The 144,179-nt window shown below is 49.9% G+C and overlaps 1 protein-coding gene across 1 annotated transcript; it reads right to left on the reverse strand.

Annotated features, from left to right (window-relative positions):
• Nucleotides 1-5,577: 5,577 nt before the first annotated feature.
• ERGIC1 (endoplasmic reticulum-golgi intermediate compartment 1) lies at nt 5,578-108,824 on the reverse strand. Its single transcript, XM_021698386.1, has 10 exons — nt 108,711-108,824; nt 58,899-58,960; nt 52,200-52,272; nt 41,653-41,747; nt 37,674-37,798; nt 30,072-30,176; nt 25,414-25,474; nt 20,683-20,783; nt 18,030-18,152; nt 5,578-7,479 (listed from the first exon to the last, which is right to left on the reverse strand). The coding sequence occupies exons 1-10, from the start codon at nt 108,728-108,730 to the stop codon at nt 7,372-7,374; spliced, it is 873 nt and encodes a 290-aa protein (XP_021554061.1). The 5' UTR covers nt 108,731-108,824; the 3' UTR covers nt 5,578-7,371.
• Between the last annotated feature and the right edge of the window lie 35,355 nt (nt 108,825-144,179).

A 144,179-nucleotide genomic window follows, 5' to 3' on the forward strand; every position in this document is an offset into this window, starting at 1 on the left:
CAGGGAGCCTGATGCGGGGCTGGACCCCAGGACCCTGGGATCATGACCTCAGCCGAAGGCAGACGCTCAATGAGCCACCCAGGCGCCCCTCTAAGGAATTTTGGAAGCAAGGTTTCTAGGACCTTGAGGGGGCTAGTTATTGTTGGGAACAGGTCATTTATTACTGTCTAATAAAACCTTAGTCATGAGACCCTTCCTATGTATACAGTGGGCCATATGCTTGGGGGTTGATTACCAACACATATCTTGGGGGGTTTAGAGATAAAGGAAGTTTCCAAAGGAATTTTTATATGTTAAAGTAGACTTACAGGATCCTGGAGGTTGGGTTAAGGTTGCCTTTTGCAGGTATTAACACCCGGGCAGTTGAATCCCTACAGAAATATCTCTCTGCCTGTTTCAAGGACTTGTCAATGGGCTTTGGGTAGTAAGGAAATTAGAAAATTTTTCTTCTCCCTTTGTTTCCAACATCACTGGGGAGAGCTGGGGTTGTAGAATCAGACCTGGACCCAGGTGCCTCTTCATGTGGCTGGACCTTGGGGAGATGCCTCCATGTTTCTGAGCCTCAGTTTTCTCATCTGTGAAACGGGGATGATCTTAGCAGGTGACTCATAGAGTTGTTATGAGGATTAAATGAGTTAATCCGTTGGGAGTGTTTAGAACTCAATTACAGTAAGCCGTTATTCCTTATGAAAGCAGAGGGGCTTGCTCCAGGACAGCCCTAAACCCAGGCCTCACATCCACGAGTCCTCACTTTCAGACTTTCGCTATTAACCCCCGATGACGCAAACTGTAAGCTTTCTGTGTTTGATGTAAACACGTTCTACGCACCTTGCGGTGAAAACCCTCTGGGCCCCTGCCGGATCTGACCGGCAGGTTAGTGGCCATTGCCCCGCCCCGCTCGCCCCAGCCCCGCCCACCCAAGGTCCCTCCGCGTCCCCGCCCCGCCCCGCCCCACCCAGTCGTGTCCGAGCTCCGCCTCCCCTCCCGGAAAGACCGCCAGGAGGCGCGGGCGCCACCCCCCGGCTAGTCAGGCTACTGGGAATGAAAGGTCTCGCTGTGCGGGAGACTCGCAGTGATGGACTGACTCATTCATTGAAAGAATTGATTCATTCATTCAGTTCATATGTATTAAGCACCTACTTTGTGCCACATGTCAGATAGAACACTTTGTGTTGCTCAGTTAACAAATGGACACCCTGAAATTGAGAGAGGAGTTTGTCTTGCCAGACTTAGGCAGGTCCCCTGCTCTCCGTTTATTAGTGTCTTCAGGAATATGATGATACAATTGTTAAACACCAGCATTTACTCATACTCATGACCAACCAGGGCATCTACCGTGATCCCTGAACCTGCCGGGTCCTATTTTAGGTCTCACTCTGGAACCCCCGCAGTGTTGGAGACTTCTGGCTCTCAGACTCAGAGAGGATGACCAATACCTGTGTTGTTTGGAGAAGCCATGGCAGCAGGGTAAGCAGTGTGAAATTTGTTGAGGCAATAGCAATTGAAAGGCCATCAGGCTCCCAGAGTAAAGAGGCGGGGAGGGGGGGGGAGGGGGGAGGGGGGGGGACGGGGGGCAGAAGCATAAGAAAGGAGGATCTTAAATGTCTTCACCACAAAAAAGAAATGGCAATTATGTGAGGTGATGGAAATGTAAACTAAGCTACTATGGTAATCATTTTGCAATACCTGAGTGTATCAACTCAACCTTTGTACACCTTAAACTCACAGTAGTATAGGTCACCATGAGGACAGATCATTACAACCCAGGATAATCAAGGTATGTTCATGATCAACCAGGGCAGGGAGGCACTTCTTTATACTCCTCACCCCACACTCAGTAAAATTAAGACAGGTGCAATGACATCACCAGATAAGATCTTGAGAGCCTGAGGCTCTGTCACTCTAATGAGGACTTAGTGGAATTGGCTACTATCTTGCCTCGTGTCCACTCTTGGAAACATGCACAGGAGCTGATACAGAACCCTGGGACCTAGGACAGTGCTAGCATAGAGGAAATGCCCAGTGAATATTTTTATGTCTCTGAGGCAGAGGGTGGTATAGTGGGGAAATATATGAGCCCTGATTCTGATTGCCTGGGTTTGGATCTCCATCACTTCCTGCCTGTGTAGCTTTGGGTAAGGTATTTAGCCTCTTGGTTACTCACTTTCCTCATCAGAGAAATGGGAATAATAATAGTATTTACCTCATTGGTTTGGTGCCAGGATGAAATGAACCCTTAGCACAATACCTGGCACAAAGTAAGCACTTAATAAAGGGTAGAAATTATTAAACGAATAGTAATGGCTAATCTTACCTGGCTGAGCATTTAATGTCAGGTATTGTGCTAAGTTTTACAGATGTCACCTTATTTAATCTGGTAAACAATCCTCTGAATTGTTCCTTTTACAGGTGAAAAAACAGGTTCTGTGGGACGCCTGGGTGGCTCAGTCAGTTAAGTGTCCCACTTTTGATTTTGGCTCAGGTCATGATCTCAGGGTCACAAGATCAAGTCCTGTCCAGCTCCCTGCTCAGTGGGGAGTATGATCCAGGATTCTCTCTCTCTCCCTCTGTCCCTCCCTACCCACCCTCACGCCCGCACTCCCACGCACACGTGTGTGCTCTCAAATAAATCTTTTAAGAAAAAAAAAACAGGTTCTGAATGATTTTGTTTTTAACTTTTTTTTTTTAAGTAGGCTCCACACCCAGTGTGGGGCTTGAACTCATGACCCTGAGATCAAGAGTCCCATGCTCTACCGACTGAGCCAGCCAGGTGCCCCAAATAGGTTCTGAATGAGACAGGCAGAGGATGAACGTGATCCACCATTAGATACTCAATATGCTTATTGTTATCTTGAAGCCAATAAAGATAATGATGAGATCCACAGTCATTAACATAGGAAGAGGTCTATTGTGGAAAAGAGTAAACTACAAAATAATATGAACAGCACGATCCCATTCTGTTTATGGAAGGATATCACTACAATGTTAATAATGATTGCCTCTGATTAGTGGAATCAGGGCCCACTTTAATTTTTCCTTTCTGTTCTTTTTTGATTTTCCTCCAGTGGGGCCACGAGCATGTATTATTTGTGTAATTAAAATGTTTTAAGGGCCTTACATTTTTTTTAAAGATTTTATTTATTTATTTGATAGAGGGAGAGAGGGAACACAAGCAGGAGGAGGGGGAGAGGGAGAAGCAGGCTTCCTGCTGAGCAGGGAACCTGATGTGGGGCTTGATCCTCGGACCCTGGGATCATGACCTGAGCTGAAGGCAGACCTTAACGACTGAGCCACCCAGGCGTCCCGAAGGGCCTTATATTTTTAAGAGGATCCCCAAATGTTCAATTTAGCTTCCCTTGTAGGCTGTTTAAAAAGGAAGAAAACAAAAACAAACGTACCCTGACCACTTTCAATTTCCCCCTTTTTGGGGGGTGGGGTCAGTTCCCTCTTTGGAGGCGGATAAGATGCTCTTGGGAACTGAGGCAGAACCATACAATTCTTCATAACCCTGGAGTCAGGCAGACATGAGTTTGAATTCCAGCTTCACCACCTGCTGGCTGTGTGATGGAGAAAATTTACTAAATCTGTTTTGTCCTTTGTAAAAAGGAGGGAACACCCACTGGGTAGGATGGCTGTTAACAATCATCACTCCTTGCCTGGAGCATGGAGAATGCCCAACCGTTGGTAGCTATTTCTACAAGAGAGAAGATAATAATAACTTATTTTGGTCAGAATAAAGTGCATGACCTCATCACTACATGACTGACCAAAGACAACTGCTGGGGAGAGAAAAAGGTCTTGGGGGAGTGTTCTCCTTCACACAGTCCCCCTCTCGCATTCCTGGACCAGGGCAGCTATCTGCTGGAGCAGCTAATGAGGCAATTTCTTAAGAAGGGATTAGGACCACCGGTGGCCTGCCACATCGAGAAAATGTGTCTCTTTGTTTCTGGTAAGAATCAAAAACGACTCTGTGACATACAGTAATAAAAACGAACGACAGCTGCCACTTATAAGCACCACTGCTACATCCCGCTTCTTCCCAAGCTTCACACCTGCTCTGTGCTACCAGCCCCCTCAGGCAGCATGGGCTGCGGGACTTGAGCAGCTCTCTTCTCTGATACACTTTTGTAACTTCACCTCCCGTGCAACTGCAACCCGTCCCCCCTGCCTGAGCCACCACAGCCCCTAACCTCTGACCCCCTCTAGGAGTCTGTGTTCTAATTCCCGATTGAGAAATCCTCTTACACGAGAACGTTGTAATCTGCTCTTGGTTAGACAATGGAAAGAATTGGTTTAAGAGAGAAATGACACGTATCTTAAATGTTTTATGTCCACTTAAAAAACATTCACCAATCTTTTGACCCTGAAGCAGGGTTTTATCATTGAGAAACTCTGTTGGCGTTCTCCTTCACTTTCCTTGCATAAACCGTGTCCTTACATAAATCAACCTGAGAGTTCCAGTTTTGGGTGACTTTAACGTGGAGTGAGAACTGAGACCCTTTCCACGTGAATGTGGAATCCTCAAGGACGTCCCCCTGCACCACCCTCCCCACCCCCTGCCCCTGCCCCAAGTCTTTTCAGTAAGGAGTCTTGCTCATATCTAATTCGGGAGCATTTTGAGGAAGGGGTGGCAACCTGCTGTTATCAGGTCTCTGCAAAGTATACAACTTAGTTGGACTAGAGTTTCTCATTTTTCAATCCTATTTCACTGGTTAGCTAAGTCTCAGCATTACAGCATAAAGCACAGCTGACATAAACAGGTTTGGGAACACATGTCTGACTACCAGTAGGCAGATTACTCTTGACCTCTGACTCTGAGGGTCACGGTAACTCTAGTATCAGGATGTTAACGAGAGAATGGGGAGAATCAGTGAAGAGTTTCTTGCAGACTGGTTCACTCCCACATTCATTCCTGATTGAATGATCCACACTTGTGCTGTTCCAGGTGAGGGCCTCGAAGGCCTGGACAACAGGATGGTAAATAGCTGTGTAAATCTCCTTCTCATAGCTGATGATGGTCTCCCTTTGCTGAGCTGAAGGCTGAACAAGGAATGCCAGATCCTTGGAAATTGAGAAGAGTTTATGATAAACACTTCATTTATGCAGCCTTGGCTCAAAGCTATGGGAAAACATGTCAGCCCTGTTCTCAAAGATATTATATCCTATTCAGAACACCTATATGAAACTTCCATTTTTGAAGATTTACCACGCACCCCTTTTCTGCATACATGAACTCGTTCTGATCCAGTATGACTTACTTGCACATATTATAGATTTAATTTCGACAACAGCCCCATGAGACTGTTTAATTATGCTCCTTCACCTGAGAAATAAAGAGGCACTGAGTGGTAAGGACCTGGCCTGGGTCTACCCAGCTAGAAACTGGCAGATTCAGATATATTCTGTAGGGATTCAATAAAGGGCTGGCTCCAAGGGGTCTTGACTTTCTGATCATCCTCACAGATCCTTTCCACATTTCTCAATTTTTCTCCTCTAGAATTAAATTCCATTCTGACTGTGATCCCAGCCTCCAGGCTAGTCAGCCTCAATCAAGTAGAAAGAAACACACATCAATACTTCTGAAAATCAGCCTTTTAATCTATTTGAGCCCAACGAGTGGGGAAAGAACTAAATCATTTTCCCCCCTTGAGACTGTTTATAAGAATAATGGGTCAGAGGTGTCTCTTCCATAGGAAACTGACATCCCCATGTCCTCAAGAGTTTGTTTTTGTTTTTTTTTAAAAGCATAAAAGTGGAATTTCAACTCATGTGCATGCCACACATTTCCCCACCCCACCCTGCCCACCCTCTACAGGTGCAGGTATTCACACACCAAAGAGACTCCTTTCGGTAACTGGGGAACAGAATATGGAAAAAAAAAAAAATCCATCCAAGTGGCCACAGATACCAGAGATAACCAAATGCAGTTTACACTCACAACATCAGTCAACTCATATGCAGAAAGGGACACTTTTCTAATTGGAATCCAGAGCCAAAAATTACAAATGGCAGAGACTTGAGCTATCCATATAGATAATTTAAAAACATCCACTGGACACTCCCCTTAATTACAAAAGTATGCAAACAATCTTGATATAAATGGAAAACAGGCAGGCAGCTTTCTCCCTGGGACACAAGGGCATACCTAAAATTCCCTGGATGAAATCCAGGCCTGGACCATTGCTGCTCCCTTTTGGGACTAAAGGGGAAGGAAGAGGGTGAGCAGCAGGGGAGGGACCCAGCTTAGGAGCAAGTGGGGAGACCATGGAGCTGCCCTAGGGACCAGAAACATGTTGTGTTGGTGTGTGGCCCCTGATGGGGGAACTCAGTGGCGAGTGGGCCACTAGTGAGCTGCAGAGAAGTCTGAATGCTGTGCACCCCTCGGGAGCCTGGAAGATAGCTGTCCAAAGACAGGAGAAGGACTGCTCTGCTTTGCTTCCCCCACGGAAGGCCTTGGGACTGATGGCAACTGTGTGGGAGGCGGTGAGACGTGATTATTTTAGTGCTGCGGAGAAGGATGCTTTCTGTCTGGACCTAAGTGCACAAACCGCGTCTGGTGTTCAAAGGATGACTCCCCAGTTAAAACCAGAGCCTCCACCAAGAGATGCTGTTGCCACACAGCACAGGGGCTGAGGCACGTTGGTGGGGGGTTCAGAGAAACAAGGGGGAAGAGAGGAAGGGGAACTCTCCACCCGCCCAGTTTCCAAGGGGCAGACCTGAGTCCACCGCTGCTACCCAACAACCGGGCATCTGCTTCTTAGGAGAAAAAGAAACTGGTGGGGGTGAGGGACTTGAGCCCGGTCTCCGGGATGGGCGAGGAGGGATAGAGCAAAAGCGAGGGTTCCATCTATGGCGCCACATCTCAGGGGCTCGCCTGGGAAGTACCATCCTTTGTTGAAGGCGCCGAGTGGAGGCACCTTTGGGCAGTGTGACCCATAGCGGAGAGCCCTGGTCTGTGGGCTGGTTGCCCAGGGGAGAAACCAAGTGATTGGTGCCTCTAAATGGTGGGAGCTTCAAGATTGTCAAAGCCTGGCTGAGAGCTGGTCGACGTGGATCCTGGGCTGTTCCCCTAAGAAGGAAGGGACTGCAGCCCTTCCGGGCATGGTCCCTGATATCCCCGAACCCACCCTGCCTGACTCTTGGGGGCTCCCCAGGAAAAGGGGCACCACAACTTCAGGCAGTGTAATTCACCTAAAATTAAAGATGGGGAAAAGAGGTAGCTGCAAAACCGTGAGCCACCCCCTACCACCCCCAACCCCCACTTTGGGACGCAGCCAGATCCTGGACCAGATAAGAGGGCAGGAGGAGACAGGGTGCTGGAAGCAGGGCTGGCGGTCTCCTGGGTCCTCGGCCGTTGGGCCGGGTGCGTTGTCAATGCATCTTGCCCAGCTGGATCTTCTTCCAGGCCTCCGAGGCTGTGAAGATACAGGAGTCCAGAATGCCGGCCACAGTGAAGGTCCCACCGATGATGGCACAGATCTGAAAGGGACGGTGGTCAGAGGTCAGTGCTGGATGGAGCGCCAGGTCAGACCCCTCCCAGATCACGAGACGAGGAGCTGTGCAAGTACGGACACTCTAGCAGGGTCTGGAACATACGCAGCTCAAAAAAACCCCCACTTATTGGATGATGAATTTAATAATAATAAAAGTAATCATTATCAGCTCCTTTAAATCCCTTAATCACCTTCTGAATGAGGAAGGGGATTATGAGACCCATTTCATAGGTGAGGAAGCCAAGGTTTAGTTAGGTAAGTAAGTTCACACAGTAAATAGCAGAGCTGTGACTTAAACTCAGCTATGTCTTCACCCTCGAGCCTGTGGTTTTAACTTCCACTCTAAACTTACCAGATTTTTACAATCCTGTTTGCAGATGAACAAATGGAGGTTCAGAAAGGCAGTGGCACTGGCCCAAGGTCACACAGCCAGGAAGTGGCAATCCTGGGACTTGAACCCAGATCAGACAGGTCCAGGCCTAGTGCTGCCTGTGACGGGGATCTGGGAGGGGCTGAATAGGCAGCACTGGCCTGGATGGACTGGAGTGAGAAATCTCTCACTCTCAGAAGCTTGCTCTGTAGCAGGGGGATGGGTAGTAATCACATAATCATACCAACAAATGCAAAATTACAAGTAAGGCAAGTGCTACAGAGCACAGGGGGTCTATGGTGCTACCAGAAAGCTTATGTCAGGGCAGAGTTTCTTATGGCAGTATCTAATTTGGGGACCAGAAAATTCGTTGTCGTGGGAGGGCCGTCCTGTGTGCCGGGGCATGTTGATTAGCAGCCTCTTGGGCCTCCACCCAGGAGGTGCCAGGAGTACCCTTTCCCTCCTGCCGTGACAACCAAAATGTCTCCAAATGCTGTCACATGTCCCCTCGAGGTGAAAACTGCCCCCTAGTGAAGAAGTAGGGGGGATGATAAGGAATGTCACCTGCTGCATGTCTGTAGCTCATGACTTCCTACATGACGAAACAGAGCTCACATAGCACTTTCTCTGTGCCAGGCAGGGCTTGAGAATCCTCCTCCCTCTCGAATCCCCAGGCCAACCTTAGGAAGTCCTACTCTTATACATATGTGACAGCCAAGGAAACTGAGGCACAGAGACACTGAACCACTTGAATGATGCCACAGTCCTTGGTGGTCGAACCGAGAGTTCAAAACTCTGGAGTCTGTACTCTTAACACGACACTCTGCTGCTTCTCAAGCATGAAGCTTCGCCACCAAACTGACGACTAACTTCGCTTTGAAGTTGTTGGGACTCCACTTGTGACATACCGAAGTCATGCTATGTTTTACTCAAAATTTTCTGGCCTACCTATCGGTTGCTTTCTGGTTCCATAAAAGAATCAAAGTATAGATGATGGCAGATCAAAGAAGTTCACAGAAGGTTTGAAGGCAACTTTAAATGTATTCTGCCTCTCGAGCACATACGTTACGCCATCCACAAGAACCCCTACGACCTGTCACCCGTGTGCCATGCCTCAGTCATGCACCCGCGTGAGGCCCAGACAAGGAAATCACTTTTCCAAGGTCACACAGCAAGTGCGTGGCAGAGCGACGTCTGTCTGCCTCCAGGGCTCTCACTTCTTCCCCCCCATGCTACAGTGAAGGAGCACTTAGATGACCACAGGATGCAGAGGAAGCCCAGTTGAGCAGTCCCAGAGGGCTCCCGAGACCGCCCCGGAGGCACCACTGGGTGGCCGGCCAGCCACTGACAATCGACCACTGGAGGACTCTGAGAGACGGCGGTGCCTTAATGGACCCTCTGGTGCCCAGTGGAGGAGGCCAGGAGACATAGCGGAGGTGAGAGGAAGTGCAAATCAAACCAGGGTTTATTTTTAAAATGATATTTCCATGAGATGAGCTAAGCAGAGGCCTGTGAGGCCCGCGACAGACAGAGCAGGGCTATACGGATGGGCTGTAAGTGAGGCAGCTGACATTCCAGTAATAACAGCCCCCCAGGGAGTGAAGAGGATGGGGGGCGCTGGGGGGATTATCATGAAGTGTTCTCAGCAGGCAAGGCCTCTCCCTGCCAGCCTCAGAGCATGACGCAGGGGCACTTCTCAAGGACGATGACGGCAGGGGAGCTGGTTTATTTCGGCAAAGTGGATCAGATGATGGGAGATTTTACACCACAAAATGCTTTTAGAGCTTGGATCAGAGAAGAGGAAATTGTGACTTAAGTGCAATGGAGCAAAAAAAAAAAACAACCCACATACAGACACGCACACCCCACCTCCTGTATCTACACACACACACACACACACACACTTTGGAATCCGAGCGTGCCTATGATTCACAAACACCTGGCGCCTAGTCTGAAGCCTCCGTTTCCTGGGCCGGCCAGGAGCCAGAGGAGACAACACATGCATTGAGGTACACAAGAAACACAGCTGCGGGGAAGCAGGGGCCCTGGGGCACGCAAGCCACTAAGCCACTGACCCCATCCGAGTGAGCTGCTGTCAGCCCAAGCCCAAGGAGGCCCTGTAGTGAGCTCCCATGTGCATCTCCAGATACTACCCAGCTCAGCAGCACATCTCCCATTATCCGACATCTGTCGAAGGTGCTGGTCACTGGTCAAATGAGGGGGATTTCTGGCACATTCTGAGGTGGGGCGAGGCACCTCAAAAGCTGAAAGAAACCTAGCAGCCTGCTTGATGCTGCTATGGCCCCCTGCTTTCATTATTTTGCCGTTAGCCTGCTCGGGCCTTCCTGACACACTCATAATCATAGGTGGTGACTGGTGTGAGGTAAAGCAGGGGTCATGAGGAGAGGGGTCCTGGGGTGCTCTCAGGCTGTAGTGCTCCTTGGATTCTGACATGTGGGGGGCCACAGAAACCTCCAACACCAGGAGGTGACCACATCTGGACTTTCTAAGGCAGTGCCTGTCATGGCCGCCTTGGGTCCTGAGAAGGCCACAGTTCCTACATCTGAGGCACAGGGAAATACATGGAGCTACGAGACTGCACCAGGTGGGGTGTCTGTCTTTGGATGTAGGCTGTACACTGGTGATGGCAAGGTAACAGGCTTCACCACCATCTGTAGAGCAGATCTCAAGAACAGACTAAGGCAAGGGCTGCTGAAAGGGAGGATGGTGGCCTGGCACCTCGCTGACCCATGGGGATGCGCCAACATGAATACAAATGAATAAAAGTGAAGATAAAGCCAATCATACACCTCCTCACTGGACGTGGCGCAGGGGGCCCTGAGCAGAGTGGTGAGTGAGTGGAGGTGAGTGCTGGGAGGTCTGCCTGGCAGAAAGGGCTCAGCCTTGGAAGCCGAGTCGTGGTTGTCACTCACTCACTTACTCTAGCCAGGGACAGACTTTCTGGGTCTCAGCTTTTTTCATCTATGACATGGGGAAACCACCCCTACCGCTGCCAATTGTCCTACTGCAGGAAATGCCTCCGGAGCTCCCAGCACTTAGTAGGTGTTCAGTAAATGATACCTAATCTAATCTTGCAGTTGACCAGAAGGCTCTGACCTTGTTGCTAAGATCTGAGATGTTTCTAAGATCTGAGACCCACTCTAAGAAGAACAATGGGTAAAATACCACTTATTTCCCAGAGCCAGCCTCTGGGTCTCAATTTTCCTTTTTCTACCTGGCTCTTTTAGCTGAGAACAAGCCAATTCATAGAAAGACAGGACAGCAAAGTTGTCCTAGGCACCACATGCAGATTCTTTGCAGCGGCCCAGGTCCCAAGCACTGCAAGGGCGCATTCGGGATAGTTGAGACCTCAACAGGGTATTTCCTCAGCTAAGTGCCAAGAAGTGTTTGTGATGAAGCATATCCCTCGGGGGCAGAGTACCTAGGCCAGAGGTTCTTTCCATTCTTTGGCCAGTCAGGGAACTCTTCAGTCTCCCCAAGACTCTACCTCAACCCTGAACGCCAAGAAGATATCAGAAGTTCCTGATACAAAGGTACTTCTGGCTGGGACCCCTCCTGTCGTGTGCCCTTGTGTCATCCTTACTTTCCATACCTCTGTTTCTTTACTTTAAAAAATGGGAAGGCTAATCCTCAGCCCTCAGGACTGCTGTCACATTGAAATGAGTGTGTCACACACACCGCCGTGAATGCCTGTTCCCTTGCTCCCTCACCCCTGCCATGGTCTTGTATCCTGACCAGGCCATGAAGCAGGGGGACAAGCTCAGGGGAGGGTGGTGAAGGAGCAGGGCCACTGAGTCAGAAAGGGCGCCACAGCCAGCACATGCAACCCTACTCTGGTCAGCAGCCCTGGCTCTGGAAATGGAAACAAGGACAATTCGATATCCGGGCCCGGTGGGCCTGAGAGGAGCGCATACTTTGCTTTCATCAGAAGTCATCAATAATGCCCCTTTGTTGTTTAGCAGAGACTTCCTGTGGTTCTACCAGCTTCCCAACCTCCTACTATGGCTAGAATGAAGTCAGCTTCTCTACCTACCTTGAAAAGAAGATGTGTATGTATGTGTGTGTGTTTCCCTTACAGTTTAATTGCGACTCTTAATTCCTTATAATATGGAAAGGGTGTGTTCCAGCCGCACTGGCTGGAGAGCTGAATCCCTCTGTTGTTCCACCAACACGAATGCTTTCCCAATCCATCACCCCCCCCCCCCGTTTACTTTTCCACAGTGGGCAGTGGAGAAGCACGACACACACACACCAACACGGGGGTGGGGGTGAAGCCTGTGGACTCTGGAGTAAACACTTCTGTGGTCAGATCCCAGCCCTGTCACTGTGGCCAGGAAAGCCAGGTCACCCCTCCAAGCCTCAGTTTCTCTCATCTGTAAAATGGGGCCCCCCTGTGAGGTCCACGATGACCTCTGTCTGGCTGACCGCTGTACCACAAATGCCTGGGAACTGTTCATTCACTGTCCTCAGCCAGGCAGCACTGCTTGAAAAGCTTATGGAAAAGGCACAGTATGAGGAAATAAATAATGAATCGGAGTCCCATCAGATGCCGGAGGCGGCAGACAGACTGGAGCCGCGGATGAGAACACCGAAGCTGTGGCTTCGCAGGGGTGGGGGCTGTTGTGGGAGGGAAGCTGATGATGACTGGGCCCTGGAAAAGTGGGGGAGGACAGGGCGTGGTGGTCTCCATCCAGTGGCATCACGCCTGCCAGACCCCCCACTCCCACCCTCCGGACAGGAGCCTGGTGGGAGAACTGAGTCCTCTCCCCACCACTCTTAGAATGGCTGCAGCTGCAAGACACCCGCTCCCCTCCCCCAAAGCCCACCCAGGTTGAGCACCTACTATGTGTCAGGCCTGAGCTGGCACTTTCTTCGGCCTTCTCACTCCATCTGTGCAAATACTAGGGAAATGGGGCGACCCCCATTTCACAGATGGGGAAGCAGAGGCTCAGAGAGGGACAGACTTATTCAAGGTCACACAGCTACCCTAAGGCGAGGGTGAGGAGAATCCGGGTCTGGAAGGCTACAAAGGGCCTGCTTTTTTCTGTTAGAGCCCCTGCTTCACCCCCAACCTGAAGGCTCCCCTCAGTCCCTGTCTTCATACACAGATGGCTTCTTTATATTTACTTTCTCAATTCTGTTAGGTTTTACATATCAAATGTCCTGAAGTAAGAGGACCCCATCAACAAAGTTGTGTGGTTGTAAAAATAAGTGTAGTTTGTAAAGGGAGCTCTCTCCATTCATTCCAGTATTCCTTATATGTCTCAGAATCTGTCTTCAAAAAGCAAGCACCAGGAGTTTCCAAAGCAACTGAGAGATCTGTGTGCAGACCCAGTTGGAGCAATCTGTCCCTGGTACACACCTTCTAGAAGATCTAGCTCTGCTCAAACATCTGGAAAGACTGGAACCAAAGTTTTTTACACATGTCCAGCCCTGAATAACTGAGCTGCTACTGCTAATGTGGGCTCTGTGTTACAACTCACATAATAGAAACTGTTGTGGTATGGGGGTGGACGGAGGCGTATACCCCTCCATCCATCTGCTCAGTGTTTGATGCCTACTTATCACCTACCTGTGCTGCCCCAGGTCTGGAGACCAGAGATGACTAAGGCCCTGCCCTGTTTTCCTGGAGCTCATGGTCCAGGAAAGAGAGACACACCAAGGGAAGTCTGAGTAGGGGAGATTCGGGTCCAGCTACAAAGCTGGTCTCTTCCCTACTCATACAGCCTTATGGGGCAAAACCTCCCCAGTTTTGTCACTCATGCTCACAATGTCACCTTGTTTCCTGCTATAACATTTCCTCCCGATTCCCAGCAGGGAGTCACTGTATCAAATCATCCTGGCGTCCCACCAAGGGCTCCATGGTTTCTGGGGACTCTGTTGCTGGGACATCTTCGAGAGCCTTTATTTTGGAGGATGGAGGCTCCCAAGCTAAGTGGTGGGACTGGGAATGGGGTGGGGGATGTGACAGAAGCAGGCTCTGCGGTCAAGTCCCAGCCTCGCCATTTAGTGGCTGTGTGACCTTGGATGAGTTTCTTTACCTCTCTGGACCTCAGTTAATTCATATATAAAACAGGACTGATATCATCTACCTTGGAGGGTTCCTGGGACAGTTAAAGGAGATAATTGTAAGATTAATGCTTAATAAGCGTAGCTATACGATCACTTCTTCAAGCAGCTGCCTCTTGTATATTTCTGTGTACCTACATCCAGTACCTACATCCAGGCTAGGCCTTGTGCTGGATGCTGGGGACACACAGGGGCATCAGACCTGGAGCTCATCATAATCAGGCCTGGCAATTATAAAGTGCAATCTAAAGTTTGGGGGATTATTTCACGGCAAGGAGCACCTGGAGGGCAGGGATTATGTCTAGTTCAGCTATCCCTGCTGCCCAATGGACGCATGCCATTACCAGCTGGTACTTTTTGGTGGGCAAAAAGTGTCACTGTCAAACTGGCCCAATGTGGTACTTTCTGACTTCTGGCTGTTCCTCCCTTACGGAATAAAACACACAAGGAGAGTGATGTGACACCGCTGAAGTCATCCAATCTGTCACCACAACCCACTTGAAGGCAATCCCAAAAAAGGGGCTCTGGCAAGTGGCAGGGGCAGGGGACAAATGTGCGTGTGTGGGAGGGGGCACTTTGAAAGGGATCACTTGCATGTTGTTAAATACCATCTGTTTATTTCTTTAGTGGTGGAATTTTCTGGAATAGCACAGAGCGGAAGTCTGAGCAACATGCCCCGGGTGCCTAGAGAGAGAAGCCCCGTGCAGGCTGGTGGAGACTTCCAGGAGGAGGGATCCTCCTCTGTTCAGACTCGGGATGTCCAAGTCCTTTGCAGACCATGAGACCCTAGAGGGGCAACCTCGAATAAGCCAGGTACTTGACAGGTACAAATGCGTCAGGGAGGCCCCACCCGCCTCTCCCCTCCACACCCACACCCCCTTGAACGGCACCCCACCTCATTCCAGCCCACCCACAGCTGCCTCTGAAGCCCTGCAGCCGCCACATGACGACATCCTGGCCTCTGGCCTAAGCCCTCTCTTAAACAGCCCCCGTGAGGAGCTATTTGCAGAGGTCCCCATTTGGGGTTTGGGGGCTTTGCACACAAGTGTTTGATTTTAAAAAGAGAGAAAGAGAAGTCACAGCAGGTGCCTCCACTTCCATCCTGGCCCCACCCCGCGCTGCTAGGGCTCCTGGGGCTCTTTGTGCTGTGTGTGTCTGCATGCGAGCGTCATCCCCACATCTGCTGTCTCGTCTCGTGACAAGGGCCTTTGAAGCTCCACAATGACGCCATCTGCCAGGGACAGCCGGTTGGCTCACTTGGGGCTGACCCCCACGGTTGCCGTGGCAACCATGATGGTGGCCCGGGGCCTTCAGAAACACCACCAGGCTCATGCTGTCAGGAGGTTCCCTCAGCATGGCCCATGCTCGGGCAGAGGTGGACGGGGCCGAGATGGAGGCGAGGCTGATGGCCAAAGGCAGGAGGAGAAGGAAATGGAGTCATGGAGGTATCTGGCCTCTGGGTTACGAAGGACAGGCTCTTCCCCTGTGACTTCTTGGGACCTCCGGCTCTCAGAAGTCCACCCCCATCAAAAGAGGCCACATGGCCTTCACAAAACATGCCATTGTCGGGCACCTCTGCACATACTATTCCCTGTGCTAAGACCCTCTCTGCTTCACTCACCAGTCTAGAAAATGTCTCTGCATCCTTCAAGACCCATCTCTGGGTTTCCTTCTCCAAATGTGCCAAACCAAAGGCAGCTGTTGCTCACAGTGCCCGGTGCACAGCTCCAGTGGAAGCCCTGCTGGACGGGACTCAGGTCTCTGCGTGCTCACACCTCTTCCCCACCAGCTGGGACCAAATTCAGCTACCTCTGTTGCCCAGCACGGGGCCTGGCACGTGGTAGATTCTCGTAAAAGTTTAGCGAATAAATGAAGTTGCTTCATTTCTCAGCCACTTGCCAAGGGGTTTTCACACTCAGAGCCTCAGCTATGTGGCATATGGGAGCAAAGAAGAAGGGGACATGAAGAGCCTTCTCAACCCTACAATGAGACACAGACAAAGGGGGTTTCTCTCTCACTGCCAATGCCGCAGACCCCAGGGCCTCTGAGAAGCGAACACACGGCACAAACACATCGACTTGTGTCTTAGTCTCTGTCTTACTCCGGGTATGCGGTAGGAGCGGTGGGGTAAAACAAACAAACAAACAAAAAACAAAAAGCCCAAACCATTTGGGGTGCTACCCTATACGGCCTTGGGTAAAATTACTTGCTCACAAGTCCCCTCGCTTTTGGGTCAAAGGGTTTGTGCGTCACCCCCCCAGCGGCTGACCCAATCTACCTGTGTACCAGATAGTGGATAGAGGTCCCCTTGCTGTGCGTCTTCCCGATCTCTATTGTGGCAGGTCTGTGATTTCTGCCAGTCTGATAGGAGCAAACTGGGTCTTGTATTTTGAATCAAATTCCTCCAATTTCTAGGGAACTCGGGCATCTTTTCACGGCCAGTATCGTCTCTCCAATGGTCAAGTCCTCACCCATTTTTCTTTCTGGTCGCTTAACTTTTTCTTACTGGTTTGTAGGAATTCTCTCAATATAAATTCTGAAGATTATTCCTTTCTTGTACATGTGACAAATACCTTTTCCCAATCTGTGTCCGGTGTCTTAGCTTTATGGTAGGTGCCCTCTGTTGACCAAAAGTTTCAAATTTGTATGGAGTCAGAGAGTAGCATAAGTCTGTTGTGAGGCTCACATAAGCACTAGGGTTCTGATACCCTTTGCACCCACATGGCTTTCTATCAGGCAAAGAGCTTCCCTTTGATGATGTCCTTTGGGTCCCATGAGGCCTGTGAGGCAGGCGGAGTAGGGCCTGTTATTGCTATGTAGTGGATCATAAGATAGAGACATTGTTGCGGACATCTGAACTTTTTGCCTCTTAATATCCACCCCTCTGTTTTCTAGTAACTGACCCCTGATTTTTCTCTTGGGGAACCCCGCCCCTCACAATCTTTGTCCTTGTGATCCAGCTGGGGCTGGTCAACTGGGATACCCCTTTCATTCTCTAGGCCGCGAGGTTGGAATGGGAGCTCAGTGAGGCCAGTGACAGTACTATCCTATCCAGGACTCAGGTCAAATTACTAAGAAGGAGGCACTTTCTATTAGTAAATTCTTTTTGAAAATGAAGCCAGTATAGAGGAAAACAGGACTAAAAAAACGTCTATTCTGGACAACATTTGTGCCTGGATCTAGCCATGCCTGAGGCTTACCTAATATCAAGCCAGCTGGATGTGGGGTTCTGTCTTTTCTGTAACAGAGTTGTGACTAATACAAATCTAGTGAGAGCCAGAAATGAGAGATCTGGGACTAGACCCCCGATCTTGAATCATTTTTAAAAGTATGAAGAGGTACAGAAGCATAAGGACCTTTAAGGCCTCAGTTTCCAAATCTTTGCGGTAGGGATAATCACCCCATCTCCTCCACCTCAGCTGACTCTGGCTTATGAAACATCTCTGGGCCTCCTGGCTGAAGCAGGGTGCTGTAAGCCTGCTGTTCTGCCCCCAAGGACACTTTGAACGGGAGGCCAGGAAATAGCATCCTTGACAGAAATACTCAGCATCAAAGAAAAATGACATCAGCTTGAAGCTGCCCCAAAGAAAATCAGACTTCATGGAGACAATGGCAAAAAAAAAAAAAAGGAAAAATAAAAAATCAAAGAAAAAAAGAAAAGAGAACAAGCAGGCAGGAAAGAAAGAAGAAACCCGACAGTACAAGTAGCTGTAGTTGGAAAATAGACATGGGAAAAAAATGAGTTAAATCTTCACTGTAACATTTCCACAGAAAAGGATAAACCCTGCTAAACCCATAAAAATAAGACACTGGAGAGAATCACAAACATCTCATTAAGCCATACAAACATCTGCTTAACAAATTACATTCATTTAGTGACATTCCCCTTTGGAAAATATTTTCTTGATGACACGCCGTCGATATTGACATGATTCTGATAACATTTCTCAGCACCCTAGGGATCACCACCTCCTGTGTACAGCCCGAGATCCTAGCCCTGCGGGCTGCCTCCCACTCCTTCAAGAGCCAGCAGGGTGCCAGGAGAAGGGGCACATGGCAGGTGCCCCCCGACTCACCGTGGTGATGAACCTGTACAGCGGCTGCTGTCTCTCTGTGTACTTGACCGTGATGGGGCTAAGGTCATAGCGGAACCAGATGGCAGGGATGATGCGGCCTGTGTGGCTGTAGGCTACGTACTCCTGGGGTGGAGGAGGGGAGAAGGGGGACGTGAGCACCAGACACACAAACCATGGCTCATGGTGGGTGGGGGGTGGATTGCAGAGGGTCCTCTGGCGACCCACAACAAGGGGCCTTCTTCTCTCTCTTGCCTGGAGCCAGACTCCCCCAGTTCCTCTCACCCCTTCCCCTGAAGGCTCTGCTGTCAGCAGCTGGATGGGCAGCATTGCCGGGGACATTTTCAACTCTTTTGGCTGCTTGAACATTGACCATGTGACCTGGAAGCAGCACCAGAATTGGAGAGCAGAGATGTAAAAGGACTGGTGTGATCTGGGCTACACCGGAGTAAAGGTCTATTTCCCCCTCTAATTCCTGGCCATGCAAAATCCATTCATTTACTCATTGTTTGCTGAGCACCTCTTGTGGGTGCTCGCTGCTGGGGACCCTGAGGGGAGGAATCTCTGCCCCATCCCCAGAGGGGGGTCACAGTCTGCAGAAGGAAGCAGATGTAGAAGACTATCCACAATACCGCCACATTGTCCATGCCGTGCCACAGAAGCCTGGAGTGCTGTGGGGGCCGGCGACGAATGCCCAACTCTCCCCAGGCTGGCTGGAAGGCTTAGTGAGGAGGGGGCATTCTAGGCCACATGTGACATCCTGAGGGGTGTGTGTGGGTGTGTGTGTGTGTGTGTAAGAGAGATGAGTATAAAGGCCATGTGGGGACTGGGCATCTTCAAAGAAGGAACACACAGAACTGGAAAGACCAAGGGACCCTAGACAAGGCTTCCTGAGACAGCACTTGGCTGGCTGGGATTAAAAGGATGCTAATGAGCTGAATTAACATGTGTCCTCTCTGGTCTGGGCATTTGCTGTCTGGGCCATTCTCACTCATCCACAATAACTGTAGACCAGACTAAACCACAGGGGGTGCCCCCAGTCCCAAATGCTAGGGCCCACGCTCCGATGCTTCTCCAGGGATGACCCAAGACCTACCCGCCCTGATGGACTGCAGCCGGCTCTGACAGGCACGGCCCACTTTTTCCCAGGGCAGGCTGGGGCCAAGGCCACAGAGAGAGCTGAGCAAGCTGTTCTGACTGCTGGGTCTCTGCCAAAGCCTCAGGGGAAGGAGCCTTGGGCAAAACAAGATTAGCTTTCTCCAGGGAGAGCTGATGGGGCAGAGTGACTGTCTGGGTCAAAGCCCAGAGCGGAGGGATAGAGGAAAATAATGAAAAATAGCAGCGGTAGGTATTTACCCAAAGCCTCCTTTGTGAACAAAGCAGTTTTTAAAACATTGCCTCATTTGATAGTAATCTTATGAGGTGGGAACCATCCTTTTTACAAATGAGTAAACAGAGGCACAAAGTGGTTACATGACTTGTCCCAGGCCACACAGCTAGCAAGTGACTGACCCGGGTCTGCACCAGCAGTCTGCTCCAGCCCCACCTTTTCTGCTCAGATTGCATCCATATCCCAGCCCTTAGATGCAGTCAGCACCTGACAGTTACAATGAGATGCCCTTCAAGAGACAGTGAGTAAAAGACACAGGACTCCCTTCAGAAAGTTACACCAGAGCATCAATCAGCACAGGGAGATCTAAGCAGAGGGACCTCAAGTCACCTGAGAGAGAGCAGCTCCCAGCCCGACAGACTCAACGGCCCCAGTTCAGGCTGAGTGGGTGATGTGAGCAAGAGGCCAGGCTCTGGAACCAGAGAAGAACTCGGTTCTAACCCCCACTTGGCCACTTTGTAGCTCTATGACCACCCCTCAGTGCCAAGACAGTGTCACTGTCCCCAAATCTGTAAAATGGGGACAATGACATTCCCAGTCAGAGCTGTCATGACTGAAAAGATGGTAGAGGTAGAGAGCTTAGTATAATATCCAACCCATAGTAAGTGCTCAATAAATGGTATCTACTCTATTATTATTATCAACTGTGCTAAACAACATATCACCTATCAGGGGTTCGGGCAGCTCTAGAACAGGAGGAAAAGGACAGTCCTGGTGATAAAGGGATCCACTGGGGTGTGCCTCAACTAGCGTGTTGCAAGCATTCGTGTCCATTGGCAGGGTCATCTCCCGGGAAGCCAGAGGCCGTCTCAGCTTGAAACGACTGTTAGTCATCCCATTCCGTGGGCTCTGACCATGCTCTGCTTCCCATCAAGGCCTACCTGCTTCTCCAGGACTTTGCGTATTGGGGTCCTAGGACATTCCTATTAACCAATGGCCATCTGGTGATTTTGGATACAGTGCTTGTACACCAGGAGCGAGAACATCTGTTGTGTGTTGACGAATCAGGGTCCTGAGTCTGAAGGACTGGGGCCAGATGCAAGGCTCTTTCTCAACAGATCACAACCCATCTCCCGGTTAGACTTCCTCCCCTTGATGCTGAGACTAGCCTCTCATCTTTATCCAGGGACAGAGCCTGGCCAGAGCAGCGCCCCAGGAAAGGCTCCCCAAAGAGAACCAGCAGGAATGGCGCTCAGATACTCGTCACTTCTCCTTAGAGCCAGGAGAGGGCGCAATTGCACACAACTGGGCCCACGCACCGCGTACCTTGTTGGCCACCGTGTACTGGTAAGAGTACCGCTGCTTGCCGCTCTTGTCCTCATAAACCGTGGGCACGATCTTCAAGATGTAGTCGTGGGAGGCGAGAGCTGCAGGAAGGACACAGCAGGATGAAGCAGGGGGACAGGCACTGCCCAGCTGGCAGCTCTATGTCATTTCAACCCTAAACCTGCTTGGCATTGTTGGGAGGCTGTTTCCAAATTTTCATCACCAAACAACCCCTCTTCATTTTCTCTCTTTGGACACCAGGAATTGAGTGACTCCGTCCATCAGGATCTTTATTCCTGCACTGTATAGGATAATAAAATTCTGGAAATGACCCAAATGTCCATCAATAGGGCAAACATTGAAGAGTGGGTACTGGGAGAAGCCACTGTCCAAGAGGTATTGTTAAGTGAAAAGAACCAAGTTACAGAACGGCGTTAACAACATGTTTCCATGTACTGGGGGCAGGGAAGACTCACTCCCTCTGTATGCATGAATATATAGAATTTTCTGGAAAGATACCCAAGAAACTATTAGCAGTTTTAGCCTCTGGGGAAGAAGGCAGGATTTGATAAAGATCACATTTCATGGTGCACTCCCGGTCCTGTATGAATACTGTTGCTTTTGAAATAAGCTGGGTTTTAAGTTTTAAAAAGAAAGAGCCCACGATGGGGTGCCTGACTGGCTCAGTCGTTAGAACATGCAACTCTTGATCTCCGGGTTGTAAGTTTGAGCCCCACATTGGGTGTAGAACTTACTTAAAAAAAAAAAAAAAGTTTGTTTTTTTTTTATTGAAAAAAAAGAGCCAATGAACCAGAGAAACTGCATTTATGAAGAACTGTTTAATTTCTTTCCTCATTTTCAATTAATGGGAGATCAGTTTTCCCTCCACCTTGCCCTGTCATATTGCACTGTAAAACTCTTACCCACCATCGCTGGACGGGGGGAGGCTGCAGAGAGCAGGGACCGAGCCTTACTCATCTCTTGTCCCAGAACCTTGCATAGGGCCTGGCACAGAGTGGAAAGTAGCAAGTGCTTACTGAATGAATGAACGGATGGAAGGATGGCTGGTCAGAGGCATGAATGGAAGAATAGATGAATCAGCTTCTGATAAGCATGAGGTAACCGGAATCAGATACTAGGCTGACAGAATGCTGGCCCAAAGCTGCCAAATAGCACCCAGGAAAGGTATGAATTCCCTTGGATCATGCTTCTGGGATGTTAGAGACGCTCAGTTATACTTGCCTTCTAAAATGTTGGGTCAGGTATCATGGAGTGAAAACAACACAGAAATTTAGTCTTTTGTGTTCTAATCCTGGTCTACTGGCTGAATCAGTTCTGAGTCCTTGGACTTGCTTGCTATAAGAGGTTAGGGGATGCAGATGGCATTCATGGACTCTTCCTGCTAATACTACATCTTTGTAAGGAAAGGGCAGTGTTTCCTGAACTGTCTTGAGACCTGACTCCTCTGAAAACCTCAGAAAAGCCCTGCAGCCTCAGGGAGAAGCCCATGAAGACCCCAACACCCCTCTGCTCAAGCCCGCAGTGGTCTTCGGGTGTCAGGAGCAGGAGAGTCACCCAGGATTTAAAAGGCAGACACTTGGGCCTCACCCCTACTCAATGGTTCCAGAGTGGGACTCAGAATCTGCATTTTAAACCAGGAGCCCGAAGACCATACTTGAGATACAGTGCTCCAAATGCCCATCGCCCTAGGTTAAACACTTGAGGGAATGAAAGAGTGAAAGCCTTATGAAAATCACACCTGTAATAGTTCTGTTAAAATTTGTACAAAATACAGATGATCATAAAGAGAAAAAAATAAAAACCACCCACAAATCCACCATCCACAGAAAACCATGGATTCACATTCTTGTGTGTAAACTGCTAGACTTATATTTATACATATATTTATGTTTTCTTAAAATGGCATCATACTGTACCCTTTTCTAAGAACTAAACACCACAGATACCATTTTAGGTCCAAGACACAGAAAGTAGTAAGTTCCACTCTGTTTGTTTTATTTGCTGCAGTATCCCTTAGCACAGTGCCTGGCACACAGTAGGTGCTCAATAGATGTCTGCTGCCTGAATGCCAGCGAAGTTCTGACCCATCTGCACGTATCCCACAGGGCAGCCACATAAATGCACTCAACCCACCCCCTGTGGCTAGACACTGACACTGTTCCTCATTTTCACTGTTATAAACAATGACCTAATGGACATTATTTTCCTAAATCTTTGCACACTCTCTTAATTATTTCCTTAGCTTACTCTTCTATGAGTAGAAACGATGACTCAAAGGCAATGACCATTTTTAAGGCCTTTGATACAATTTGCCAAATGCCCACTAGAGACATCGTGCCTAATTCCACCCACGTGGACTCCTTGTCAGTGGATCCCTCCTAGGGGCTGCTGGCTCTGACCTGATCCAGGCAGGCCTACATACACTTTATGCTCGCAGCCTCCCTCCCTCCTAACATCTTGTTATGGAAAAATTCAAACACATGAAAAAATGGGGACTCCCATAACGAACCCCCCTCCCCACGCCGGTCTCCCATTCCCCAGTTTCAGCAATTAACAACACACGGTCGATTTTGCTTCCTCCCTACCCCATCGTTCACCCTACTCTGTTTTATCTGGAAGCAAATCCCAGACATCACATCAATTCATCCAAAAATATTTTAGTTATGTCTCTATAAAAGATAAAGACTCTTAAAAAAAATCAAAACACAACAACCACAATGTCATCATCACCACGGCTAAAACATCCACAGTTAGTCCTCAGTATCTGCAAAGAAAGTGGTCTGTGCTGGAAGAAAAATCGGTTACTAGAAGTGGGAGTTCCTTTAGATAAGGTGGTCAGGGAGGGCCTCTTGGAGGTGGTGGCATTTGCGCTGAGACCTACATGACAAGCAGCAGCCCTCACTGGGAAGGTCTGGGAGCAGAGGGGCAGCAAAGGCAAAAAGGCCCAGCAGGGAGGCCAAGCTGGAGGGCTGAGGGAATGAAAGCCAGCCCTACCCTTGGCTGCTTGTTGTCTGATCTAATGCATTTTCTTTCCACTGAAGCCAGCCTGAGATGGCTCTCCTCATGAGCCCTAGAGCAGGCAGGGTTTTCTGCCCAGATGCTCTACTGGTTGACACCGTCTGGGTCCTTCCGAGCTCAGTTCTGTGTCAGTATCCGAGCCAACCGCGAGCGGGTGTGGACCACCGCCTTGGGGCAACGTGGGTCCTTCCACAGAACTATACCAACAATGACGCCAACATCAACATGGGAAGGATCATCTCCCTCTGTCAGAATCAGACATCCGCATGAAGACAAGGAGGCCCCGCCGCGTGTTCCTACGCTGCTGGAGGTGGCGCGAACGGGCCCGCACCCAAGGGAAAGCAACGGGACAAGGGAAAGCAAATACCATAAATATCGCAAGCATTGCCGTGATGGTAAAAGACTAGGAACAGACATTTTCCACGAGACGACAAGGCCTTAATAAAGCATGTCAGAGTGCGAGATGGGCAGGCGCGCCTCCGTCGCCACTGGAAACACTGTCCACAAACCGTGGTCACATAAAAATGCCAAGGACAAAAACCAGAAGGTAAAGTGTCATCCACTGGCTTTGAGACGATGACTTCTGCTGATGGCTGAGGGTTCACAGGGACATGGAGAAATGAAAAGTGTGATTTGTTGAGGGTGGGGGATCGCTCATGGAGAGATGTTTTCTTTTGCTTGAATTTCTGACCATCAGAGAGCAGAATGTATTTTTTTTTTTTTTAAAGATTTTATTTATTTGACAGAGAGAGACAGTGAGAGAGGGAACACAAGCAGGGGGAGTGGGAGAGGGAGAAGCAGGCTTCCCGTTGAGCAGGAGCCTGATGCGGGGTTTGATCCCAGGACCCTGGGATCATGACCTGAGCCGAAGGCAGACGCTTAACGACTGAGCCACCCAGGCGCCCCGAGAGCAGAATGTATTTTAAGAAACAGTGAGAAAACCCTTGTGGATAAAAAAGGTGAGCTCAGGTGAGGAAATAAGGAAAGTTAAGGTCACCTGTGCCGCAGGATCCAGGGGGTGGATCCATTTAAGCAGACAAGTCTCCTGAACCCATTCTGTGCATGCATCCAAGGCCCCGTATGTGTGCACACGTGCGTGTGTAGGTGTGCAAAAATTCATTAGATCAGGCCACAGACAGGCGTGCATAGGTGTGTCAGTGTGTAAAGACACGGAGCCCTCCTTAGTTGGGACCGAGGTGCCAGAGAGCTGAGCAGGTGGAGGGCTCAGGGAGGGGGCATTCATGGGTGGGAAGGGCTCCAGCCCGAGGAGAGTGTGGGGTTGGGTGGGCGCCCCAGGTGGTCAGACCTGACTGGGCCACCCTCAGCCCTGTTCTCACGGTGCCTGCTGCTGGAACTGGGACGAATTCGGGCTCCGCCATGGCTCCCTGCAGGATCTTAGGCGATTATCTCAACTAAGAACAATTCGGTGGCAGTAATGATAACAATAATGATGATAATGGCTGGTACTCACTGAGCTCTTATGATGTGCCTGGGGCTGTCAGATCCTTTCCCCGGGGAGGGTGGGGACAAGCCACTTACCTCCCCTTGTCTGTCAGATAGGGCTAATTCCACCTTCCTCATAGGCCCGCTGTGGGAAAGGAGCATTCACAGCTGGGCTTACAGTGAGTGCTTGATACGCGTTCCCTTCTTCTCCCCCTTTCCCTGTTCCCAGTTGAGATATGGGATACATACGGTTGGAGGTGAGTCTGTCTGCTCCCCCGAGAGCGTTGAAAGCTCCGTGGACATTCTGGACCTGTGGAGAAGCACAGCAAGAGAACTGACCCCAGGATGCCACTTCCTCCAGGCCTGGGCCTGGCCGCGCGAGGGGATGGCCAGGTGCAACCTGGTGTAGGGACCTTACCCAGCGTGGTCTATCTCACAGAGAAGCTGTAGGGAGCAAGAGACCGACATAGGCCAGGCCTGGCACGTGGTAGGCACTAGCCTGCTTCCCATCTTGGGCCCCTGTAATATACCACTCTATCCTGCCGTACTCCTAGTCATCTCATTTAGTGCCCCTAATGATGTACTGTTGAGCCCATTTTACAGAAGAGCAAACCAAGGCTTGGAGAAGTGCTGAAGCTTGTCCAGTGTCACACAGCTGATGAATGGCTGAGCCAAACTCCAAATTCAGGTATCTGACCTCAAGCCTGAGCTCTTTCCATTAAGCCACTTTGGAAATACAAGTAAAGGTGGATCTGGGTTCCGGCACACGCCTCCTTAGATCCCCTACAGCCTTCTGAGGCTCCAGGGCTGCTGGCCTCCTACTGTATCTGCTGCAGAGAACATACAGCAGCTGTGAAGAGCCCTCTCCTCACGGCAACGGGCCCCTGAAAGGGCCTGATGTAGAGTGGGGCCGAGGGCCACATCCTCCCTATTCTCTGAGGATGAGGGGAAACCATGTCAGCTACAGGAAAATCTAAAGCAGGGCAAGGCATGCCTGGTACATGGGGCATGCCACCATGGGTATGGTTAACAGGAGTTGCCAAGCTAGTCACCCTGGAGGGCTTCCTGGAAGAAGAGACACACTAAGATCTATAGGAAAGTGGAAAGTTAATCAGGCAAGCAGCATTTGTGAAGCATGACCCCGGAGACCAAGGAATAAACAGAAGCCCGTGTGTCCCCAGGGGGAGGGGGTGAGGTAGGTGGGGACAGGCTCCTGCAGAGAGGGCCACTTCAGGAACAGTGGGAAGCAGCTGGGTGACCTGGTCCTTGATCCCTGTCTCAGGTGGCTGATGTTTATTGAGCACTTAACAGAGCTGCACACTCTTAACAAGCCCAAAGAAAAGGGAAATTTGTCCACTGCTGCCTTAGGGAAGGACAATCTGAACCCAAGAGGATGGTGGTTATGGAGACGAGAGCTAGAATGTTCCCTCCCATAGTCAATGTGTCATGGTTTTATCTCACATTCATTTGTATGATCATGTGATTAACTTTTGTTTTCCCCTCTAGATTGTACGTTCCACATGGGCAGGGACCATGCTCGTCCTCAGCAATGTGCACAAGGCACATAATGTTCATAGCAGGAGCTCAATAAATATTGGTACATGGATGATGGATAATGGATGGGTAGATGGAACCTCAGCTAAGTTCTTTTTTTCATTTAAAGAAAATCCTATTTTGCCCATAATCATGACCAGGCAGAAGGCTGTTTCTGTCTTGTTCAGCCAGCGGCACATAGCAACACAAGACTGTCCCCTCTCCTCCCCCTGTCTGTCCCCTTCCTTTCCCCCTGCTGCCCTATCTCCCTGGCCCTGGCCGCAGCCCTTCCCTCACCTCCGGTCTGGCCTCACGGCCCATCTTCCACACGGCAGGTGGGTGCTCCAACACAGCAACCAGCCCCAGTCAGCCCCACCTGCCCCACCTGCCCGAATCCCTCACCCCCCGTAAAACTCAGCTCCCTGCTCCCCTTCAGGGACTCTTCTGCACCCTCTCCAACTCTGAGGAGCACTCACTTCCCAGGCCTTGCTATAGAACATCATTCTGGTCATGTGGACATCTGCTGACCCATTTTTTCTAAGAGGAACCTTGAGGGCCTTTTATATGAAAATGACCATCTGCATGTATCATAGAGTTGAAGATGTGTGAGATGCCCCTTGCCCATGAGACTTCCCTGTGAGGTTGGCCAAATCCTTCTCACCTTTCAGGGGCTGGCTTACATGTCACCTGCGAGGTCACCCTCCTCTGGGAAGCCCTCCCTGACTTCCCAGGCTAGGAGGAACCCTGCCCCTGCTCCCATATCACTGCCCAGAGTCCCATGCCTCTCTTGTCCTTAACCCTCCTTGTCCTATATGATCATGCTTATTTATTTGATCTCTTCTCCTGAGAGCAAGAGTCCTGTATCATTTACCCATCATGTAACCCCAGGGCCTGGCACAGAGCAGAAATTTCAAGGTCTGATGAATCCATGACTGTATGAGGCACAGTAATGGAAACCTAGGGCCAGACATACCTGGTTTCTTATAAGCTGTGTGACCTTGGGCAAGTTACTGAATCCCTCTGACCCAGTTTCCTCATCAGGAACAACAAATGCCATCCAGCACCCTTAAGGGAGTCTTTGTGAGGATTAAACACGGGGTCACCTGTAACGTTGTTCTCTAGGTAAGAAAGAGCAGGCTTCCGGCGTCCAGAGTTCCCAAGTGGAAGGAGTGTGGCCTGGTACAAAGACTGGGTTTGAATTCTGGCTGTGCAGAGCCGAGTGACCCTGGACAGCCTTCCCCTGGCACACCGGAGTTCACAGTGACTTTTTTCCCAGGGCCGCGGTGAGGATTTGCCGAGCTGGTGGGTCTAAAGGCAGCTCAGGCACTGCCCAGCGCTCAGTATAATGGAGGGCCTGCCGCCCACCACCTGCCTGTGATTTGTCAGCTCCCGTCCCACTGGGGGTGGGGACCACCCCACATTCTGTCTTCTCCATGGCTGCGTGAGCATGGCTGCTTTGTCTTGCAGGGCCTGGTGCAGAGTTAGGTTACAGAGAGCAACAACAGCGGTAAGAGCTCATTTCCTTGACTGCTTACCCTCTGCCCAGCACTGATCTAAGGGCTTTATGTGCAGGAATTCATTTTATCTTCACTACAAGCCTCTGAGGCAGGTACTATTTACTGTCCCCATTTTACAGACGAGATAACTGAGGCTCAGCAGGACTAAATCATTTGTTCAAGGTCACACAACTAGTACGTGGTGGAGCCAGGACTTGGATCTGGAAAGGCAGGCTGGGGAGCCAACACACGACGACCCCGAGTGGAGAGCTGGGGCCCCGTGGGTGGTGAACCCTGTGTGAAGGGAGCCCACAGTCGCAGGGCAGGCTGTGCTTCACCGAGTGTGTAGGCAGGGAGTCTGGCTCACGGCACCCACGGGGTGGCCAGGCCTTCTCTGTTCCCAAGCCCTGTCTCCAAGAGGAAGAGCTCTGTGGCCTCCCAAGGGACTGGACAGGTGATGACTGGCCCCTCAGGCTGGGCCCAAGGTGCCCACAGGGAGAGCAGCAGAGGCGATGTGGAGTGGAGAGAGGAGGTGTGAGAGTGTGCATGCGCCTGAGGCGCAGTGTGCCCTCCGGAGGGCTCACGGGGGAGGTGGTGCCCGAGGTGCGGCCCGAAGCCAGACTCTTGATGCAAACTCAGACTCTGCAACGGACTGTACCTTCCCCGTGCCTCAACTTCCTCACCTGTAAAATGGAGACAATAAAGTACCCACCTCTTGGGCTGCTAAGAGAGTGAAAGAAGGTCATGCTTTTAAAGTATGGTAATTGGCAGGCCCACGTGAGTGGGGTAGTGCGGGCAGGAGTGTGTATGTGAGCTGTTCCAACATGGGTGAGTCTGCGCGCGTCCCTGGGTGGTGTGTGTGCGCCGTGTCTGTGCAAGAGTCTGGGTGTGTGTACATTTGGTGTGTGTGTTTAGGGATGGATCTTACGGTATACGTACGAGCACGCGTGTGTCAGGGTGTACGTCTGAGCGTGTGTCTCATGAGTGTGTGCGTGAGTCTGAGCAGATGGCTGTGCACATAAATAGCGTAATGGTGTGTGTGCTGTGCTTGTGGGCCTGTGTGAGCCCAAGGTGCACACCACCATCCCTGGGGGGAACCCCACCCTCCAATATCCTTAAGCAGGAACCAGGATTCTCATCGAGCAAGGCTTGGTGGCCGGACCCGGGGTTCTGATCCCAGCACTGTGGCAGGACCAGTTACCTCCCTACTCTGGGCCTCAGTTCCAGAATCTACCTTCAGGACTACGGGGAGTAGTGGAGAAAAGAGAACATCCAAGCTCCCCTTCCTGCAGCTGGTGGAGAGCAGGTGGTTTGTGTTGGGTTCCCATACATGGCTGCCATGGGTAGGCAGCTGCTGGGCTGGGCCTGCTGGAGGTGGCCCTCTCCATCCTCACCGAGGACTGTCAGGAGGCTTCCTTCACCATGGCACCCCTACTTGGTGGGCGTGGGCACTGGGCTGGAAGGCAGAAGGAGCTGTAGAGGCACCCAGGCTGGACTCCGGCATCAGACAGATCTGCCGGGGGACCCCCAGACAAGTGGCTTCTCTGGGCCCAGCTCCACAGCTCTAAGGCGTGGTGCCCCCCATACATCATAAGGCCTCACTGGCATGGAGAAAGTGCTAGCACTTAGTACTGGCTCATGAAAAGTGCGTCCCTTTCCCCAGGCTCCAGGTCTCAACCCAAGGGTCCAAGGGCATGGTACTATCAAAACTGCAGGCCCATGCTCCGAAGGAATAATACAGAGGCGCTGTTGGACAGAGACTCAGAGGAGGTGAGCCCTCTAGATGTTATCTTTGTGCCCAGAGAGGACAGAAGGCTCCAGGTGACACAGTCCTGGTGCACCCACCCCAGCCACGCTACCTGTGTGTACCCTGCTCACCTGTAGTGTGTCCCCAAAGGAGAGCTTGTGGATGACATGGGTCATGTCCGGGTTCTGTGGCTGGGCCGTGGCACTGTGTGTAGACACGTGGAAGTTGCCAGGGACCTGGGGGAGAGATGCGAGTTTCAGGAGTCTAGCTGGTTGCCCCAGAGGTGGGGGGCAGGTCTTCACCCTGGAGTCAGACAGATCTGGATTGGGATCCCAGCGTGGTCCGAGCCATGGGACTTTGGAGGAGCTACTGCCCTTCTCTGAGCCTCAGGCCGCTTGTCTGTAGAACGGGGGCAGGAACAGAAGCTACCTGAGGGGGCTGCAGGGATTATGGGGTGAGAGAACACAGCTGGGCACCTGGCCCAGGCCAGGGCTCGAAATGGCAGCCGCCCACCAGCTACTTCCCGGCTGTTGGCCCCATGGTGGGTTGAACCTTTAGGCCCACGGACCAACTGAACCTCCTCAAAATCCAAATGAACACTACTACTCACCCACATTTGCCCCACCACCCCAGACTAGGGGATCCTTGAAGGCAGAGCTATGCTGGCCTCCTTTCCTCCCTGGGTCTCCCTGGATTCTGCTGGGGCATCTCTGTGGCAACAAAAGGCCCCTGCTCTACCAAGCTACTCAGGCCAAACCCTTGGCATCATCTTGGCCCCGTCTTTCCCTCACACCTGACCTCCTGCCCACCAGGAAAGGCGTTCCGCTCCACCCTCATGACGCCTAGCACCTGACCTTCTCAAGCCCCCACTGCTCCCCTGGACTGGACAGTGGGGGCAGCCTCCCCACTGGGCTCCCAGCTTCTGCCTTGGCACCCCCAGGCCTTTCCCCAACAGCAGCCAGGGAGGTCCTTTAGAACCTAAATCTGATTGTGTCACTCCTCTGCTCACATCCTCCTCTGTGTACTCCCCCTGGCCATGCCAGCCTCCCTGTGACACCGGGAACGGTGTCAGTGTGGTCCGGTGTGCCTGCGACCCCTTCCTGGAACCCTCTTTGACGTGGCTCTCCCTGGTCTCCCTCAGGCCTCTGCTCAGGGAGCCTCCCAACCCCCCTTCCCCAAACCAGCACGGGCCACCTGATCTTTATCTTGTTCTATTCTGCTTCCTCACCGGAGAACGTTGGCTCCACGCTGGTGGGGAGTTGTGTCCGATTTGATCTGCACTCCCCAGACCCTGGCAGATGCCCACAAAATAGGTACTGGATGAATGAACAAAGGATGAATGGCACTAATTCTTAAAATAACGATTTTGACTTTGACATCTGGTAATTCCCATTTTACAGAAAAGAAAACTGAGGCTCAGAGTAGTGAAGACATTTGCTAAGGAACATGTCAAGAGCTGTGATTTGAACTCATGGCTGCTGGGACTCTAGACTCGGCACACTGAAGCGGGACATGATCCTCCCTCTCACCATGTACCTCAGCAGCCCTGGATTGATGGCCACATGCAGCCATCCCTTGGGACGTGCTGGGTTTGGGAAGATGGCCCAGACAAGAGCCTGGAACAGAAAATGAGACTGCATGACCCACACTGGACCAGAGGGATATACAGACTGTGGGGGCCATGGGGAGAGCCCCCAATTCAGTTGGGACTGTTCAGAGGGGGCTTCTCAGCAGAAAGGACCCTCTTGTGCTAATGAGTCTGCATTACTAGGGAACAGGGGGGAAAGGCATGTAGGCAGATGGAACAGCATGAACAAGTATGGAGGTCAGAAACTGCCCAGTCCAGTTGGTGGGCATGTGTAAGGAATTAGAAAAATTTGGTACTACTGAACCCAAAATAAAAGAACGGCCTGCAGGGGGTGGTAGCATCCGGAAACAAAGAGGCATTAGAGAGAGATGGGGCTGTTCAGTAAAGGCCCCACATGCCATGCTGAAAAACAGAGTTTATTTTATTCCAGTTCAACGAAGGTTTGGTAAGCTACGTCAAAGGAAGGAATATGGCTTATAGCTTCTGGCTTAGCAGCAGTTCATCAAAGTCTGCTTATTTTGTAAGCATGCCTATTTCAAACACAAAGTTGTGGGCTTCTAGGAATCTTCCCGTCTTCACGAGGGCCTGAGCTTTGCGGACTGATGTGTAAGGTACCAGGCTGACAGGCATGGCCCGGCCTCAGCTCACAGGTCAGGCTAGAATGGAGTCTGGGATGTGGGCTTCAGGAGCCACATGGTAGAGGAGCAGCTGAGTTCTACACTCCAGTCGGGCCCCGCCCTCCAGGTGGGGTGCCTTGGGTAAGGTCAGTAACCTCTCTGTGCCTCAATTTCCCCACCGGCAAAGTGGAGATGATAACCACAAAGGGTTATTAGGAGGATTAAAGGAGGTGAGGAGGGCAAAGCCGATGGTAGCTGTTATTGGGTTGGGTTCCTAGGATGAACATGTTCATCATCAGAACAAGGACGCAAGAACAGAAGGACTCTCCCAGAATTCAGAACAGCATGTACACAGGCAGGGCATGGGGAAAAGCCCACTGTATCTCAAAATGATTTCTTAACTTCATTTTTACTTATATAAGTAATTAACTATACACACTTGTATTATAAAAAATTCACAGGGACGCCGGGGTGGCTCAGCCAGTTAAGCATCTGCCTTCAGCTCAGGTCACGACCCCAAGGTCCTGGGATTGAGTCCCACATCGGGCTCCTTGCTCAGCGGGAAGCCTGCTTCTCCCTCTCCCACTCCCCCTGCTTGTGAGTTCTCTCTCTCTCTGACAAATAAAATCTTAAAAAAAAAAAATTCACACGATAAAGTGAGGACTACAGGCCCCGTGTCTATCACCTCCAGAAGTAAGAAACCAATAGCGTCAGGCATGGGTGCTTTGGAGTTTTTCCATGCAGTGACATGGGGCCGCCGGTGGGCAGAGTTCAGAATAGGGTTTGGAGCCTGGGCCTCACGCTCCCAGAGTTAAGTGAGTCAAGGAGGCTGGCTCCGGCGCATCTGCCACCCGCTGTCTCCCCGCGAGGCTGTGACTCAGTGACCCCCCACCCCGACACAAGGAATCCATCACAGGTGGCTGACTCATACCAGCACATGCTGGGCTGCAGAAAGAAAAGATGACGCTTTTAGAGCCTGTGACTTAGGCACCTACGTCAGTGTCTCTGATAGATTTTAGAAACATATAGATGGAGCCAGGCCCCAAACCTGGGCCCATCCTGCCCTCCTCCTGGGGGCTGGGTGATTCAGCAAGCAGTCTGGGCTGCTCGGGGCTGCCAGTGCAGCTTGGAACATGCGACCTTGGACGTCTGACTGTTGGCTGACTTCCTGATGGACAGATAAGGAGGCCATGGGGCAAGTGTAAGCCTGATGCTGGGACAGAAGGGGGTGGGGGCCAGGGGCTAACCTCGCCCATCATCAGGGCACACTGTGGCTGCTGGCTTTCTTGTCGAGCGAGCACCCTCTGTCTGAGAGCTCCTAGGAGGCATGCACCCGGAACAAGGGAGAGTGGGGGGTCTCCACTCCCTGCAAGGGGACAAGGGTGGAGGGTGGCCTGAGCTGTGACCTGGAGTGAACGGACACAAGTGGTCATAGCTCACGTGATCGAGATGCTGGCAAGGAGAAGGAACAAGGGGACAGGGGATGGGGAGGGGCGGTACAAGGGCCTGGTGCCAGGCTGCCTGGGTTCAAATCCTACTTAATTTCTTATGCCTCCGTCTCCTCAGAGCTGTTACGAGGACTAAATAGGTTAATCTGGGAGAGGGCCAGGAGGAACCCAATAGGTGGCTGGCGTGACACTCTCCTAGAATCCCCGGCCCTCCCTGACCAGAGAAGACCCGTTTCTTGAACAACATCCATGCACATTTTATGAGTACACTTGTACCCAGGTGACAGTGGGTGCCAGCTGGTGAAATCATGGATGCTCCCACTGATGGGAGATGAGGCAGGCCAGGGAAGGGGCACCGACGCGTGTCCCCATTCCCACGGCGTTAAGTGCTTTGTATTTTAATTTGCTCATGTCTTACAACCTGAGAGGGCAGTACTAATATCCCCATTTTACAGATGAGGACACTGTGGCTCAGAGAGGCTCAAATGCCCAGAGTCTTTAGCTCAGTGAGCACTGTAGCCAGGGTTCTCGACCATAGCCTATCTGAGGGGAGCTGACTGCCGCCTTGGGCATGTTGGCCAAGGGGAGGAGGGTATGGTGCTGGGCTGTCTCCTGGGTGGTGGTCCTGCTTCTCTTGTGTCCACCCCACGCTGGGAGCCAACAGGGGCCCTTCTTTGCTCATTGTCTGGGGCATAAATATTTGTTTAAGCCGGCTGATGAGACCCCCGAGGGGAGGTCCCCACAATTGGGAGCTGTGTGTGTCTCCTCATCTTCAACCGTCACCCCTCGGGCAGGCCTTCCCTTATGCCCCTCTCTCAGTGGGGTTCCTCCCTTATTCCCCACCATAACACCCTCTTCATTCTCTTCACGGCCGCTTCATCGAGATTACACATTTGCTTGAGTGTTTAGCTGTGGGTTGGCTATCACCCCACAGTCGACCACAGTGCTGCCAAGGTCAGGGACCATAGCTGTTTCTTTCAGCACTGCATCCCCATGCCAAGCGTGGAGCCCCGCACACAGCGACACTCAATAGCAAGATGCGTGAATTCATCAGCAAGGGGCGGGGGACAATGGTCAAAAGAAGTCAAGCAGTGAAGTGGACGGTAGCACATGGGGCATAACGGAGGAGGCAGTCAGAGGAAGGGGAAGGAGGGACTCCGGAGGGACCCACGTCAAGGAGGTCTGTGGACGAGCAGCAGTTCTCCAGGGGCATAGGTGCGGGCAGAGCAAGAGCCTGGGCCCACCGCCAATGCACCCAGCTCCCTGCAAGCCCAGACCCCACCCTCTCCTCTCCAAGGCCCCCCTCCACGGCAGCCCAGACCCCAGGCCCTCTGTGCTCCCCAAGGCCCTGCTTGTGCGGCAGCCCTGCACAGCGAAAGTCATTCACTTTCCCTGCAGCTCCCGGGTCAGCAGTCTGCCCCGCCCATGCAGCACCAGCCTTCCTCCTTGACTGATATTCTCTTCTAGATTGTAGGGCCCGCCTAGGCCGGGTTCCCTCCTACCTGCCTGGCTGCCCCTTCTCCCACCTTTCATCACCCCCTCATCTCCCTACTCCTCAAAGCTGGAGTGTACCAGAAATCAGTCCTCAAACCACATTTGCATCAAGACGCTGGGTTTCTGGGACACCTGGGTGGCTCGGTCATTAAGCGTCTGCCTTCACCTCAGGTTATGCATGATCTCAGGGTCCTGGGATCAAGCTCCATGTGGGAGCTCTCTGCTCAGCTCCCTCTCCCTCTGCAGCTCCCCCTGCTCGTGCTCTCTTGCTCTGTCTCTCTCTCTCAAAATAAATAAATAAAATCTTAAAGGAAAAAAAAAAAGACCTTGGGTTCTTACATTTTGGTGCCATGGACCCTTTGCCAACATCATCTATTCACTGAGGACTCCCACATTCACATTCCAGCTCAGAACACTCTCCTGAACCCCAGAAACACACCTCCAATCCCAAATGAAACACAGCCAGAATTGAAGGACTGCTTCCCAGCCCCATCGCCCATAGAATCCATGCTTACCCAAGCCTCTCTATCTAGAAAATGGGACCCCCTGGTTGTTCAGACAAAAACTAAGAGGTTGCTTTGATTCCACTCTTGCCCTCACCACCCGCATCCAACTGATCAGTAAGTCTTGTTACTCCACATCCCTAATCGTACCACTTCTATCCAACTCCGCTGCACAACCATGGACCATGACCTCTGCTCTTGGCCCCCTCCACTGTGCTCCCCCCACAGCTGTCACGGTGAGCTTTCTGAAGTTTTGCTGTCCAACAGAACTTTCTCTGATGATAAAAATGGTATAGAGCACTAATATGATAGCCACTATTAATAAAGTCCTTGAAATGTGACTAGTGAGACTGAAAGCCTGAATTTTTCATTTTACTTAATTTTAAGGAATTTAAATTTAAATAGCCCACACTGCTAATGGCTACCATATTGGATGGTATAGTTCTAAACCATAAATCTGATTGCATTGCTTCCCCGCTTACAACTCTCACATGGTTTCCCATCACCACCATAAAACCTGAATCATGGAGCACAGCACTGACCCTGTGACTTAAGTTTAACCCCAAAAATGTGGCACAAGGAACATTCTCTACTTTCACACTTCAGGGAGCCCTGAGCTCTCATGGAAGAAGGCCACTCTGCCAGAAAGAACACACACGGTGGCCATGTGAAGAGGAGAGGCTCTAAGACTACAATGGGGAGAGACAGGTCCAGTCACACCAGTGTCACACCTTGCAGCCACCCAGCAGGAACTGTGGGAAGGAGGGCACATGCCCTGTCTAAACAGGCAGACCCTTGGATCCAGATGGCAGGTGCCAATGGGATGTGGGCCCAGGCTGGCTAGAACCTCTGACTTTGAAAAGCCAGAAATCTGGATTCCCTATCTTTAGATATTGGCTCTGACATGTTTGAAAGCTGGATAGGACAAACGTAACTTGTCTTTGGGCTGGGTGAGGCCAGTGAGTTCGCAATGCCTGATTCAGATGCCAGGGACCAGAGGCAGGCTGTTTTAACAGAGGCTACAAGAGGGCAAGCAGAAGCCAGGAGTGGCCAATGGCCCAGTCTGGTGGGACTGGGAAGGGGAGCTATGGAACACGGGAGATAGCTGTGTGATCTTGGGCAAGACACTGAACCTCTCTGGGTCTCAGTTTCCTCATCTGTAACATGGTGCCACCTCACGGGGTTCTTGAGAGGCTCCCCTGTGAAAATTCGTAAGAAGAGCTGAAAAGGGTGCGGCGCATGTGGGGCAACCTCTGCCGGTTCCCGCCGGGATTCCCCGGCGCTCCCAAATGCACTTGCTCACATCCTTGGCTCAGGATCTCAAGTTCCTGGTTCTAGCAACAAAACAGCAGTAATGCCTGAGTGGTCCTTTGGAGCCTACCAGGTACTTTCAAACCACCCCGCTCTCCCGCTTTCTTCCTCATCACAGCGCCTACGACCCACCCGCTGCAATGTTTCTCAGTTTTTATACTGTCTGTCTCCCCCCAACCAGCACAGAAGCTCCACGAGCACGGGAACTCTGCCCCCTTATTCCACCGATTCCAGTCCATTCCACCTATTCTGGGCGGCCCCAGAGCCGAGAGCCCGCCCTAGAACACAGAAAGTGTCTCATAAACGTTTTTTGGATGAATGTGTAATAGCTCATTTCATCCTCACACAAACTTTGTGAACCAGGTGGTATCATTCTATTCTTACCATCATCACACCCTCCCCCTAAAGATGGCTAAGATGGCGCAGTGACTTGGAGAGTGCTGCTTGGCCAAGAGAAGTAGAGCTGGGACACACACTCAGGGCTGTATATTCCATGGTCTTCTCACCACCCACTGCCTTTCCTGTTGGGAAGAAGAGTAGCCCCTTCCTGAACCAGCCAGCAGGGGCTCCATGCCTCGGGGAACCTGGAACCCCCACCCAGATTCTCAGCAGGAAACACCAGGCATCCTGACGCTTATTAGGCTCTGGCTGCGGGGGGTGGGGGGAGGCGGCGGGGAGGCCAAGGGAGAGCACAGCTCTACCACTGGTTTCTCGGAGGACGGGGACCAAAGGGACAGGGAGCGGGTCAAAGGGCCCATGCAGGTCTCCATACCTTGTTGATGCTGAACTGCCCCTCAAAGCGGCAGCCGGCCCCGTTGTTCAGTGGGATCTTCATTGAGTTGTCGATGTGCCCCACCTCATGCCTGCCCATCTCATCCTGTATGTCAAGCCCGACCACTGCAGGGGGCAAGGAGAGGAGAGAGTCACAAATGCCCAGAGCAGTGGGGGTGGGGCCAGCCCTCTCCTCCCTGGACCCCTGCCCCCTCATCCACTCCATGGACAGGTGGGCCCCAGGCCATCTAGGAGCTCACTGTCTGGGGCCCAGAGCCAATAGTGGAGGAGGAGAAGGTGATGGCTGGACTAAAAGGGAGCAAGCCCACAAGGTCCCGTCCCTGCCACTGCCTGGGGCTGCAAAGGAAGAGGGGAAAGAGCTGGGGGAGGTAGCAGCTAGTGGGGCTGCAGAGGTGATGACTGCACCTGCTAAATTTAGCCAGGCTACAGGGAGAAGCAGAGGGTTGGGGTTCAAAGGTTGTCTAAATCCTGGCCCTGCCTTTTACCAGCTCTTCAACCCTGGCCAAGGCACATAACCCCTTGATGCCTGTTTCTTTTTCTGGAAAATGGGGGTGATAATAATTAGACCTTCTTTGGAGAATTATGCAGATTAAATAACGAATGTGTGTAGAAAGTGCTTAGAACAGGGTCTGACGCATAGTACATGGCAAGTGCCTAAAGAATGGTGGCATTTAATGTGTCTCAGTCTCTGGATTTGTTGGGCGAACAGGTCCAGGCAGTCATTCATTCGCTTTACTCATCATTCATTCATTCATTCACACCTTCTTTTACCCAATGCCTATTCTGGCAGACCCTGCCCTCCTGGAGCTCGGGCACTTTTCTGGGTTCCTTAGTGCACCGAATGGGAAACCTGGGGCCCGGGAATCCTGGTCCTTGCCTCCAATGTGACTCTCCACCGGTGACTCAGCTTCCCAATCTGTAAAATGGGCAGGCCCACGCCAACTGCATTCCCTGAGAAGGTCTAAGGGGCATGGGTTTGTAAACTATGAAAACGCATAAGATTCCCTGAAAGAAGCCCTGGAAAGGAGGTTGTAACACAGAGAAAGAATAGCTGGAAGCAATTTTATGTGAGCCAACCCCAAAAGGGAAAAATGGGAACAACTGTATTCCTCAGTGGAGAAGGGGAAGCAAGTGAGGCCCCATCCATAGAAGGAAATGTGATGTAGTCATTAAAAATGACGCTCATGGGTCTGTAGTATGTGGGAAATGCTGATGCTGTAATGTTTGATTTAAAAGAAATGCAAACAGATCCCTGTTTGACTCAGCAGCTCCACCCTTAGGAGCCTGTTCTCCAGACGCACACATGTCCAGACGTGTGTGCAAGGCTGCTCTGGGCAACTTTATTTGAAACTGTGACCACTGGAGGCAGCCCAGCTGCCTGTCAACAGGGACTGGTCAACGGAACAGCCCCCTCTGGAATGCTGTGCAGCAGGTACACGGAGAGAGCAAAATCTACATGTGAGGCGAGGCGGCTCACAGCAGGCCAGTGACTAAGAGCTTGGGCTCTGGGCCTGCCACCTTCTGTGGTTCCTGGCTCTGCCCCTTCCCAGCTGTGGGACCTTGAGCAAGTTACTTAACCTTCCTGTGCCTCAGTTTCCTCCTCTATCTGAAGCTTTCGAGGATTAAAAAAATTAAAACAGGACTTACTACGTGCTAGGCACCCTTCTAAGTGCTTTTAATGTAAGAATGTACCATCTGAGCATCCCTGTGGGGAAGATATTATCAGACCCATTCTATATGGGGGGACACAAAGGCACAGAGAGGTTAAGTAACTTGCCTGAGATCTCATAGCTAAGAAACAATGGAGCTTGGATTGGAACCCACAGAGTTTTAATCCAGAGGACATACCCTTTGGTCACTCTGCTAGAGCATCTCTCATCTTAACGCACTAACACAGCCAAAGAATTCAGGACAGAGCCTAGATTGGAGTAGGAGTAGAATAAATGGCAGTTGTGGTTATCATCTTACTAATATTATGAGTAATATAAGAACAGCTCCAAGATATTAGTAGAAAAAAAACAAGAAACCCCAGAAAGGTCCCATGTAGTTGAGTCCCAATTATGTAAAAAGGAAAAAGCCAAAAAAAAAAAAAAAATCCCCACCTAAACATGGTATGTGTTCACCGACAGAGACAGACAGACAGACAGACACACACACACACACAGAGGGGTAGGGAAGGAGTCCCAACTATTAGTAGAAGCTTCCTCTGGGGTGGATGGCACCCCAGGGAACACGTATTTCCTTTACTTTTTTCTTTATACATTTTCTTTTGTATTTTGAATATGATTTTTTTGAAATAAAAAATATATTCCTGTATTAGTTCACAATAAAATGTTACTTTTTAAAGCATGCTATGAAATTGCACATACAGCGTGATCTCAGCCGTGTTTAGAAACACACAGAAAGGAAGGCCAACGGGATGGAATGGTGTCAAATGTCAAGGGACACTGGGTGAAATTATGGATTTCTTCTCTCTGTTGCTCTGGATTTTCCAAAGGTACAATGATGAGCGTGCATTTTTTTCTCTAATAAAAATGTGAAGTTCCTTTAAAGAGAAGCCAGGGTGCGGGGCTCAAGCGGGAGCCACCTGGGTTCAGATTATGGCCCTGCAGATATGGGGCGCAGTGGGCTGATGCAGCCTGAAGCTTGAGGTTGCCCCGCCATGGCCCATCACTGGGACTGAGCCTGGAACCACATCCCTTCCCTCCCCCGTCCCGATCATCCCAGTCCTCTGGCCTAAGAATTTCCTTGTTCCAGAGACACGACCAACTCCTGAATGAATAGCTGCCAGATGAATTATTTTTCTAAGAGAAAGAGAAAAAACAAAAATAAAACTGACCTATTTCAACAGGTTCCCTGGCTCAGGGCCCACTGTGGATTCAAAATTGTGATGTAATTCTCACCAGAAGCAATAACAGAACTGAATTGCTCCCTATCTCTGTCCACAGACACACTCGATGTTCTGTCCTTCAGGAGGAAGGGAGTGGGTGGCAGGAGAAGGGCCCGCATCGGGTTACGTGCCAGGCTGGGGCAAAGGGACACTAAAACTGCAGTCCAGGAGGGGACACACAGTCCACTTGATAAGTTTAGGAACCAGTTCATCAGGCCCTCCCAGAAACCTCAGGCAATAGACAGCACTAAACCCATTTTTACAGATGAGGAAACAGGCTCAGAGAGGTCATACCTTTGCCAGGGTCACACAGTCTTAGTGGGCAAAAGAGCCAGACTTCCAATGAGTTTTGTTTTATACTAGTAATTCGTTCTCTCAGTTAAAACAAATGAAACAAACAAGAGTATGGAATAAAAAACTAAGTTTCCCGATAGCTGCTAACAGCTCAGAGCTGCATCCTTCTCCAGGTGACTGCTCTTGGCTGGTGGCAGGTCTCCTTGCCTCGAGATGCTTGAGGGGTTATGTGACCCCCTTCCCTGCCCCTCCCCCGCACATCACCCTGCAGCCTTCAGCCAGGGATATGAGTAATAATAGCTCGGCCCCCCTGTTACTGGGTAGGACAAACTCTGGCATATGCCACAGCGCTCCATGAAATCAGGATGTGATTAGACCTCCCCTGAACATACATCTCTGCTTGTCCTTTCACATCCCCCACACCCTTCCAGTTCCTCCAAGAGCCCTCTCTCAATAACTCACTTGCAGAAAATCTTAGGCTCTGCTTCTTGGGAACCTGACCTGAGAGACAGCGCCCAACACACCAATGTGGCTACTCTCCAGAGGGAATCCCTGTTAGCAATTTCATGGGTTTTGTAATCCAGAAACTCTGCAAATGCATGCACAGTTGATTACACTCTCCCCCCCAAAAAAGAGTAAGGAGAATCTTATGCTACCTGCTATTCGCAGCTTGCCCGGTTTGCTGACTTGTCCTGGTCATCTCGTCATTTCTGCACACCCAGCTCTGCCTAACGAAGGGGTCTTACTGGAGCAGAGGGCTGTCGGGAATACTCACGTTCACAGTGCAAATTGGGTAAACTGATGTTCAGGCTGACGTCAATTTTGCCCCCACTGTCCTTGTCCGGGTCATCAACGTAGAGCTCATTCACGCTAAGGGAGACAAGTACAGAAGCCTTTGTTGAGATGGGGCACCATCCTAGCTGCAGGGGCCAGCCAGGGACCATTTCCCTTGGTGACCACTGCTCAAATAACTAGAACTCCCATCTTGGGAAGCGCGTGCCTGCTCAGGCACAGGGGATCAGGGCTCCCATCTGGAGGGCCCTCTCCAAATGCTGGCTTTACCACTTAGAAGGAGAGGGATACTTTCAGAGTCAGACACATTCAAGTTCCAATCCTGGCTCTGCCACTTTCTATGTGAACTCGGCAGGTAACTTCACCTCTGTGAACTGCCTGTTAAATGGGATAATACCACTCACTATTAATGGGGTGTCTGAACACTTGAGAAATGGGAGTCTTACTAGGCATCAGGGCCTGGCAGCACCAGGCACATGGTGCCTTATTCCCTACTCTCTTTTTTTTTTTTTTTTTTTTTTACTCCCTACTCTCTTGAGCACCCTCCCACTCAACCGGGAAAGGGGGATTCCCTGGGTGGTCATCCTCAGTGTCCAGCGCTCATAAAGCCCTGGGGCGAGCACCAGGCTGGAGACATGACTAGACTGATATATTAGTGTTCTGTGGCTGCCCCAAATTGTCACAAAGCTGGTGGCTTAAAACAACACACATTTGTTATCTTGCACTCCTGGAACAGGGGCGTAACATGGGTCTGCAGGGCTGTGCTCCTTCTGGAAGCTCCAGGGCAGAATCCATTGTCTTGCCTTTCTCAGCTTGCCTTTCTAGAGGCTGCCTAGGCTCACAGCACCTCCTCCACCTTCAAACACAGTAGAGCCACATGGCATCTTCACTCCTCTCTGACCTCCTAACTCCCTCTTACAGCAACTTTGTCAGTTCACTTTGCCCATCGGAAAACCCAGGGTCATCTCCCTAGTTCAAGATGCTCAACGGAATCCCATTTATAAAATTCCTTTGGCCACGTAAGGTGACACACTCACAGGTTTCTGGGATAGGGACGTGGGCATCTTTGTGAAGAGAGGCCCAGTGTGGGGGCAGGGTGCTCCAGGGACAGCCATGCCACCTTGCTCTCCAGGACAAGGGCACCACACTGGGATCTGTGAGCAACATGAATTTATTCAACAAATACTTCTGGAGTGCCTACTACCTGTCAGGCTTTAAAGACAGTGGGTAACCAGTCAGACGTGATCTCTGCCTTCCTCAACCTTACAGACACTGCTCACCCCCTAAATAAATACCTTCCACCAGCTATGATTGTCGCACTGTCCGAAAGCTGTGGGGTGCCATGGGAGGGATGAACAGGGCCACTGACCTCTGGGGAGGGTGGGCCAGAGGGACTTCTCTGAGGAGATGGGAGTTGAGGCTTCAGGGATGAGGAGGCTGTCCCAGCAAAGAGGGAGGGGAATCCCCAGGACAGTGTGCGCAGAGGCCTGGAAGTGGCGGATTTGGGGAACTGAGCGAAGGTCACTGTGGTCGCAGTGTAGAGCAGAGGGAAGCGGGTTCGTGTTGTAGCTGGAGAATGGACAGGGGCTGTGTCAGGCAGGCTCGGAGGCCCTGGGAAGGCCTTCACCTCCTGAGCGCAGCAGCACGGTCAGGCTTACACTTTAACAGACTACAGGGGCCACTGTCTCTGGGGAGACCACACGGGAGGCTGAGGCAGTGGTACAGGGGACAGATGACGGCCAGCACGGGTGTGTTGGGGGGTGGACAGGAGGGAGGGACGGAAGATATGGAATGCTAGAGCGGGCAGGACTCGCTGCTGGATGGGGCGTGGGGGTGGGGCGACGGAGGCATGCAGGCAGACTGCCACGTTCCTTCTGGAACCCTCTGTTGGACTGGGAGCCCCTGGAAGAAGAGCAGTGGGGAGGGAAAGGTGCCGAGTTCCACGTGGCTGTGCTGAGCTCGAAGTGTCTTGGAGATATCCCCGAGGAGCTGCTGAGTAGACACTGGATGGCCGTGTCTGAAGCCCACTCCTAATTCCCAGAGCACTCCCCGTGGGGAGAAGGAATGGAATCTAGAGGCTTGGCCTAGGGAACAGCTATGGGGGCAGCTTGAAGTGGCTGGGCTGTGGCTATTGTAAGCATTAACCAGGGTCCTATCCACAGGCTATAGAATAAAGGCTTGCAGCTCTAAGCAATTCAAGTCCCAGGAAGCCCTGTAAATAGCCTCATCTTTGGGAAAGAGTGGCCACAGCAAGGGCATTTTTACTCAGACCCTGTCTTTATGCTCCTAGCCCCTAACGTGATGTAGCTGATGCTCAATTAAGAAACAGTGGGCTCAGGGCGCCTGGGTGGCTCAGTTGGCTAAGCGACTGCCTTCGACTCAGGTCATGATCCTGGAGTCCCTGGATCGAGTCCCGCATCGGGCTCCCTGCTCGGCAGGGAGTCTGCTTCTACCTCTGACCCTCCCCTCTCTCATGTGCTCTCTCTCTCATTCTCTCTCAAATAAATAAATAAAAAAAAAATTAAAAAAAAAAAAAAAGAAACAGTGGGCTCAAAAAGTCGCCTTTTTGAAGGGAAGAAGGGCTTTTGGGGCTTGTCTGCTCTTTGCCTGAGACCCAGGCTTTCCAGGGCTCATGCTATCTCCCCTGCTCTCGCTCTCAACATCTAGGGTCAAGGGCGTAAAAGGGAGGGAGGGGCGGGCTGGCTCTCTTGAGGCCACACACAGGCTGTGGGGCGGGAAGATAGGAGCCTGTGCTTGGCAGGCTCATAGCATTGGCCCCTATCGGGGAACAAAAAGAACAAATGACCAGTGGGAGAGGAGCAAGCAGGACCACAGGAGGTATGCCGGAAGATGAGTATCTCCACAGCCAAATTCTCCTCCTCAGCCTTCAGAGCCCCATTTCTACGCCAGCCAGCCTTGATTTGCAACTCCAAAGGGTTGTTGAGTGATGAGATCGCTGGATGACTAACAGACCGTCATGGAGAGGAGACCCTGCCTTCCCTTCCCAAACAAGGGAGACTCTTCCTTGAAGCTACTCACCTTTCCCACCTGGGAAGCGGGGCCTCAGCACATCACTGAGGGATTGTGGGATGATGTCATCCCCTGGCAATCCTCTGGAGGTGACCTCAGTGCAGAAAGAGGTGAATCCCAGGTATGGCACCAAGGTGAGCTCACCCTCAAGCCCCCAGGGGCCTCTCTCAGCTCACAGAGCCCAGGCTACCTAGTGCCACGTAGAACAAAGGGGCTGAGGTGCTCGGGAGAGACAGAAAGCCTGCAGAGCTCGGCCGGTCTGGTTACGTAAGGCTAGAACGCGCTGCTCCCAGGTGCCTTCCTAAAGGGCTCTGGGCGGCCACATAAATGCAGTTCCACCACCTGTGCCGCCTACCCAACGAGGCCCCGACTGCCACCTTGTGAATGCAAGGCAGATGTTCCAATCCTGTTGGCTTCCTGCTACCCCAGGCCGGCGCTGCAAGCCGGCCCACAGCCCACCTGCAGATGCCTGCCAAGGCTAGCTAACTTTAATGGCTGGGGCTGAAAGGACTTTTTGTTTTTTAAGATTTATTTATTTATTTAAGGGGGGAGGGGCAGAGGGAGAGAGAGAATCTCAAGCAGACTCCACTGAGCATGGAGCCTGATACGGGGCTCGATCCCAGGACCCTGAGATCATGACCTGAGCCGAAATCAGCAGCTGGATGCTTAGCCAACTGAGCCACCCAGGCACCCCTGGGGCTGAACTGATTTTAAAAGGTGAACGGACAGCCAGAAATCAACCTACCTGGAGGGGCAATAAAAGTTTTTTGTCGATCTACTGCTGTCTCGGGACCCATGGGCCTGATTCCTCCTGTCACTAACAAGGGTGATGAGAAGACCCATGGGGCAGAGGCAGACAGATATGGGCTCACCTCCTGGCTCTGCCTCTAAGAAGCTGGGAAAACTGGGACAAGTTGCTTCACCCCTCTGAGCCTCGGTTTCCTTAACTGTAAAACTGGGAAAGCTTTCTATGAAGTCTGAAGACAGGCAAAATTAATCTATGGTAATAAAAGTCACAATAGTGTGGTGGTGGTGGGAGATGCTGACTGGGAGGGGGCACAAGGGAAGCTTCCAGGTGGTGGATAGGTGTTGTCTTGATGGGCTGATGGTGACATGGGTGTAAGCACAGGCAAGCAGTCATCAAGTCTCACCTTTAAGATCTGTGCGCTTTGCTGTCTCTAAGTTACATACACCTCTCAAAAAGAAGGGAAGAAAACCAGGAGGGAGGGAAGGGCAAAGAGGAAGAAAGAAGAAGGAACAAGAAAGGGGTCAGGATTCGGGCTGCTTCCCAGGGCTGTGAGCAATAAAGCTGCAGGTTGCCCCAGGACAGGGGGGTGTATGTTACTCACTTCTCTGAGGGCCTTGCGCAGGCCTTTCTTGGTGAAGTCCAGACTCGCAGGGTTCAAGTCCTGGCTCTGCCACCTTCTAGCTGATTGGCCTTACGCAAGGGGCTTTGCCTCTACCAAGCTCAGTTTTCCCAGATGTAAAACAGGGACAATCATGGACAGGCATAATCTTAGTCAACTGTAAGTGCTCGATAAGAAAGTGTCCCCTACTTTTATTGTTCTCACAGTATCAGGGTTTTCAGAGTTGGTAATAACAGGTATCCACCTCACAGCACTGTGGTAAGGACTGTGCTGAGGGGCCCACAGCTGGTGTATTAAATCGAGAACATGCCAATTATGACCTGCTGAACGAGGGGGCACAAGCCACCCACACAGTCTTGCCAGGTAGCTCCCTCAGCATCCGAGCTCCCACTTTGGGGAAGTGAAACCCACAGGGTCATTTTGACTGAAGGCACAGTTTCAATACACCCACACAAAGGAAGAAAGAGTCCCAAGATTTATTACTTACAGATCCCAGGAATGGGGGTGTGTATGCCATGGGCCAGGGGGAGGGCAGGAGCGAGCAGGAGATAGAGAGCAGGGTAGCGAGCACTTATTACTTATATGATGGTTGGGGCAGAGGTCACCAACTCTCCTCCCGCCTTAACTCTAAGTAGTTATTTGAAAAGGTGCCCCGGGAAAATAAAAGCGGGCACTCATGGCGGGCATCCTCAACTCAAAAGTCCTTATCTTAGTGTCCAGACTCTGAGTGAGAGTAGGGTTATCATACTGTAAAATGCCTAGGCAGCAACCCAGAAAAACAAAGTCTGTTCTCCTCAAAAGTTGCTTTTCTCATCACAAGGATTAATGTGTTAATGGACGTAAGGTGCTTTACAGCCCCTGGTACATACTAAGCCCGTGTGAAAGGTGGCTTTGCTTATAATTAATCAAAGAAAATATTCCCGTTCTGAGCACCCAGCTGGTGCCAAGCACTATGCTGGGGGCTTTCACATGTGGTATCTCACTTAATACCTACAGCAAGACAATGTTTAGTAGGGTTACTGTTCTCTTCTCACAAGGATGAAACTGGGCTTAGAGAATGATAGATAAAAGTCATGGGAGCCCACAGCCATGCTCCTTCCACTGCATTAAACTGGATGGGGCAAGGAATCAATGAAAAACTGAGAGGCAAGTGTCCCCAAGCAGACCTGTGATGCAGTGTCATCATCTTTCTGATAACCTTCAGAAGCCCACCCCATCCCCACCCATGGCCCAAGTACCCAAAGGGCATGGAGGTGTAAAGGGGCCCTTCCATCTGTGCCCCACAAGCCTCCCTTGGTCACCTCCATCTGCCTCACCCTGTCAGGCTGCCACATCTGACTCCCCAACCGAGTGGGACCAGGGCTCCCCGAGCCAGGAGAACAGAGCACGAGATCACAACCTCTACAGAATGAATGGGGGACGTAAGCAACGTATGCTGGTGGAGGAGAGGGGGGCGCATTCCAGTTGGGGGACACCACACAGCGTCAGGGATTTGGCTGGCTTGCGTGGGGGTCAGTGAGCGGTGGCCATGTAGGGAGAGAATGAGAGGGACTGGGGAGGTGTATGGGTGGGGGGGAGCGAAGGTGGAATGTAACCAAGGGCCCTGAAATTCTAGGCTGAGGCGTGAGTCCGATGACATCTATGGAAAACAATTTTATTTGCTTTTAGAAGAGCACTTGAATAGTTCAGATTCCTGCCCAAAGTCGCTGACCTCTGTGCTTAATAATTTGATTTAATGGAAACTTACACAGCAGTGAGGCCCACAGAGGCTGGAAGGGGAGGGATGTACGTTATGTAAGCAAGCCCTCTAGGACCTTCTTTTAAATCCTGACCATTCCAAGTATAAATAAGTATTCCCACCTATTCCCTACCAGGTGGGGGCCCCAAAAATCCACCGAGTCCTGCCCCCACCCCCTTCTCCACTGCCATCGCCCAGTCTCTTCACCAGGGCCTTGCCCTCCAGGGTCACCCTGCCCCCAGTTCACCTTCACAAGAGGTGATTGTGCTGCAGCATGAACCTGGTCCAGTCACTCCAAGCTTGGAAGCCTTCAGGCCCACCAGTGCTCCTTCACACGACAATCCTGGGTCTCTCTACCTGGCTCTAGCTCCCAACGCAGGCCTCAGAGTGGGTAACTCGGGCTCTGAGGGAGGCAGCCAGGTCTTCCTCCTGGTTAAGCTCCTGGCCTCCCCACTAGGGGCCTGCTATGGAGCATGTAAGTACACAGTTCAAGGTAACCTCCAAGTTCCCACTAGGTGGGCAATGGCTTCCTGGAGTTCTGACTGCCTGCTCGGCCACCTCACCCTGGAAGGGTGTATCCAAGTCTTCCAGTCCAACATTCTGACCAAAAGGCAGCAGCTCCCATGCATCTGGGGACCCAAAATGCTCTGGGCAGAAAAAGGTGGTATGACAGGGCAGGGGTGCTGAGGCTGGGCTCTGGTGTCAGATGGACCTGGGTTTGACTCTGGCTCCACCACTTACTAACCCCATTGTGGCCTGAGCCTCCCGGTGCCTCAGTTTCCCCAGCTGTACAGTGGGGCTAAGGCTAACAGGAGAACCTCCCTCAAGGGATTCTGTGCTGATTAAATGACATGATCACTGTAAAGTGCTAACCTAGGTGGCTGGCGGGCACGCGGTTGCCCATTATAAATTGTAACTAGAAAGTATAACACATGTATTATACTATAAATTATCAGTGGAGAGTTCCAGTTACTACGTTTTCTTATTATAAATCCTCATTGGGTTAATAATTAAGAGCAGCCAAGCCTGGGCAGTCAAAGGCTGGAATGTTTTGCAGCCATGTTGTCTGGAGGTGGGGGCGGGGGGGGGGGTTGCTGCTCCCCTGGAAACCTGAAGCTGCAGAGCACCCTATGGGGCCACTTTCCCAAGGGTAATTAATGGCCTGTCTAAAGCCCAGGTTAGAATCCAACCACACAAACAAACAGGCCTCCTTTCCCCACCGGGCTGGGCCAGAATAGTGTCTTATGTCACTGATAACCACAGGTCCGGGTTGGAGCAATGTTGATCCTACCAGCAGTGACCTCATTTCCTTGGGATACGATCTCATGGGGCGGGGGGGCTGACCCACTGTGGTCACAAAACTGCCAGGGAGGGCCAGCCATCCATTAAAGAATAATTGTGACCTTGATTTCTTCCCAAAGTGGCAGGCCTTCCCAGGGATCAGAGAAGCTTCTGATAGCAGGAAGACCAGAACAATCCTTTTTCCTCTGGATTTTTCTGTGGAGTCCTCAGTCCTCACCCCTACAGACTCCTTTTGGGCACTCCTACACCGTGGTCATGTGGCAGCGGGGGGAGAGGGGGCATTAGGGTCCCTGCATCATGACAGATGGGGCTTCTGGCCCGTGGGCTCCAGACACACAGGTCTCTCTTCTCATTCCTGCCTCCCTCCCTCCCCCCTCCAGCCACTCACATTGCAAATGAAGAGCCTAGCAGAGGACAAAAGATAAACACACCGGGAACAGCCCTACAGTCTGATTACTCTACTCATCCCTCATCTTTCGTCCTCTCCAGGGAGGTGCTGGGACCAGAGTGTCCAGGATGCCCCGGGAGTCAGGAAAGGGAAATCCTGGAGCAGGGCAGAAGGCAGAGCAGCAGGAACACACTGTGCTCTTGGGCAAGGAGCGTGCCCTGTCCTGGCTAAACAGAACAAGCTGGCAGGCTTGCCCGAGTGGCCCCTAACACAGCTGGTAGCGCCCCACCTGCTCCAGTCGCAAGCTCTGACGTCACAACTTACCTGTCTGGGGCCCACTGGCTCAGCACCCTACCTCACCATGGGCTGAGCTGACAAACAGCTAAATAAGCTGCCCCTCACATTGTCAGCAGGAGGTGAAGGAGGCTGTTCTCAGCTCAGGGGAGGGGACGAGAAAATTAACATTCATGGAATGTTCATTAAATGGCACGTGCTGGGTGGCCTTACCTTTTTAGCATTAGATGGGAAATGAATATGAAATGAATAAATGCGTGAAGAGCTATGGATCCATGGATATTAAAGTATATCAGGTGCTACATTAAGTACCTTTCTGGTAAATAATCTTATTTAAACCTCACCAAATATCACATACCTTCTCTGTCTCCTGCCCTGTGTTTTTTTTTCTTTTCTTCAGAGCCTTTTTCACTAATTGATATAGTCTAGTTCTGTTCACTTGTTCATGGTTTGTGTCCACTGTTGGCATTTTCAGCTCCTCTGAGCATGGAACCACACAGCAATGAATGAGGCAGACCTGGTTTCTGACTTCTGGGAGCTCAGGACCAAGAATGAGTCCCATTAATACACAACAGTGTGCATGACCTGGTCCAACCTGGTCCTACCTACTCCATATTCTATCTTCCCCACTTGCTCACTTTGCTCCAAAGCCACACCAGCTCTTTATCTGCTCTGCACGTACACCAGGTAATGCCTGCCTCAGGACCTTCACACTTCCTAGCGGCCCTGTTTGGAATATATAAAGCCTCCTTGGTGCCTGGGATACAGTTGGGGCTCCTTCCTTGCTGTCACACATGTACCCCACTCACCTTGCTCAGAACATGAGGGGGTTGTACAGCAACCGCCTCCCCCACCTGGAAAGACCAGAAGGTGTATGGCACACAGTAGGTCTTAATATCTTGCTGCTGTCCCTGTTTCCAACTCCGACTCATGATGGGGTGACCCCTGAGACATCCAGTGGCCCAAATATGCATAGAGCCACCCCCCATTAGGAACTGAGTGGACAAAGAACCTTCTCTGACCCCTGCATGGTCAGGGGGTCACATGGTCTTGGGAAGCAGACAAACCTCCCCAGACCTGGAAGCTTTGACTCTGGTGTACCCTCCTTTGTTTGGCCAGCAATACTGAGAGCCAGAGAGGTTTGGCAACCTGCCCAGGGTCACATAGCAAAGTGGTAATCAAGCAGAAGCCTGGCCCTGGGTCTCCCGATGCCTTGTCCAGAGCTCTTTCCACCACTCCATGAGACCCCCTGGGCTTTGGTGCCATCAGGGTTAAGAATAGGATCAGAGGGACAGGGAAGGCAAACTGTCCCAAACCAGCGGAGGGCAGGAATGACATGATTTGGCTGGCGGGTGGTGGTGGGGAACAGATAAGACCGACACACCTGTGGGTTCAGGAGACTGGCGGACCTCGGGAGCCCCCTCCTCAGTGTGTGAGCATGGGCAAGTCCCTGCACCTCTCTGAGCCTCAGTTCTCCTCCTCTGTAAGGAGGTAAGTACATCCCAGGGCTGTCTGAGGATTAAAGGTGGTAACACTTCCACAGCTACGAGGCCTGTCTTGGGCTAAGCAACTATGTTTTTTGTTTCCTATTGTCTTGTGGCTGAGAGGGAGGCAAAGGAAACCAAGAAATTCCATGAGCGAGAAAGAAAATTCCCGTGTTGGAGAGGGGAGTGGGTGGCCAGGGCCCAGCCCCATGATGACTTTCTGGGTTGTAAACACAGGAATGAAGAGGCTTGGAAGCCTTGAGCCAGTGGCCAAGGCAGGAAGCTCTGGGGTCTAATTCCACCTCAGGGCAGCTGATGAGGCTGTGACTGAATAATTCCAATGGCATTTGTGTTACACATACCCCAGAGCACTTACTAGGTTATCTGGGCAAAGGATGATTCTAGAAATCGGGTATCGATTCACAATGCGTCAAGCACTGCCAGGAAGCCCACGTTGATTCCTCACGGAGTGTGGGCCTCCGAGCAGGGAAGGGGGCTTAGTTGTGGGGGCTGGGTTCTGATGTCAGCAGCCCCGCCCCCCTCGGCTAGGAAGCTGCACCCGTTTCTCTGAACTCCCCCAGCTTTCACATCAAATGACCCTGCGATGATTCAGAGGGAAAAAAGCCCACTGGCCAAACAAAAGGGACAGCAGAGACGGGTCCATGATTTCTGTTCATCTGAGTACCCAGGAGGCCCCCCCCCCACAGAACAGAACCCGAATGTTCTCTTTGGCTTCAACAAAACAGTGTTTGCTTTCGCTCTAACTTCAAAACCCTTTTAAGAAATAGAGGAGTGACGGACGCCACGGGCTTGGAAATGAGAGAGTTGGAAGGTTCAGAGGTCTCTCTCCTTTTTAAAGCCTCTCCCTCCTCTCATCTGGGGTCACAGAAAGCTCTAGAATGCCCCCTGAGGGGGCATGGAACTTACACTTCCGTCGTTATGAATCCGGTGAGCTCCGAGAGGAAGAGGAAGAGGATGAAGAGGCAGCAGCAGACAGAGACTGGAAGGAACAACACAGAGACACACCATTAAGGGTAGAGGACGCTGGCTGAGGGGGGCTGGTCCTTCCCCACCCCTCCCCTCCCTTCCCCCTGCCCTCTGAGGAAAGCTGCTTAGGGGGAGGGGGAGAGAGGCCCCACTGACACTCCAAAGCCCCTTCTTAGTCGAAGCAGCCCTGTTCCCAGAAAGCTAGACTGTCTTTGGTACTGAGCTGACCCTCCTGTGGGGACTGACCCCCGTAGGTAGGCAGGTCCTCAGGGCGGCCAGCCTGGCTTCCTTCCACACGAGCATATTAATGCAGAGGTCAGTCAACAACAGAGGTTGCAAATTGGTGGCCCACAAATGTATACTGTTCAGCAAAAGTGGTATGGATTTTAAAATCCGGAGATGACACTGAACAATATGATTTCACATAAAAGTCCAGATTTCTGGCTGCTCCACCACACTCAAGCCCTTGTTCCCACATGGGGTCTGAGCTGGCCAGTTTGCCATAGGCCCTACCACTCCCTCTTGTCTCCCTGATTCGCAAGCTGAGGCCAACTGTCTGTCACTGTTTATTGCCACCCCCAGCTGCACCATCAACACTGTGCCCCTGTCCTCATCAGAGTTCAGAAAATGAGGATAACTGAGCACTTGTGCTTCAAGAGAAGAGACAATTCTTTATGGAAGGAATTCTTTATACAAGTCTGAAATGCAGGGAGAATGGAACAAAGCTCCAGAGCTGGCCCACATCACTCATATTTATCTCGTCTGCTGAGCTCCTGACAAGGATGAAATCTGTGACCCCTGGAGCCACAACTGGGGGCAAGACATAACCAGCGTCCCAGGATCTGGCCCTCAGCTCCAGCCCCATCTCCTTATACTCTCCCAACATCTAACACCCAGCCACACTGAGCCATGTGCCATTCTGTAGATATGTGTCTTACTGCTGTTCCTTTGTTCCCACAGTTCCAGCCCCTCCTCATCCTCCCTCCTCTTTCCCCTCTCCCTCCCCTTCATCCTCCTTTCTGCCAGGTGAACTCCTTCCTGTCCTCCCAGGCCAAGGCCCAGCTCAAATATCTCTTCTGGTGGGAAGCTCCCCTCACCCCAAGAGGTGGAGCTGGTCCCTCTTTCCTCTGTGTTCCCAGAATCTATTCTCATACTTTCCACATATTTTTTGGCTATTTGTGGCTGCTTTCTCTCACTAAGCTGATATCCCTGTAGGCAGAGACCCCACAGCTCCAGTGCCTGGCCCGGAGCTGGGCACACAGGAGGGAGTAACAGACAAGGAGGCACCCCCAAGAGTACAGAATGAGGGCTGAGCACGCCTAGTCTGGCTTATCACAGAGGCGTGCCGTGGGCAAGGGCTTACAAAGTATGGCCCACGGCTCACCTGCTGTGGGTCTCTGAGTAAGTTACTTACCTCTCCCTGCCTCCATTTCCTCATCTGTTAAATGGCAACATGCCCTGTGGGGCTGCTCTGAGAATTTCCACCACATAGAGACTGGGCTTGAAACAGTGCCTGGCAGGTAATAAAGGCTCGAGCATTCACTCATTATTAGGACTTTTCATCAGGGAGACCCTGGAGGGTTTGGGAAAGGTGACTGACAAATGGGGTGACCCGTAGTTTCCTGCAAAGAAAAAAAAATTCCTGGTCCCACTTGCTGATTCTGCTACCTTCTTGATGGCCTGCTCCTGGACTGGCTAAGCACTGTGATAAATGCTAAAACCAGTCATCATCCATCCATCCATCCATCCACCCACCTACCTTAAAATGGACAAAGATGAATTCCGAGTGAAGAAGGAAGAGGGTAAGAGTTTGCTGGGCACCTACTACGTGCCCTGCCGTGGGAGCATGAACAGCCACCCTGACATCTCACACTCTCGCCTGACGGGGGCACACGCCCCTGTGAAGTGTGTAGAAATGGTGGCTCAGAGAGGAAGAGACCAGGTCCGGCAACACACTGGAAGGCAGGTGGGGGGGGACAGGCCTGGAACTTGTGAATTCTAGAGGCAATGCCCTGAGAAAAGAAACTCCAAAATCTAGGACTCCCAAGTGAAGAGCAAGACAGGGACATCCCCAGAGTTCCAACCACATCTCTAAAACCAGACCAACCTACAGGATCCTAGAATGACTCTCCAATTCTCCAAACACTGAAAAAGCTATATGGGGCAGTAAGTATTAAAGGGTTTTACTTTGTTTTTTTTCCTTTTCATAAGAGGTGACACATACACATGGTAAGAAAAATAATCAAGCTGCTTAAAAAGGCAGAGGGTGTTGAGTCTCTTTCTCACTCCTGATCTGCAGCCCCTTGCCCAGAGGTATCAGCATTATGGTCTTGCATCCTTCCACAGGCATTAAGCATAGACGTATACATCCTTTTTTCCTCCAAGAAAACAACAGCATAACATATACAACCTTTTCAACCATGCTTTGCTCACTTGGCAACCTATGTCTAAATACATGCCACATGAGTTTATACGGAGGGTTTGCTTGCTTGCTTTTGTGGCATAGAAACAAATTTCAGCTGTCTTCTCCAGTGGCTGGACCAACGTGCTGCACTCCTGCAGCCACCCGTCCTAACTTCCCAGCTCATGTCCTTCTCTTTCTCACCCGCAAACTGCAGCTAGGATACATAGGAAAGAATCCCCCCACCAGGCAAAACATCCTTCACCTGGAATCTTCCAGGATCACATAGCACTGGCATTTCAGAACCATTTTCACCCCTCCCAAACCACGCTCAAGCCCCAGCAACCCACTGGATGCTGTAATGGAAGGCCCAAAATAGGGAGGTATTTCTGAAGGTCAATGTTGACCTAGACCAAGCCAGGTCTTCTAACTGCCTTCCTTCCCCCAAGCCTGCAAAAGGGCCCCAAACCTCTAACTCAGTCCAGATCGAAGGATGGAGGGACAGGGATTGGAAGGCTCCTTTCTGAAATCTGTGTGCTCTGTCCAAGGCCTGGATGAAGCCTGGTCAACCCAACAGGTGGACACAGTAAGCACTGAGTCTGCTCAGCTGAAACCCACTGTCCAATAGCCCTGATCACAGACACTCTGTGACTGCTCACCCTACAAGTACCCCATACTAGGAGGACAGAGACAATGTCTCAGTACCACAGTGGCCCCAGGGTCTAGCACAGTGTCTGGCTCAGAGAAGGTACAAAATGAATATTTGTTGAATGAATGAATGAATGAATGAATGAAAAACATAAAAGGCAGGTAGGAGGTATTTCAACCAGAAAGGCCTTTCTGATACTGAAGGCTTGATGAGGGTTTTCCATCCATGTTTGGGCAAGAAGCTAAGGCTCTCCGATACCAGACTTCTTCTGAAACAGACTCAGGCAGTGGACCGTAGGACTGTGACCCCTAGAGAACACATGCAAGTGGGAAACCCGGTGCAGTCCACAAAAGGGACATGGGACCCAGGACCCAACATCCAAGACTCTGGGAAGTCAAGGAATTTGTCCAAGGCCAAACGGCCTCTTAAGTGAAGGAGGCAGAATTCAAACCGTGATCTGTGATTGTCCAGCGCCCTTGCTGTTTCTTTCAGTTATTAAGAGCACAATCGCAACGTAATGAGACAGGATGGTTTTGTGTCTGCTGCCCTGCTAAGCCGTGCGTTCCTCAAGGACAAAGACTGAAGCCCATTCATCAACACGATCCTGGGACTTGGCACGGGACCTGGCCCCAGGACCTAGTTAATAAATATTTGTTCACTAAATGGTAGCTAAGGGCTGGCTTCCCATGCCTCATGCCTTTTTCCTCTTGTGTAAAGGAATTTGCTGTCTTGCATGCGGTAGCTGGGACTGCAAATCAGACCACATCCCTGGAGGGCCATCTGGCAGTACCTTCTAAATTTTACAATATACATGCCCTTTGACCCAGTAACTCCTCTTCTAGGAAAGCTACCTTACAGAAATAACCATACAAGGATATAAAAATATATGGACAAGGATGTTTGCAATAGCAATAAATTGGAATCAAGAATGTCCACCCCAGGAGACTGGTTACATAAACCGTGGGTTGCCCAGATGATGGCAACTGTGGGTTGCCAGACACAGCGGGAGGGTGGAATGTAGTGGGCCGTTTATGTGCTGGTATGAAAGGTATCCAGGATATATCAGTTGGAAAAAAGGCAGGGAAGAGTGGTGTGCACAGTATGCTCCCTTCTCTGCTTACAACAACAATATCGGTATATTCAAGTGTGCATCTATTTTTTAAAACTTCCAGGAGGATACAGACCTGACTGTCACATATACTTGGTAAGGGTGAGACCACAGAGACCATGAAGCAGAGGTCTGAACTGATGGCTGGTGGCAGGGAGGGGACAGGACACCTCACTTAAATTTTTGTGACCAGGCTCATAAACTAGTAGGACAGATAGATGAACACGCCCCTTGCCTCTGACGTGCCTTGAATATCCTCTTCGTGGGGGACACAGGCACCAAGCGTCACAGCATCTGCTGTCACGGACCTTCACAGGCTGGGGGCTCCAGGAGGTCAGTGACAAGAGGAGGGTAGTCCAAGCACTGAGGACTTTGCGCATATCCCACACTTGACAGGTGGCAACTCATTTATTCCCCGGATCAGAAAACTGAGAATCAGAGAGAGGTGAAGTGACTTGCCCAAGGTCACCAACCACTAGATGGGAGAATGAACCCAGCTTTGCAAGACCTGAAGCCTGTAGGACATGCATCCTGTCACCTGGCTGCTCTGTTCCCCTCCCCAGCAATGTGGGGATCCAGGGCTGCAGAAGGCACCCACAACCTCAATGAGGGAGGGCCGGGCAGGCCCAGTTGGGGTCATCCCCCTACCTGACAATGGCCCACCCTGGGAGGCAGCAGTGGGTTCCAACCTGACTGCCCAGCCCCAGAGCCCTGCTCAGGGGACAGTCCACAGGGAGGATCCCTCCCCCACACCAAGCACTGGAGAGGCCAGCAGGGGGTCAGGCGGGGGGTGCAGGAGGCTTACGAAACCGCAGACAAGTCACTTCACCTCTCTGGACCCATTTTCTCATCTAGAATATGAGGTTATGAAGTATTCCTGCTTGCATGGCGCTTTTAGTTTGTTTTTAATAAACTTCTCATTGTTGAGTAATACTAGATGCACAGATAGTACAGAGAGTTCTCATATGCCCTTCATCCAGCTTCTCCTTATGTTAACATCTTATATAACCATGGTACGGTTGTCAAAATGAAGAAATTAACACTGTACAATACCATTAACTAAGCTACAGACTTCACTCAGATTTCACCAGTTTCCCCACTAATGCTCATTTGCTGTTCCTCAACATGACCTGGGACCCCACTTTGCATTTAGTCATCCTGTGTCCTTAGTCTTGAATCCACTGACAGTTCCTCATTCTTCCTTTGGTTTTCAAGACCTTGTCACTTTTGAAGAGTACTGGCAGATGTCTCTAGAATGTCCCCCAACCTGGGACTGGCTGACGTTTTCCCATGATTGGACAGGTCTGTCCTTTTTTGGGACGATCCCTTGGAGGGGAGGTGCCCTTCCCATTCCATCCCATCGGGGGTGTGTGACGTCCACAAGACTTCTCACTGGTTGACGTCAACCTTTATCACTTGGTTGAGGTGCTGTCTCTGGGTAGCTCCACAGGGAAGTTACTCTCTCCTTTCCGTTCTCTGCTCTTTGCAAGTGTTTTGCTGAGTCCAGCCCATTCTCCAGGAGAGGAGAATGAAGCTTGACCTCCTGGAGGGGGACTTATTCAGATACATTATTTGGAATTCTTCTGTAAGGAAGTGTCACCCCTTCTCTCCCATTTATTTACATCCGTACAGACTCATGTTCCTTTTTGGTAATTCTTCAGCACATGAGGCAATTGTGCCGTGATCTGTTACTCAGATCGCCCCAGTGTTGGTCTTTGGCCCCCTTCATGGTGCTCCTGTTTCCTGCTGATGCACCTCCAGCCTTCTCTTTCCTCTGGAGCTTCTTTGCTTTTTGGCCCAAGCTTGATCCACACTTATTCTGTGCTCTTCCTGCCCCAGCCCTGGAAACAGCTATTTCTTCAAGGAGCCTTAGGTCTTTTTACTGAAGACTGGCATTTAGAAACCAAAATCTGGGGTGCCTGGGTGGCTCAGTTGGTTGGGCGACTGCCTTCGGCTCAGGTCATGATCCTGGAGTCCCAGGATCGAGTCCCACATCGGGCTCCCTGCTCAGCAGGGAGTCTGCTTCTCCCTCTGACCCTCCCCCCCTCTCATGTGCTCTCTCTCATTCTCTCTCTCTCAAATAAATAAAATCTTAAGAAAAAAAAAAAGAAAGAAACCAAAATCTGGTGCAATTACTATTATTATTTAATGATTAAAAACATGCTTATGTCAAAAATTCCAGTAGTCTAAAAGGTATGAGGGCAAAAGTAAGTCTCCCCCAACCCCTGAGCCCCCGTCTCCCCTCCCAGGGGCAATTACTATTGATGATTCCAGGTGTATCCTTCCAGAAACAGACGATGCCTATACCTTGCAGGGTCATGGTGTGGACAGATGAGGAACTATATGAAGGACTGGCAAGATGCCCATCCTTTCTCCTCTCCTTCTTTCCTCTCTGGTTCAGCAGCTCTGCTCGGGCAGAGCAGGCCCAGGTATGGCATGGGAGGAGGGGCGGGGGGCAACGGCAAGAAGGACACTACTCACTAATGGCCCCGGTGTATGTCGGCTGCGTGAGGTCCTTGGGCACCTTCCTGTAGATGTCAAACCTGCAGAGAGCAAAGGGGACAGGGGTGAGGTGGGTACAAGGGTGCGGGTCTCAGGCAGCAGGGGAGATGGCGTCAGCCAGCATGCCACCCGGTGCGCGAGCCACAGTTCTTCCCAGAACCAGCTTCTCCCACTCTTTCAGGCCACCTCCTCCAGGAGGCCTGCCGGACCCCCCCTCTGAGGGGACCCTGCCCTCAGGCTAGTACTGCTAGTACTTTCTCACAACACTTAAACTACCTGAGACGACCTTCGTTTGGTTACGTTTCTGGGTTGGTCTCCGCTCCCCCCATCACAATGGAACCGCCACAAGGGCAGGGACCTTGTCAGGTTTTGTCGTCTGCCATGTCCCCAGACCCTAGCATGGGCCTGGGGCGTAGCAGACACTCAGTAAGCACTTGTGGAACAAACGGAACCCACGTCTTGGGCTTTGCTAACAATGAGGAAATAGGGAAACGCAGTCTTTCCTGAGTTCCATGACGGCACTGCATTCTTGCCCGGAGTCACCTCTCCTCCCCCTCTTCCCTTTCCTGCCTCCCCTTGCCCCTCCTGTTTCCACTCCCCCCCGCCCCAGCTCCTGCAGCCTGCCTGTGGGGATTCTCAACTCCAAGGCATGAAGTTAAGGTAAAATCCTGCCTGAGGCCCACAGGCTCGGTGTTCGCTTGCCAAGGCTCTGGCTCCGTCAGACAGGGGTTTCCTCCCTACACACGGAGCAGATGCCTTTCTCTCCTATGGGCCCCACCAGAGCAAACGAGGGTCATGGGGGTGGCAGAAGATTTGGGGGCTTGGGAGGCAGACAGACATGGTGTCATTCTGGCCAGCTATTTAATTAAGAGTTCAGGCCTTGGGAGCAGACCACCCTGGGTTCAAATCTTGGGCTGGTCTTCCTTGCTGTGTGACTTTAGGCAAATGGCTTCACCGCTCTGAGCCTCAGTTTCCTTGTTCGTGGCTACTAATACCAGGCCCTGCCAGGTCACTGAGAGGAGTATGGAAATGAATGCCTGTGGCGGATTTACACAGCATTCACTGAGGAGGCTCCTCACACACTTGGCTTCCTTCCTGTCACCTGAACCTGAGCAGACACTTCTCACCAAGCGGAGCTCTATCACCAGAGCGCTAAGTCCACACCGTGCTCTCCGGCTCTCCAGCAGGACTTGGCATGGTGAAGCCGCCGGCCGCTCCAGCTCTCAGGGGTGACCAGTTGGCACGTGGTTCCCCTTCGGTGATGGGGAAAAGCTGTCAGCACCCCGCTAACCTCACTGCGATGACTTGGAATCTTGCGAAAGATCTGGTATTTGCCTACCGTGCACTCACTCTAATTGCACGTGAAACGTGCTGGGTTTCCTAACACCTCAGGGGAGAAGATATTCCTGGGGCTGCCAAGTTAAAAGGCAACACTTTCCCTCCTGCCTGCTCAGCTACCAGTCATCTGTTCTTGGGCCCCTGAGGGGCACTAGTAACGGGCTGGGAGTGTGGTCAAGAGGGAGGGGTCCACATGACTCAATTATCCAGACCTACTCATCTCCCCTATTCTGAAACGCTGACCCCTTTCGCTGTGAGAGGCATATGAGAGGTAAGAACATGTACGAACTATGGAATTAGCCCACCTGTGCTCAAACATGACTCCACACTGTGCGACCCTGGGCACGTCACTGACATAACCGTTCTGTGCCTCAGTTCCTCTGGCTGTAAAATGGGGGCAACAATACTATCTCACAGCATAGCCGTTAGGACCAAGTGGCTTCATGCATATAAAGCACTTAGGACCATGCCTGGCTCCCAGGAAGTACTGTAAGAATATTTGCAGTTACTATTATTAATATTCATCTGACTAACATTCATGAACACCTAATATGTGCTAAGTCCTCTTTTAGGCACTAGGAACACACGTATAAAAATCGGCCCTTGGCCCCACGTGCCTATAGTTTAGCAACAGAGGCAGACAAGGCAATGGGAAGAGGATGCCGTGGTGCTCCCTCACGGGGTTTGCTGAAGGTGCCGGAGGAACCCAGGAAGTGCACCTGGGGTAATCCACGAAGCTTCTGGCAGCAGGTGATGTCTGAACAGAGCAGGAGGCTTGGAGGAAGGGTGGGTGGAGCCATAAAGTAGTTCAGGTAGAGAGAACAGCAAGAGCAGAGGCCAAGAAAGAGGACTGAGCTTGGTGTGCTGGAGCACGGAGCTGACAGGCACGCAGTGCTAGGACAGGTGGGAGGGCCGGGCACCAGAGAGGCGGGAGGGGCTTACAATCCAGCTTCGCCGTCCAGTTAATATCAGGTCACCAGCCAGGGCCCACAGGCCGAAACTGGGCCTCATAGTTTAAAAGCTATAAACCATCATTCCAAGACTGGGAGTTTCATGGGAAGTCAGAGGCTGCTCAGGGTGGGGAGGTGGGGGTAGCTGGGGGCAGAGGTTAGAACCTAGTGAGGGTGAAGAGGGGAGAGATGGGAGAGTGATACATGGGTGGGGGGGGGGGACACACTAAATGAATATGTAAATACAGTGAGGATAATGGGGGCCAGGTGCCTCACTGTTGGGGAAGGGAGGTATACATGGAGAGAAACATAGAATAAACTGTGGTGCTAGAGTGGACATGGAGGTTTCACTGTGAATTCATGATTTTCAACAGATACAAATACAGAAATACACGTCATATTCACATACATTTCCTAGCTCATTCCATGAGAGGGTCCAGGAACAGTGACAGCCAGATAGCAAAGAGGGCATCTGATACTCAAATGTTGGCTTTTTTTTTTTTTTAATTTTATTATGTTATGTTAGTCACCACACAATACAAATGTTGGCTTCTAAATATCATTCTTTACTCGGAGAAAAGGCTGGTTCCAGGACTAGGCAGGGAAAAAACAAGATGAACTTGGAGCACCTTCTTATGTCAGAAAGCAAGAAAGTGTTCAAAGAATGATGGGGACACTGGCCAAAGAAAGGACAATGTGAGTATTAAAATCAATAATCATAGGAATCGATTATAACCCATTGAATAAAATAGGAAACCACAAATCTATATAAAGAAATGAATAAATCAAAAGTATGATGAGGAGCAGGGTATTTCTTCAAAGTACCTCCCCACAAAATCCTTTTTAATTACAAAGGGAAAAAGAGTAACTTTACAGTTGAGAAACTTGACATCATCTTAACCAAGTGACCAAAATGAGTGTCACCAATAAGGAGACATATCATGTGCCTCCTGATCTGACATACTGGGGAAGGCACACCATAAAGTCCTGTGGGGGATCTTGCTCAGAATGTAAAACCTCAAATGAATCATGAGAAAGCAACACACAAATCCAAACTGAGGGCTCATGAGTGGCCGGTACTTGTCAAAAGTATCAATGTCATGGGGGCAAGTAAAGGCTAAAGAACTTTCAGAGATTGGAGGAGACTAAAGAGACATGACAACTAAATCATGCAGGATATCCTGGATGAGAAAAAGGACATCAGTGGGACAATGGCTGGGATCCGAATAGGATCCATGTATCAATTAATACCTCTGTATAGTGTTGTTTTCCTGGTTTTGATAGTGGTATTTTGGTTATGTAAGATGGTAGGTAACTTTTGGGGAAGCATGGGTAAAGGGCATATGGGAAGTCTTTGCATTAGTTTTGCAAATTTTTTTGTAAGCCGGAAATTATGGCAAAATAAAAAGTTAAAAAAATGTGTTTAATTTAATGGAATTTAAGAAAAACAATTTAAGGGGGAGATTTCACATAAAAATCCCACACAGCTGCTTTCTTCACACATACTGGATCCCTGTAGGCATCTGATTTTGAGGGGCTGGCTTAACAAATGTTTGCTGGGTGTCAAGAGTATGTCTTTGCTGGGGGTGGGAAGAGTGGGGGGAAGGCTGCGTGAACAAAGGTCTAAGAGAGGAGGGTAGACTTGGGCCAAACTATTGGAGGCAATGGTGATCAAAGGAAAGAGGTGCTTTGGAGAGAATCACTGATGTGAAACCAAGATCACTGCCCAGCTTGTGCTGGGTACTTTTACACACACATATTCACATTTAATTCTTATGATAACCCTGGCAGACACGGATATCCCACTTTTCCAAGGAGAAGACTAAGGCTAAGCTATAAGCCACTTGTTCAAGGTCACCAAGCCCGTGACCAGTACAGCTGGGAATCAAACCCAAATCTGAGTCATAGGCCATGGTCCTTCCACTGCCCTGTATACTTGCGGGAATCAGGATAGAGCTCACCCATCGGTAAGTTAAAGTCTCAAGGTTTTGCTTACTTTTCCACAGATGCTACCCTAGAGCAGGTGGGAAACTCCTGGAAGACATGGACCAGCTCAAAATACATTAATTTATTCAACAGATACATACTAAGCACTTGCTGGCCATATTCTAGGTGTAGGAAAATGGAAGTAGTCAAGGTAGACATGGGTCCTACCTTCATGAAGTTGCCGGTCTAGTAATGCTTTTGACTCCTTGAGAAGGGCCACCTCAACAGAATGTTCTCTAATAACTACCCCATTCCCACACCACAAATCTAAACTGGGGAGTGGTGGTGGGGTAAAGGGAGAGCTGAAAAAGACCCTGCGTACAGAGCTGACCACAAGCCAAGTGAGTCAGCAGTGAATGTCACTAAGAAAACGGGCCACAGGAAGGCTGGTGAGAACCCAGCATGTGACAGACTGGGAAGTGAGCCGTCCTCTCTGACTTACATTAGTCAGTCCCTCATTGTGGTGATGTGGTGATGTGATTAGCTGTGGACACCCAGTGTCAAGAGAATATGGAGGAAAGGGTAAAGAGAGTGGAGGAGGGGGAGAGGGATTCTTACTGTATATCTAGTGTGTGCTCAGCTCATGCTATGCCTTTGACTGGCATGTTCTCACTCAATTCTCTTGGCCAACCTTCAAGTTAGGGATTTTTAGCCCATTTTATAGATGAGGCTCAGACAGGCTGGCGGTTTAGCTAAGCTCACACACCTGTGAAGTGCCATAGCTAGGAATCTGAATCCAGGCCTAATTCATGTTCTTGCTGCTTTTCCCAACAATGTGGGGACAAACCAAGACCATTTCAGTGGAAAATACATCTTAGGAAAAAAGGTTAAAGAACTGGAATTGCTTAGCCTCTAACAGAGAAAGCGGAAAGATGGATTCTTTATTGTTGTCAAACAAAAAACACTCTTTTCCTGCCCTCCCCCTAGACTGTAATTTTCCCAAAGACAGGACCTGGGCCCTCTTGCTGCCCAGCCCTGCCCAACCCAGGCCCTTGGGGAATTACCTCAATGAATGCATCTGTACAAAGATAAGACCCACTGGCTGGTCTTAACAAGATTAAGACGAAATGGATAGTGGGGAAGCTGGGGCTTCGGGGGTTCCTTGTACTGGATATTGAGAAATTTTCACTTGAAAGGGGGCGGCAAAGTGGGCTTGACTCAAAGTAAGAGAACCATCAGCTGGACTTAAGGAAGACTGACTGATCTGGATGCCAAGTGCCAGGAGAACGGGAGCCAGTGACTGGAGCTAGGAGGGCAAGAGGTTTGTCCCATGCTAGGACAGGATGCAAACACAGAGACCCCACAGGGGCCTCCTGCCTTCAGCACTGCCCACTGTCAGGTCTAGAAGGTACTCTGAGATCACTATATCCAACCCATTCATTTTACAGATGAGAAAATGAAAGCCCCAAGAAGAGGAGTGACTTACCCAGTTCAAGGTATCATTAAACTCAAAATATTTAAAACAGAAACAAGCCATTAAAAAGCTTATTAAATCCTTGTTATCTCTTATGCTCTTGAAAAGCCATATGCTAGTGGTTCTCAACCAGGGGCAATTTTGCGCCTCCCCCCCCCCTCCCCCCGCCACTGCCCCAAGACATTTGGTTGTCACACTGGGGAGTAGGGGGTGTTCCTAGTACCTAGCAGGTTGAGGCCAGGAATGCTAATACATCCGACAATCCTACAATGCATGGGACAGTCCCCCACAACAAAGGATTACTGGCCCCAAATGTCCGGAGATCTTAAGTTGAGAAACTGTGTTGTATGCAGAGCAAAACTTCACATGTGGGAAGCTCATTTTCCCACTGAGTCTGTGTTCTGTCTGAAAGGCAGCCAGTTGCCTCTGCTCCCGCTGGGTGAAGTCATGGCCACGGCCTCAATTGCCCCCACGGAGACCGGGAATCTGGATTAAGCAGCTTTTCCCTCTCCCTTTTGCTCTGTGCCTGAGAAGGAAGAGCTCACTTGGAGAGACCTGGGCAAAGGAACCCACAGAGAAAAATGTCTCCCTGGACTTGTGGCTTTACTATCATGGCCCAGTAGGTACCAGCGTCACTATTTTAATCGAACATGCTGAATCTATGCCTCTAACTCATTTTACCTTAAGATAAAACATACATCGACATTTGTACTAGAAGTCGATGAGACTATAGGATTTACTTAACAGAAATTCACTTTACATGCCATATCTAGCCTACTGAGTGAGGAATGGCTATATGACCGCACCCAAAATAAACACACATAGTCTTCTTTTGCTTCCAAGCAAGGAAATTGCCGCTGGAAATCTCTGACTAATGGATTTCTTCTGTAATTTCTTTTCATAGCAGAATGCCTCAGCTTTGCTATTTTAACTTTTGCTGCTCGGGACCTCACTTCTCCCCTGCTCCTGCAGATGAATCTCAGATCACTCTGTGGCTCGCCATATGTGGGCGGCTACCAGGCAGGCACTCGTGATGTCACTGTTTCCAAGGCTTAATGAAATTAGACGCCATTTAGGAGCAAGTCATTGGAAGTGGTGGGTCATTCGTCCCAAAAATAGCCAGCAAGGCTTTTCGTTGGTGCTTTGGCCTGGTCACCCCTGCCCACCAGCCTGTCAGAGCCTTCGGTGCCAACTACCAGGGAGTTAGGTGAAAAGCGTGCCTGTTTGCTCACTTGTCATTTCTTCCACCTTACTGAGAACTACCGGGGTGTGTGTGTATGTGTGTGTGTGCGCATGTGCGTGCACATGCGTGTGCATGCCGGAGGGCACAGAGAGGTAAATAAACACATCGGAAACAAGCATGGGCACAGAAAGAACCAGTTCTTCTCCGGTTCTGGAAAGAACCAAGCACCCGTTCTACCGAGCCCTGGAATCACTCTCACAGCCCCCCGAATCCTGTCCTTGACATTCAAACCGCTAATGTGAGCCTACACCAATCTTCCCTCTGTCAAAAGAAAGGAAAAAAAGTCTGTCTCCCTCTCTAGCCCAGAGAGAGGAGCTCAGAGGGTGAATAATGACTATGACACCTACATCACGGCTGCCCCGCACTGAGTGACGACCGTGCACCCAGCCGTGGACTCAGACTTGGCATTCATTAGCGCACATCCTTTTTACAATCTGTGCAGTAGATATCATCCTTCCTCCTATTTCACTTGCCCAGGACGCAGGCGCAGGATTCAAACGCCTGCAGTCTAGCTTCAGGGCACATGCTCTAACCACTGTCCCACATGCCTACGTGAAACAGGGACACAGGCCAGGAGCTGGAGGAGTGGAGGTCTGGGTGGTGACCCTCTGTGCACACAGCATTACCACATGCATAGTCTTCTCTCTCCAGCCCATCCCCCAGGGTTCTCTCTCTAAATCTTGGTGCCTGTGTGGAGGTCTCGATCAATAGGGTGTTCCCCCAGCTCCAACTGCCTCCACTGTGACCTTTCCCATCCCAGAATACCTTCTCTGACCACAAAGTCCTGGTCTTTCCCCTCTCCTCCTTCCCACAGAAGCCACCAAGTCTGGCCAAAGAGGAAGAAGAGCTTCTGAGGCAGCCTCCCCAACCTCCCCAGGCTCTGTGGACATATACATTCCCGGCACGGCCCCAAGATGGCTGTAGAATCCTCCATTCCTACTGGACTGAGACGCGTCAGATCTGTTCCTCAATCTCCTGTGGCTTGTGCAGGGCTTCGCTCATTAATGGCATTCAGCAAATTCCAGATGAAAATACAAAATGACATATGTGCAGGCTATTCATCACAGCACCAGTTGTAATAGCAAACTGGGTACCATCTAAATGTCCATCCAAGGGGACCAGTTAATAAACTATAGACCATCCATAAAGAGGAGGAAGATACAGCTATAAAGGGGAATGAGGAAGGTCCCTATACAGTAACAGAAAAAAAGCAAACTGTGGAACACTGACTTCTGTTAAATTTTACGCCTATGTTTTGTGGGGAGGGTAGTGATAAAAATAATTACACCCTTGCTTACATCTTCAAATTTGTGAGGTAATAGCCACAGATATAATTTGTAATAGCCACAGTCGCCCATCAATGGACACATGGATAGACAAATTACAGCATATCCATACAATGGACTATTACTCAGCAATAAAAAGCAATGAAGTAGTGACGTGAGCAACAACACGGATGATTCTTACAATAATTATGCTGAATGAAAGACAAACTAGGGTACATGTGGTATGATTCCATCTACATAAAATTCTCAACAGTGTTTTATGGTTTTCAGTACATGGGTCTTGAACTTTTGTCAAATTTATCCCTAAATATTTAATATTTTTTACGCATCTCCTAAAAATAAAAGTAACCATTTGTGTTAGCTTTTGGTTACACCTTCTACTGCTTCTTTTTGAAGATATAAAATTTTAGACAAGTACAAACTAGTCTAGAGTGACCGCAGGTTGTTAGTTGCCCAGGGAGAAAGGAAGAGAGGGACATGCGGAAACTTTAAGGGGTGATGGAGACGTTCACTATGGTGATTGTGACGATGGTTTCATGGATGTATACATGTTAAATTTCTCAAACTGCACCCTTTATTTATGGGAAGTTTATTGTATGTCAATTATACCTAAGTAAAGCTGTTAAAAATTTTTAATGATGGCCGTAGCTAAAACACATCAAACACCTTAAGCAATCTACGAGTTCGTAATGACACTTCAGAAAACAAAAAAACCCTCTTCGGACACCTTTGGAGATACTAGGCCACCAACTCATTATTCTCAAAACCAGAAAATAAAGGGAAAGCACTTATTCTGACATTTTTTTTTTGCATACAAATACATTTCTAAGTAACCAAATAGTTGATGAAGGCAAAGTTCTATTTTATAGAATTCCACAGAATAATGTGGGGAGGCTAACAGAATTTGAAAAATCATCCCTGTGTATCCTTTGATAAAACACTAGATCTTAGCAATGATCAGAAACTTAATAATAGATGGACCAGGCTACAGCCACCTGAACCCAATAATCAACCTTAGTATCTTAAAGAGAAGACAACCAGTTATTCGGTACCTTTCAATGCAATGCAATTGGAAGTACACAGCACACTTCTTAATACCTAGCCTAGAATAACTTCACATTTCACCTTCCATTTAATCTTTATCCCACAGCAGTCTGGCCTCTGACAGCAGCCTCCCCTCCAGTCTCTCTTCCTGCTCTAGCTAAGATCACCCAAGAGTTACTAAGGGCCAGATGCCATTGGCTCTCCTCGGTATGCCTCTGCACTGAACCTGCTAACCGTCCGTTCCTTCCTGGATTTCTCTTGCCTGTCTAATGTTCCACGGTATTCTCACTCTCTGGTACCCTCTCTGTCTGCTCCTTTTCCTCCTGCTATCCCTGACATCCAGGTGTGTGCCCAGGGGACAGTGTTTAGGGTGCTTCTCTTGTAGCTCCCACAGCCAATTCATCCATGCCTTAATTTACTGTGCCAAGTTCCAGAGAGACAGGAGAAAGCCAACAAGACAGATTGGTCCCTGTCCTCACAGAGCTCACATGGTAATGCCCAAGAAGCTTCCTCATGCCCAGGCGCATCCCGCCTGCCCCTCACACTTGATATGTCCAGAACAAATCTCAACAGCTTCTCAAACAAAACCTTTTCTTAGGATCCCAGAAGGAACCTCAGGGATCGTGGAATCCAAACTCATGCAGCTTCAGATAGTTACAGTAAAACAGAAAGGGCAGCAGTATTCTGTGTTAAGGGACAGGGCCCCCCGACTCTTTTCAAGTCACCGTCTTTGTTCTCTTGGGGTTTCCAGATGCCTGGGCAGTGGTGAGGTGCGCTGTGCCGTGTTGGCTGTGGGGGCACGCTGCTGAGCAACACAGTAAAACCGGCTGATCAGGAAGATGACTAAGATATTCTCCAAGAGTGTTTTAGATGGTCTATCAGAAAAACGGGAGAGGCCTCGCTGGGCCGGACAATACACTTTACCTGTTACCTGGACCTGAGCCAGTCGGGGGAGAACAAAGCTCACACGCAGCAGTGGGGGTGGGGGGGAGGTGAACTAGTCTAATAGCTCTAAATCCTAACATGATCTGTTCCTTGAGAAATCAAGCAAGCTTGCTCCTATCTCAGGCCCTTTGCCCTTGCCATTCTCTGTATCTGGAATGTTCTTCCCTCAGATGTCTACATGCTTGCTGCCTCACTTCACGTTAGTCTATATTCAGATATCACCTCCTTGGAGAGGCCTGTCCTGGCCACTAACTAAAACACCCCTCTCCATCTCCTTGCTCTACGGGTTTTTTCTTTGTAGCACTTCAGATCACTGCCCCATTTTATGTTGTGTTATGTGCATTTGTTGATTGCCTGATTCTGCCATTAGCATGTAAGTTACAGGAGAGCAGGAACTGTGTCTGCCTTTGAGTTCCACTATATCCCTAGAGCCTAGAAAAGTGCCGGGCACACAGTAGGTCCACAGAAATACTTGTGGATTAGATGAAGGAGGCAGCTTTTCTCCAAGTGTGGTCCTTGCACTACTGCCTCAGAATCTGCCAGGTAGCTGATTAAATTTGCCGCTTCCAGGGCCCCACTGTGGAATGAACTAAACCAGCATAGGGGTGGGGAGGGCAGGCATTTGAGAAAAAAGTGCACTTCAGGAGATGCTGGTGCATGCTAGAATTGCTAAGGTATCAGCTGTGTGTTGATTTCCAACTTCAAATTTGTTTCCTAAGACTTTCAGCATGTACCCACCTGAGTTACCACAGGTCAACAGAGGGATGGGAAAAGGGACTGGCATTTCCTGGGCTCCTACCCTTTGGACCAAGACCCACTTAGTACACTTGACCTACCCTATCCCACTGAATCCTCCCTACCACCCATGAGATGCCATCAACAAATGTGTAAACCGAGGCTCAGAGAGGCTGAGCCACTTGCCTACGTTCGCACAACCAGCAAGAGGCAGAGTTAGGCTGGAACCCTGGTCAGCCTGACCCAGAGGCTGACCCTCACCCTGACCCTCTTTGGCCTCCCAAAAACTCTGCACTAGGCCCTGAGGCCCTTGGCTGTCCATGCTCAGCATTGCCCTCCTGTGCCTGCACGGAGTCTGGCACCCACAGTGGGCTGTGGGCACTTGGTAAGCGAGTAAAGGAGGAAGGGTCCCGTGGAGCTTTGGAACTGTGGTGTGGTGTCACCCTGAGGCCCTGGCAGAGCACCGCCGAATGGGGGCCCCCTCACCCCTGTTGGCAACTGCCCCCCCACATGCTGCAAGAGCTCGATGTGCTCACGCTCTCACAGAAAGAGGAAAGGCCTGGTGTCGGAGCCTCAGGACGTCAGGCAGCTGGGGCTTGGCTGGGAGTCAGGCTTCCCACTGTCAAGGCCACCAGGAACACAGGCCAGGGGACAGCAAGGGCCCCAAAGTGTTTCCAAATCACTGGAAACAGGACACAGCCGCCAGCCCCACACCAGGACACAACATCATCCCGAGAGTGGAAGCTATAAATGGAAATGTATTCTTAGAGGGGCAGAACATGAGTGGGGGTTTTTCAGAAATGACCCATCATCGGATAAAAATACAGATGGCATTTAAATGCTGAGCGGCATGAGCTATTCCGGGGACTGGGTTCTCATCCCTGCGGCTCCCAGCCAGGGCACGGCCTTCAACAGAGATTTAAAAGGAAGAAACCACCAGGGCCAGTGGTTTTAAGTTTTGGAGCAGAATATTTGGGAGAAAGATATCTGTGGAAGGTGCCCTCTTTGGGGAGAGCCCAAATGTCACTTGACCTCCATCTGCACCTGCCCATAATTCAGTTTTACTCTGCACTATGAGACTTACCTTTTGGACAACATTCTCAGCTACCTTAAGAAGTGAGGGCTGAGTTCTGGCGAGGCCTGGGGATAAAAGCCCTTAGATAGGATCAAGATTTTAAGAGGTTGGCAGGTCAAAGAAAGCAGAATAAAGAAAAACCTGGAGGTGGATCTGATGTCATGGAAAGGGGAAAGAGAGAATTAATATTAAGTAAGCCAGCCTCTGTGCTCGTGACAGCTCACTGAATCCCCAAGACTCTCCAAGATACCAAAACGAGATTCAGCCTTTTTTTTACAGAAAAGGAAACTAAGGCTCAGAAAAGACTGTGTAGAGTCGGTGACTCTCGGGCTGAGACCCTGAGCCTAAAAAGACAAGCAGAAATGAGGCTGAGAAAAAGGGCAGAAGGGTGTGTCTCAGGGAGAGCAACAGCTCCTGCTAAGGTTCCTCGCTCCAGAAGCCCAAAGTCACTCAACTGGCATGTGGCGAAGCTGGGACGTGCACCCACATGAAGGTACTGTGCCAGGCTGGGAAGCAGCGGTGTGCTTTAGAAAGCGAGGCCTGGCTCACAAATTAAAAGATGAAATTTTTCAGACAATCCCATGGAAAAATACATAAGGAAAGGGGTCAAAGTGCCCTCCTTGCTGACCATTTTCATTTGGGCACATCTCCGTACTTTTCAGTTGTTTCATAATAAACAAGTTATAAATTAAAAAATAAAGACAGGTAGGGTCTTTAGGAGAACTGTCCCTATCTGTACATTACCCGCCCTCCCTCCCTCCCTCCCACCCACCTCATGGCCCCACCAACACTCTTTGTTCCAGAGAGGCCCATTCTGTCCCAGCTCCGTTCATTTACATGCACTGTGCCCTCTGTTTGCATCACCTCTTCTCTCTCCTTCTCCACCAGCTCATTCTTTCTGTCATGATTGAGTACCTATTGTATACCAAACACTTCCAGGTGCTAGGAATACAACAGTGGTCAGACACAAAACTCCCTGCCTTTGCCTAGCTTACATCCTAGTAGAAGAGACAAATAATAAATGAACTAATATGTCAATGCCGATATTATGAAGAAAAATAAACCAAGCTAGGAGACAAAGTATAATATAAGTGCTGTTTTAGATGGGGTGGGGGGGGATGGCTATCAGAGAAGCCCCATCTAACAAAGTGACATGCAAATGGAGATCTGAATGAAGTCAGATAGCAGCCACGTGGATATCCAGGGAAGAACAATCCAGGCAGAACTGAGAGCAAGTGCAAAGGCCCTGAGGCAGGAAGCATATTTGGCAGGCTCCTGGAACAGTAAGGAGGCTGACATAGCTGGAGTGGGAGGAGACGTCAGAGGACCCAGTAATTCCTTCTTTCTTTTTTTTTTTTTATTTTTAAAGATTTTATTTGACGGAGAGAGACACAGCGAGAGAAGGAACACAAGCAGGGGGAGCAGGAGAGGGAGAAGCAGGCTTCCCGCCGAGCAGGGAGTCCGATGTGGGACTCGTTCCCAGGACCCTGAGATCATGACCTGAGCCGAAGGCAGAAGCTTAACAATTGAGCCACCAAGGCGTCCCAACCCAGTAATTCTTTAAAACTCAGCTCACACATCCCTTTCTTTGAGAATCCATCTCTAATTATCCCCAGGCTGGCTGAGGCACCACCTTCTGGGCTGCCCACAGCCCCTGAGCTTCACTCTGTCATCATAAGGCCCATGGTGTGTTGTTACTACACATGTGTGAACTGTAATCATGAATGAATGGCGCAACCCACTCCATCTCATTAATACTATTTGTGTTTTCCCCTAGAAGTTGTGAACTCGCCCAGGGCAGGAACCGGCCTTACGCATCTTGGGTTCCCTAGCACCTGGCACTGCACTCTTCAGTAGGGAGCATGCATCATCTTTAAGTAACAAGAGGCCCACTGGGCCACAGAAGACTGGGTCTTTCGCAGGCAAAGAGCTCACCTGAGATGTGCAGGTGAGTACCCTTTGAAAGCCATGGGCTTCCTAACCACCCACCAGCAATGAGACTTCATAGGGGAGGCCTACAGGAGGCAGGGGTGAGTGACAGAGGGAAGGAGGGGAAGGAGACCTCCTCCCCACCCCACACTGTCAACATCTGCCTCATCCCTGCTTTCCTCAACAGTCCACAGCTTATCTAAGCCTTTGCTTTAAGGAAAGCCCACATGGGAAAATAAAAATATAAAACCACTAGGGAGTGACTATTCATAGATAGAAAATACCCTTTCCCTCTGAAAAAGATTCTAGGAAACATCAAGTTTCCCAAATGACTTAGTGGGCCCAGGCACGGATCACCTACTGCTCACATCACCAAATGAGAGACAACCAGGCATCATGCATCTCTGTAGGAAGTACACTCCCAAGTAGAAAAATGCCTACTGGGGCGCCTGGGTGGTTCAGTTGGTAAGCGTCTGCCTTCGGCTCAGGTCATGATCCCAGGGTCCGGGGATAGAGCCCCGCATCGGGCTCCCTGTTCCATGGAAAGCCTGCTTCTCCCTCTCCCACTCCCCCTGCTTGTGTTCCCTCTCTTGCTGTGTCTCTCTCTGTCAAATAAATAAATAAAATCTTAAAAAAAAAAAAAGAAAAGAAAAATGCCTACTGAGGCCAGGTAGATACTAAAAATGAGAGAAGTCGGCAGGCTGGGGCCTGTGGCAAATTGAAGGGGCCAAAGCCCAGCTTAAGGGAGCAGACACCGGAAACTGATATTACACTGTATGTTAACTAACTGGAATTTAAATAACAACTTGAAACTATAAAAAATTAAATAAAATTTAAAAAATAAAGGGAGCAGAAAGCCCCCAGCTTGGCCCTTGGCTGAAACAAGGAGCCCTGGAGTGGCCAAAAATCAGGGAAAAAAAAAAAAAAAACCCCAGAAACAGAAATCTTGGGTCCTATGTGAAATCACTAATTTAAAAATGATAGCAATGAGTTTTTTTTTTTTTTTTTAAATAAAACAATAATACTTCTGTGGCTCAGATTTGGCCTGGGGACAATCAAATTTGTGAGCTTGGGCTTAAATATTGAGTTTTTTAAATCAGAATAGGCAGTACAACTATGAAGACGGGAGAGGGCAAAGAGATCTAAATGTCCTAGCGCTAGAAGGGAAAACTGAGATCACGGAGTCCCCGTTTGGCCAAGAAGGTTCGTCTCCGGGATCAATTCCAGGCTGCCCAGCTATGAAGGCTGAGAAGGATTAGCAGTGTCTGCCAAGGCAATGCGGACACTAGTGACAAGCTTCCTGGGTATTTGGCAAGGCTAATTTAGTCCAGATCCATTTTAAAGGCAGAAAAACTGAGGTCCCATGTGGGAACTATGTGTGCGTCCCAGCAGAGCTATTCCCACCACACCCAGATGCCCCCAAAATCTTTAGGCTTTTGGAATGGTTATCTACCAAAGACTCATCTCAGAGACAAGTCATCTTTAAACTGACAAAGCAAATCAATAAGAAAATTAGATTTTTACAGTGATTGATTTTGCCCATGGTTTCCTAGGGACGGAAAATTTCTAAGCCACGAAGGGGGTCTGAGCCCTGACAGAACCACGTGAGGATGCTGTGCATGGCACGCACACTGTTCTGGTCAAGGGTCTTGAGCTGGCCGAGGGGCCTGGCACCAGAGGGAGCCTGGGCCCACTGGAGGGCCCCAGCCTGCCTTCAGCTCTCCTCCCTCCCACTCAGTGTGAGTCAGGGCTCTTGACTTCAGTGTGCTGGCGGCAGAGTCTTCAGTTTTACTTGGCTCCTGAGCAAAATGTACTTTTCCAAAGGCCATTGATTCAACTAAGCCTGAATTCTGCAATGCCTGGCAAGCGCCAGGCCAGCCTCCTCTGAGCACATGCTGTCCCAGGGAATGGGACCAAAGAATGTGGTTATCACCTCCCCTTACCTTCTCCTTCCTTCTCCCCAAATGGGAGCATCAGTCCATCCCCTAGCAGAGTCCACCGGCATGCCTGACATCCCTCTGGCCTCCCTTGGTTACCCAACTGCACCATTCCCTCCCTCTGGCTCTCCACGCCATGCATGCTCCTGGATTCAATGTCAAACCCACCTGACAGCAGGCCTGGACGAACACCTGGAAAAGACTAGCCCGCAGATAATCTAGCCAGGGCAGCCCCCACCTCCTGCACAGCCACACACTTCCCCTTTACATCCCTGATGGGGCATGTGGGAAGAACACAGGTCAAGGGGCAGGCTGGTGGCAGCCCAAGCAGTAACGAGTACCTTGTGTAACCTGTCTGCTTTTTAAAAATAGACTGTTATTTACAGCAGTTTTAGACTTCACAGCAAAGCTGAGTGGAAGGTAGAGATTTCCCATACAACCCCTGCTCCGCACACATGCAGGCTCCCCCAGAACCAGCATCTCCCCCCACCCCCAGAGCAGGACACTTGTTACGCTGGATGAACCTGCAGTGACACATCATTATCGCCCAGAGTCCAGTCTAGCCTACATCAGGGGTCACTCTTGGTGTGGTGTTGTTGTACAGAACATGGGATTGGACACATGTATAATGACATTTTTATAGTTTACATGGATAATGACATCATTACAGTTTCATACCGACTAGTTTCACTGCTCTGAAAATCCTGTTTTCTGCCTATTCTTTCCTCCCCCCTTGGCAATGATCTCTTTACTCTCTCCAGAATGTGTTTACCTTTTCCAGAATGTCCTATGGTTGGAGTTATACAGTAGGCAGCCTTTTCAGATTGGCTTCTTTCACTTAGTAATATGCATTTAAGGTTCCTCTGTGGCTTCTCATGGCTCAGTAGTTCAGCTCTTTCCAGCACCGAGCAAATCTCAGTGTCTGGATGTCAAAGTGTACCTGGTTTTTCAAACCCCAAGGTGTGGATCGGCAGGGCGAGAGGCACAACTGTCTCATGCACTAGCTGCATGCCTTTGGACAAACTTTTCTCTGAACTCCCAGTGTTTGTCATTTGTAAACTGGGGATAGAAATGCCGATAACCTCATGGAGTGAGGATTGCATGTGGAAGCGCATGCTGGGCTCTGATTACAGTTCACAGCACGGAGCAAGCATGTGACAGACGTTAGCTGCAACTGTCACCATCACGGGCACTGTGGCTGTCACTAGCATTCATGGGCTTACTCCTGCCTTCTCTGCAGAGCAGCACGGAACGAAGTGGAGACAGCCTGGGCTTTGGGCTCACAAAGACAACCTGGGCTGGAGTTCAAATCCTGACTGTGCTCAGGCAACTGGCTAGACCTCTCTGTGCCTCAGTTTACTCATCTGTAAAGTGGGGCTGGGGTGGGGATTACACCCCCCTCCTAGGGCGAGGAGACCAGTAAGTGGAATGCAGAAAGAGCCCTTGGGACCAAAGAGGCACCCACAAAAGCTTAGCTCCCAGCTATGACGGAGAGGGCCTCAGCGTTTCCTATGAACGGCCCTGCTGAGCGCACCATGCAGGCAAGGTAAACAGTGGGCGTATTTGAGGATGGGGTTGAAAACTTGCTGGTTAGTACCAGGGCCAGGAAGGGTGTCTACAAAGCCAAATGAGTGTGAGCAAAAACGAGTGCTGTCCTGCCTAGCCAGTCCCCAGGGGATGTCAGCCCGGAGCGGCCCAGGAGCTCCTCTGCAGCCGACTAAGGCCTGGCTAGCCATCTCCTGAGTGTCAGATGACAGCAGAGGGCTGCAACACAGAGGCAGGGACCAAGGGCAGCTTGCGGTTGTGGAACTAGGGACACGGGGAAAAGTTACAGGACACCACCAATCGCACAGCTCAAATGTGCCCACCATCGAGTTCCACGGAACTGCTGGGCCTGCATAGGAACTCGGGTGTTCTCCCACGAAACCATCTTGGCCTTTCACCCAAACAGGACCCACCAACCCGGGAGGCCCCTTGCCCCACCTGTACCCAGAATGGACGGTGGTGTGTCACACCCTGCCATTCAGTGCCAGTGACCCCAGGAGGGTGGCACTGTCAGGATCCCCACTTTCCAGATGAGGAAGGTTAAGGCGGTCCAAGGTGGCATTGCGAGGGAGCCTTGGAGCTGGGACTCCAACTTTTGACTTTCAGATTCCCCACAGCTGGGCGTCAAGCCTGGAGTTGGCAGAGACTCCACTGAAAGGCCTCCCTGTGGATGGTTTTCCACCCCTCTGCATCAGCATTGTGGCCCACTCATTCATTCAGCATCTGTCCCACGGGTATCACTAGCATTGATTCTGTTCTGGATGCTGGGCTAGGTGTCTGAGATACAATATGTGCCAAACAAAGGTAGTCCCTGCCTGCCTGGAGCTAAAGTCAAGAAAACCTCCATAACAAATGTGTAGTCAGAGAAGGTGAGCGGCCAGAAGGAATGGCTTGCATGCTTTCTGCCTTCTGAGGAATTGAGGCTGGCGAGTATATAGGTCATGGTGGGTCTGGAGAGGGCCTTTCTGGCTGGGAGTCCCAGCTCTGCCACTTGCTAGCTGTAGCCTTGGGGAAGTTACTTCAATGCCAGGTGCCTCAGTTTCCCAGTCTGTCAAACAGTGCCCATCTCACTGGGTTGCTCTGAGACAGTCCATGTGTTAGAACGTGGGAAGTGCTTACTTGGCATGGTGCCTGGCCCCATGAATGAGTGCTCACCACCCTACCCGTCACTGGCTGGAGGGTGTGAGATACAGAGCACCACAAGCATTTTCTTCTCCTCAAAGGAGAACCTTGTTCTCCCCAACAAGTCCCTCTGAGAACTGCCTTGGCAGGGGTGGCACCAGTGGGCCCAGAAAATCAGGTCCGAAAGAGGGGCACGCAAGCTCCCCATAAGTCCAAGATGAGACAGACACAGGGGCCTCAGGGACCCCCGGGTGAGAGCTGCTTCACACAGGTGGGAGTGTCTTCCCTGCACACCCACCTCCCACCCCCCAGACTTCCAACCCCTTTGCTCTTTTCCTGCTTCTCCCCAGCTGGCCTTTCCTTCTGGACTCCACTCCAACTCTCTGGACCTCAGTAGCACAGAGCTGAGGTTCCCAATTCCAGAACGACCTGGAACACTAAAAGAGTAAGTTTAGTCTGGGCTCAGTAATGAAAAAAAAAAAAAAAAAGCACAAACACACACAAATTAAGGATCCATTAAGAATTCATACACAGGCAATAAAAATCTAACACACATAGGAAGGATCAATAGCATACTCAGGAGAGCAGTTATACTGGGATGGCTGTCGGGATGCATCAAAGATGGAAATCTGAAGAGAAAAGGAATATGGCGGCCTAAGTTTGTTTCTTACAGTGGGGGGGGGGTGGATTAATCTCTATGCTATATGTCTAAAATATTCTATGAAGAATTTTTAAGAAGCTTAAAAGTACCAAAAAGTAAGCAGACACTACAAAACAGAAAAGAATGAATTGAAGATACACGCCAAGTGGGTAAGTCCTACGGACGTCACACTGAATGAAAGCAGACCCCCACACGTCACATATAATTCCATTTACGTGCCATGAGGAAGAGGCAAAACTAACCAGTGATGAGGGAAGTCAGAAGAAGGGCCCCCTCTTGGTGGGGGGAGTACTGACTCGGAAGGGGCACAAGGGAGCCTTCTGAGGTACTGGGAAGGTTCTGGGTCCTGGTCTGGGGGTAGTCCTGTGGCTGTGTGTACGCAAAGAGCCATCAAACCGTATGCTCAAGATGAGAGCATTTTACAGTGAGCTATGCTATACCTCAACTTAAAAATTAATTAAAATTTTTAAAAGAAAAAAAATCTAACCAGGGGCGCCTGGGTGGCTCAGTCGGTTAAGCGACTGCCTTCGGCTCAGGTCACGATCCGGGAGTGCCGGGATCGAGTCCCGCATCGGGCTCCCTGCTCGGCACGGAGTCTGCTTCTCCCTCTGACCCTCACGATCTCTCTATCTCATTCTCTCTCTCAAATAAATAAATAAAATCTTTAAAAAAAAAAATATCTAACCATTGGTCAGGTTTGGAAACCTTTTGCACTGGCTCAGGATAATAGTCAAGAGGCTGTTTTTGAATTTCTTTCTCTATCAGCTTGACATCTGATTCCCTCATTGTGTATCTATTGACATCTCCTCTGGGAACAATCTCGAGCGAGGTGTAATGGCAGATACACAGGGGAAGGGTTCCATGTCCCAGGGACATGCACAAAAGTCAGGCTGACCGAGAGGCGAATCCTGGCTCTGCCCTTACTTGCGGTGTGCCCTGGGCTAGGTGATGCCCTCTCTTAAGATCTGGTGACCTAAGGCGCAAAATGTGGTCAAGATTAAAGACGACAGTGTTCACCACTGTGCCTCACACATATCAGGTGACCCCTCCCCCATAATGGGACCCATTAGTATGGTTCATGCTTTAACCATCCAGAGCAATGTTTTACCACCTGTATGTTACGGCTGATTTGTGTGTTGAAAAATCAATTTAGTGGATTGCAGCCAGCATTAAAAAAATTAGATTACAACAGAATAGAAACTACCTGTTTGCATTGCCTATAATAAAAGGAAGCGTTGTTCTATTGAGTTCCTATACGTTATACACTGGGCTAAAATACACAATGCAGTTCTTACAGAGGGTGAATGTCAAAAGCATTTAAAAGCCCTGTTCCACTGAACGCTACACAGCCCCGTGACAAGGCAGGTACCAGCTCGGGGCAACAAAGCCCAGTTCTTAGAACTGTGCAGGAACAACAGTGCACTAGGAGAATAATTCCACTACCTCCAGGAAGCCACGTTTCTTTTTTTTAAGGTTCCAAGTGCCCCGAAGTTGAGGGGAGATCAGGTACAGCTGCCTAGAGGAAGCAGCTTCGGGCCTATGACGTACACAGTCAGGCCTGAGCGCCTGGGCTTGAAGAAGGGGGTGGGCCAGGCCCCAGGAGGCCTGACAATGTGGCCAGCTGTGCCCCTCGGGAAGGAGCCAGGTGGCTCTGGGGCAGCTTCACAGCGGTCCTGAATAAGACGGTTCTAGGTGGAACCCAGACTGTGGTTGTGACAAACAGCAGGAATCCCCTGGAGAGGGAGTTACTCCTGTTCCACTTCTCTCTCAAGTCTCTTGGATGAGTTTATTTTTTTTATTTTTTAAAGATTTTATTTATTTATTTATTTGAGAGAAAGAGAGAGAGCACAAGCAGGGGGAACGGCAGGCAGAGGGAGAAGCAGGCTTCCAGCTGAGCAGGGAGCCCCATGTGGGGCTCGATCCCAGGACCCTGGGATCACGATCTGAGCCGAAGGCAGACACTTAACCGACTGAGCCACCCAGGTGCCCCTCTTGAACAAGTTTAGAAGTCTCATTTAGGTAGGTCTTTTAACACCTAATAATCTCACTTTTTGATAAAGAGAAGAGCAGGCCTTGGAACCTTCTATCAGCAATGGCCGTGATGAAGAACTTTCTTGACACTGCTTTGGATTTTATGGATACCTTGGATTCACAGTGGGTGACACTGGTTTTCCATTTCACAGGGATGAGGTAACATATTTTTTAAAAAAACTCTCTATTCAAGTTTTTTACAGTAGGTCCATTTAAAAAAAAAGTTTATAAAGTTTATAATAGTAAAGGCAAAGGTAGATATGGCAAAGAGTGTAAAAGTGGCCCAGGAGTAGTTGCGGTTTGGCAAACGCTGCTAAGGACTCCCTGAACCTGAGGCCAGGGAGTCCCACCTCAGCTCTGCACATCCTGACAACAGTGAGTGTCATCAAAGGACATGCTCCCTGCTAAGAGGTGACAGAGCTCAAGAGGGGAGAAATGGACCCGTTTTAGGAAGGGCATTGTCAAGGCCACCGGCCAACCAACCGTGGAGAATTCTTCATGGAAACACGGAACCAGGATTTTACCATTGCCAGGTGTGCTTTCAAACTCCCGTCACCATCAACGGGTCTTTCCGCAAACACGCACTCACTTGTGTGGTCCTGACGCCACAGTGAAGCCTCCGCTTACATTTTCCTCTCCTGCACTTCACCCTTCCCCTTCAGCTCATGCCATCCTTCTAAGCTTTTCATTTCCAGATCATTTCAATCTCACAGAGGAGTGGCACAAAGAGTACAGGAAGTTCCCTCTGTACACCCTTCACCCAGCTTCCCCCAATGGGAACACCTTCCAGAACCCTAGACCACCACAGAAAAATTCTCAAAACAGGAAATGAACTTTGGAACAAGACACTTGAGTACATCGCAAACCATCAGGATTTCACCCGTTTTTCTGGCCTCGGATCCAATCCAGGGCCCCACGCTGCACCTAGCTGCTGTGTCCTCGCGGCCTGCTCCACTGTGTGGCAGCTGCAGGTCCTCCCTCATCAGTCACAACTGTGACACTTCTGAAGAGTGTGTCAGGGATTTTGTAGAACCTCTCTCAAATGAGGTTTGTCTGATGTTCTCCGGTGCTTTCAGCTAGGCTGTGCATTTCTGGGAAGAATCCCACCACGATGCAGCCCCTTGCCAACGTTCGGCGTCAGGGCGCGTGATGTCCATGTCTTATGGCCAGCAATGTTTGGCTTGAGCACTTCGCTAAGGCGGGATCTGCCAGGGGTCCCTGCTGTAAGGAACTGTGTTCGCCTCTGTGATTACTAAATATTTGGGGGAAATACGCTGAGCCTATCTAAATATTTTATTTCTGCTTAAGCTTTTACCCACTAATTTTAGCACGCAGATTTTAACTGTACCAATTATTGCCATGGTGTTCCTTTCTTTTTCTTTTCTTTTTTTTAAAATGTATTTTAAGAGAGAGCACACGAGCAGGGGGAGGGACAGAGGGAAAGGGAGAGAGAGAATCTTCAGCAGACTCTACCCTCAGTGGGAGCCCAGCGAGAGGTTTGATCCCACAACCATGAGATCGTGACCTGAGCCGAAATCAAGAATCAGACGCTTACCCACCCAGGCACCCCATATTACCATGGTGTTTTAATGGTGATTTTCAAATTCTGTCATTCTTTCTACATTCATTAATTGGAATACCTGTGCCTTTTTTTTTTTTTTTGGTGTTAAAAATACAAGTCCTCGGCAGAAATTTACAAACTTTCTAGTGGCCAAGCTGGCCTTGAGATAAACCATCTCTTCCTACATATCTGCTGATAAACAGTCCACTGCACCCTAACACCTTTCCTATTTTTTTCTCTTTTCTTCTTTCCTTCCCTCACCTCATCCTGCCTTACCCATCACCTTGATTTTAAGAGCTGCTGAGCACCAGGCTAGCCCAGCAGTGCCAAAACAGCTCTGCTGTGTACACTGAGTTTAAACTAGGCTGATAATTCACACCTGGGCCTCACACTTGCTCTGTGTATCAATCCTAAGAAACTATTATGTGCCAGGCACTAAATATACTCTCATCTTTACACCAACTTTAGTACGTCAGTAGGATGCTTCCCATTTTACAGATCAGTAGGCCGAGGCTGATTTAGCCAACAACTATTTAGGGTTCACAGTGCCAGCCCCCACTGCTGGTGCTGGGGACATGGGGGTGAACACCATAGGCAAGGCCTGTGCATTGAGGAACTTACATTTCCACGGAGAGGACAGACACAGTTTTTGATCAGCAAAAAGGGGATGTGATTGTTTTGAAGTGTGCCAAAGACAACGAAGAAGCACCCACAATGATCCAATAGAATGTGACAGGGGACACTTCCAGCCGAGTGGTTAGGGCAGGTCCCTCCAAGCAGAGACCTGAAGGGGAGGGAAGGAGCACACCATGCCGACAGCCTGGGAAAGGCACTCCAAGCAAAGGCTCTGAGGTGGAAGGTGAAGTCAACTTGGTTAAGGAGCCGCAGTGGCCACCAGGGCTTGAAGCACGGGGAGGGGAAGGTGGGCTAGGATGAGGTCATCAGGGGTGGGGGTAGGGGATGGATCACACAGGGCCCTGCAGGCTGGGGAGAGGACTCTGGACTGTTCTCCACGGTGGATCTGAAGCACAGTACTGAGTGCCCAGGAGGGCGGACCAGGTTTCACCCAGAGTGACCCCGGCGGTCAACAACAGAGCCAGGCTCCAGCCGAGGCTGGCCTAGTCCACGTCCGCCCCAGCCAGGCCCCTTCCTCCTCCACACAGCACCGGCCCAGGCCGTTGGGCCGAGCTCCAAACACCGTGGGACTCAGGGTCTGGCTTTGGAATATGTTTTTGTGCTCACAAAGAAACACAGGTGTGGCTAATGCCCTGGACTTCTTCCTCACACGAGATCACTCTGCATCTCCTGCTCCGGAAAGACTGGAGGCTAGGACCCATGCTCGGCACCAGCCCAAGGCCTGCTCCCCCCGAGGCGCCTGCAGGCCTCGATTCCGCCACACACACCTCAGAGCACCCCTTCCCAGTACTGAGATCTGCCTGCGCTCCTTCCACTTCTTCATCTAGCAAGCTCACGGTCACACCGTATGGTGCTGTAGTGAAGGGCACAGACTTGGGAGCCAGAGTGCCTGGGTTCAAATTCTGGCTCTGCCACTGGCCGGATGACCCTGGGCAAGTGAGCTCCTGAGGGCCGCGCAGGGGCGGCTGTGAGGATGGAATGAGTTCATCGGCTCGAGAAGGCAGAGTGGCGTGGGTGCCCTGAGAATGCTGCTCCGGCGTTGCTTATCACCCTCATCACACACCCCCACCCCCGCCCTCCTCTGCCCCCAATCCCCTCACCCCACCCACCATGGGAGGATTGAGCCTTATATACTCGGGAGCTCACGGGCTCACCTGTCCCTCCCCTCCCTGGCTTGGGGCCTGGCACTGAATAAACGCTGTTTGTTGAAAAAATGAATAAATAACGAATAAACATGTATGAGTATCGGATGGGTAAATATACGTCAAAGGTAAGATTAAAAGCTTATAATTATTCAGGACAAATACTTTGAACAGAAGTGCCTCTGGCGGAGTCGTGTGATTAAGACAAGGCCTGTAGGCACGAGGCGGGGGGGGGGGGGGGAAAAGCAACAGAGATAACCCGGCCAACATATAATCAAGAACCCCAAAGAACAGACTTTGGAATTTGGAGGTAGAGAAACCTGGCTTCCCAATCCTGGAGCCACCACCTACTGGCTGTGCTGTGGCCTCGGCAAGGCCACCCTGGACAGATGGGCAGGCTGCCCCCCGCACAGGTCACCTGACTGGGGCAGACAGCAAGGGCCGGACACGAGCCCCCACTCAGCTGAAGGAGGTGTGGGGGCTGCACAGGGCTCCCGGAACCCCGAAGAAGGGAAGTTTTCTAAGCGGTTCCCACAGAGGTAGCAGAGAAGTGACCCAAAGCTCTGAGCAGCCCAGACCAGCTCCCTGAGCCTCAGTTCTAGCCCGCAAAGTGGGGCCAATGACCGCAGCTACGCCTCTCCTACGGGCGGGCGGATGGTGCTGTTGGCACCATGATACTTAACGTTCACCCCTTTTATGCCCGGCGCTTACAGCAATGCCTGGCGCAAGGTAGGCACTCGGTGCATCTGCCCAGTGAATTACTGGGCTAGCGTCGTCAACCGGCACCTCCCCTGGCCTTCCCCGACAGGCAGCCTGTAAGTCAGGTCCTGCTGTGGGCTCTGAGGCAGGCGGGACCTTGAACTGTAGTAAACTCTCACACCCTTCAGTCTAGGAGAAAACAGAAAACAGAAAGGGCATGGGGTGGGGGTGGTAATTTGGGGCCAGAATGCAGCCTTTTTCAGTCAGCTGGAAAAAGCGATAAGGAGGCATCCGTGGGAACCATGGGAATTGGGGGTGGGGGAGGAACGGGCCCCATTCACACAGAGCACGAAGGTTATGGCCCCAGCGGAATGCGGGCTGGGTGTGGGGCTGGGCCTGGGAGCAAAGTTCCTGAATGACCGGCTGGCCGGGCAGGGGCCTCAGTCCCCTCTTGGGAACCTGAACAGCCAAGAGCAGTGTTTCATCAAAACAGGAAAAATCATAGAGGAAAAATGCACATGTAAGGGGACTGGTATTTACAGGGAACAGCCTTGCCTCCACCCAAGGTCTGAAAGGATGGACTGGGGGAGGGGACACCGGGGGGGGGGCGCATGCAGCGGGGCAGAGCCCTCCCCAGGAAGGCCGCCTGCTGTGCACCTGGGCCAGAGGGATCCTGGGAGTCTGAAGGGGAGCCTGGACCAGGTGGTGTATGAAGAAGGCAACGTGAACCTCAGAAGTCATGCCCTCATAGCATGTTCCTCCAACCACAGGCCTCGTGGGCTACCTACAGAGCTTCCGACTGGGTGTGACCCATCCACAGAGCTTCAGGATCACAGGGGGCTCGCCCTGCTGTTACCTACAGGGCAGGGGAGCTCGGACTTTGGCTCAAAACACAGGTAGGAGCCTCGGGATGTGGGGCAGGTCCCTCACAAATGCTTAACCCTGTTTTCTTTCTTTGGACAGCAGGGCACTCTCACCCCTGTCCGCGGAGCGCTGGGAAGGTTAGCTGAGATTATGAACTTGGACCTGCTGGGTACGCCAGAAGGCTCTAAATAAAAAGCCTTTTCCTGGGTTCACGGGAGCGGCCAACCTTATAATCCTCGTGGACACGTGGTAGCCGGCGATTCATCAAAGGCTCCTCCGTCCTCCCCCAAGCTTCTGGGACACACAACCCTGGTGTCTCTAACTTTCCTGCATATCAACACAAGGATTCTGGCCTTGAGGACCCCAGCTGAGTGGCTCCTCCAATGGGAGATTCAAGAAGGCCCTGGGCTGTGTGATGGTACAGAGCACCACCCCCCTGACCTGAACGCTGCAGAAGGACCTTAACCGGCTCCGCTCCTCCCCTTCAGTCCAGGGTGAGCTTTTCACGAAGATCTTAAACTCCTTCATAGGCCGAAGGTGCCTTAGGATAAAGGATAGATTCCTAACCATGCCCTACGAGGCCCTCATGGCCTGCCTCAGCTGACACCTCCAGCCCAGCTCTCCTCGGCCCTACTTCCACCTGCCACAGCGTCCTCTCTGCCTCCAGCCTGTGCCCAGGCTGCGCCTTTCACCTGGGCCTCCCTCCCTTTCAACCCTAAGCATCTTTCAAAGAGCCGCTCAGTCACTGCAGTGAGGTTTCCTTGATCCCTAGAAGACTCAGGTCCTAGAGCCCTCTGTGTTCTCCTACGCAGCCCTCATATCAGCTGAGAACTACAAATTTAATTGGGTGTTTGACTTCACCGTTGAAACCAAAGACTCCATGATGGCAGGGGCTACATCCCTCTTGTTCACCACTGGACCCCTAGTGCTGAGTGCAATGACCAGCATGAATATGTGCAAATAAACGAGAGAATGAATGAATAAATGAATGGTCAAACAAACAGCCTTGGGGGATGAAAAGTGAAAAGGGAAGTAAAGCCGGAAGCAGATGGGGAGACCTAGATTTGATTATTCCTACTCTAGGAACTCTAGTGGAAGGTGGAAGACAAGAACATGGGGAGGAAGCCGAGCCATGTGTAAGAGGGCAGGGTTGCCTTGGTTGCTGGGGGTACACAGGACCCCAGGAGGAGGGGGTCATTGGCCTGGGGACCATGGAGGAGCACTTGCTGACAATTCACGTCCGTGATCTCATTCTGCCTCACGCAATACTGAGGTGGGGTGCTATTATTAGCCCATTGTTACAGATGAGGAAACTGAGTCCCAGGGGGATGAAGGACCCGCCTGAGGTCCCACAGCTGAGAGGGGGTGGGGCCAGGGAAGTGACTGTTCACACAAGGCAGTGAGTTCTAGATGTAAGCGGGAAAAGTCTCTTACGCAGGGCATCTCTGCAAAAAAGTGAAACAAATTTATTAGCATCTCCCTGAAACTGCTGGAACAGAAATGCTTACACTTGTAGTAAGTCAGCGTGGTAAGCGAGAATGAATTGGATTGTTCCAGGCTTATCAACAGAGAACCTACTCTAGCCAAGTCCAATGCCCAACGTCTCACCTGCATCAGCCCCTGCGATCCTCAGAATGGTCCCGTGAAGCTGCTGGCACTACTAGCATTGGGCCCATTTTGCAGATGAAGACATGAAGCTGAAAGAAGTTCCTGTTACTCCTACTTTAAAATGTCTAAAACATCGAGAGTATTCTCTTCTCTATATTATTTTAATGAACTTCAAATACGTCAACATGTTCTTAATATCTACGAGTGGCCTTGGGGCCCCAATGCTATTTTCCAAAAAGCTTTTCAACTCCCCGACTGTGAATTCCCTGCAGTGGGGTTTTCAGGGGCCCCAACCCTTGGCCACAATTCCAATGCTGCCTGTATGCCTGCAGTGTGCTTTAGGCATTTCGTATGCATGAATTCAGTCTCAGGTTGGCCTCCATGAGAGTGTGAATAATGAGCAGTCATCCCATCAGAGAGAACACTCACTCGACATCCCTGGGAAATATACGAACCCATGCCAATAGGCTTTCAGTTCCCCTTCATCCATGCCCTAGGGAGTTCTTACGTTTACTTGATCCCTTTTTTTGTCCTAAACACTGCCCTTCCTCAAGAACCTGCTATGGCTCCCCACTGCCTGATGCAAAAATGTGCAGACCCTGGGCCAGGTCCACAAACTGTTGTTACCCCCACTCTTTCTGACACCACTCTCCCTGCCTCCCAATCTGTTATCAGGCTGCAGAGCCCCTCAGCTAGAATGCCATCCCTTGCCCTTCACTGATCGACCCTGGCTCATCTTTCAAGTGTCCCTCCTCCAGGAAGCCCCCAAATTCACTCCCCACTTGTGCATGTTCTGCCATCTGCTTCTTTTCTGGTCAAGCATTATCACCTACATGGCCTCCACTCCTCTCCAGCCCGTGTGTGAACAGACCCCACCTTCCCAACAGGACTCCGCTTCTTACGAGCAGCGCTAAGTTCTGCCGCCTGGGCTAGCACTCCAGTCTTGTCTGAGCCTCTCCAGTCTTGGCTGCTAACCCAGCTTCACCATCAGTCCAGCCAGCCTCTCACAGAAACGACACATGGCCCACCCCCAGGGACATGGTGGCGGGGGGGGAGGTCACTGATAAGGCACCTGCCTTTTCTCTGGCCTCAAGTACCGTCAAGTTGCCTCCTGCCAACAGGCCACGAACTAAGTCACAGGTCCATTGTCCTTTTTTTTTAATTGAATAGGATGTGACTTACAATTTAATAAGTGACATTTGATTAGTTGAAGGTCAACATTTTCCAAACATCAAGTCCATGTGGAAAATATGAATCAAAGCAGCTTCTTGGCAGAGAGACTAAACACCACAAGAGCCAGCAGAGGCTTGCCTGGCCCTGCCGGGCCGCACCGTACCCCACCTCTACAGCACAGCCCTGCAGGCTGCCACACCACAGATCGAACTTGGCTCCCCTGCTCAAACCCGTCCTCACTGCGCTGAGGGTCAAGGGCACTCTCATCATGCCCCAGATGCATTCTCCGGTTCGCTGTGTGCTGACACTTCACTCCTGCCCCTGCCTCTGCGCAGGACTGGACCCCTCGTCCTGGCATCCACCTGGCTCTGCTCATCACTAAGGTCTCGGGGGTGACACCGTGGGGAGGCCCTCCTCCAGCCCTGCAAAAAGTTCGATCAGAATCCCCAGAGTTCCCTGGACATTCTCGCTCAGAAAACTCTTGCTCATTTAATTGTCCATCTTCCCCACCGGAACGGAAGCTCCATGAGAGCAGGTACCACGTCGGTGGCGTTTAGCTTCAAACCCCAGCCCCAGCACAGAGGGTGGCACACAGCAGGTGCTCAGCAGATGACAACAGTTCATGAATGAGTGAACAAAGGAGCAAACAAGGTGCCAGCGGGGACGGAGACCATCTCACCGGAAGTGCTGGCTGGAACAGATGGCCCAGCCAAGCTGCCAGCCAAGGGGTGTGGGGGCCTATCCAGGGACATGTTCCCTGGATCCAGATCAGGTACCAGAGGCAGGTGAGTGTGCTTCCTCTCCTGTCCCCACTGCCCTCCTGGAAACCAGCAACCCCATCCCTGCCCAGCCCAGTGGTGTTCAGAGAACACCACTCAGTGGACAGCGTCGGGGAGTAGGGTGACCTGCGACACTCGATGCATTACACACACAGATAGCATTTTTGTTCCTTCCTTTCTTTTCTTTTTTTTAAGATTTATTTATTTATTTGAGAGAGACAGTATCCAAGCAGACTCTTGCTGAGCGCAGAGCCCAACATGGGGCTGGATCTCACGACCCCATGAGATCAGGACCGGAGCCAAAACCAAGAGTCAGACGCTCAACCGGCTGAGCCACCCAGGCGCCCCTTTTGTTTCTTAAACTGCTTCTGTAACAAATCTCATATGGAATAATAACAACAAATGTGTATTCACTGGACCCTAAGAGTGCTACACGCTGCTTCTAGAATTTTCACATTACTAGAAGTTCACTATTGCTCTCCCCACCTCACAGCTGAGGAAATTGAATCAATCCCAGAAAGGTGCCATGATTGGCCAGACTGAGCAAACAACAGGGCCAGAGCCTGAAGTTCCTGCTTGGGGTTCCACTCTTCTGATCATTACAGTGCCCCCAGAGACGGTGTTTAAAATACAGAGGCCAGGGCCCTGATGCCCCACATCACAAACTCCAGGTGGGGCCATGGGAATCTGCATTTGAACCAGCAAATTGCCCTTAGCCAGCCGGGCAGACTGTAACCCCCTGGGCCTCAATTTGCCCATCTGTGAAATGGGCAACTCCTTCCCTACAGGGCTGCTATGGGGGACCAAGTGAGGGAAATGCTTCGAATGTGTTCTAAAGCCAGCGGAGAGGTCCCTGGCAGGAGGTTCCCCTGAGGAAGCAGCAGACCCAGGGGTCACTCACAAGTCACTGACCTCTGTGGGTCCAGCTCACTTGCTAGACATTCCTACATATCATAGCTCCTGTGCAATATCTTTCCCTCAACAAGAGCTCATGGCAAACCAGTTAAGCCTGGTGAGAGGGCAGACACCAAGTCCACATCCCACGTCCCCACACTTGGGAGCCCTACACTGTGACACCAGCTGGGGCAATGATGACTACCCCTGGGCCTTCGGCAAAGACGTGAACACATTTTCACACACGTACACACTCACACACATGCTACACTCACACACACATATAAGTACACACAGGCGCTTTCCTGACAAACAGGGGTGGCTCTCCCCAGAGCTCCTCTCCATCGGCCAAACCCGCGTACCCTCTCTTCTCTGGGCTGCCAATATGCTCATGTAAAGATTCCAAAATGGCAGTTCCAACGCTGCCACCCACAGGGCCAGAGGCCGATGTGGTAGCCTGTATCAAGGTTCAAATACCTATGCAAACTCAAAAATAATCCCAGCCATATGTACTGGGCCCTTCCAATGGCAGGGTGCCATGCTGGACAACTTCCCATCATTATGTCATTGAAGTGCTCCTGTCCCCAGGAAGAAGGTCCCACCCCTATCCCCACGGATGATGTGGGTAAGGCGCTGAGAAATCAGAGAGCCTACAAGTAGTAGAGCTGTCATTCAAACACAGCTGGGATTCGAACTCTGCTCACTTACTATTCGACGCATTTTTTTAGTGCGCCCAGTACTGTCCTAGGCCTAGGGGACCCAGCAGTGACCAAGGCAGAGCAAGGCACCGGCAGCCTGGTGGGAGACTCAGAGACCAAGCTCTTAACCCTGGTCTCTGCTGTATCCCAAAGGCCACTGGCTCCTTCCAAGGGAGACCTCCCTGCCTGGGTCCTTGGTGTCCACTGTGGGCATGAGGCCCACAGGAAGACCCTGTGAGGTGGTAGATGACATTGGCCAGCAGAAACCAGGTCCTGCAAGCTAATCTACCGACACAGGGTACCTGGGCAGAATGCACCAGCGTTTTGAAAAATTAAAAGCTACCTCTGGGCCTCACTCTCCTCCACTCTACTCCTTCCCCATGGAGTGTCCTTAATAGAATCTTTAAGCATTCTGTTCAAAATGGAGTCATGAGACATGCAAAACTGCCCCCCCTCCAGCAATGATGACAATACACCTGATTCTTTGGCAATTTTCTTTTAGCAGGAATAGACTCAATTATTCTAGTCTCTGTTTGGGATTTCCAGACACAGGCTGATCTCTCCAAGAACATTTCCAGACCATCTCTTAAAGAAGATGTTAGACAAATCTCCTATTTGGGGATGGGATTATTAGCCACTGACATGTAGAATGCTTACCATGTGTCAGGGCACACATATGAACAACCCACTATTCTCATTTTGCAAATGAGGAAAGTGAGGCACAGAGAGGTTTAGTAACTTGCCCAAAGTCACAGAGCTGGCAAGTGGAACACTTGAGCCCAGGCAGTCTTTGACAGGAATCTGGACTCCTAACCTCCATTAGGTCAAACCAACTTGGCTTCTTTACAAGAGTGTCTTCACATTTCAGAGAGGTTCGCAGGATGCCTGAGGCCCCTAACCCAACTCACCTCCCTGCCTGGCCCATGCACCTCCCCACCCGCTTATGGTCCCAGGGCTCTGCCCAGCCCAGCTCAGCCTGTGGCCTGTTTCCTCTCAGACCTGCCTGTGCCCAGAAGCTGGCCTATTAAGAACTAGGATGCAGGTCTCATAAATGAAGCGGAGACAGCTGGGGACCAGGCAACAGGGAGTGGGGGAGCATGTGGCCACTCCTTAGTGATAGCTACGTCTGCCACCTGGCCAGGGAGCCCAGAGAGCCCCATTTTCCAGGAGGCAATGGTAATCGATTTTTATGTGAAATCTAACTTGAAAGTGCTGGCATTTAATTCAATTTGCTTAAAAGAACGTGAGGATGAAATAATATCTGTGATGGAGCAGTTTCAACCCCCAGTGCTACCGGTTTAGTCTCTGCGTTAGCAGATCAAGCCTGTCAGGAAGTTTCATAAATAGGGGAAGGAAAGTAGAGGGGCCATGACGCAGAACTGGGACCTCCTCTGCTCCAGGAGCTGTGCGAGGTTCTCTCCTTAACTCGACTCAGCAACCCTAGGGTTGGTGGTGGTGGCGGGCCGGGGGGGGGGGGGGGGGGGGGGGGGGGGGGGGTTGTGTGTGTGTCAGGATTCATGTCCCCATTTGTAGACCAGAAAAACCGACACAGAGAGGTGAGGTGAGCTGGCCAAGGACGCAGCACGGGTGGATGCGCCAGGACCCAAAGCCCAGCTGTCTCAGGTGCAGCATGCAACAGCAGCTCTAGAAGACGCCTGGGTCCTGGGTGGCTGACTCATCATGCTCCAGTGAGTGCGGGGCAGGCGGCGGCCAGTATGGCCCCAACCAACTGCGAGGGGCCTGACCCAGGGCGCGGTGGAGATGGGTGGGTGAACCCTCTCATAGCTCCTTTGACTCAGGGTTAGCTCAGCTCTGACAAACCACTTGGCTTTGAGTGTGACCCAGTTTTATAGCTTGAGCAACCAAAGTGGAGTTGGGGAAAGTCAGGCAGGTCTGAGAGCGAAACCGGCCCCCTACCACCTGGCTTGCGGGCTGAACTTGGGTGGAACCCCTCAGCTCTCAGAACCTCGGGTCCCCCCCTCCCCAGCTCCAAAAACTAGTGGCTGGCTCCATCCATCTTGAGGCCCTCCCAGCTCCCATATTTATGGGTTCTAATTAGCCCAGAACCTTAACACGCACCAACACTGGGGCACATCGCTCTACCTCAATTGCCTCCACCTGCAAAATGGGGAAGTAAAAGCCCCCACCGCATGGGTTCGTTGTGAGAAGTGAGTAAGATGACATATTTGCAGCATGTAGCACTGGGCCCAATGCCCAGGAGACGCTCAATAAACATTTACTTCCACTATCACCCCCACCCCCCAACTGTCTAGCACCTGCAACTTCTCACTTCCCTCCTTCCAGAAATATCTGACTGCAGAGAACAGCTTCAGGTCTAGTTCTCTGTACCAGGGACACAGAGGGGTCAAAACCCACAGCTCTGTCATTGGGAAGGATCTGAGCACCTAACTAGCACTCACCAAGCAAGATGCAAATGCCTCCCTCAACAAACTAAACAAGGATGGCGTTTGAGTTCAGGAAAGCCGTGCTCCTGAGGTCCCTTTCCAGCTGCACAAACCCTCTGAACCTCAGTGTCCTCATCTACAGAGAAAACAATCATCCCCAGACCACACTTCATCTCCTAAGGGCTTTCTAAACTCTTAAGTCCCACAGAACACTTTCATGATCATTGTTAATTAAGTTAACTCAGATTTGTGCTCAGCTGTAGGATTACATTTGAATCATAAGGGTAAAGACTTCAGACCTCAGGCTTTTCCCAGCCTACCTGACCCTAAGAATCACTGAGGACACTCTGAAAATGTAGAATCCTAGGCCCATCCTGGACCAGACAGAGCCGTGGGGCGGTGGGTGAATGTGGTGGGACACAGGGCCCAGGTGATTAGAGAAACCTGCCCATTCCAGATTGAACAGAATTGCTCAACTGAAACTGAAAAATGGGCAAGCTGAGCTTCCAAGGTCAGGTATCTAACAGAAGGCATCACTTTCTGGAGGTCAGAAAGTCGTGAGTTTAGGGGCTGGCTCTGTTACTTTGCTAGTTGTATGAGTTTGGGACCAACCCTCAACCGCTCTGAGCCTATTTGTTCAAAATGGGAACAATTAGGCCTAACCCTTAGGCTGGGGTGAGCGTGGAATGTCAGGTGTCCTCTCCTTCCCAACTTCCCGACCTCAGATTCTGGGGGCTATTGTGCCATTTCAAGCAAGTGAAGTCAGTGAGGGGGGGGGGGCGGGTACCCGGTGGCGTCCCATTTGGACAGGCAGCCAGCCGCCCATTCCCACTTTGGGCAGGGCCTGGGTAATGTCTGATTTCCCAAGTCCTCAGGACAAAGTCAGTAGGAAACATTTTCCATTCTCACTGCTCGAGAAATAAATCCTTTCAGATGTACTTACACCCTTGGGAGAAAACTAGAAACATTTCCAAACACAGAGATATGGCAACAAAGCACCTAATCTCGGTGGAGTTGGAGCTCTCTGCCAGGTGCTGGGGGGAGGGGGTCTCCCCTTGTTTGGGGTTCTGAGCTGCTTCGTGGAAGGTGTGAGGCGAGGAGAGCATGGGTCCCGCATCCCCAGGCTGGGGATCTGACTGCAGCTGGACTGGCCCCTTCCTCTCTGTCTCTCGCCTTCCTTCACTGGATAAGTATTTTCTGAGCACCTGCTGTGTGCTGACACTGGCTTCAGCACCAGGACCCAGATGGGCAAAGAGATTTGGTCCCTTCTCTCAAGAGCTTAGACTCCCATCACACAGAATGTTAAATGGCAAAAGCCACACCGCAGCTGTGCTGAGTGATCTGAAGGCCGTGCCCAGGTCTGATGAAAAGGTTCATTCAGCCAGGGAAGGGGTGAGGGGAGACCCAAATCAGACTGAAGAGGCAGTCTGGGAGGATCTTTCTGGAGGAAGAGTACCAGATGGCCGTGCTGATCCAGTTATTTCCTCTGCCACAAACTCTTTACCACCCCATCCGCTTTTCCTGCCTTCTCAGTCCGTATTACAATGAAAAATAACCTTTTACGCCATTGTTTGCTCCCCATTGTCAGCCCATATTTATCCCCCACTAGCCTGGAAGCATCATGAAGGTAAAGACAAAGTCAGTCTTGTTTTCCCTGGAATCCTCCCCAGTCAATCTTTTTTTTTTTTTTTTTTAAGAATTTTTATTTATTTATTTGACACAGAGATAGAGCACAAGCAGGGGGAGTGGCAGAGGGAGAAGCAGGCTTCCGGCTGAGCAGGGAGCCCGATGCGGGGCTCCATCCCAGGACCCTGGGACCATGACCTGAGCCGAAGGCAGTCACTTAACCGACTGAGCCACCCCAGGCTCCCCTCCCCAATAAATCTTTTAATGAATGGTGAATGAATGAATGAATGAATGAACAAACCCCACTTCCCTGGGCTTCCACCTCCTCACCTCCACTATGGGAATAACAATACCTTTTGGCCAGCTGCCTGGGACTCCCAGAGCACACTGCCTGTTTTCAGTGGGCGGGGCTTGGTGCTGCCTGAGGAGGTGGGACATGGTGGGGGTAGTGGAATTAGGAGAGGAAGCTGACACCTTGACTCCGTGAACAGATCACTGGAGGACTCGGCCCCAGTCCAAAGGATAAAACAATGTCAAAAAGGCATGAATGGATAAAGAAGATGTGGTCCATATATACAATGGAATATTACTCAGCCATCAGAAAGGATGAATACCCAACTTTTACGTCAACATGGATGGGACTAGAGGAGATTATGCTAAGTGAAATAAGTCAAGCAGAGAAAGTCAATTATCATATGGTTTCACTGATTTGTGGAACATAAGGAATAGCATGGAGGACATCAGGAGAAGGAAGGGAAAAATGAAGGGGGGGAAATCGGAGGGAGAGATGAACCATGAGAGACTATGGACTCTGAGAAACAAACAGGGTTCTAGAGGGGAGGGGGGAGGGGGGATTGGTTAGCCCGGTGATGGGTACTAAGGAGGGCACGTACTGCATGGAGCACTGGGTGTTATACGAAAACAATGAATCGTGGATCACCATACCAAAAACTAATGATATATTTTATGGTGACTAACATAATAAATTTACAAAAAAAAGGCATGACAGGGCACAGGGGGAGCCCTCCCTTGAACAGCGTGCAGCTAAATGGTCCCCCAGGCACCAGTACCAACTAATGCTGTCACCAGACACATTTGTCACCCACTGGGCCAGTGAGTGGGTGACAAGTTCCCAAACAGGCCCAGGACCGCCTTCTGATTTTCTGGCTCCTCGAAGCAGGCCTGGGAGGCTGGCATTCCTCTGCAAACACAGCCACATGCACCAGGCAGGTGATGGGTGCCAGGGACAGAGAGATGGGAGAGCAGCATGAATACACAGGCCCTGGCCCCGTGTAGTCACACCTACAGGAGGACAGCAGTCAGGGACAGTGGAAGGAAGGGGCACTCAAGTCTGCTGTATGGCCCTCCGAGTGGGGGCGGGGAGGGTTGGGGGGTTGGAGAGGGTCATGTCCTGCCCTGGGCCTCAGTTTCCCTTGGCCAAGTGACACTCTTAATTCCTCCCTCGCAGATCAAGGTGCAAACTGTAAAGTGCTAAGTGCTACGAGGTGAAGCCGTGAATCTCATCCACCTCTCCCTGCACCCAGTTTTGGATTTGCACATATCGTGTGCAAGCTGTCCCCAAAGCCAGCATTTCCCGAAGTGTGGCACCCAGGCCACTGGTGTGACCCAGGCTGATTTCAGGTAATATGCGGACCTGGTGCTTAAGTGGCTTTAGGTTGCACAGTGTGGTTAATCCCCGCTGAATTCTCATTTGAACATTCTGAGAACATCAAAGAAGTCTCAGGCAGTGCTGCTCCCTCCTCGACCTCTCATCTTTCTGGCACTGGCCAATATCCATCCCCCCCACCTTTTTTTAACAGACTCAACAACTTTGGCAGGCCCCAGCTAGCTAGAACGGAACAACCCTGCAATTACTGGTATCTATTTCTGGCAGGTGATACCGCTTCGCCATTTTCAAAGATGTTATAAAGCGACCTTTCATAAATAAAAATATGGTTAAAAAAGCTGAATACTTTAAAGAAAAATGACTAATAATACATGTTGTTTAGGAATATGCCCCCAGCTTACGGAGCTGGTGCCAGAATGGTGGAAGGCTGAAAAGTACTGAGCGCGGTTACCACCTCTGCCAGCGACAGGCACATCTAAGCCCCTCCTGTTCTCTTCCTGGCACTAGGCCTGCCTGGGCCTCCTGGCCGCTCCCGCAGCTGGGTGGGAGTGGGTCCTCAGGTCAGGACAGAAGTGATGGCACCGAATCCACACCTTCCACCGAGCCCTCCACATCCTCCCCTCTCTCCCCACTGCCAGGCCTGGGAGAGGACCCAACACACCCTCAGGGAGGACAGAGCCACAAGATGGAAGGAACCTGGGTCTCTGGGTACTTGTGAGGGGCAGAGCACCCCCAGCCACCTGGGACTTATTACACGAGTGAGAAATGAACTTCTGTTGCATGGCATCACTGTGACTTTCAGGTGTGCTATGGAAATTCGCTGACTTAGGCTGATATAAAGGAGGCATCTCTAGTCCAATTTCCTGCCAACCTGGAATTCTGTGACAGTCTGGATTTCCTTGTTTTCTGTAAGAAATAATTACTGAGTACCGAAGAGATGCCAGGCAGCCTGAAGGGCTTTACGGAGACAAGCTCAATTAGCCCTCATGACAATCCTGGGAGCCAGGCACTACAGGCTCGGCTTGCAAGGAGGCAAATGAGGCTCAGGGGTGTGAAGCATGTTGGCCAAAGTCAAACGTGTGGGAAGCAATGCAGCTGAAACTTGAAGCCAGGGCTGCTGGAGATGGACAAAGCCCTTCCCCCGCCACAATGCCATGCGCCTCTGCTGAGCACATCACCCGGGGACTGCCATGCCCTATGTGCCAGGCCCTGGGCTGGGTCCTGCAGGAGGGAGCACACGGGTGACACGGCCACAGCCTGGAGTCCTTGCGGCCAGACAGGAAGTGAGCAAGGGAGGGACGGAGCACAGAGACGGATGGAGAGAGGAGGGGCTAGCACAGTCAGGGAGAGCATCGCCACTCAGGAAGAACAGGAAAGGCTTCATGGAGAAGCGGGTGCTTAAGGCTGGCTGAGAATGCTGGGTAAGATTTCAGCTCATGGCGACAAATAGGGAGATGCTATCTGATCCAAGTCAACAGCCACCTCCTGGATCCATGGGAATTGGCTCAGGATAGGCCCACCACCCTGTCTGCTGTAGGGGGCCTAAAGGACTGTGGGACAAACCTTTAAAACACCTCTCTGCACTGGATGAAATACTCCCAGTCCTTTCAAGGTTTCTCTTACAGGCCTCACTCTCCTACAAGCCTCCTTCTCAGCTCTTCTTTCAAAGAGCCCGGGGTATAATGGAAAGAGTGTGGATGGCAGTGTCAGACTACTCCAAGCTGTGATGATACCTCCTACCCCCTCCACTGAGCTAGGTGGTTCCCACTGCAGTGCCCTTCCCTACAGGATGACAACTGCACAGTGAGGAAGGTGGGGAGAAAGACAGCTGATCAAGAGGGGTAATATGGGGACAGCCTGGCCATGCTGCCTGAGCCAGGTGAAGGTGAACGCCACGAGGGACATCATGTGGTACCCCTGACAGGATGCACTGAGAAAGGCACTCCACCCACACCCCAGTCTAATCTTAAGAAAACATCAGACAAATCCAGACTGGAGGCCATCCTTGAGGACACCTGGACAGTGCTCCTCAAGGCTGCCAAGGTCATGAAAAACAAGAAGGACTGAGGAATTGTCCCCAACCACAGGGGATTGGGGAGACATGACCACTGTTTGCAGTGTAGGATCTTGGATCGAACCCTGGAGCAGGAAAAGGGCATGAGTGGAAAACAGGTGAAATCCAAATAAAGTTTGGATTTTAGTTAACAATAATGTACCAATATCAATTTTTTAGCTGTGACAGATGTGGTAATGCTTGGTGTGAACCCTGGAGAAAGCCAGATGGGGGTAACTGTACTATCTTTACAACTTTTCTGTAAATCTAAATTATTCCAAAATAAAAAGTGTATTTAATTAAAAAGAGTGAGAGAGGGAAAGAGAAGCAAATGCCAGAACACAAACAAGTCTCATGAGTTTGGGGGCTGGGGAGGGGGGGATTTCTGTTTGGCCCAGTGCTATATATCCCCCAGCTTCTAGAACTGAGCCCGGCACACAGTAGGGCCCCAACAAATATGTTCAATGAACAGTTGGCCCCACCACTGCAGCCCACTCCTGCCTGCTGACAGGGGCTCCAGAGACCAGCCCCACCTGCTCCCCACTAGAAGGGCTGCACCCCTCTGCGTGGCTCCCTGCCCACAGATGTACATGGCGACAGGTAATGACCACCCAGGCCTGGCCCCCTCTACAGTGACCCAGAATCCCTCCAAGGCTTCCAGAGAAACAAACTGTAAATACAATCAACAGGGGGCAGGTAACATCGGCCACAGCAACTTCTGGCTAGACATGTCTCCAAAGGCAAGGGAAGCAAGGGCAAAAATGAACTATTGGGATTTCATCAAGACAAAGCTTTTGCACAGGAAAGGAGACAGTCAACAAAACCAAAAGACAACCAAAAATATGGGAGAAGATATTTGCAAATGACATATCAGATAAAGGGCTAGTAGTATCCAAAATCTATAAAAAAAACTTATCAAACTCAACACCCGAAAAAACCAAATAATCCAGTCAAGAAATGGGCAGCAGACATGAATGGGCATTTCTCCAAAGAAGACATCCAAATGGCCAACAGACACATGAAAAAATGCTCAGCATCACTCGGCATCAGGGAGATACAAATCAAAACCACAATGAGATACCACCTCACGCCAGTCAGAATGGCTAAAATTAACAAGTCAGGAAATGACAGATGTTGGCGAGGATGCGGAGAAAGGGGAACCCTCCTACACTGTTGGTGGGAATGCAAGCTGGTGCAGCCACTCTGGAAAACAGTATGGAGGTTCCTCAAAAAGTTGAGAATAGAGCTACCCTATGACCCAGCAATTGTACTACTGGGTATTTACCCCAAAGATACAAATGTACTGATCCAAAGGGGCACATGCACCCCAATGTTTATAGCAGCAATGTCCACAGTAGCCAAACTGTGGAAAGAGCCCAGATGTCCTTCGACAGATGAATGGATGAAGAAGATCTGGTATATATATACAATGGAATACTACTCAGCCATCAAAAAAATGCAACCTTGCCATTTGCAACGACGTGGATGGAATCAGAGGATATTATGCTGAGCGAAATAAGTCAATCAGAGAAAGACAATTATCATATGATCTCACTCATATGTGGAATTTAAGAAACAAAACAGAGGAGCGTAGGGGAAAGGAGGGAGAAATAAAACAAGACAAAATCAGAGAGGGAGACAAACCATAAGAGACTCTTAATCATAGGAAACAAACTGAGGGTTGCTGGAGGGGAGAGGGGTGAGGGGATGGAGTAACTGGGTGATGGACATTGGGGAGGGCACGTGATGTAATGAGCACTGAGTGTTAGATAAGACTGATGACTCACTGAACTCTACCTCTGAAACTAATAATACACCGTATGTTAACTAATTGAATTAAAAAAAAAAAAAAAGGGATGGCAGGTAACATCAGGCATGTCCAAGGCGATAACACTTGCCTCTAGGGCATGTGAGTATGGTTAAGAAAGTCAGCTCTGGCATCACAGGTGAGCCCTCAAGTCTCAGCTGTGTTACCCGAAGTTTGTGCGACCTTGGCCAAGTCCTCTCCCTTCTTTCTGCCCAGCATCCTCACCAGACAAACAGGAATAATAAATAGCTCTTACCCAATATGCGGATCAACCGAGGGAATCCAAGGAAGGCTTTTAGCCAGGCACTTGCCAAATGGGGCCTATTGTGGGCACTGCTATTATCCCGACACAGCCCTGAAGGTCAACTGCAAGATACACCCTGGAGGTTGTTGGTATTAAACGGTCTGGAGCAAGGGAGTGTCACTCAAGTTGAGCTCTGGCCAGCCCTGGGACTGCTGAAGAGGAAGGCTGGGTCCAGTGGCAGAGCTGGCCGGGCCGTCCCAGCACCAGCCGGAGGAGGGAAGCCCTATGCCCCAAGGCTGCCTCTGCCCAAGCCCACAGATCCCTCACTTCTCTGCCTTGGGCTCCAAGCCCCGCAGACCACCTCTAACAGTCCTGGGGCTGTCCACCCAGCTAGCACGTGGTCACGCTGGTACGTGTGACACACAGGCTGCCTGCTGTCAGCCACGGGCCACTGTCAGCCCCAGGAAGGCACTGGTTTGGCCCAGTATCATGTTCAACAAAAACAAAATTGGAAATGATTCCTAACCATTTTCACACAATTTAGAAGATTTTCATCATTTCCTGAGAAATTGGGAAATCTGAGGAGCAACAAATCACAGAGCCGCATTGGAGCTGCCCCTTCCCGATGGAGTGTCGCTCTCCCACGGGCCACAGCCCGCACCCAATCACCCACCAAGGCACCTGCCTGGGTCCTGGGGGCTTCACAGCACGTGACCGACTGCTTACTCTCTCACCACAGAGCTATATATAGACGTTTATCCCAAGAAGACATACAAATAGCCAACACATCCACGAAAAGCTGTTCAGCGTCACTGGTCATCAGGCAAATGCAAATCAAAACCACAATGAGATAGCACCTCACACGTGGTAGGATGGCCACTGTCAAACAAAAGTGTCGGCGAGGATATGGAGAAAGAGGAACGCTCCTGCACTGCTGGTGGGAACGCAAGCTGGTGCAGCCACTCCAGGAAACAGTACGGAGGCTCCTCAGAAAGTTAAAAATAGGAACACCCTATGACCCAATAATCCTGCAACTGGGTATTTACCCAAAAGAACTGAAAGGATCTTGAAGAGATAACTGCACCCCCATGCTCAGTACAGCATTAATCACGATAGCCAAGATGTGGAGACAACCTAAAAGTCCATGGACAGATGAATGGAGCGAGAAAATGCAGTGTAGACGTACCGTGGAGTATTACTCAGCCTTAGAAAAGAAAATCCTGCCACATGCAACAAGATGGATGAACCTTGAGGGTGTTATGCTAAGGGTAACAGGCCAGTCAGAGAAGGACAAGATACTGTACGATACCCACTTACGTGAGGTATCTGACTCAATTAAGCTTGTAGAAATAGAGAGTAGAATGGTGGGTGCTGGGGAGAGCTCTTCGAGGGGTATAAAGTTCCAGTCATACAAGATGAGTAATGTCTAGAGATCTGCCGTACAACTGATAGTTAACACTATTGCGTGCTTAAAAATTTGTTGAGAGGGTAGATCTCATGTTAAGCGTTCTTACCACAATTTTTAAAAAACTGAATTAGTAGTGTGACCCACACAGTGAGAGCATGAGAGTTTCTTATGGTGATAGAACTGTTCTGTATCTACATGGGGTTGGGGGTGGTTCTACGAGAGAATGTCTTGAATTTCACAGAGGAGTACACCAAAAGTCAATTTTTGTATGATTAATTTAAAAAAGAAACTAAAGAAAATAAATTACTAATAACTGTCTACTGTGTGGGGTCAGGGTGGCTTTTAAATCCAATGACATGCCCAACACAGCACTCTACCCATCACAAGCTGAGGAACCGTCAGGCATTCCTAGTAAGATGAGTATTGCCTCCTTTCCTCCTCCAAAGAGATTCCAGCCCTGGACTGGAATGCAAGAAAGAAAAGTGAACGCCGTGGAGGGGTTCCTGCCACAGCACCAGGACTCAAAGTTTCAGGTACCTGTGACTGTACTTTGGTTTTGAAACAGCCAGGCTTCTCATCTCCAATAGGGTTTCTACCTTTTGGAGAAACAGAACATTTAATCCATTTCAAAGGGATCTCGCTTCCTGTCCAGCTGTGCTGCCCAGTGGGTTACAGGAGGAAGGGGCTCCAGGGGGAGGATTACACTGGCAGGTGTATACCAGTCCCCAGGGCCCCTTGATGCACGAGCTGTGCGATCCATCATCTCTGAGGTCGATTTCCCTGGATGTAAAACAGGAACAATAATGCCCACTCAGGGTGAGGAGATTTGTAAAGCACCTCCGTATCCCCTAGCTCTCGCTCGGCAGGACAGGGAACCCTGAGTTTCTCCTGCCTCTCCCAAGGGCCAAGACTTATAAAAACAAATACATCTAGTGTTAGAGGGCTTTTTTTTTCCTGTCCCATACTTTTCCTGCATATATAACCAATGCAATTAAGTTAACAGACCTGAATGTTAAAGTTGACAACAGACAATTAGGCTAATTACTACTCCTTTAAGGATCAGTTAGGGCTGTTTCCCACACTATATTCTGAGAAATGGTACTGGGCGTCTTGTGAACAACAGGGTGGCTTCGACAATCAGTTTGGCAAAAGCTGGGCTGAACCAAGTGACTCGGCTTCCTCTCATGCAGGACTTCTCAGTGACTTTAGAAAGGGACACACGTGTTGTGAATCTCAAAGGGGGGATGCCGTATGCAGCACAGAATGAGAGATGCTGTGTCAAGTCAGCCATACAAAGCAGGGCTTTGGCAACCTTCCCCCACATCCAAATCACGTGGAGAGCTTATTAAACCACAGATTCAGCTTCCGGGTGGGCACTGAGATTCTGCATTTCCCAAGGGCTCCCAGTGATGCTGAAGCTGCTGGTCTGGGACCAACACTCTGAAGAGCAAGGACATCAGTGGAAAGTAAGACCACTTATCGACCACTTGACCGGTGAGGAACAGTCCCAGAGTAGGGAAGTGGCTTGCTGAAGGTCACACAGGAGTGACAGGTGGGACCAGACTCCAGTCCCAGCCTTCCCTCCAAGTACCTACTCACCATCTGGCTGCCCTAGAGCTCTCAGCCCTGCTTCCTATTGGTTCTCCCGATTTTGAGCAACCTTCTCAGTCTCTGTCATGCACTGGAGTCATGTGAGGGCCTTTAAAAAAACACTGATACCTGGCCCTCCACCCTGAGAGCCTGATTATTAGGTCTGGCGTGTAGCCTGAGTTGGGAGACTTTTAAGCTCCTCCAGTGATTCTAACGCACAGCTAGTGTTGAGGACACCGACATAGAGGTGGTGGGTGAGCCTCCCCCCAAATGCCCTCCTCACACCCTCGTAGCAGCAAGTCCAAAATAAAACATGAAAAGATGGCCAGATAGGAAACGGCACTTGATAAGGCCACAGCTGGTAAAGCCCTGTCTCAAGATATGAGGTATCACAGTCGGGAATCCAAACTGCCTTGAGAGGAGAGATTTCCATCTCATTCCATGTTCAGATGAGCAGGTAAACATATGTTCTAGGCTTTAAAGCCCCAGTGGCCAATGTAGGAAAACCCTGGATCCTCCAGAGTGAGATGCTCTAAGTTAGTGTGAGACTGTTAGTGGGCGTCTTTAAAGACAATTTCTGAATCAGGTGTCAGGCCAAATGAGGCTGGTTAAAAAAAAGAAAAAAAAGCTGATGACTTTGAGCTTCTTAATGACGGCTATAGGGAAAGAATTAGAGATGAGAAAGCCAATGAATCCAATTAGAGGAGATTCCCATTCTCTCTGAACTTGCTGAATGGAAGGGGAAAAGCTTTAGAGATGAGCCTACAGCCGACAAGTGGGGCTCTGGAGCCAGACGGCAGCATTTCAAGCCCAGCACCTTCTGCTGACCCACATTGCTCCTGCACCTCAACTGGCTTATCTGTAAAGTGGGACAACAACACTGTGTTGTAGGGATACTGTGGGATTACATGAGTTGATGTACGTAAGACCCTTACAACACTGTCAGGCACCAGGAAGGGCTCAATAAACACAAAATACTGGCTTCATCTTCACATCATTTTTCCTCTGGTCTAATCTTCATCTCCCTTTTGCCCTCATTTTTAAGCCCATTTATGTTTTTTAAAAATTGTTGTAAAGTAGGGGTGCCTGGGTGGCTCAGTCAGTTTAGTGTCCGACTCTTGGTTTTAGCTCAGATTGTGATCTCAGGGTTGTGGGATCGAGCCCCACATCAGGCTCTGCGCTCAGAGTGGAGTCTGCTTAAGTTTCTCTCTCCTTATTGGAAAGTGTCTGCTAGAAAGAGGGAGAAAGGGGAGAGAGAGGGAGGAAGGGAGGATATGGATGAAGTGGAAGTTATTTAAATTTTGGAAATTCGGATTGCAGTCATAATACACACCGGCCCTCTAATATAGCCGGGGGAAAAGACTATTTTGACATAGCTGCTTTTCCTACTGAAGACTTGAGTTACGGTTAAATAAACAATGCTCTGCAAAAAAAAAAAAAAATAAGTCTCTCTCTCCTTCTCCCTCTGCCCCTCCCCCCATACACTCTCGCTCTCTCTACCTCTCTCACAAATAAACAAATAAACCTTTTTAAAAAAATTATTGTAAAGTATGTGTTTCTGTCAGCTTCCCCAAGCTCTTTCTGGAATAAGGCAGGGTAGAAATACAGACACTCATGTTAGCTAACTGCTGAGTGTTAACTATGTGCTCAGAGCCCCCTGTGGGGGCTGGGGCTTAGCTGGGCACAGGGAGTGAGGGGGGGCTCTGGGTCTGCAGGGCCCCCCTCAGACAAAGCCACATGAGGAGCTGAGGAATTCATACTTGATCCTCAGAGCAATGGACCCTGCTTGAAGGTTGAAACCAGGACACGAGAAAATCAGGTTAACTGTGGAAAGCTTTACTATGAAAACAAAACAAAACAAAATGAAAAAACCAGGTCAACTTTGGAAAGCTCACTCAGGGTTCTCTCAAGAAGGTCTGGGGTCTCCTGGAGGAAGGCCAGGGTGAGAAGCAATGGAGGTTGAACCAAGGCACTGCTGCAGGGCCGACATCATGGGCATCTGACCTACACAGTCAGGATCCCCCGCTCCGGGGGTCTATGTTTATTTTAATGCTCTGCTATCATGGTCCTGGAATCCGCAATACTTTTCCAACAAGGGGTTCTGCATTTTCATTTTGCACTGGGCCCCACAAATTACAGAGCTGGCCCTACCCGGCAGGGACACCTCTCTTGCCCCTACATCTACTCTACCAGGTGAGGCAGTGAAGGTTACCACTTGTCTTTAAAATGAAGAACCCGAGGCCCCGAGAAGGTAAACTAACTGTCCCATGGCTTGGCTGGTCAGTGACAGGGCAGCAGCAAACCCAGGACTTAGGGGTTCAACTCGGGGGCCTCCACTGCGGGAAAGCGGGCCATCTCTGCCCCTCTGAAAGCTGTGCTCAGACTCCTCTGGGCCTGGGCTGCAGGAACTGTCCCCCACCCCTACCCCAGGCTGAGTGGGAGGTAGATGCTGCCGACCCCTGCCAGCCGGAACTGGGTACGGTCAGAGCCAACACCCACGGATCTGGGTCCCAAGGCCAGTTCCACAACAGCAACTGGCCAGCGATTAATGAAACAATTCAACGGGAGAGAAGCAAACACAAGTAATCTTTGCAGTCCCAGGATCCCGCCTCCTCCAACACCCAAAAACAACTGAGAGAGCAAATTCAAGGAAGGAAGGGGGAAAATTCTCCACCAATAGCTGAAAATCTGCCCAGTAAAGAAGAGTTGGCATTATCAAATCACACCATGCCTTTGACTTCCGTAACAGACCCTGAGAGGCATTTCCAAGAGCGAGTTTGGCCCAGGTGCTGTTCTAAGCACTGGAGTTACAGCAGAGAATAAAACAGATAAAAATCTTTGCCCTAGGGAGCTCACAATTTAATGGGAGGGAGAAAGAGCATAAGCATAATAATTAAGTGAATTACATAGTGTTAGGAAATACAGGTGCTTACATGAAATAACACAAATAATGAAAATAGTGGCCAAAATTTATTGGGTGCTTACTGTGTCTAAATGCTTTACACACATTGACTTGTTTAATCCTCTCAACAATGGGTACTGTTCTCATGCCCATTTCACAGACAGGAGAACACACAGAAGGTAAGCTGCACAAGGTCCCGTAGGCACTAAGAAAAAAAAGGAGTATTGATAAGAAAGGGCAAGAGATTGCTATCCACCGCCCCCCCACCCCCAACACACACACACCTCCTCCTGATTCTGGCTCGTTGTAAGGCAAGCAAAACAGGCAAGAAGCCTGGTTTTCTTCCAGGCCTCCAACTGGGAGAGGGGGTCCAATCACAGTATGCCCCTCTCCCTTCCCCCACAGTTCTTAAGAGATCTGACAGGGTTGGGACTCTCGAAGCACTCCTTTTCTCCCAGAGCTAGAGCTTTGGAGCTAACAGCCCCAAGTTCAAATCCCAGCTCCACCAGCTCACCAGTCTATGACCCTGGGCAAATAACTTCTACTTAGCAGCCTCCCGTTCCTTTGACTTAAAATGAAGATGAAAACTCCCTCCCGCAGGTGACAAGGGAACAGACTTCAAGTCTGCAGCTCGCAGTTCCTGTACAGGGGTAGATGTCCTCCTCCCTTCTCTTCAGTGCTGAGAGGGCAGGGCTACACAGCCCCAGCTCGGTACTGTGGGCCACGTGGCAGAGGGCTGAGCACGGTAAACATTTGATGAATGAACACCGAAGAGGAAGAAGGTGTGTGGGATGGGGGAACCTTCCTTAGAAACTGAGTCCTGGAGTTAACAGATCTTAAAAAGTGTGGGTTACTAGGCACAAATGGCTCATCCTCCAAAGCGCAAATGCCAAGTGGTGAAATCTAGTCTCACTGTTCTGTGGTAAGCCCAAGCCCTCAAGAAAATTTATTAAAACAATACCTCATTAGGCTGGGGCCCCCATAGCACCAGGGCACTCCAAACCTCCAACTCAAGGGGCACCAGGTCAGAAGCTGTGCATGACCTAGACCCTGGCCCACCCCCCAGTCTAGGTCCCGTGAGGTCCAGGGCAAGACCCTCAGCCTGGAGCCTCATCTTCCTCCAAAGCGGTTGGTTGCAGAGTGAAAGGATTAAATGACCCAAAGTGGCGGTTTTCCCCAACAAAGTCAAAATCACTGGAACCTACTAAATCACAAGGGCATGGGGGTGGGGCGGTCAGGAATCTTTAGTATCAGCCTGGGTAAGGGGAGGAACCAGGAACCCACGTGCCAACCACAGCTCTCGAGGCCCAAGGTTAACTGTCAGTGTAAGGACTGCCCCTGATTCCATCCAAGGAGCTTTCCTCCTTTGGAACTGCCCTGGATCTGCAAGCATGTGTCTGAGACCCTGGTGTCCGCCTCTGGGCTTCATGGAAGGGGCAGGAAGCTGGCAGATGTTTGCAGATGGCATTGGTGCCCAGGAAAGGCTGGAGTGCCCCATCAGCCAGTGCGTGGGGGTCACTGCCAGGCTTTTCTTCTTGGGAAGGCTGTAACTTTACCCTGACTTCACTCTCACCTGTGCAGAGGGAAGGGGCAGGTGAGGAGGAAGAGTTCCCTCCTGTGAGGGAAGCATCAGAACCCAATTTGTGGATGAAGAAATGGCCTCATGGAGAAGCTCCTCATCTACTGATGTCCTACTTCTGAGCTCTAAACCCTACAATGCTTCTCCTGCATCCAATCCTCACAGGTGAGGACCTTATTTCAGCTCCAACCTGCAGGTAGTGATTTTTAGAGATACTGAGAGGGTTCAGATACTTGCCCAAGTCATCCTGTCACACAGCTGAGGGCAGGTCTGAACCTAGAGCCTTCGCCCCTAATTTCTAGAAGATACCGAGCTGCTCAGTGGAGGGAGCAGAGCCAGGATTCTAATCCAGCCCTTCCCCACACTGAAGCCCTGCTATTTTCCTGGCCAGACCCCCACAGTGTGGCTGCCTCAGGCAGGGCATCCCCCGAGGCTCCATACTGCAAAGAAGTCTGGCGGAGAACCCTTCTCAGGCAGGCTTTCTGAAGGCCTAGCACAGCACAACGTGGACCATGAGGCAGCTGGACCCCACAAAGGACCCATTGTAGTGACTGCAGAAAGCCACGGCCAGACCAGGCTGGGCCCTCTGGGGAGCCCTGTCCATGGCTCCTGGCCTCCTCCCCTTCCCATGGTGCCCCCATACCCAGAGAACAGGACCGGGACTGGCAGAGGCCGCCTGTTCCGCCTAGGCTGGGGCAGTCTCAGCCTATGGAAACCTAAAACCCTCCAGCTGCTGCCAGGCGGTCATGGGGCTGCAGACCCCTGCGGATCCCTGGGGGCTCACTGGAGGTCGGATGCACCTGTCAGCAGAGATGGGGTCCACGAAATGAGGCTCCAGAGATGGCAGGGGGGACGAGGGATGGCTCGTTTGCTCCCAGCTGGGAAAGTGAGTTACCTGTTTCCCAGACTGGGCGGGGGGGGGGGGGGGGGGCCCCCCGGGGGGGGGGGGTGGGGGGGGGCTCGGGTGGGGGGGGGGGGCCCGGCGGGGGTGGGGGTTGGCGTGGTGTTGGGGCAGGCTGGGGAGGGGTCTCGGTGGAGGGAAGGGGGCGGGCGGCCAGGAGGTGGGTGGCTTTGCCTCCCGCTGCACGAGGGGGCCCTCCGAGGTTCCGGCTTTGTGTGCAGCAGGGGCCCCGCCCCAGGTCCCCGTGGGCCTGCAGGAGGCATGCACAGGGCTGCGGGGCCGCTTTTGCGTGCCGGGCAAGAGGAATCCGCGGCGTGCCCGGGCACCCCCTGTGTCCGCGGTCGCCACACTCACCTCCTGAAGTCAAAGGGCATCGTGCCGCCGCCGCCGCCGCCGGGGGTGGGAGCGCTGCAGGCCAGGTGGGCTGCGGCGCCGCGTGGGTCCCAGCCCGCTGCCAACGCCTCCTCCGGCCGCCCCGCCCCCGCCGGCCGCCCACCGCCCCCGACACCCGCCGCTCGCCTCCCGCCGCCGGGAAGTGACGCTCCGCGCAGCCCATTGGGCGCTGCCCGCCCGCCCCCGGCCTCCTCTTCCGCCACCCGGTTAAAGGGGCCCGCGGGCCGGGGGGGGGGGGGGGCGGGCCTTTGGCGTCGAGGCTGGACGGGGGAGGGCAGGGAGCTCCCAAAGACGCGTTCGTTCCTTCGAAGCGCCCCTCTGCGTTTTCCTCCACTTTCTCTCTGTGGCCTTGGGGAAACCTCAGCCTCTCAGAGCTCTTTTGCTTTTGTAAAACAGATTCCTTGAGTTGTGAGGATTAAATGAATGAATGATCCAGATTTGAGTCGCGCACAGCGTCTAGCTCTGAGAAGGGAGGAGGTCAGGCAGTCCTAGACTTACAAAGTGGACTCACCATTTCCCTGCTATGCCTCTCTGGGAAAGACACTTGGCACCTGTGAGCCCCCACTGCTTTCCACGTCTGCACAAAGAGGCTGATGACATTAAAGGGCTTTTTCCTGGGGGTCGGATGAGAAAGTTGGGAGACTGGCTTAGTGCAGTGCCTGGCACCCCGTAAGGGCTCAATCACCCAGAGTGATTGCGATGGACCAGATAGCTGCCTCTGCTTCCATCTTCCACTTAATGGTTCATTTGAATGGTTTTCATTGAGACCTGGCTGTGAGCCAGGTCCCTACAGGGCATGCTGGTTGTCTCAGGCAGATTGCAACCTGCTCTATGACTTGGCCCCGCACAGACCTCTCTGAGCCTCAGCTTCATCCTGCAAAATTCACAGGTAATCGGTATCTCCCACCAGGATGGGTGGATTAGAGGAGATGGTAGATGAGGTAACACAAGATTGGCATAAAGGAAGCTAATTCTGAACTGCCCCTGGGGTTCTGTCGCTGGCCCCACCTCCAAGGTTTCCCTCACAGGGCTTGAAAAATCCCAGGGGAGGCAGGTGGAGGCTCATGTTCTAAAAGCAGGGCCAGAGGGCAGTTTCCTCATCTATAAGTAGAGGTAAATCATGGTACCTGTTCCTCTGGGAGGATTCAGAATGCACAGAGCCAGCACTGGGTCTGGCGGGGTGGGGCCAATGAACCAAAATCTTCCCCTGGAGATAGATACACCATGGCCTGACCAGTTGCCTCGCCCTCCTTCTGACCTCCAGCAATACCTTTTCTTTCATTCATTCATTCATGCATGCATTCATTCATTCATTCATTCAACAAGTGGCCTGGTACTTTGGAGAGACAGAGGAAATCAGCCTGAACTGGAAGTCTGGGATAGCAAGAAGGGTGTAAGGGCCTTGTGTGGCCTGCCACCAGGCCCAAACCACTATTTGTTGGCCCTGTGCAGGAAGGGAGTCATGCAGTGGTGGGCTTTTGACCACATGTCCTCCCTCCTCAAACTGTGGCCCACAGTCTATCTGGTGGTAGTCCACAAGCCAGATGCTTCGGCATCATGGGGCAAATTCTAGGTCCCAGTCCTATTGAATCAGGTGTGCATTTAGCATGATCGCCAAGAGATTTGTTGGCACATTTAAGTTTGAGAGGCACTGCTATAAAGGACCTTGCTCCTGGAAGCAGACAAGGGTGGGGTTTGCCTTGTCTATTCCTTTTGCCTGGAGCACCTTCTTCTTTGTCTTCCACCCTGCTATACGGGCAGAGACTGTACATGTCCCCCAATATCTATTCTCCCTTCCTTCGTAACTGTTAACCATGTGAACAGCGCCCAGACTCTGGAGTCACACCACATGGGGTCATGTTCCAGCTTGTCCACTTAGTGACTTGTTTTACATCTGTATCTCAGTTTCCCCATTTGTAAAATGGGGGCAAGAGTAGTACCTTCCTCACAGATCTGTTGTGAGGATGAAATGAGCTGATACGTGTCAAGGACTTAGGAAAGTGCTTGCCACACAGTCATGCACGATAGGGTTGACTCTCATTGCTATTTTTGCATGGTGATGGAGCTCTAATGTTTGGCTGGGCATATGGGTGCTCAGAATGAAAGTTGCATTTTTCAGCTTCCCTTGCAGCTAGGTGTGGTCATGTGACTAAGTTTTGGTCATTGAGATGTAAGGGGACACATCTCGTGGCAGCTTTAGGGATAGATGGTATATATTACCCTCTGTCTCTGTGTCCCTTTCTCCATATGGCTGCCCAGAATGTGGATGCCACCATCTTGGACCACTTGGTGAAGGTCATGCAGAGCAGAGCAACAAGGTAGAAGGAACCTGGATCCCTGTCACTGAGTGGCACAGTCCCTGTCCTCAAACACCTTCCCAGACTTCTAAGCAAGAGAGAATTAAACATCTCTCTTGTTTAAGCTGCCTTTATTTTGAATTTTCTGGCACTTGCTCCTGAACCTAATGCTAATACACTTATACAGACTAATTACTCGACAGCTCAAATCTGACATGCAGAATTGGCCAGGACCCCCATTATATGTTTGCACGGCACCTGTAGTTTTCCTTGGGAGACCATGTCACAATTTGTGATTAGATTATTGTTAATTGGCTAACATCTACCTCTCCATCTGACTGGAAGCTCTCCAGGGAGGATGGATGTCTGTTTGCTCACTCTTGTATTCCAGCATCCAACCAGAGCCTGCACGTGGCAGAAGTGCAATAACTCTGTGTCAAAGGCTGGATTGGGCTTCCCAGGGAAGTAGGCCTTCCCACCGAACACAGGGTGGGGAGGGGACCGTATCCATAAGGATCTCTGTGGGGACCAGGTTGCCAGGCCCAGGTGATCTATCCACCCAAAGACAGTGGGAGATAGGACCGAGGAAATTAGATTATGTGCTGCAGGATGTGGGAAAGTTCTGGATCTCTTTGACCAATGGAGTGACTTCATTAAAGTTGAGTTTTAGGATTACTAATCTTGTAGGACCCTATGGTAGCCAGCCTTCAATGATCCTCATCTGATGTTCCCATGCCCTTGTGTAATCCTCCCACAACAAACAGGACTGACTTGGGTAACCAACAGGACATTGCAGAAATGACAGTGTATGACTCCTGAGCCAAAGTCACAAAGGGCATTGAGGCTTCCACTTAGGCTCTCTCGAATCACTTATTCTGGAGGAAGCCAACTTCTATGTCACAAAGATATTCAAGCCCCATTATAGAGGGGCCGGTGCCGCCGGGAACTGAGGCCTTCCATCCACAGCCATGTGAGTGAGCCATCCTGGAAGGGGAACCTGAGCCCCAGTCAACTCTTCAAAGCTGCAGTTCTGGCCCACAGCCTAACTACAGCCTCACGAAAGACCCTGAGCCAGAACCACCCCGCCAAGTTGCCTCTGAATTTCTGGCCCTTAGAAACTGTGTGAGATAATCAATGTTTATTTTAAGCCCCAAAGTTGTGGGTAATCAGTTACACAGTGGTGCAATGAATATAGGGCTCTATCCCATTTGTTTTTCTATCAGTACCTTCTCCCGGCCTTCCTCCACCTCACCCCCAACTGGCCATGCAGACAGTACCTTAGATGAGTGACCTGGCCACATTGCTTAACTAGATGGGTGTCTGAGTATGAAATGAAGGATAATAATACCTTATCTGTGGCAGGAAGCCTCTAAAATTGCCACCCTCTAATCAATCCACCTCCTGGTATTCATACCCTTGTGTAATCCTCTTCGTTAGAGTATAAACTGGACTTACTGATTCACTTCTAAAGAACAGAATATGGCAGAAGACATGGCATATTACTCCTAAGACTAAGTTATAAAGAGATCGTGGCTTCTGCCTGGGGCCCTCTTGCTGTCATTCACACGGGCGAGCCAGCTGCCATGTTGTGAGGCAGCCCTGTGGAGAGGCCCGCGGGAGTTAGCCAGTGTGTGAGAGGCCCGTGTGAATCTCCTGAGGCCTGACCACAGTCCTGTGAATGAGCTTGGAAATGGATCCTGCAGCCTCAGCTGAGCCTAGAGGCGACTGTGGTCCTGGTGGACAGCTTGATTGCCACCTCATGAGAGACCTTGACCCAGCAGCAACCGGCTGAGCTCTGTGTGGATCCTGGGAGATAACAAATGTTTGCTGCTTTAAGCCACTAAGTTTGGGGTGATTTATTATACAGCGTAACAAGTACGTGGTCCTAAAAGCGTGCTGTAAAGAGGGAGTAACATGTGCCTAGCACATCGCAGGTGCTAATTAAATGCTTGCTAAATGAATCAACCAATAAGCAAATGAATGTTCGATAACATAGAATGTTCCCTGCTTCCAAGTGCTCACTTGCCTCCACCCCTTCTGCCAGACAGGTCACCAAAAGGTGTTTTAAGCTGGGGAATGGCTGTGTCAGATTTCCTTTTCTGTAATGGGAGACTGGTTTGTGTTCCACAGGTGTGGCTGGTTCAGCTGTGGTTGGTCTGGATGGAGAGAGATTAAGAAATAATAATCTTTTGTCAGCTCAGAGAGGTCTTGAGGGTAACTTAGGCCTCTGAACAAACAACTCTTCTTTCTTGCTCTATTCAAGTTTACTCACCAACTAGAAGGCATTCATTCATTATGAGTTATTCACTGAACCCCTCTTGATGACAGGACTTCTGGATGAACATGACACATCCCTCCTTTCACGAAGCCAGGAAGGAGGTGAACAACAGTGTGGTACCACTATAAACAACCAGGGTCAGGGCACTAATTCCTTGTGCGAATGCAGCTTCTTGTGGTAAGTGCCATGGTATGGGCAACACCAGAGGTCCTGGGAGTCCAAGGAGGGGTCCCCCATTGCTCCCATAGGGATGAATTGATCTGAACTCTTTCAGTTGAAGGTGAAAGAAATCATCTCAAATCAATGCACACTGTCTCGGTGGGGGAAGTGGCGGGGCGGGGCGGGGGGGGGGGGGGGCCAGGGGTAGATTTGGGTTTCAGGCACAGTTGGATCTAGGCACATCACATCAGGAATCTCTCTCTCTCTCTCCATCCTAGGCTCATCTTTTTTCTTCCAATTCCATTTCAAGGCAGGCTTGCCCTTTGTGGTGGCAAAATATCTGACTGTTGGTCCAGGCTGATGTTTTCCCTCTCAGCAACGTCAGCAGAGATGATGACCCACTTTGCGGATACCTCCAGCAAAGTCTCCTGGGCTGACCCACAAGGGCCTGGCTTAGGTCTCGGCCCTGACCAGCGGCTCCAGGAGAATGGAATGTGCTGAACACCAGCCTCTAGTGCCTGGAGTGGAATCAGACTCATCCTATGCACACAGATTCAGATGAGAGAAGGGTGGCTTCCTAATGAAGTGTCAGAGCAGCATTGCCATAGATGGGAAGGATGCTGGGAGGCTAAATCATCAGGTATCTTCTATAGGGATCAGGGAATGTTAGTTGGACAAGTTCATTCATGCAGGGGGTGAGGGGAAATATCTCTACCCCCAGCACTAACTTCTGTATCCTACACAGGGCACATTTGGTGGGAGGATACATGGTTGCGGTGCGCTCCGTGTTTCCATTTTATATTAAGTGCTCAGGGGTTCCCCACAGCTATGCAGGAAACTTCTTGGTCACCAGCCCCTGGCAGATAATGTTCTAGCATCTTCAGTGCACATGAGGAAATCTCAACTCTTTGGATTCTCTTTTTCTGAGCCCCATCTTCTTCCTTTTTCATGAGTCTTCACTCTGTCTCTGAATCCAGATAAATCTAGGTAGGTCTCATTTCTCATGCAAGGTGCAGTGCAGTTCAGTCTTGCCTCTTTCTTGAGATCCACTTGCCTGACCTTTTTCTCCTTGGCACATTAACTATTCACTGAACTCCTGATCTGTGAGGCTCATGACCCAGTGTGCTTTTTATCGTGCCGGCCTGTGTTTCAATCCTGGCTCCTCCATTCTCCGGGCTGTGTGACCCTGGGCAAGTTACGGAACCACTCTGTGCCGCAGTTTGCTCATTGGGGAGCTGGGTTAGTAATGCTCCTATCATATTCAAATGCCTTGATATAGGGCCAGCACTTAACACAGAATCAGGCACATTTTATGTTAATAAAATTGCAGTTTGCCCACACCCTGCCATTCTGAGAATTCTAGGGAGGGCGAATGCAAAAATAGTGGCGTTTGGTCCATGCGGGAAGGGAGCCTTTGTCTCACACAGATAGTAGACCTCGGGTCAGCCTAGGGTGCGGCAGTTCATCCACACTTTTTTTTTTTTTAAGATTTTATTTATTTATTTGAGAGAGAGAGAGAGAATGAGAGAACGAGCAGGGGGAGGGGCTGAGGGAGAGGGAGAAGCAGACTCCCCACTGAGCAGGGAGCCCGATGTGGGGCTCTATCCCAGGACCCTGGGATCATGACATGAGCTGAAGGCAGACGCTTAACCAACTGAGCCACCCAGGTGCCCTCATCCACACTTTTCAAGAGCTGTGAAGGTCACCTGTTTGAGGTCTCCTCCAGACGGTGCTAACTTCTACCTCCAGCAGTGGTCTTCAAGAGCCGCGTGACTCAGGGCCACCTGCTTACTTTCTTTATCTCTTTCTGACCCAGAGCTCACCTGGACCCTTTCCTACATTGTCTGTGGTATGGCTTAGGGCTGGGTGGGGCCTGCAGTAGCCGGAGACTCAGCTGTGCCCCCATCCCCATGGGTTTCTCCCTCCATTCCTGCTCCTTGGCTGGACCTGGGGAGCCTGGGGAGGCCTTTGTGTGGCCCAAGCATGAGTGTGTGTCACAGTGTGTGGGTGTCACCATGTGTTGGCAGTGCTGACGTCCAACCTGGGGCAGGTAGGTCTGTTCTCCTGATGACTGTGCCATGCTTCCTCAGGGTGAGCTGGTGACTGGCAGAGTGTCAAACCAGCCTTGACTCTGAGGAGGAAATAGAATAGGGAGGCCCAGGTGTGGCTCCATGTAACTGAAGTCCCTTCAGCTCCCTGAACCTCAACCTCTTTCCGTGTAAATTGGGGATCTTTGAGGAGTGGGGGTCATTCGCTCATTCATTCACAAGTCGATGATACATCAGCAAGGAGAACAGAAACTCTCTGCACACACAAGTGTTCAGCGCCCCATAAGTAGTGATAAATAGACAAAAGCCCCCAATAATAATATGTCCTAGGTGTCCCCAGCCAGATCCATACATTTTCTAAGATGCCTGCAAACAGAGAAAGTCCAAATGAAAACCTAGCTCTCTGTGACCCCAAGAGTTACCTGACAAGAGATGAGGTCAAAGGTGGAAGAGAAAGCTCTGGGGTCAGAGAGCAGAATCCTAGGCCTAGCTCAGTTGGTTTCTGTCTGCATTGCCTTGGGGTTGTCTCCTTCCCTACTATAGCCTTAATTTCCTCCTCCGCACAGTGGACGTGGCACCCAGGTCATGGGGTAGTTGGGAGGGTCAAGTGTTTATCCTGTGGTCATATTGGAGCCCCCACTACTTTCAGTCTAGTTCTACCTGGATCTCAAGTCCCATCCCCTCTCTAGTCTCATGGCCATATCAGTGAAGTGAGGAGATCTGTGGGAACAGCCAAGTTCTCTCCTTGCTCTGTGAGTTTATTCTTTTTTTTTTTTTTCATTTTTTTCTCCTTTCCAAAACAAGTACATTCTTAGCAGTCCCTAGATGTGGTTTCCTATTAAGTTAAATTCAAGAAATCCTTACTGAGCCCCCAGGAAATGACCTCTTTTTGCCCTGCCCAACCCCCACCCCAAGTCATCTATTCATCAAGAACTCTAATCTGGCCTAAATCAGAGTTATTAAAATAGAATTAGCTTTTGTGATTTCTTTTCTTTTCATGAACTAATTAATTAAAGGAATAGTAATTACTTAATTTAAAAAGTAACATATGAAAAAAGATATTCAAACAGGAAAAAGAGTCCACAGTGGAGAGTGAAGTCTCTCTTGTCCCCCCACATCCCAGCAGAGGCGACCACTGCTGAAAATTTTCTTTACTGGACTGGGCTTTTTGGTAGCTGGTGGTGACCCCAGCCTTTCTTTGGGAAGAAAATGGACGCAGACATCTCTCAGCTTTCCCAGCCAAAAGCTTTGAGGCCAAGAAGGAGGAGCAAGACTGGGAGCTTCCCAAGGAGTTGAGGGTCCACCAAAAGGCCAGAGGGACAGCAGTGCCCTCAGGGGCCCTGCTGAGGACCAAGTTCAGTCCTTTAGGCAGCCTCCAGGGGAGGTCTTAGGGTCAGAGGTTGGCCAAGGAGACCTTTACCCCACTTCCAAGATACCCACTAACCCTGTCAGGAAAGGTCTTCTATAGCTATTTGTTGAGTGACTGTGACAGGCCTCCAACTAGGGTTGGAATTAGGGTGATTTAGGAAATCGAACTGGAAAGACCCCAAATCTCACTATGATAGCAAGCAAAAGGGAGAGAACATTGAGTGAAAATCTACTCTCTGTCAAGGGCGTTTGTGAGGCTGTTTTATTTATTTTTTAAAATATTTTATTTATTTATTTGACAGAGAGAGAGAACAGGCAGGGGGAGTGGCAGGCAGAGGGAGAGGGAGAAGCAGGCTCCCTCCGCCCTGAGCAAGGAGCCCGATGCGGGCTCGATCCCAGGACCCTGGGATCATGACCTGAGCTGAAGGCAGACGCTTAACTGACTGAGCCACCCAGGCGCCCCTGTCAGGCTATTTTAAAATTAATTTTTTAAAAATATACAAATAGTGTAGGAATACATTTTCCATGTAAAAACAAAAACTTCACAGATAAGGTGAAGCCCCCCCCTTTGATCTCTAGCTCCAGTCTTGGTTTCCTTCTGCCTCTCCAGAGGTAACCTCTCTTTCAGTTTCGTGTGAATCCTTCCAATGTTTTTCTCTGCATTTTTCATACATATATGTGTTCTTTCTCTTTTTCCTTTAAGATTAATGGTATCATACGCATTATTCTGCCATTTAATCTTTGGATCAATGATATAGCTGAGAGATTTTTTTTTTTCAGGTGAATACAGATCTACACAAGAGCTCATGGTGTTTCCCCGGGTGCTCACATTAACCCCATCACAGATGATCACATAGTGGCTCAGAGGACAGAAGTGACTCACCACAGCTGGTGAGTAGTGGAGCAGGATTCAGACATGGACTTGTTTTTCCAAATTTGGACTCTACCTGCCCTTTACCTAATCTGCCTGTGGTTTATACCCTAAGTCTCCTTTGGCTTATGACATCATCAAATGGGCCATTTAAAGGAGATTGATCGTAATGCATGAGACAAATTGGACAACTGTCTTCCCTGTTAAAATGCCTCCATGGTTGCCCAGTACCCAGGGGCTGGGTCTAAGTCCCCCAACCTGGTAAGAAAAGATCTTCGACACAGGGCTCCTTATAAATTCTCCAGCCTCCTCTGGTCAATGCTCCATGCAGAAGTGTTCTCCAGCACCTCCAAACAGTTAACTCAATTCTGGCACTATCTACCTAGAGATAGCATCAGATCTCACAGGTTAAGGACTCAGCGCAGAAGACTGCCCCACTGCAGATGCCATTCTCAAGTCTGGGTTGTCGTCTGTGCTTCTGAGTGGCTATAAGTGAGAGGTTCCTGAGACCTCCTCCTCGGGTTGAATTAATTTGCTAGATCAGTTCCCAGAACTCAGACATTTCTTCATGTTTAGCAGTTTATTATAAAGAATATTATAAAGGTACTGACGAACGGGCAGATGAAGTACATAGGGTGAGGTGTGTAGGAAGGGGTGAGGAGCTGCCACTCTCCCAGCACCTCCACGTGTTTCCCAACATGGAAGCTCTCCAAACCCCATGCTTTGGGGTTTTTATGGAGGTTTCATTACACAGGCATGACTGATCATATCATTGCTATTGGTGATTGAACTCAATCTCCAGGTCCTCTCCCCTTCCTGAAGGTGGTGGAGGGGGCTAAATTACAACCCTCCAGTCAATCTTGTGTTTGGTTCCCCTGGCACCAGCCCCACCCATCTTTAGGGGCTTTCCAAAAGTCACCTCGGTAACATACACTCAGGTGTTGTTGAAAGGGGCTCACTGTGAATAACGAAAGACAACTTTATCATGCTTATCATTTAGGAAATCTTAAGAGTTTTATTTTTTTAAAAGATTTATTTATTTATTTTAGGAGAGAGAGAGAGTGAGAGAGAGAGAGCATGCATGTGAGTGGGGGAAGGGGCAGGGGCAGAGGGAGGGACAGAATCTTAAGCAGGCTCCACACTGAGCACGGAATTGATCCCATGACCCTGAGATCATGACCTGAGCTGAAATCAAGACTCAGACGCTTAACCGGCTGAGCCACCCAGGCACCCCACAATCCTAAGGGTTTTAGAAGTTCTACGTCAGAAACAGGATGAAGACCAAATATCTATTTCTTATATCACAATATCACACTCCAGAAAAAAACCTAACTACTGGCGGTTCCCCTCATGTCATGTAGTTATTTCTCCTCCACATCCATGCCTATATAGTCTTCCCTGCGTGGCAGACCAGTGCCTCATCCTAACCCTTCTTTGCCTAGTTTGCTCATCCTTTACGCATCCCTACGTATCCTTTGCGACTTGAAAGAGGGCCATCTCTTGGTCGCCCTCCCAGTCACCCCCAGGCTAGGTTAAATGTCCCACCCCTGTGCTATGGCCCACAATGTTTTCTACTTATGGATGTCAAAGCATTTTCCATCCCATTCTAAAAGATTTATTTATTTATTTGTCAGAGAGAGAGCGAGAGAGCACAAGCAGGGGGAGCGGCAGGCAGAGGGAAAAGCAGGCTCCTTTGCCTAGCAAGGAGCCCAATGAGGGACTCCATCCCAGGACCCTGGGATCATGACCTGAGTCAAAGGCAGATGCTTAACTGACTGAGCCACACAGGCATCCCATTTCCAACCCATTCTAACTGCCATTGTATCTGCTTCCCACTCTTGAGGGTGTGGGTCCTTGAAGTGAGGGTCTCTGTCTCATTCATCCGTATCTCCAGGCTCCAGACAAGTCCTGCACTCAAGGTGGGGGCTGCCTACATGTTTGTGAAGTACAGGCATGCCTCAAAACAGTGAACAATGGAGTCTGTTGTCTTGTGTTGAGCTTTCAGTGATGATATGAGAGAGAGGAGGTACATAATGACAGCATAGAAAGGAAAACCCAAGATCTCTTGAATTAAATTTACCCAAATGGCAGTCATGCTATCCAGATATGTGGTGACTGTTGAATCATATTTTCTTCGAACCATCTTCTAGCTCAGCTATTTCTCTTAGCTCTGTGATGTTCCTCTTTTTCTTCTTTTTCATCTGGTCTTTAAGGCTGCTGAAAGGGAATGCGTGCCAAAGTTTTCATCTGAAACCAACACTGACAAGGACTGGTTGAGCCTCGTGGCTTCATCTCTTTGGTTATGTCCCTTGTTTCAAAAGGGCATTAAAACCCTCTGCCCACTCTTGAGACCAGCAGGGATTCCCTGAGAAGAGGGACTGGAGAGTTTGCCTTTGGAGGAACCATTCCCCTCCTCGAGATTGCAGTGAAAACTCATTATCTCTTAATTAGCATTTTGCCTCTTGCCTCAACATTTTAATGTCACCTTCTGTTCCTACTAGAATTAAGGGAAGCCCAAAGCTTTCACCCATTTCCCCTCACTTCCTTTTTCTCTGAACAAATCTGAGGGAAAAATCTCTCTTCATTTCTTTTTTTCTAAATATAATTTAATGCTTATTTCACTATAGAAGTATCAAAGAATATTTTAAAAAATACAGGAAAATAGAAAGTAAACGGGCCCTACTTCTGAGACACAATCACATGTAGAGTTCTTCCACTCTTTTTTCTATGTGTAGGTTTTTTAAAATTATGCAATACTGTACATACACACCAAAAGACTATATAATACAGATGCATTACTTAAAGAATTATAGAGTAAATATCCATGTATCCATCACCCAGCTTAACAAACCACCAGATACCTTAGAAATCCCCATGTGCCCCTCCCTCACAATCCACCCAGAGGTAGACACCATCTTGAGTTTTGTGTGAGTCATTGCTTTTCTTTATAGTTTGACTCTCTGTATATTGTGTCCCCAAACAAAGCCATGTTTTTGATTATACAATTGGAGTGTATTATTTTGCAACTTGCCCCTTTCATTTATTACGTTTGTGAGATTCATCCATGTTGATGTCAGCAGGTGTAGATCATTCATTTTCATCGCTCTGTAGTAGCACATTGTATGTGTATGCTGTACTCCGATTTATTCATCCATTCTCTTGCTGATGGACATGTGGATGATTTCCAGGACTTTTTTTCATCTTTAAAACATTTTTTAGTTAAACAAAATGATTAAGGATCTATTTTTATTGTGATAAATAGATATAAACATAAAATTTACCATTTTTAAGTGTCCGGTTCAGTGGCATTAAGTACATTCACCTTGTGCAACCATCACTGCCATTCGTCTCCAGAGCTTTTTTCCTCTTTCCAGGCTGAAACACTGTGCCAGTTAAACAATACCTTCCATTCTCTCCCCACCCCAACCCTTGACAACCACCATTCTGATTTCTGCTGTTATAAATTTGGCTACTTTGGGTACCTCATTTAAGTAGAAAGTCTTTGTGTTTTTGTGACCGGCTTATTTCACGTACCATTATGTCCTCAAGTTTCATTCATATTGAAGCATGTGTTGGAATTTCCTTCCTTTTTAAAGAGAAATAATATTCCATTGTATGTATATACCACCTTTTGTTTATCCATTCATGTGTTGGTGGATTCTTGGGTTGTTTCAACCTTTTGGCTCTAATGCTGCTATGAACCTGGGTGTACAAATATCTGTTCAAGACCCTACTTTCAATTCTTTCAGGTATGTATCTAAAAGTGGAATTGTTGGATCATATGGTTATTCTATTTTTCATTTTTGAGGAACTGCCATATTGTTTTCCACAGCAGCTGCACCATTTTACATTCTTACCAGCAGTGCTCAAGGGTTCCAATTTCTCCACGTGCTCATCAACACTTAATATTTTTTGGTTTTGGGTTTTTTTTTTGTGTGTGTGTGTGTGTTTTAATAATAGCCATCCTAATGTGTATGTGAAGTGGTTTCATGACTTTTTTAAACAAAACAGTTATGGCTATTCTAATATATATACCCTGCTGCACATGTGTAAGAGTTTTTCTACTGATATAATTAAGAATGGAATTTCTGGGTCATAAGATATGTGTGTGTTATTTTTCAGTGTGGCATCCCAATGTACATTGTTGTTCTGTGAAAGGGAGATATAGGCAAAATGGCCTCCAAAGGAGCTGTAAGACCCAAGAAAAAGCCGACAAGTCCAGCTTGATGAGAAGTGGTTTATTAAGGGGACTTACAGACAGAAAGATGCCTTGGGCATGTCTTGGGCAGCCGCAGGATGAGTAGATCTCTGTGATCCCACCTGTGTAAGACCTGCTTTTACAGCTTAGAGGCTGGGGAGTACAGTGCTGGCAGTCCTGTCTCCAGAGCTGATCAAGGATGTTACGCCCCAAGGGTGTATTTAAGGGTGTGGTTAGACAAAAAGAAAGAATGTCGGGGTCGGGGGACTGTGCTCAAGAAGGCTTCAGGTCATAGGGTGGTCATCATGGCAGATTTGTCCAAGATGGCATCAGTATGGCTTACATACCTGTTGTCATCAAGAGTAAGTGATCCTTCGAGCTGCTCAATATCCTAACACTATTGTCACAGCTACCATTTTCACTGGTTTAGTGGGTGTGAAACGACAATGTGGTTTTATTTTGCATCTTTATGAGTAAGAAGAGGATTAAGCATCTTGTCATAGGTTTCTTGGTCATATTTATTTCCTCTTATGTAGAATATTTGTTTAAGTCTTTTGCTCATTTTCCTATTATATCGTCTCAGTTTTATGAATGTGTAGGACTTTATTTTGAATACTAATCATTTATTGATTATACATTACAGATACCTTCTTCAAATGTATCATTTGTCATTTCATCTCTTTTGCTGTCTTTTGATGAACAGAAATTATTTTAATCTAGTTGGATGTATTGATCTTTTTCTTTGTGGTTTCACTTTCTGTATTTTGCTTAAGAAGTCTATCTCTCTTATGAGATCATAAAGATATTCTTTATCTTAGTCTAAGAGCTTTTTTCTCCCACCTTCACTGAGATATAATTGATAATGTTGGATAAGTTTAAGGTGTATGATGTGATGACTTGACACACATACATATTGTGAAATGATTATCACAATAAGGTTAGTTAATGCATCCATCACCTCACATAGTTACCATTTGTGTTTTGGGGGGGGGGCGGGCAAGGACATTCAAGATCTACTCTGTTAGCAAATTTCAAGTGTACAATGCAGTACTGTAAATATAGTCACCATGCTGCACATTAGATCTTCAGAACTAATTTATCTCATAACTGAAGTTTGTACCATTTTAAAAAAGATTTATTTATTTATTTGAGAGAGAAAGAGCATGCAAGCATGCGAGCGAGGGGAGGGGTAGAGGGAAAAGGAAAAAGAGAATCTTCAGCAGACTCCCCACTGAGCGTAGAGCCCAATGCGGGGCTCAATTTCGTGACCCTGAGATCATGACCTGAGCCAAAACCAAAAGTCAGACACCTTACAAATTGAGCCACCCAGGTGCCCCTGAAGTTTGTACCTTTTGATCAATATGTCCCCATTTCCTCCACTCCCAGCCATTGGTAACCACAATCTACACTTTGTTTCTATGAGTTCAATTTTTTTAGATTCCACATACAAATGAGATCACACAGTATTCTTTCTCTGTCTGACTTACTTCACTTAGCATAATCCCTTCAAGTTCATCCATGTTGTCACAAGTGGCAGGATTTCCTTCTTTTTTATGGCCTATAATTCTTGTGAGAGTTTTAAGGTTTTTCTTTCGTATTTAAGCCCTTGACCCACTTGGAATTGATTTTTCGTGCACTAAGGGGTATTGTTTTCCCCATTTGGAGAGCCAATTTTCCCAGTCTTATTTATGGAATAACTAGTTCCTTACCTCATTGTTCTTCAGGGCATTCTCCATCAGAAATCAGGTTTTCTAATACATCTGGATCCTTCTATTAGGACCTTTTATTCTATTTCATTAATATATTTGTCAATCCCTGTACCAATTTCATACTGTTGAAAATGTGTTTGCTTTATCACATATTTTGATATATGGTATGCTAATTCCCTGCCCAGAATTCTACTTTGGGAGTGTCTTAACCTTTCTGGACCCTTTGCCCTTCCATATAAACTGAAGATTCAGCTTGCCGGGTTATGAGAAAAACTGAGTTGGGCTTTTGATTAAAATAGTGTTAGGACACTTTAAGGAGAATTGCCCTCCTATCCATGAACACGGTATGCATCTTCATGTATTTAGGTTTTCTTCAATGTCATTTAATAAAATGTTGTAATTTTCCTAAAAAGGTCTTGACAACGTATGTTAGGTACCTTAAATTTGTGGTTGCTTTTGTAAATAGTATCTTGAGTCCATGTACTTCTAAGACATACTTGTAGTTACACTATATATAAGGTGCTTTTTCTACTTATGTCATATTACATCACCTTTTCATAGGCTTACTGAATATCAGTAGGGAGGAGTGACTATCTTGCTATTCCTGGACATCTCAGACTTCTGGTTTTCATTTTGCTCAAGTCTCATAAGATATTTAGTCTTCTCTTAGAACTTGGAGTTTGGGGTCTGACCACCTTTAATCACAAACCTTGTTCTCCCTCACCCTAGCCCATATCCTTCACCTCGGTGCACCCGTGTTCTTCATCTCTAAAATGGAAATGGTGATGATAACTCCTTTATGGGCTGATTGTGATGATTTAATGAGATAATAGAGTAAATTGCCTAGCATGGAGCCTGGCGCATAGTAAGAGCTCAGTGAAAGTTAGCTATCATTATTTCTTGACACAAACTTTTTACTTCACTTCTGATTTGCTGGGTATTGCTATTTCTAGCTAAAATCAGGGTTTGAAAAATTGGACAACAAAAATCAAGATTTCTATTTTCCGTTTCACCATCTCTTTCTCTCACATTATTCCTCCTCCTGCCACTCTGCTCCCCATCCCCCACCCCTATCCCCTGGTTAAATCCAGATGATCAGTGTTGGACAGTGTTGTCACCTAGGTGACAACAGAGTGGCAAATGAGGACACCTTCTCCTTTACTCCAGGCCAGCTCTTGAATCTGTCCCCACTTTCCCAGTCACTGCCTGAGTACAGGTTGCATGGCCATTGCCTGGTCTCCCTGCCTCTTGCCTCTCCCTATCTTGCCACCTGAGCAAGACTTCCCACATCTCAACTCCACCATCTGGTAGTGCCACCCCTGTTTAGAGCCTTCCATGTCTCCCCACCACCCTCAGCATGAAGCCCACACTCACTAGTCTACTTTTCAAGGCCCTGCATGATCTGGCCTCCACCTAATTGCCATCACTGACCAAATTCCTATTCAGTGTCTTACACATGTTGGTGATCTGTGATACAAAACTGCTGGATAAGAATCATTCTTTCATTTTTTTTAAAGATTGTATTTATTCATTTGAGAGAGAAAGATCGCAAGAGAGCACAAGCCAGGGGGAGGAGCAGAGGGAGAGGGAGAAGCAGACTCCCTGCTGAGCAGGGAGCCTGACATGGGGCTTGATCCCAGGACCCCGAGATCATGACCTAAGCTGAAGGCAGATGCTTAACCTACTGAGCCACCCAGGTGCCCCTCATTCTTCCATTTTATAAATGAGGACACTGATGCTCATATTGGTGCAATGACTCTTCAGAGACTCACACCTAGAAGTACAGACACAGGCTTTTAATCCCAGTCTCTGGCTCCCCAGCCAACTTTATGTCCACTTACCTTGGCTCTCTGATCAAGAAATGAAATCTTAGCTTAAGCCAGTTTAACATGTAAATGACCCTGGGAACACACCAATTTGAGCTCATTCACACTGCTTCTGCAGAGGTGACTAAGAGGCTCTGAAATGGGCCAGGGAGAGAGTAAATGTCAAAATAGTAGCTTGAGGTAAAAGAGAAAGTGTGCCCGCTGGCCCTTTTCATCTCAGGCTGAGCTCTGGGTGGGGGATGAGCTAAGCACGGGGCAGGGAGTAGTGATGTGGCTAATGGGAGGGACAGGGCAGGGAGGGTGGATGAGGGTAAAGGCTGAGGATGACATAAGAGGTGATAAAGGAAGTGATTATGACCAGGAAGTAAGTGTGCTGAAACCACCCTAGGAGGATCATCAAAATATTCCTGGCATCGATTGACATTTAAAAAATAGTAACAATTATATTTAAAAATCTTTGTGCCACTCATTGCCTGGTCACTCAATCATCCCAATAACCCTGAAAATGGTTATGACTATTCCCATTTAACAGAGAAGGAAATTGAAGCTGAGAGAGCTAAGTGAGTTTGCTCAAGGCCCTCAGCTAAGAAGTGACAAAATCCAAAATGTGCTATAGATCTGCCTGGTGCCCCAGCCTTCCCTCCTCACAGTGCCCTCCACCCATGTGCCATTCTGCAGTCATCTTGTTCCTCCGAATGTGGCTGAGTAATTTGGGGGCCATGTAAAGATCATAAATGTTCTGCTAGATGTAAAATGTTCCAACAATAAGGAAGAATTGAAGAGAAAGACACTGGTAATCCTGCTGTTGGGTGGATGTAATATTAACACGTCCTCACATTTTGGGGGCACCCAGGACCTGTGCATTTCCTGTTTAATATTCCCTAGTCCATTCCCAGAGCCTACATAGGCCTCTTTGCAGGCGCTACCTAACAAGGGTAGACCAAAGATCTGCTTTTGGCTGTGAGGGAGTTGGCAGATCAAATGTGGACTGGGCTGTCCCCACACGGCTGCCCAGAGGCTGGATCCAGGACAGGAAGGGAAGGAGAGGGTAGGCAGTGGTCACAGGCCTCCTTTTGCTCTCTTTCTCTGGGCCCCTGCAATGTTAGAGACAGGCCTCGTGGGGATATCATTATTTATTTATTTTATTTTATTTTATTTTATTTTTTTAAAGATTTACTTATTTATTTGTGAGAGAGAGAGAGCGAGAGTGGGAGGAGGGGTAGAGGGAGACAGAGCATCAAGCAGACTCCTCTGCTGAGCACGGAGCCCAACGTGGGGCTCGATCCAACAACCCTGAGATCACGACCTAAGCCGAAACCAAGAGTCGGACGCTCAACTGCCTGAGCCACCCAGGCGTCCTCATTATTTTTTTTTAAATATAAAATTAATGTACATGCAAAGAAGAAATTAATTGTTCAAAAGGGTATAAATTGGCATGCCAAAGCTTTGGGGTCCCTCCAGAAGTAATCACTGGAAGGAGTTTCTCGTGAGTACAGGCAAGACCCAGGACACTGAAGGACAGCAGTGCCCCAGCTGCTTGTGTTGACACATGCTCAGTTCCCTTAGCTTTGGTCTTGCCAAGTGGGAAATGGCAGGAAGAGAAAGGAGAGGAAGCCTGGGTGCTTGGAGAGCAGGGAGGAGCGTTCACAGTTGTGGCTGGCAGTGGAGAGCTGGAAAGAGGTGGAGAGGGGCTTTGGGAAGGGAGCAGGGCTACTTAAGTGGAGTTTTCAGAAGCCTCCAGAGCTTCTGGATGACTTCTGGGCTTACAGACCCAGGTGCTATTCTGTCACCGTGCTTGGTGACATGACCTCTGGACTCCCCAGGCCCCTGGGCTATCTTCTGTCTGGCTCCTCTCTGTCCCCCCTTACCACAGAGGCCTGCTTCTTTCTCTGCCTCCCTGGGGGCTCCTGACCCAAGCACCTGGCACACGGCAGGGCTCACATATGGGTGCAGAGGGATAGAGTGAGTGACAGAAGGACGATTACCTGGGGGGGGGGGGGGGGGGGCACGCACCTACAGCACGATTTGGTCGAAGACGGCTCTTTTCCTGATGCAATCATGAAAGAAGTTCTCTATTCATGAAGGAATGGAGAAACAGATGAGCAATTAAATGCCTGAGTCCAGAGTAATGATGATTAAGGCATGTTGGGAAAGGACGTTATTACAAGGCTCTGAAAGCATTTGAAAGCTCTCAGAGTTCAGGAGAGTGGTTTGGGCGGGCAGGACCCGACTGTTATCAGAAGATGCCAGGCCCCTCATTCCTACCCTGTTAGGTCACTGTGAGCCACGAGCAAGGCCAAGTGTCATCATTTGTACCCCACCGTAGCTCACACCCCTTTGAGAGGCAACAACAGCCAGATCTGGGGAAGGGGGGGGTCCCTGCAGGTGGGTTCCTAAAGAAGGAGAATGTGATTTGTTAAATGGGATAACAATTATGAGACATAAAATTTGTCTCATGAATCCACTAAGGAGATTAAATGAAGTACTGTTGGCATAGTGCTTGGTACAGGGCTCAGCGTCTAGTAAACCCTCAGTAAATGGAGTAGGACGTTGTTAGTGTGTATTTTTCTTTCAGAATGTTTCTTCTAGAACTCCCTGAAGCAGGAATGCTGTGTCTGTCCCCACGGTGCCCCCAGAGCTTGAAACAGCACATGGCACACAGTTGGCACTCAATACACAATTGTTGAGGGAATGAGCAAACCGATTACGTAACTGTGTTCTGGTAACAGACTCAAGAAGACAGCTCCCGGGCCTGAGCACTTGGTTCCCAACGCGCGGTGCCGCAATCTGCCCCTTTCCCCGCCAGCCCTGCGCAGCCCTGGCAGGCAGTGACCACACAGGGCAGATGACTTGCAGAGTACTTCTCCATATGCTCCCTGGGGCCAGCGGAATCCCCAGGGCCTGGCTCATCAGGACAGGCAGATGAGTTGGGGCCCTGTGTGGCCCACCTTCCCGTTAGCCCGGCCCTGGTCATTAGGCCTGCCAATTCTTGAGGTTCTGCTTGGGGAATGGAACAGAAGGTGCTGTGCCAGGGAGGAAGGAGCCTGCACGGGCCCCCTGAAGCAGGAATTGAACCTTGGCCTGTCCCACACGACAGCCTAGCTCTGAAGCTCACTTCTCTCCCTCCTCTGCCCCTGACCCTGCCTTGGTCCTGGGAGGCGATTGGGTTCTTTGCAGTGAGTCTTAGCAATATCGACTACTAACCTCCAGGGAACAAGTTCATGAACTATCTGACAGTAATAGTGACCAACTTTTATTGAGCACTTACTCTGTGCCAGGTCCTGTGCTCAATGAAAAGACTTTCACTTCATCTAAAGACACACCCAACTCTTCCCCAAACACTCTGTTTTTGTGACGTGGCTGGGCCTTCACATAGGCTATTCCTCAGTTTAAAATGCTCTTTCTGGGGGTGCCTGGGTGGCTCAGTCGTTAAACGTCTGCCTTTGGCTCAGGTCATGATCCCGGGGTCCCGGGATTGAGCCCCTCATCGGGTTCCCTGCTCCATGGGAAGCCTGTTTCTCCCTCTCCCACTCCCCCTGCTTGTGTCCCCTCTCTTGCTGTGTCTCTCTTGGTCAAATAAATAAATAAAATATTTAAAAAAAATAAAATGCTCTTTCTGGCTTTATCCATCCGGTGAATACTCACCCTTCAGCACCCAGCTCCTCTGACACCTCCTCTTGGAAGTCTTCCTAAGTTTGCCCAAGACAATAACATTACAGCTTCCAGTGGGCCCCCACAACCATCATTTGGGTCTATGGGTCTGTCTCCCCTTGAGCTGTGGCCCCTCCAAAGCCCCAGGCTGTACCCTTTTCACCTCCTTATCCTGCTGTCCACCTCCATGCCTGGCACATGGCAGGGGCACGTAAATGTCAGTGTTTCCCTTCTCAATCCCTTGGTACTTCATTTCCATCTCTGGTATGCTCCTCATTCCTTTGCCTTCATGTAATATTTTTGTCTTTATTCCAAGAACAATGCTAGTTACATTATAGGTATTTATAAATGTAAATTGAATGACACAAATGAATCAATGATCTTACATGCAGGGTACCAGATAGGAGGCATCAAATTATTTGCCTGTAGATCCATGGGTACCTGCAGCAAGACATCATCAGAACCACTAAGGAAGGATGAAGTCAGAAGAAGGAAGAGAATGAGAGAAGATGCTAGAACTAACATTTTCTGAGCACTTACGTGTGCCAGGTGTGTGTTTCACTATCTCCCCACAACAATCCAGTGAAGTGAATACTATGATTTCTTCTTAATAGATAAATAAATAAATAAATAAAGGCACAGAGAGGTAAAGTGATTTGCCTAAGATCACACAGTGAGCAAGTGGCAGAGCTGGGATCTGAGCCCAATCTTCCCAGTTCCAACAGTTGGACGGAGAAAGCTTGGGTGTCCCTGCAGAATGAGAGCTTGGGGAAAGTGAGGAGGGATACAGAACCGTGGGGGAGAAGAAATGGGATGTCTACCCCGCGGATCAGACTCAGATCCCTGGGCATGCACTGTTTCTGCCTTCCAGATGTCGCATGTCCTATTTCCTTGGGACAGATATTTGCTGGCCTACAGACCCAACCCGGACTCTTCCGATACATTTAACCACTTTTAAGCTTCACTTTTAAGTAGCGTCTTTCTTTTTTCTAATATCAGCCTCCTCCTGGACACTTCCCTCTCAGTCCTGGACCAGGGTTTGGGTAACCATGACCCCACAAGATTGTGCAACACCCACCGAAGCCTCCAGAAACCCGCAACTTCTCAATAATGCTGAACTGTGTGAAATTTCCGAGTAACCACCTCCTCTCCCTGACTAACGCTTTCTTAGCTTGGCAATGCAATATCCTATTTTTAAGGAGCCCAGTCATTTGGTTTAGATTCTTTATTTGTTTTATTTTAATGACCTTCTGAATCATACATTTTTCTACTTCTGAACAGATTCACTTTTGGCCACTTCCTTGTATAGAAATCCAAACTTTCCTTTAAAAGTCAGCACCAACAACTCCCACCTCCCGAAAATTCTCATCCATACCATCCCCTCTTCAGGAAGAAGTATTCCCCTCCCCACTTTCTATACCATTCATCTGGTATTTGTGATATTGTCACCATCATTATCCTAATGATAAAAATGTTAAGCCAGCCCCTTGAGTTGCTTCTCATAATTCTCAGGATCACCCTAGGCAGAAAGTAATTATGATTTCCATTTTACATATAGTGAGACTGAGCCTCAAGGAGCTTAAGCCTTTTTCAAGGTCACATGAAGTAAGTGAAGAAGCTGAGGTTCTGTATCAGCCCCGCTGGACCCCAGAGTGAGTGTATTGAGAGGTAGCTCTTTTGGGGGGATTCCTGGCTCTTGCTGTGACGATGGTTTTGATGCCTGTTACTCCCCACCCCCAAAACTCTAAGCTCCGTGAAGTGTTTATACCCTATTGCACTGTACATAATAAATATCTGCAAAAAATAGCTGATGACTTCCTGTCCCTTCTATAGTGTTAGCTGCTTGAGGCTTTACACAATTCTGCATTCTTACAACACCAAGCGCTTAGTAACAAAACAATCAATGTACACTGAATGAAGGAAGTAAGAGATGGGCATGGGCTTGGAAGATTCCAGTGGACATATTTTCTAGCTGAAAATCTTTGATAAGAAATTAAAAAGAAATTCTCTCTGTAGCTCAGGACCAATGCTGCCAGAGAAGACCTCCATATCAACCCTTTTTGGGGGGTTTGAACTCACATCTTACAGACTAAGGGTTCTTAAGTTTACTCAACACGCCTTTAATCGATACCTACTGTGGGCCAGGGCTATACTCACAGGCTAGTGCTAGAGCTGACTGTGTGAGCAATTCACCAGGCAGAAGTCCTTTGGGTGCCCACCCTCCCTCCACTCCTGGGAGACAAGCTCACTACTGCTCTGGGACCAGGCAAGGGTGGGGCCTTGGGAATAGAGGGGAGGGAGGGGCTATAGTCCTGTCTGGTCAAAGAGGACCAGGCAGGAAAGATCTCAACAGGCCAGCAGCCTCCAAGAAGTGAATGCGAGCAGCAGAGTAGCAGAGTGGAGTCCTGGAGGAGGCTGGCTCATCCCTCAAGGAGTGAACTCGGAGACAAGCTAAGTGACAGTGCAAGAACTCGTTGAGTGGAAAAGATCTGGGAAGGATAATAAAAATGAGGAGTCAGTTGAGGGGGGCACAAAGAGGCAAAGAGAGTTAAGAGTCTGCTTGTCATTTAGTGAAGTGCTTTTTACCTCAAATCCTGTTTTGTCCATTATCAGTATTATTAGTTTTGCTTTCTTTTTGTTTGACTTTTCCTGATACTCCTGTACCTAGCTTTTCACTTACAACTTCTCAGGGACACTGTCTCAGGTGGGTCTTCTGTCACCAGCATCTCACTGGCTTTTGATATGGGGGTTTGGGACCCAAATTGCAAACTTTGTCTTTTTTCTTTTTTTTAATAGGTTCCATGCCCAGAGTGGAGCCCAATGTGGGGCTTGGACTCACAACCTTGAGATCAAACCTGAGCTGAGATCAAGAGTCAGATGCTTAACTGACTGAACTACCCAGGCAACCCTGCCAGCTTTGTCTTTGGATAAGAACATATCCTACCTGGGAAGCAGTAGAGCCCAGTTGTTAAAATGGGCCTCTGATGCCAGGCTGCCTGGGCTGGAGGGTCTGCTGATGGCCTGACAATCTTTAATAGGGCATTCAATGCACACCTAGCTCTTCCTCTCCTGTTCCCAACTCAACAATAAGACAGAGCAGAGCATCCCCGCCCCCTCCGACAAATGGGGAAACTGTGGTCCAGAGATATGAAGTGAGTTGCTCAAGGCCATGTGGCAGGAACATTTAAGTGGCATGTCAAGGGACCCACACATTTGGGTGGGCCAATTGACCACCTTTAATCCAAGAGCTTCTTGACTCTTAGATTTGGCTGAAAGGAGCCCTGACCCACTTCTAATGGTCAAGAATAAGACTCAGACGTGTTGATGGCAAAGCAATAATAACAGTAATAACAATACTACCAGCAAACATTTATCCAGAATCTACTATGTGTCTAGTATCATGCCACGTGGTTTATGTGTTTCATTTTCTTCACTTTTCTCAACATGATGATTAAGTGCATGGACTCTGAAGCCAGACAGCCTGGGTATGAATCTCAGCTCAGCTCCCTACTGGCTGTGGACATTAGGCAAGTTACTTTACCTCTCTGGGCCTCAGTTTCCTCATCTCTAAAATGGGGCTGGTACCTTATAATAGATCCCTAGCACTTAGTAAATAGGATATAAATATTACTGTTTCATTTTTTTAACTGAAATTTAGTTGACACACAATATTACTTTAGTTTCAGGTATACATCATTATTGTTCCATTTTACGAAATCTAGTATCAGCTTCCTCTTTTCTTGGCTTGTGGATGATGTGTATATAAAAAAAGAAAACTGATAGGATGAAATAGTTCATTTTTCAGAGCTGCAAGCAAATGGGAAGAGACTTTTTCAATGAAGAAGACATCAGAGTGGATTGCCATGGTCTCCATTTACAAATGGGGAAACAGAGGCTCAGAGAGGGTAAGCTAGTTGCTTGAAATCACACAGCTAACAAGTAGCAGATGAGGATTTGAACTCAGACCTGTCTGACGTCACAACTCATGTCCTTAACCCCGACGCCATATGGCTAGTCCTGCTGATCATGGAAAGATCTAGTGCCTGGCCATGCATTGAAAATGGAAATATGAGTCACCAGCTGTCCCCAGGGATGGCTGGGGAGTGAGAGGAGCTCAGCTATGGGGCAGAATGTTCCGCCAGATGCTGAGGAGCAGCTGCCAACAGTGCTCAGTCTCTTTCATGCCGAGGAAAGGGAGGAGGAGGAGGGCATGGAGGAACAGGACTCACGAGCCAGCAGAGCGCAGCCTGGAACTTGGTGGGTGACGTCAGGCTCACACATCTGGCCTCCGGAACGCTGAGGCCCCAGAAGAACGCCAAGCTTCTCCTTCTCCTCGCAGCAACCTTCTCCTCTGAAATAACTCAGGCAGCTTTGCTGAGAAAAGTCTCAGGCGTTCTAGACTCTCCTGAACCCATCCAGGTGGTGACGTGTAAAATGGGCATGTTCACCCGCTGCTGAAGACCAAGTCTCTATAGGCACAGGGTTAAAAGAAGCAAGGCTGCAGAGTCAGACAGCTCTGAGAAGGATTCCTGGCCCTGTGCCTCAGTTTCCTCTTCCTTGCACGAGGAGCGTAGCCCTTCTTTGCAGGGTCTGGAGAAGGAATAGCATGCCGAATGCCCAGCACCTGGTAGACATCCAATCCATGCTCCCGACCACCTGCCCGAGTCAATGAACTAACGAGCGAACTTGTTGATTGGCACCCCGCACAGCGCCAGCATGCGGCAGGTGGTCATCACCTTGCTGACCCGTGTGGTTAGAGGCCTTGTGCCTGGCCTTCCTTTTCTGGTTCCAGCTTCCACTTTGCTCCAGGAAGAATGAAGTCCCATCTGGCCTCTTCCAAGCACCAGGCTGGAGGTGAAGAGTCAGGAGGAGCTCAGCCTTTTTGTTCTTGATGGTGCCCATTGATGGGGGCCCCACCTGACTCATTTTCAATACTCGTGCTGGTTCAACCTGGGAAAGTTTGGGACTGGCCAGTGTGACTTGCTGAGATTGGTGATTCATCTTAGTCTCAAAGGGAACAAAAGCCCAGGTCTTCCCAAAGCCCCCTCTGCTTGGGCTGGCCTTATCCTTCGGTCAGGGAATGAGTCAGCCCATCCTTAGGACTGCTCCTGTTTTCACTCTGCCTGGGCCTTCAGAAATCACACAGCAGCTCCCTCTTTTCTCTGCTCCTGGGGGGAAAAAGGTGAGTATATAAAGGGAGGATTGAAAAGAGGAAGTAAGCCACCATTCATTCCATGGTGGCCACTGAAAGGGAAGGGCCACCATTCATTCCATGGTGGCCACTTCTCGGGGAAGGATCATTTGAAGCCACGGCACAGCCCTCATCACTGTCCTTCTCTGCCTGGCTGGAGGCCGGGCCTGCCGCCTGCACCTCCAAATTCCCTCTCCGCAGGTGGGAAAACAGCCCATCCTCCACGATTTGCTGGCATTTAAAAAGATGTCCTCGGGCGCCTGGGTGGCTCAGTTGGTTAAGCGACTGCCTTCGGCTCAGGTCATGATCCTGGAGTCCCAGGATCGAGTCCCGCATCGGGCTCCCTGCTCGGCAGGGAGTCTGCTTCTCCCTCTGACCCTCCCCCCTCTCATGCTCTCTGTCTCTCATTCTCTCTCTCTCAAATAAATAAATAAAATCTTAAAAAAAAAAATGTAAAAAAAAAAAATAAAAAGATGTCCTCAATGATAGAATTTGTCTGGGGCACTGGTCACTGATTCCCTGCTTAGATCAAGCATATGACCTCAATTTCCTGCAGAATGAGGATTGTCATGTGGAGCGGGCAAAGCCGTCACGGCCGCAAAGATGACAGTGAGTGTGCAGCACAGCTGAGTGCCCTGTGGGGTAAATCCCCTCCCTGAGCTTGAGTGAGGGCCAGGCAGTGGGTGGGGTGTGAGCTTCTGTGCTTCAGGGCTCTGCTCCTCTGGAAGTCCAACCTCCTGCCAGAGGCCGGACCCTCAGATGTCTGCAGTTCAGCTATAGGCCCAGAGTAACTGGACAGGAACTAAGTAAGGCCTGAGCGTCCCAGAGCCTAAGTGCTTTTCTTTGATGTTTCTGAGATAATCAGGATAAAAGGAGGTTGAAGCAGGATATCCTCAGAGGCCATCATCTCAGACAGTGTGACGTGGGCTGAGTCGCTTCCCCTTTCTGGGCCGCAGGGTTTTTTTGTTTTTTTTAATCAGTAAGATGGAGATGATAATTCTTGCCGCACAGAGCTGTATGGACTTAGGCCTGACCTAGTGATTGCAAGCCTGGCTCTTGGGTTCACACCCCAGCAGAATGAGGCCATCTCATCACGTAGGACCTAACTCGGGCATCCTTATGGTGGTGAGGATGCTGGCAATACCTTCGCAGAGGGTTGCCGTGAGGACTGAATGCGATGGTAGGGGAAGCGTTTATGGCTGGTGGATCAGAGCATTCAATAACTGTCAGTTGCTATTATATCAATGCCTGAATTTAGTTTCTGGCATATAGCAGGTGTTCAATCAATGCTAGCTATTGTGGGGATGATGATGCTATTAACAGAGAACATAGAAATAGAATCATGGAGCATTAGCCATTAGAGGGACAGTGGACCAAGGTGATGATCTTATTTTAGATCACCCCCTTATTTTACTACAGGGGACACGGAGGCCCACAGGGGAGAGATGCCCAGCCTGAGGTCACCTTGAGCTCATTCTTCTCTGCCCAGGGCTCTTCTTACCCTGCCCTGCTTCACCCAGGAGACTGGGGCCATTTAGAGGGAGGACACTCATGGGCCTCAGTTTCTCCTTAAGAATTGCTGTGTGACTGTCCAGGGCGGGAATGAAGGGGCTTCAGGCTGGTTGGAGTCATCCAGAAAGAACTGGAGGGGGTTCCTGGTAGGGGCAGAGAAATGCCGATGCCTTTCAGAAAGCTCTGCCCCCGTGCGTCAAGGTGACGGCCCTGCTTTTGGAAGCACCCAGCTCCTGGGGAAGGCAATGTGTGTGTGTGTCAGTGTGTGGCTCAGAGACAGCTATTCTAGACAATCCCGATGGCCACTGTTTGGTGAGCGCTGACTGCGGTCAGGCCCCGTGCCTAGCATGTGCGTCTCACAGATCTTCATGGCAACTCTGAGGGGTGAGCACTCTATTGCCCCTGAGGCACAGAAAGGCTAAGGAAGTGTTTCAAGGCCCCCCCCCCCCCCCAGCTAGTCCATGGTGGAGCTGGGGCTTGAACATAGGTCGTGTGGCCCAGAACTTGTGACCCTCCCCACCACCCAGCTGCCCCAATGGGCCATGCCTCACACCTGTGTCAACCTTCTCATTGCCCCCTGTGGTTTTTACCTCTGTGATCTCGCAGTCAACCTGTGCAAAGCCCTATGAGGCTCAAAGCGTCGTAGGCTGGGCCTAGCACGGAGTAAGGTCTCATTGGCTCAGCAGGTATTTCTGAGCCCTACCACACGCTGGGGCCTGAGCCAGGGGTAGGAATGAGTGGGAGTAAGATGCTGGCCATTGTGTGACATGTGGCCTGGATTGGGCAGAAATCAACCTGTCCACAGTCTATGCCCTTCTGGGCACTAGAGGTGGGCATGGTGGCTTCCGTGGGAATGCTCAGCTGGGCAAGGGACGTGGGTGGTTGCGGTCAAGAGTCAGGGATTCTGGTCTCCGCTCTGTGCTTGATAATTAGCAGTCACTTTGGCCAGCGCTTACCTCTCATTGGGCCTCTGTTGTTCCCACTGGAACGATGAGGCAAGGGTGAGTGGAGTCGTCTTGAAAAGCCCATTCAGGTGGCTGAGACAGTGGGGCTATGACCTGCCTGAGACCCCCAACTTGACTGGTGTCAGTCTTGGACTCTGGTCTGAGGCTCAGTCTGGCACCACCTGGCTCTCAGGCTGCATCTCCGATCCTTGGTCAGCCCCATTACATGCTGGATTGTGGGATGATACCAAATGTCCCCATAAGTCTCTCCTTGGAGCTGACCATCTTATGCCTCCATCCTGATCTGGGAAAGGTCTCCTTTTATCAGTGTCCTCAAGCAGATCAGTAGCATCAAAATACATAAGAAGATAGTGTGTTGTGCTTTTCAAAGTCCCTTTGCAGACATTTTCTCATTTCAAATTAATAAAATGTAAAATTTTGAATTAATAATTCAAAACACTCATAAAGTTATCACTTCCGGAGTTGCAGGTGAAGGGGGTTTCGTGCACACCTCTCGTCCTCACAGGGACCCTTTCATGGGGTTACTGTCATTAGGATCGCATTTTGCATGGAGGAGGCTGAGGTTGTGACAGGCAGAGGCAATTCTGTGAGGTCTCAGTGCTCAGAAGTGACAGGGCTGGCAATGTGGCTCATTCCAGAGCCCAGGTTATCTCCTCTCCCACATCTGCAGTACTGGTTCTCCTTTCCTCCAGACACCCACTCTGTGCCAGACACCCACGAGGTGCGGGGGCACGCAACAAAGGGGCCAGGCCAGCTCCCTGGGTGGGTCACAGTCCACGAGAAGCCCGTGAGGAAATGTCATTACTCAGCAGAGGCAAAATGGAAGGTCTCTCTACCTTGGCTCGGCTCCCGCCACTTACCCCCTGTGTGACCTTGGGCGACCACCATCTCTATTGCCTCTGTTCTGCGGCTGTAAAATAACAAATGTCTGCCTCATGGGGTTGTTGTGAAGACTTCGTTAGAAAACACGCATCCAGCTGTTATGGCAGCGCCTGGCCCAGAGAAGGTGCTCGGTACTGACGAAGTCTGTCATTACTCTCTCTGCAAGCATGCTCGGTGAAGCTGAAGAAATCGAGGCACTGAGGGGCCAAGTCTCTCAGACCACAGAGTAATAGGGAAGCTAAAATGGGGCCCTTGAGGATCCCAGGTATATGCTCTCTCCTCTTCCAGCCCCATGGCCCCTGTATGCCCATGAGCCTTCCCCACTGGGTTCTGAGGCAGCTCCCTGGGTACCACAGCCCTGACTCAGGGTAGGTAAGGAAGCCAGGAGACAAGGGGTTAAGCAGGTTGATGCACTGCAGCAGAAACTTCAGGAAGTGCAGGGCTGAGAGGACTTCTAAGAAAGAGGGAGGCTTGAGGGCCAGAGGTTAGCCTGGCTCCTGGCCCAGAGGCTGGCTCTCAAGAGGGCCCCAGCCTCTACACCAGCTTGGCTCAGCCCACGCATGCGGTCTTCAAGGCCGGCTGTGATCCCACCTCCATCCAGATCCTTCTCCAGGCTTGCCTCCGGCCCTTCCCAGATAGGTGCCTGAGGCCAAGACCTGGGGTGAGGTGGCCAGGGCTGGGAAGAAAGCCCACTGCCCTCTTCAGGTCCTCTGAGAGCACTGTGGGCCTTGTGCTTCGAGGTCAGGGGTCTTGAGTTCCGGCTCTGCCCCTTTAGCGGGAACGCTGGTCATGTGCCCCAATGGCTCTGAGCCCCAGTTTTCTTGTCTGTAAGTGGGGGACGTGATAGTACTGTCACCCTGGGGGCAGGTGAAGTCAGTCTCTCTAAGAACCTGGCGTGGAGCAGGCCGCCCAGTAATGCCAGTTCCTGCTCTTGTGGGTGGGGATACAGGTGCTGGGACCTTGGCATTCTAAGGGCGGATGTGGGGATTTCTCAGTGTTCCTGTGCTTTAGGTTTCTTGGGGTCACAGACATTACCGGGGCCCCTGCTGTGTGTCTAGTAGGGAGGCCACTAGGCAGAGTCCCTTGGACAGCATGGGTAGGGGGCTGGCCACAGCCCAGCCACAAGGTGCTGTGGGGTCCTGAAATTCAGGGGCCTGCACGGCTTAGGGCCAGCACCCAGGCATCCCGAGCTGGGCCTCAGTGCCCCGAGCGGTGGCAGAAGGATCCTGATAGGGTGTTCACAGAGCACTGTGTGGCAGTCACATTAGATAACATGACCATTAGTGGCCTCTCCGAACCCCACCGTGTGGAGTTTTCTCTGAAACACCCAGAGGCAGCGCTGGGTGGTTGTGTCAGAGTGAGGTCACCAAGATGACGCAACCCCAGGACCATGGCCCAGTGAAGCTTCAAGGTTGGACTCCTGAGGGGCAGCTGGCTTGGGAACTCAGAACCCCAGCTACCCCCGGTCCCAAGGCCCGCTCCAGTCACTACTCTAGTAACGCTCTGCTTCTCAGCTCTCCCGTCATACCTCGGGGTCTCTGCTGCTGGCCTGGCAGGGGCCTCGGGACTTTTGAAGGGATTTTGGAAGGCTGAGCCAGGCAGTTCAGTCCCTACCAGCTTTGGTTCACTGACTCAGTCCGCCCCCCTTGACCTTTCCTTCCCACTGGCTATTTATGGCTATTTCCTGTCCCTCGAATAGGTAAAGAAAAGGGAAGCGAGAGAAGCTCAACGTGGGGCTTCTTTAACCACTGGTAAATCATTTTCTTTATTATTAACTTAAAAAATGATATGGGCTTGGAGTGAAGATGGCTATGCAGAGAAGCACAAACACTGAAAAGTGTGAGTGCCTCGCCCACTCCATCCATCTTCCAGAAGGATCCGTGTGCATGGCCGGGGCCTCCCAGGTCTTCCTGTGTGATTGATTACAGGCCCCCACACATACGTAGCCTTTAAAAAAAAAAAGCAGGGAAGCTACTCTATATACTTCAATTATTCCTACTATGTGCCAACCGCTGTGCAGATTCCTCACAAAATAGTGATCCCTGACACTAACTCTTGGGTTTGGTGCTTGCTTTTTCTGTCAACAACATGCTGGAAGTTAAAGATAATCCTTCAGGTCAGTACTTTTACTTTTTTTTTTTTTTAAAGATTTTATTTATTTATTTGACAGAGAGACACACAGTGAGAGAGGGAACACAAGCAGGGGGAGTGGGAGAGGGAGAAGCAGGCTTCCCGCGGGCGGAGCAGGGAGCCCGATGCGGGGCTCGATCCCAGGACCCCGGGATCATGACCTGAGCCGAAGGCAGATGCTTAACGACTGAGCCACCCAGGCGCCCCAGTACTTTTACTTTTTGAACATAAGAACCCTTGGGATGATTTTATTTTATTTTTTTTTAAAGATTTTATTTATTTATTTATTTGACAGAGAGAGAGAGAGAGAGCACAAGCAGGGGAGTGGCAGGCAGAGGCAGAAGCAGAGGGAGAAGCAGGCTCCCCGCAGAGCAGGGGGAGCCTGCTGTGGGACTCGATCCCAGGACCCTGGGATCATGACCTGAACTGAAGGCAGTCGCTTAACCAACTGAGCCACCTAGGTGCCCCCCTTGGGATGATTTTAAGCGTCCCCATGCTCAGGCCCCCACCTGAGGCTGGTTACATCAGAAGTTCTGGGGATGGGACCCAGGTGTCAGGATTTTAGATCCCAGGCATTTCCAGTGTGGACCAGGACTGGTTCCACTGTGCTGGGCTGGTCCTAGCAGCTGGAGTAGGAGCTGGGCCTGCCATACGGTACGCATCACGGGAGCTAATGTTGCCAGGGGTCTCTGCTTGTAAATCCGACAGTGCTGCTTTCTGTCTGGGAAAATGAACAAGAAAAAGAAAAAGAAAAAGAAAAAGAATAAGAATTTTTTTTTTTACGTCAGAGAGGTATCTCTTTATTTTTATCATAATGTCATACTGTCTTTCTTTCTCCTTGGGCAGGTGGCTTTGTCAGAGCCAAGATTTGGGTGGGCTGGAGGTTTTCCTGCCTATTAGTCAAAGAAAGCTGTCCGTAAGGGCCGGGGCAATGCCACTTCCACGGACCCGGTGATCTGTCCTGTGAAGAGCCTCCCCAGGGCACCTGGGTGGCTCAGTCGGTTAAGTGTCTGCCTTCAGCTCAGGTCATGATCCCAGGGTCCTGGGATAGAGTCCTGCATCGGGCTCCCTGCTCAGTGGGGAGCCTGCTTCTCCCTCTGCCTGCCGCTCCCCCTGCTTGTGCTCTCTTTCTATCTCAGATAAATAAATAAAATCTTAAAAAAAAAAAAAGAGCCTCCCCAGTTTCTCCTTGAGCAAGTGAATCCAGTGTCACCGTTGTGTTCATTTCTGCAGAAACAGTTCTAGAAGCACCCATGTTGTGGAGTTCGGTGTTCTGACAATAAGGTAGCTTACCAATGGTGTGTGTGTATGTGTTTGTGGTCCAGAAATGTGTCTCTTGTTCACCTGGTGTCCCTAGTATCCCAGCTGGTGTGGCCTGTGGCTTGTGTCAATAAATAGCTGCCAAACAGAGGAACCCGAATAGGCCGCACCGTCTGTGAGAGCTCGTGGCCTCCAGGCCCTGGGCTGAGGGTTCACTGGCTCTGCCTTATTCTGTCCCTTTAGTGAGCCCTGGAGGAGGTGTCGCTCCTCCTCCGCCGTCCCTGGGTGAGGAATGGAGGTTCAGAGGCCAAGGCAGTTGAGGCAGTGTGTGGCCCAGTCACCCTGTACTCCGCCTGTCCTTCACAGCCCGGCACCCCTGCACTCCAGGAGCTGGCCACCAGCCCAGGCTTCCCCCGCAGGGCAGGCACTGGCTTCGCCTGGCTCCCCATGGGCCGCCATGATGGGCATCTGTAACCCCGAGAGCGTGTGCTTCACCTCTCTGGGCCTGCGGTGTTGGGGGACAAAATAGTGATCCCTGACACTAGCTCTTGGGTTTGGTGCTTGCTCTGTGACTGTGCTGAGATTTTACACTGTCAACTCATCCTCTCACTCCCAAGTGAAGTGAGTCCTATTATTATCCCGTGGACACACGACCTCCCTGTCATTGCTCTGCCCACAGGCTCCACGCTGCTGCCCTAGTCAGACGCGGAGCCCTAGGGCTCTGAGCGCCCACCAGCCCTACAGGGGCCAGCCCACACCTGCTCTACCACACTGGCTTCTTCCCTCCTTCTCTCCCTCTCTTTTCCTTCGTCCCTCCCTCCCTTCCTCCCATACGCCAGATTTTTATTATCCAGACCCAGTAGATTCCCAAACCAACATTTCCATCTACTTACATTTCTCTTTTTTTTTTTTTTTTTTTTTTTAAAATTTTTTTTTTTTATTTGACAGAGAGAGACACAGCGAGAGAGGGAACACAAGCAGGGGGAGTGGGAGAGGGAGAAGCAGACTCCCCGCTGAGCAGGGAGCCCAATGCGGGGCTCGATCCCAGGACGCTGGGATCATGACCTGAGCCGAAGGCAGACGCTTAACGACTGAGCCACCCAGGCGCCCCTACATTTCTCTTTTTATTTTCTATTCTCTGCCAACCTTTCAAAAGAAAGTACATTGTTTGCCCGCTTCATTCACCTGGAAGTGGGCTTTTCTTCCTTTTGCCCGGCATTTTCTTATTTATAGGATAAAGCTGCATTGTTTTAAACACATTGTACTTTTGCCATGCTATCTCTTCTTTATTATTCTCACACTCATGTAGGCCTCAAGCATAGGCCTTACGAGATCCAATTTTCTTTCTATTCATTAATTTAGCCAGCCTTTGTTGAGTCCCATATGAGCTGGATTTTGTTCTAGGATTCTGAGAATGAACACTGAGTAATTTTCCTCAAGAAGCTTATATCGAAGTAGAGCCCAGTATCTAAACCAATCTCAACACTACACAGAGGCTGTGCCATGGTCCGATGACCCACAGTGCTCTAGGGCAAAAGGGTGGCATCTATCCCAGCCTGTCACGACCTAGGAAGGGCTCCTGGACCACGTGTACATTGAATCTCACCTGAAACTTGAACTGAATATTTTTTGGAATAGCTTTATTGAAGTATGTTTTAAGTATCATAAGTTTACCCTATTGAAGTAAACAATTCAATCCTTTTTTGGTTAACTTTACCAAGTGGTACAACCACCACCATAAATCAATTTAAGAGCGTTCTCATGGTCCCCCAGTATGGTCTCTCCCTCATGCCCATTCATAAGTAATCCCCGTTCCCACTCCAGCCCTAAACAAACACTAATCTATTTACTGTCTCTATCGATTTGCCTTTTCTGGATGTTTCACATAAGTGGAATCATACACCATGAAGTCTCCTGTGTCTGGTTTCTTTCACTTATTGCAACATCTTTAAAATATCTTATATATAAAATCTTATATATAACATCTTATAACATCCATATGGTGGCTCCTGCCATTCATTCATTTGTTCTTTTTATTGCTGAATAGTGTTCTGGTATATGGATTTACCACATTTTGCCTATCTACTAATCCATCAGTTGATGGACATTTAGGTTGTTTCCACTGTGGGGCTATTATGAATAATGCCGCTATGAACACTGACTCATAGATCTTTCTGTGCACATATGTTTTCGTTTCTCTTAGTAGACACCCAGAAGTGGACTTGCTGGGTCATGTGGTAAGTTTATGTTTAACTCTTTGAGGAACTACCAAACTATTTTCCAAAGATGCCGCCCCATTGCATACCTTCTTGCAATGTATGAGGGTTCTGTGTCTCTAAAATCCTAGCCACATTTGTTACCACCTGTTTTTTAAAAAAAATTATAGTAATTCCAGTGGGTGTGATATAGATCTCATTTCACATATGCATTTTCTTACTAATGATGTTGAACACCTGCCGATATATCTTCTTTGAAGAAATACCTGTTCATATCTTTTGCTTATTTTTTGGATTGGGCTGTTTCCTTCTTACTGAGAACTTACTTGTAGAAGTTCTTTGTAAATACTGGATACAAGTCCTTTATAGGATTTGATTTTGCAAATAATTTGTCCTAGTTTATTACCTTTTCACTTCCTTAATGGTGGCTCTTAAGTACAAAAGTTTTGAATCATGGGGCGCCTGGGTGGCTCAGTTGGTTAAGCGACTGCCTTCGGCTCAGGTCATGATCCTGGAGTCCCGGGATCGAGTCCCGCATCGGGCTCCCTGCTCAGCGGGGGGTCTGCTTCTCCCTCTGACCCTCCCCCCTCTCATGTGCTCTCTTTCTCTCTCATTCTCTCTCTCAAATAAATAAATAAAATCTTTAAAAAAAAAGTTTTGAATCATGATGAATTTCAATTTGTTAATATTTTACTTTATAAACCATGCTAAGAAACGTTTGCCTAACCCAAGGCTTTGAAGATATTTTTCCTATGTCCTCTTCTGAAAGGTTTATTATTTTGGCTCTTACATTTAAGTTAATGATCCATTTGGGGCTAATTTTTTGTGCATGGTGTGAGATGAGGATCTAAGTTCTTTTGCTTGTAGAT

The sequence above is a fragment of the Neomonachus schauinslandi genome, chromosome 7 (genome assembly GCF_002201575.2).
Source record: "Neomonachus schauinslandi chromosome 7, ASM220157v2, whole genome shotgun sequence".
NCBI lineage: Eukaryota > Metazoa > Chordata > Mammalia > Carnivora > Phocidae > Neomonachus > Neomonachus schauinslandi.

Excerpts from the sequence above, each read along its gene's own strand:
- ERGIC1 (XM_021698386.1), bottom strand. The coding sequence starts at position 108,730 with ATGCCCTTTGACTTCAGGAG. Across the intron at positions 52,273-58,898 it reads GACATACACCGGGGCCATTA|TCTCTGTCTGCTGCTGCCTC; the intron begins GTGAGTAGTGTC and ends TGTTCCTTCCAG. Across the intron at positions 20,784-25,413 it reads AGACAGACTCACCTCCAACC|CTCTCGCCTCCCACGACTAC; the intron begins GTATGTATCCCA and ends TCCTTCCTGCAG.